At 45.3% G+C, this 134,614-nt stretch overlaps 3 protein-coding genes across 5 annotated transcripts; 1 reads left to right on the top strand and 2 right to left on the bottom strand.

Annotated features, from left to right (window-relative positions):
• Positions 1 to 17,377: 17,377 nt before the first annotated feature.
• On the bottom strand, positions 17,378 to 76,260 carry LOC140190579 (F-box only protein 39-like). Its single transcript, XM_072247263.1, has 5 exons — positions 76,119 to 76,260; positions 49,979 to 50,454; positions 41,972 to 42,544; positions 32,408 to 32,584; positions 17,378 to 17,598 (listed from the first exon to the last, which is right to left on the bottom strand). The coding sequence occupies exons 2-5, from the start codon at positions 50,444 to 50,446 to the stop codon at positions 17,470 to 17,472; spliced, it is 1,347 nt and encodes a 448-aa protein (XP_072103364.1). The 5' UTR covers positions 50,447 to 50,454; positions 76,119 to 76,260; the 3' UTR covers positions 17,378 to 17,469.
• Positions 75,386 to 99,244, top strand: LOC140190580 (CD276 antigen-like). Of its 2 annotated transcripts, none has more exons than XM_072247265.1 (6): positions 75,386 to 75,542; positions 77,372 to 77,443; positions 83,733 to 83,789; positions 84,686 to 85,024; positions 87,038 to 87,319; positions 97,226 to 99,244. In XM_072247265.1, exons 2-6 carry the CDS (start codon positions 77,389 to 77,391, stop codon positions 97,339 to 97,341), a joined length of 849 nt encoding a protein of 282 aa, XP_072103366.1. In that variant the 5' UTR covers positions 75,386 to 75,542; positions 77,372 to 77,388; the 3' UTR covers positions 97,342 to 99,244. The 2 variants fall into 2 exon arrangements, with proteins under 2 accessions (XP_072103366.1, XP_072103365.1); XM_072247264.1 differs by lacking the exon at positions 97,226 to 99,244 and adding an exon at positions 87,615 to 90,040.
• Positions 99,245 to 116,437: 17,193 nt separating this feature from the next.
• Positions 116,438 to 128,600, bottom strand: pef1 (penta-EF-hand domain containing 1). Of its 2 annotated transcripts, XM_072247236.1 has the most exons (5): positions 128,493 to 128,600; positions 126,681 to 127,056; positions 122,771 to 122,926; positions 119,035 to 119,178; positions 116,438 to 117,164 (listed from the first exon to the last, which is right to left on the bottom strand). In XM_072247236.1, exons 1-5 carry the CDS (start codon positions 128,514 to 128,516, stop codon positions 116,935 to 116,937), a joined length of 930 nt encoding a protein of 309 aa, XP_072103337.1. In that variant the 5' UTR covers positions 128,517 to 128,600; the 3' UTR covers positions 116,438 to 116,934. The 2 variants fall into 2 exon arrangements, with proteins under 2 accessions (XP_072103337.1, XP_072103338.1); XM_072247237.1 differs by lacking the exon at positions 119,035 to 119,178.
• Positions 128,601 to 134,614: the final 6,014 nt, after the last annotated feature.

Raw genomic sequence — 134,614 nt, 5'->3', positions numbered from 1 at the left:
ACTCTCGGCTTCTCCTCTTGGTTTGTCACCTAAAGCACTCAAAAACTTCTACAGGCGTGCCATGGAGAGCATTCGGACCAGCTGCATCACCTTCTGATAGGGGGGGAGGGGGGGTCGTCCGCTACACAGGATCGATCGAAAGAAGCTTTGGAGGGCCATTAAATTAGTCAGCTCCATCCTGGGCACTGGCCTCCATAGCATCCAGGACACCTTCAAGGAGCGATGCCTCAGAAAGGAGCCGTCCATTATTAAGGACCCCCGTCACCCAGGACATGCTCTTTTATCGTTGTTACTGTCAGGAAGGAGGTCCAGAAGCCTGAAGGCACACACTCAACAATTCAGCAACAGCTTCTTCCCCTCCGCCATCCAATTCCTAAATGGACATTGAACCCGCTAACACTAATGCACATTTTTTTTATTATTTCTGTTTTTGCACTTTTTAATTTAACTATTTAATATACATATACTGTAATTATTTTTTCTAGATTATCATGTACTGTGGCCACTAAGTTAAAAAATTTCAAGATATATGCTGGCGATTCGATGGGACTAGACAGATTGGTCCAGCACAGGCTGGATGAGCCGAAGCACCTATTTGAATGCCGTAGTTTTCTATAACTCTAGGTTACTGCTCTTCTTCATTGGCCCCGTGGAAGAAGCCAGAGACGGGTTGTAGGTGGTTGCCTCTCTGACTGGAGGCCTGTGACTAGAGGTGTTCTGTAGAGATCGGTGCTGAGCCCATTGCTGATTGTCATCCATGTCAATGATCTGGATGATAATGTGGTAAAGATCAGCTAATTCGCGGGTGACAGCAAGACTGGGGATGTAGTGGACAGTGGGGGAGACTATCAAAGCTTGCGGTGGGATCTGGACCAGCTGGAAAAATGGCAGACAGAATTTAATGTGGACAGGTATGAGGTGTTGCACCTTGGGAGGACTGACAAGGTTAGGTCTCACACAGTGAATGGTAGGGCACTGAGGAGTGAGGTAGAACAAAGAGATCTGGGAATACAGGTCCATAATACCTTGAAAGTGTCATCACAGGTAGGTACGGTCATATAGAAAGCTTTTGGCACATTGGCCTTCATAAATCAATGTATTGAGTACAGAAGTAGGGGTTTTACGTTGGAGTTGTATAAGACGTTGGTGAGGTCTAATTTGGAGTATTGTGTGCAATGCTGGTCACCTACGTACAGGAAAGATGTAAGTAAAATTGAAGGAGTTAAGAGAAAATTAACAAGGATGTTGCCGGCACTTAAAGAACTGAGCTTTCGGGAAAGGTTGAGTAGGTTATGACTTTATCCCCTAGAACACAAAGATTGAGGGGAGATTTGATAGAAGTATACAAAATTCTCAAGGGTTTACAGTAAGTAGGGTTTGTTCAGTAAGCTTTGCCCACTGAGGTTGGGTGAGACTACAACTAGAGGTCATGGGTCAAGGGTGAAATGTGAAATACATAAGGGGAAACTTCCTCACTCGGAGGGTGGGACAAGCTGCCAGAGCAAGTGGTGTATGCAGGTTCAACTTCAACATTTAAGAGAAATATGGATGGCAGGGGTACGGAGAGCTACGGTCCAGGTGCAGGCTGATGGAACTGAGCAGATTAATAGTTTGGCACAGACTAGATGGGCCAAAAGACCTGTTTCTGTGCTGTAGTGTTCTATGTCCGTACGGTTACAGTAACAAGCCTGCAAATTCTATCAGCTGGAAGTAAAACTGCAACAACTACGTAAGAACAGAGCATATCACTCCCTCCTGACTTAGAAATATCTTACTGGTCCTTCATCACCATTGGGTCTAAATCCTTACCTAGTTCTGGATCCAGTATGGCCTCTCCTCTAGTTGGCATGTCTCTACATATTGTGCCAGAAATCCTTCCTGGACACATCTAACAAATGCTGCCCCATCTAAACCCTTTGCATTAAGGAGGTGTCAATCAATATTAGGGAAATTGAAGTCACCCCTGAAAACAACCCTGTTATTTTTGCACCTTTCCAAAATCTGCCTCCTGATCTGCTCCTCGGTATCTCTGTTGCTATTGGTGTGTCTATAGAATACTCCCAATAGTGATTTCTCCCTTCCTGTTTCTGTCTTCCACCTACACGGACTCAGTAGACAATCCCTCCACAAGGTCCTCCCTTTTACAGCTTGACACTGTTCCTGATTTATCAATGTCACCTCCTCCCCTCTTTTACCTCCCTCCCACTCCCTGTTGAAATGCCTAAACCCTGCACATTCAGCAGCCATTTCTGGCACTGTAACAACCAAGCCTCTGTGACGCCCACAACGTCGTACCGGTCCATCAACTTTATTCCCAATGCATCCCAAGTCAAGTCAAGTCACTTTTTATTGTCATTTCGACTGTAACTGCTGGTACAGTACGCAGTAAAAACGAGACAATGTTTTTCAGGACCATGGTGCTACATGAACAATACAAAAACTACACTGAAATACATAAAAAAAAACACAAAACTACACTAGACTACAGACCTACCCAGGACTGCATAAAGTGCACAAAACAGTGCAGGCACTACAATAAATAATAAACAAGACAATAGGCACAGTCGAGGGCAGTAGGTTGGTGTCAGTCCAGGCTCTGGGTATTGAGGAGTCTGATGGCTTGGGGGAAGAAACTGTCGCATAGTCTGGTCATGAGAGCCCAAATACTTCGGTGCCTTTTGCCAGATGGCAGGAGGGAGAAGAGTTTGTATGAGGGGTGTGTGGGGTCCTTCACAATGCTGTTTGCTTTGCGGGTGCAGCTTATGGTGTAAATGTCTGTAATGGCAGAAAGAAAGACCCCGATGATCTTCTCAGCTGACCTCACTATCCGCTGCAGGGTCTTGCGATCTGAGACGGTGCAATTACCGAACAAGGCAGTGATGCAGCTGCTCAGGATGCTCTCAATTCATCCTCTGTAGAATGTGGCGAGGATGGGGGGTGGGAGATGGACTTTTCTCAGCCTTCGCAGAAAGTAGAGACGCTGCTGGGCCTTCTTTGCTAAAGTAAATTTATTATCAAAATACATATTTGACACCATATACAACCCTGAGGTTCATTTTCCTTGTGGGCATGCTCAACAAATCTATAGAACCATAGAACCATAGAAACTACAGCACAGAAACAGGCCTTTTGGCCCTTGGCCGTGCCAAACCATTTTCTGCCTAGTCCCACTGACCTGCACACGGACCATATCCCTCCATACACCTCCCATCCATGTATCTGTCCAATTTATTTTTAAATGTTAAAAAAGAACCCGCATTTACCACCTCATCTGGCAGCTCATTCCATACTCCCACCACTCTCTGTGTGAAGAAGCCCCCCCCCTAATGTTCCCTTTAAACTTTTCCCCCCTCACCCTTAACCCATGTCCTCTGGTTTTTTTCTCCCCTTGCCTCAGTGGAAAAAGCCTGTTTGCATTCACTCTATCTATACGCCTCATAATTTTATATACCTCTATCAAATCTCCCCTCATTCTTCTATGCTCCAGGGAATAAAGTCCTAACCTATTCAACCTTTCTCTGTAACTGAGTTTCTCAACCTCTGAATAGTAACTATAATAGAATCAATGAAAGACCACCCATCTAGGGCATTCAACTAGATTGCAGAAGACAACAAAATGTGCAAATGCAAAAAGAAGAAATAATAATATAAATAAATAAGCAATGAATATTGAGAACATGAGATGAAGAGTCCTTGGAAAGTGAGTGCATTGGTTGTGGAAACATTTAAATGATGGGGCAAGTGAAGTTGAGTGAAGTTCTCCCCTTTAGTTCAAGAGCGTGATGGTTGACGGGTATTGAATTGAATTGAATTGACTTTATTTCTTACATCCTTCACATACATGAGGGGTAAAAATCTTTACGTTACATCGCCATCTAAATGTGAAATGTGCAATCATAGTAATTTATAATAAATAGAACAGTCAATGTAATATAGAGTACATTCAAGTCAGTGTGAGTTCATCAGTCTGATGGCCTGGTGGAAGAAGCTGTCCCGGAGCCTGTTGGTCCTGGCTTTTATGCTGTGGTACCGCTTCCCGGATGATAGCAGCTAGAATAGATTGTGGCTGGGATGGCTTGAGTACCCAATGATCCTACAGGCCCTTTATACACACCTGTCCTTGTAAATGTCCTGAATAATGGGAAGTTCACAACTACAGATGCACTGGGCTGTCTGCACCACTCTCTGCAGAGATTTGCGATTGAGGGAGGTACAGTTCCCATACCAGGCAGTGACATAGCCAGTCAGGATGCTCTCAACTGTGCCACTGTAGAAAGTTCTTAGGATTTGGGGGCCCATACCAAACTTCCTCAACCGTCTGAGGTGAAGGAGGTACTGTTGTGTCTTTTTCACCACACAGCTGGTGTGTACAGACCACGTGAGGTCCTCGGTGATGTGGATGCTGTGGAACTTGAAGCTGTTTACCCGCTCAACCCCAGATCCATTGATATCAATAGGGGTTAGCCCATTTCAATTCCTCCTGTAATCCACAACCAGCTCCTTTGTTTTTGCGACATTGAGAGATTGTTTTCTTGACACTACTGGGTCAGAGAGATGACTTCTTTCCTGTAGGACACCTCATTATTGTTTAAGATTAGGCCAATCAATGTAGTGTCGTCGGCAAATTTAATTAGCAGATTGGAGTGGTGAGTGGCAATACAGTCATGGGTACACCGGGAGTAAAGGAGGGGACTCAGTACGCAGCCCTGAGGGGCTCCTGTATTGAGAGTCAGAGGAGTGGAGGTGAGGGGTTCCTGTATTAACTGTTCCTGAACCTGGCGGTGTGAGTCCTGAGGTTCTTTTACGTTCTTCCTGATGGCAGCAGTAAGAAGAGAGCTGAACCTGGGTGGTGGGGGTCCCGACTGTTAGATGCTGCTTTCCTATGACAACGTTTTGTGTAGATCTGCTCAATGGTGGTGGCGGTGGGGGACTTTTCCCATGATAGACTGGGCTGTATCCACTACTTTTTGTAGGATTTTCTGTTCAAGGGCATTGGTGTTTCCATACCACGGCCGTGATGCAGCCAGTCAATACACTCTCCACTACACGTCTATAGAAGTTTGTCAAAGTTTTAGACGTCATGCCAAATCTTTGCAAACTCCTAAGGAAGTAGATGCGCTGACTGCTCTGTTCGTAATTGCACTTATGCGCTGGACCCAGGTCAGGTCCTCCAAAATGATAAACACCTTCTTCTTCTTCATTTGCCTTCTGCATTACACGCTTGGGCGATCATGGCTCTCCGCATCGAATGATCCCTCAGAGCATCATTGATATTTCGCACACTTAGATCTGTTGGTTCTTTCACAAAATCCATATATTTTCTTCTTTGCCTTCCTCTTCCACGTTTCCCAGGCATACGGCCTTGTAATGTAAAGCATTCTATTTCTCCCTTTCTGATGACATGGCCCAGGAATTTAAGTTTCCTCTCATTTAATGCTCTCATTAAAGATCTTTTTGTATGTGCACATTGGATATTTTCAGCATTCTTCTAAGAAACCACATTTCTGTTGCTTCTAAGTTTCTTTGGAGTTCTGGTGTTATAGTCCATGTTTCGGAAACATACAGCAGGATTAACTAGATGTAATATTTTAGTAGCCTAAACCTTGTTGTCATAGAAATGTGTCTGCTGGTAAAAATAGGTTTCATTTTTTGGAAGCTGGTTTTTGGCAATGGCAATTCTTTTTTTTTTTTTGTTTCTACTTTACTTCTAGCACCTTGTGATATAAAACTACCAAGCTAATTAAAGCTGGTCTTTAGTTCAATCTCTTGGTTACCGATGAACAATTGGCAGTTGGGAGTATCCTGCTGTTTTGATATTACCATACATTTGATTTTTTTACAGTTGATGGTTAGACCAAAATCTGCACTTGTTTGTAATAGCAACACACATCAAAGTTGCTGGTGAACGCAGCAGGCCAGGCAGCATCTCTGGGAAGAGGTATAGTCAACGTTTCAGGCTGAGACCCTTCCTCTTGTTTGTAATACTTTGACTAGGAGGATGTGTAGGTCTTCTGCAGCACTTGCTATTTGGGTAGTGTTATCTGCATATCTTATATTGTTGATTTTAACACCTCCAATTTTTATCCCATCTAGGTCTTCTGTTTCTCTGAGAATCATTTCACTATAGATATTAAATAATTCTGGTGAGGCAACGCATCCCTGTCTAACTCCTCTTTGAATTTTAGTCCAACTGCTTACATTACCATCAATTTATACCGCCGCCATTTGATTCCAAGATAAGTTTCGAAGTAGTTGTTGGTCCCTTCCATCTATGTTTAGTTTAACGAGAATTTGAAATAATTTTTCATGTAGCACTTTGTCGAATGCTTTAGTGAAATCAATAGAACATAAAAGGACACCATTTTGATATTCAATTGCCCTTTCTGGAAGCATTCGTAGTATGAAAATTGCGTTACTAGTTCCTCTATCATCAATAAACCCATATTGCAGTTTAGAAGTTTCTGGTCTTGTTTTTAATTCGACTCAGAACAAATCTCAACAAAATCTTTATTATGTGATTCATAAGACTGATTATTCTATAATCTTCACAGTCAACAGTTCCAGGAATTTTTGTCAGAGTTATAAATACTGATTTCGAGAGATCATTGGGCAATACACCAAACTCGTATATTCCATTAAACAGTTCAAAAAGAATATCTATGCCCAGATCTTGTAGGGCTTGTATCATTTCCACTGAAATTTCATCAGCTCCAGTGACTTTACCATGTTTCGTGCTTTTCATTGCTTTAGTTATTTCTTCTTTGGTAATAGGTGGGCTAGAATTAGGGTGTTTAATATCTGGGGTTCCCCTCTATTATCTTCAAAAAGCTGCTCTATATACTGAATCCACCTCTCACATACTTTATTTGGATCTGTTGGTATGGATCTGTCTGCTGATCTTATGCATCCTGTAGAGGAGGTTTTCTTAATTCCAGTAATTTCCATAATTTTCTTGTGCATTTCTTTGCTGTTGTTAATATGGCCTTCTACTTCATTGCATTTTTGATTCAGCCTTTCTTCCTTTGCAATATTGCACAATTGTCTGGTCCGTCTGTCTAGCTCTCTGTATTGCCCTTCATTATTCTTCACTAACCTTTTTTCCATCAGATCTAGAATCTCTTGGGTTATCCACCCCTTGCTGGTGTGTTGGATTTCTTGTACTGGGATTATCTCCTCTGCTGATTGCTGTATAGCATATTTAAATCTGTCCCAAATAGGTGTTGTTACGTTTTCATTGAGGTGGTCTTCTACAGCTTTCTTGAATTGTTGCTTAAGTATGCTATCATTTTTAAGTTCTTCCAACATATACTTCTTTCTCTTTTTACCACGCTTCAGTTTCTTTAATTTTGTTTTGATGGTAGCTATTACTGGATGGTGATCTGAACCACAGTCTGCTCCTGGGTAGGCTTTAGAATTTGTGATATTATTTCTAAAGCGTTCACTGATGGTAATGAAATCTATTGATTCCTTGTTCTATCTCCAGGGCTAATCCAAGTACACCATCCACGTGGATGGTTTTTATACCAAGTATTGGTGATCACTTGGTTGTTTCTGATACACCAATCAGTAAACCTTTCTCTGTTTTCATTTCTCTCCCCCAATCCAAAAGGTCCTATGATATGATCAACCCTTTCCTGTCCAACTTTGGAGTTAAAATCTCCCATGACTAGTTTTATATCCTGAGATTTACATTGCTCATAAGCACTGTCGAGAGCTTCATAAAACTTGTTGATATCTTCTTCATCCACATCATTTGTTGATGCATGGGCTTGGGTTATGCTAATGTTAAAAGGGTTACCCCTTAATTTAACTAAAAGCAGCCGGTCGGATATCGCCCAATATCCCATAAGACATTTTGATACTCGTTTGTTTAAAATAATTCCAACTCCATACATATGCTGTTGACCTCCAGAATACATTATCAGAGAACTATTCTCAGTGAATTTGCCACTGTTGGTCCATCTAATTTCTGACAGCCCTATGATATCAACGTCCAACCTTTTCGTTTCATTTAATGTGTTGTCCAACTTTCCTTTCTGGTAAAGTGTATGGATGTTCCATGTTGCTACCCTTAGCCTTTCCCTATTGCTTACAGTCTCTGAATGACGGTCTGGTGTCACCTGCAGCTCATGACTTCCAATGTTGCCTCTAATTTTTAGTAGTCAGTGTACACAAAAATTTTATGTTGTGCAAATTTTTTTCCTGTGACAAAAGTATGTGCGCGCTGAATGCACACATAGCGCAGTTTATGTAGGTTTACAAAATATTTGACATAAAACTGCATAGAATAACAACAAAATAACATACATATTTAAGTCACTCAGTTATTTTCGTCTCTCCCGTCTTTGGCATTTCAATAAGTATAATTATTAATTACTACATTATTTTAGGTAACTAACCTTTTGTGCGCACATTAATTTCCTTGTGTGCTGGTTGAAAAACGCGTGTGCGCGCGCGCACGCGCACAGCTTAGAGGGAAGATAGATGACAACCCCTACCCCTACCAAGCGAGGTGTTGTTCTGTTGATTAGAATCAACCCCATTCTTGCTGTTGTCTGGTTTCCTTCTTTTGTTTTTTTCCATGATTGACTAGGCAGAAATTTCAACAGTGGTTTGCCGTTGCCTTCTGTTGCCGCAGTGCTCATCTAACTGGAGCATTTGACCTCCACTGGTGTTCCCAACTGGGAATCACACACTAGACGTCGCCCAATCTTTGCTGTTGTTGTACAAAGACAATCCTCCACCAAAGCTTGGAATCCATCTCCCTGCTGCCGGAGAGTTCAGTGATTTTGGGTGACACCACCACCACTGGTCTGGTTATTTTTCTGGCGCCAAACACTCGCCATCGACAGAGCTCCTTCAGCGAGACAGGGTGCCCGCGGGACCTAAGCCCTACGTGAAGACGGAGTTGTCTTGGGTGGGAGAAGCTATATAATCGCTATGGGCATTTCCTGATATTTAGTCAGGACCAACCACCCCATACACCCCGATAAGCACCAAGGAATTTAAGGTTGCTATTCCTCTCCAATTCTGATCCTCTGATGAGGACTGTCTGAGAACTCACATCACCAGGTTCAGGAACAGTTATTACCCCTCAACCATCAGGCTCTTGAACCAAAGGGGTAATTTCACTCACTCCATCACTGAGCTGTTCCCACAACCTATGGACTCCCCTTCAAGGACTCTTCATCTCATGTTCTCTATATTTATTTATTTATTATTATGATTTCTTTTCTTTTTGTATTTGCATAGTGTGTTGTCTTTTGCTCACTGGCTGAATGCCCAAGTCAGGACAGTCTTTCATTGATCTTATTCTGGTAATTGCTCTATTGTGGATTTAATGAGTATGCCCACAAGAAAATGAACCTCAGGGTTGTATGTGGGGACAAATATGTACTTTGATAATAAGTCTACTTTGAATTTTGAATTTTATTGTGTTCAGTTCTGGTTGCCTCTTAATAGAAAGGATGTGGAAGCTTTAGATAGGGTACAGAGGAGATTTACCAGGATGCTGCCTGGATTAGAGAGCATATTGTATTGGACAGGTTGAGCGAGCTCGGGCTTTTCTTTTTGGAGTGAATGAGGATGAGCGATGACTAGACAGAGGTGTATAATATCATTAGAGGCACTGTTAGAGCGGACAGTGAGTACCTTTTTCCCAGGATGGAAATGGCTGGTATGAGGAGGTATAATTTTAAAATGATTGAAGGAAAACATAGAAGGGATGTCAGAAGTAGGCATTTTACACAGAGAGTGATGGGTGTGTGGAACGCACCACCGGGGTGGTGGTAGAGGCAGATACATCAGGAACGTTTAAGAAACTCTTAGACAGACACATGAATGATAGAAAAATGGAGGGCGTGAAGGAAGTGTGATCTTCAAGTAGGTTAAGGAGTTGGCACAACACTGTGTTGGGCTTTTCTATGTTTCATGTTAGACTGTAGCTGAGTACCTGACTCTTAATGCAGGGGGTACCAGCCTGCTAGTCTTGTGATGAGCCCCGTTGTTAACCCTCTCTGGGACTTTGTTTAATGGATGCAGCCATCCTGCCCTGAATCCGTTCATCACCCCATGGCAAGTTCTGCAGTAGGGCCATAAGCTCCAACACAAGGTCGGGTGAGCATTTCTATCATTGAGAAAGTGGGTATTGAGAGCTTGGTGTGCAATAACGTGGCATGCACGAGGAACGGGCACAAAAATAGATCAAACTGCCTCCTTAGCCTGCCCCCTATGATAAACTTTTAGCTTCCTCTCCACATTCCTGTCTGATCTCCATTATCCTGATTACTTATTTATTTGTGTTGGTGCCTGGCCAAGTGGTTAAGGCATTCGTCTAGTGATCTGAAGGTCGCTAGTTCGAGCCTCAGCTGTGGCAGCGTGTTTATGTCCTTGAGCAAGGCACTTAATCACACATTGTTCTAGTGTCTGTGTGAGGAGTGGCGCCCCACACAGACTTCCAATCTGCGCCTTGTAAGGCATGAAAAAAAAATGCCTGACGCAGGCCTCTCATGGTCTGAGTGGACGTTCCCTCCTATTTATTTAGAGGGATACAAAGGGGATTAGGCTCTTCTGGCCCTTCAAGCTGTGCCACCAAGAAATTCCCAATTTACCCAAGCCTAACCACAGGACAATTTACAGTGACCATATTACCTACCAAACGGTTTGTCTTTGGACTGTGGGAGGAAACCAGAACACCCGGAGGAAACCCACACAGCCACGGGGAGAACGTACAAAGTACCTTACAGGCAGCAGTGGGAATTGAACCCGGGTGACCTATACTGTAAAGTGTTGCGCTAACCACCACACTAGTATGCCATCCTAATGAATTTATTTCTATTGCATTTATTTACCACAGGAACATTTCATTTCACAACACAGGGCTTCATTCGCAATTATGTTGATACTGTGTGAAGAACAGCAGACTGATTTTCTTTACTTAATCCAGAATGAATCATCAATCAGATTGCTTTATTTGTAGAGCAGTTTGTATCTTCATTTCACTGACTTTGGTGAAGCTCTAGTGCACTCCTGTAAATAATTAAATGAACTTATTTGTTTTACGTGGGTACGCCCAGTCAATTATTGGATTCCGTGATGTGCTTTGTGTGCTTGAACATCCTGATGATAATGTTTGAAGAAGAGTCCCCAGAGCTATTGTGCTTCTAATCCCTGGCCAACTCGTAGCCAGTTTGGATCCGTGCAATGAGGTCTCCTTGCGGTGACAGCAGGACCTCACTCTTAAATAGATCATTAATGATACCTCGTCCAGTAACGTCTGTGACAATGAACTTCAGTGAACGACACACACGTGCCCTACCTGAAACGGTAATGGTTTTTTCTCCATTCGTCCTCTAGGGGGAGCTTCGCCACCACATTGATTCAGCCAAGCAACCTCCAGGCTGTCAAAATCAAATTTATTATCAAACTACATATACATTACCTGAGATAGATGTCCCCGGAGATTCCCTTTCCTTGTGTACACTTACGGGAAAATAAAATAGAACTGAATTTATGAAAAGTTATGCCTAAACAAAGACTGGCCAGCGACCATTGTGCGAATATAAAAAGGTACTGAGAACAGGAGTTGTTAAAAAGTCCTTAGAACTGAGTCTGTAGGTTGTAGGACCAGTTCAGAGTAGTGGTGAATGTCGTTACCCACGCCAGCTCAGGAGTCTGGTAGCTCCTGAACCTGGTGGTGTGGAACCGAAGGCTCCAGTACCTCCTTCCCAAAGGTAGATTGACCTGGATGGACGGGGGAGGGTGTTGGGGGACATGATAATGGATGTTGTTTTCTTGCGGCAGCGCTCCTTGTAAATGTGCTCAGTGACCGGGAGGGATTTGCCTGTGATGGACCGGGCCATGCCCACCACTTTCCGTAGATTTTCCCATTCCTGGGCATTGGTGTTTCTATACCAGGCTGTGATGCAGCTACAGATACCTGGGAACTCACCTGGGCAATAAACTGACCGGACTAAAAATCCAGGGGCTCTGTACAAGAAGGGACACCGCCGACCGTACTTCCTGAGGAGGCTGTGGTCATTCAGCGTCTGCGGTACTCTGCTGCGGATATTCTACGACCCAGCGGTCGCCAGCAATCTATTCTACGCTGTAGTCTGCTGGGGCAGCAGGGTGAGAGCAGCTGAGGCCAAGAAAATCGATAAGCTATCAGAATCAGGTTTATTATCACCGGCATGCGAGGTGAAATTTGCTAAGGAAGGCTGGTTCGGTTCTGGGGGTGGGACTGGATTCCCTGGTGGTCGTGTCTGAGAGGAGAACGCTGCAGAAGCTACAGAGCGTTGTGGACAATCCCTTTCACCCCTCCGTGACAGACTGGACAGACGGAGGAGCACCTTTAGTAACAGACTAATTCTACCGAGGTGCACCACAGGAGACCCTGTCTCCCTGTGGCTATCAGACTCTACAAACCCCTCCTCCTTAAGTATATGGTTTCACTGCGCATCTCTATTTTGCACTATTACCTTATAACGCACATTTTGTATTTTTTTCTCACCTCGATGCTTCCATTTTGTATTTTAAAGTACATATTTCTGACTGAGCAACAATTTCCTTCAGGATAAATAAAGTTTTATCTTACGATACTCTCCACCGTGCGTTCTAGGGGTTTGGTAGTTTCTGGTGACAAACCGAATCCACCCAAACTTCTAAGAAAGTAAAAGTAGTGATAAGGTCATTGCTTGTTCTCCTAAGCCCCAGGCGGCATGGTTCCATTCCAGTAACCTCCTTCACAACCAAATTTCCATCTTCAAAGACCCCGGAGTCACAGTAACATTCATTAACTGTCAGAGAGTCTGGGAGAAATCTGGACTCGGTAGATTGGTATACAGTAGGGAGAAGAGCAAGTTAGGCAGCTTGAAGAGTATTTACTTAAGTCATCAAGTGTGTTTATTGTTTTGATTTGTAGCCGGGGAAAAGGACATCAGATGAACATCTGTTCTCAGCATAAAACATTAGCAATAATTTACACAGTCAAGTACTTTTGTACACACCCACTTCCGCCTTATACCAGAAATACTTTGAAGTTTGCCATCCTATTGGTACTTTGACACAAATACATTTAATTTATTTTAAGTATGTGAGGTAGAAGAGAATTGATTTCACTATATCAGAAATATTTCATTTACAAACATGATAAATGCAAAAATTCTACCACACACACTTCCATCGTACTCAAGTGGATTGGATTATATCATCAGCAAGGCATGCCTGGTATTTGGCTCTGAATTATTCATTCTTTATTTGATCTTTCTCCAAATACTATACTGAATTTCTCCAATTTCTATCTGTATTTGCAGAAAACTCTAACTTAGATACTGATAAATGACATTTTCCGATCCCTACAAAATTATTTTGTGTCGAGGATAATGCAAGAGCTTTTTGATGTAATGACTCCATCCAAGTAAGAGGTTCCCATTCTGTGACTTTCTAAGGTGAAACAACTGTTCCTGGGAATCTTGCAGCCATTTTTTTTACCAAGCACTCTCATCCTGCCAATCTCACACTCTGCTACAATACCACCGAGTCAAATTCCTTGAACCTAAACTGGTTAGTGTCTCTGTGTATATTTTGCCCTCACTGTGAGAGCCTCGTCCAGGATGAGAATACTGTGGAGCAGCTGCCATAAACAAGAGATTGGGCAGTTGCTGAAACTATACACACACATACACACACACACAGACGGTGCTGGAGGTACTCAGCAGGTCAGACAGCTTCTATGGAAGGGAATAAACAGTCAATGTTTCGGGCTGAGAACCTTCATCGGGACTGGAAATGATGGGGGCAGAATATGGAAAAAGAAAGTGAGGGGGAAGGAGGACAAGATGGCTGGTGAGTCTCGGTGAGGGGGCAGATGGGATGGTGGGGCAGGGGTGACAAAGTAAGAAGCAGGGAGCAGAAAGGTAGAAGTGGTGAAGGGCTGAAGAACAAAGAGTCTAACGGGAGAGTATAGAGGACAATGAGTGAAATGGAAGGGGGGCAACAGGAGGAGGAGATGGGCAGTTGAGGGGGAAGAGAAGGGATGAAAGGATAACCAAAGTGGGGTATGGAAAAAGAGCAGATTGCCAGAAGTTAGAGAAATCGATATTCATGCCATCAGGATGGAGGCTACCCAGGCGGAATACGAGGTGTTGCTCCTCCAACCTGAGTTTGGCCTCATCGTGGCTGTAGAGGCGACCATGAACTGGCATGTCGGAATGGGAATGGGAAGTAGAATTGAAATGGGTGGCCTCCGGGAGATCCCACTTTCTGAGCGAATTGACTTGACAAGTAACCATAAGTTCATCTGGTGAATTTAAGCATTAAGGTGTTGTTTTCAAGTGCCAAACCCTCTTCATGGGTATTTTGTCATCAGGTATTTGTGCTGAAACACTGACTGTTTATTCTTCTCCATAGATGCTGCCAGACCTGATGAGCTCCTCCAGCGTTTTGGGTGTGAGCCAAACATTCTAATTCCAATTCCTATTCACGTTCTGGCATGTTAGTCCTTGGCCTCCTCTTGTGCCAAGGTGTGGCCACCCTCGAGGTGGAGAAGCAACACCTTCTGGGTAGCCTCCAACTTGATGGCATGAATATTGATCTCTCCCTCCAGAAAATAAATTCCACCCCACTTCCCCTATTCTCCACTCTGACCTTTTACTTCTTCTCACATGCCTATTATTTCTGTCATGGTCCGGATCGGGGTCTCTTTAAATTTACTTTGTTTATGTTACGATCCGGACTGTTGACTCCCTGTTTCCTTTTGGTTCCCTGTTTTCCCGTGTCCCTCGGCCTTGGTGATTGGAGGTAATTTACTCTCAGTTGAACCGGTGGTTTATAGTCTCCGGCTTTCAGCCATTCGGCGCGAGAGCGTCTGCAAAGTCACTAAAGGTACGGCGTGCCAATGTCGTCTGGCCGGAGCAAGCTAGTCTCCGCCTGAAGCGAGTGCCGGTAATTCGTCTTTCCTCACCAGAGCACTCCTGTCAAGTTACCTCGCCAAAGCAAGCCTGCAAGGTTTCCTCACCGAGGTAGGTCCATCAGTTAACACGCCGGAGGGAACCAAGAACCGCTGTCTACTGTTCCCCGGCCGAGTCGAGAGCTCGCCACTACCCAGAGGCTCCAAGTCAAGTCCTGGCTCCGGGGGCATTCAAGTACAAAGTCAAGTCCTGGCCCTGGCGGCATCCAAGTACCCAGTCAAGTCCTGGCCCTGGCGGTCTGTGATTCCTGTCCTACCCCCCTGCCTGAATCCCTTCTCTGCCCCTCTCGCCTCTAGTCCTCGTCTGCAGCTCCCGCCTGCACTTCAGTCTAGTTCCATCACCGGAGCTAGATAGGTACTGTCTGGTGTTCATTACTGTTGGTCTTGTCTTGTCCTCGCCTCCGTGGGGTAAGTCAGGCCGTCTTGCCATTGCCCCACGGTGGGTCATGTCTCGTCTTGTCTTGTCCTCGCCTCCGTGGGGTAAGTCAGGCCATCTTGCCGTTGCCCCGCGGAGGTTCATAAGTCCCGGCCCTATGTCCTGTACCCAAGGAGGGGTCCCGGCTCTCTGTTCTGTGTGTGAGTCCTGGCCCTATGTCCTGTACCCAAGGAGGGGTCCCGACTCTGTGTTCTGTGTATGTGTTCATGGTTCCATGTACCTGCTCTCCCGAGACCGAGGCTCTGCGTTCCCATGTTCCTCCTCTCCCTAGCCCATGTCATGTCCATGCCTGGTTCTGGGGTCTGAGCCCGAGGCAAGACCCAGGTACTGGGTCCTTGCCCAGTCCCTGGCTCGGAGTCCATACCGTAACCTCTTCATGTCTCCTCTAGTTCTGGGATCCTGTTCCGAGTCCTAGCCCAGACCCTTGTCCCAGCCCAGTCGTAGTCCTGATTCCTTGTCCAGTTCACTATTCCTGCTTCTGCTTTACTCTCCTGGTATCAAACAATAAACTCAATTTAATTAACCTCACAAGAAGTGTCTTGCATTTGGGTCCACCCTTGCTCCTAATGTCCCACCATTGTGACAATTTCCCTGAGTCCCCTTCCCCTATTGTCCATTCTCCTCTCCTATCAGATTCCTTCTTCTCCAGCCCTTAACCTTTCCCACCCACCTGGCTCACCAATCGCCTTCCGGCTAGCCTCTTTTCCCTCCTCCCACCTTTTTATTCTGGTCTCTTCCCCCTTCCCTCTCAGTCCTGAAGAAGGGTCTCAGCCCGAAACGTTGACTGGTTATTCTTTTCCATAGATGCTGCCTGACCTGCTGAGTTAATCCAGCACCTTTGTGCGTTGCTTCAGATTTTTCTCGTGTTTGTGATTAGCACTGTCATTTGTTGCTGTTTCCTCATCATTCCCGAAGACAACATCAGCTCAGTTGAAGGTGTTAATATGGGTGAACTGTCTCAATGCATATTAAGAACGTCTGCAGGTAGGTAATAGGCTTGTCTTTGGGCTAATGATAGATAATGGAGGCTTGTATTTCACAAACCAGTGTTTCCCTTTCACTGGAAAGGAAAGGAAGATCAGTGAAACTTCAATCTGACCTCAGCGAACAGAGAATTACACAGTCCGCGGTAACCCTTCACAAACCACCTGCGACATAAACTAATGAGCTCAATCATCACAGCCAGTGAATTCAATTTCATCAATTCTTCCTACCTTAAACTTTGCCTGCTTCTATTGTTTGCATGATTTGTTTTTTTTTCTCTTTTTGGGTGTTGGGTGTTGGTCTTTCTTTTTTTAATTGGGTTCTTTCCAGTTTCTTACTTTGTGGCTGCCTGTAAGCAGACAAATCTCACGGTTGTATAATGGATACATTCTTTGATTATAAATGTAATTTGAGTCTTGAATCTTGAGACTCCATCCAGCTTCCCAATATCATCAGTTAGGACTTGGAAAGACTGCAATGCACAACCGCTGACAATGATACAAAGTCATTCCCGGTTATTCTTTCAAAGGTTCCACTTAATATCAGAGAATGTATGCAGTATACAACCTGAAATTCTTACTCTTCACAAACATCCACGAAACAGGGAAAAAAACTCCAAAGAATGAACAACAGAAAATGTTAGAACCCCAAAGACCCGTCTTGTGCACAAGCAGCACTGAAAGAATCAACCACCCCCCCCCCCAGCACCACCACCCACCCTGCAAGCAATAGCAAAGCCCCCCAGAGACCATGATCTAGAGTCCATCAAAATCTAACATCCACCCCAACACTTCAACACCTCAGACAGGTTTTCTCTCTCTCTCTAGCAAGGGAGAGAGAGAAATATCACATCTGCAGCAACGAGAGGGGAGACCAACAGCCCACTGTTTCGATGTTATAATCTGTCACACCACTTGTCCAAGTTCCCCATGACACTGATGTTTCGATCTTTTGCATTAGTTACATCTGACAACATCATAGCTTCGGAAGATTTTATTTGACTGGCAGACAAATACACTTATTGGACCCATAACTGCTTAAATGTATTATAGTTGGTCTGTCCATTCAGTTGAGTTCTTCTTTACATCAAGGGGTAAGTAATTGCAAAATAATTGAGTTCTTTGTCGATTAGATCTCTGTACTTTGTGTACAAGTTTCGTAGCTGCTTATCTTCTTCATTCGTTTCATACTTGTGCATGTAAATTCTCACCTGCAGATTAAACAGAATATCCATCACATTAAAAGTCTTAAAGGTTAGAATATTGTTAGCAGTGTAACAATAGGCTTCATGGTCATGGTAGTCTTTCTCGGGGTAAACAAGACGCAAGCGTCTTTTTTCGTGAAAGCGCAATGTGTCCTCCACAATTTCGGAGGTCTGTAAAGCTTTATGGAAAGCATTGCAGCCAGAGTTCCTCCCCTGCCCTTCAGTCGCCAATGGGAACCTATTGCAGCGTAGGATGACATGCAATGCTACCAAGCAGACCAATCACAGCTGTTGCGGTCTGCGTTGCCGCGACGCGTAGTTACATTTTGGGAGAGGTGCGCGTCGCAGCAACGCAGGCTCTTGCGTAGGGTTCCGTGTCGGCTTTGCGTAGGGTTTGCGGCGACACGTTGACGCAGAGGTATAAACCAGGCTTAACACACACAAGGTGCTGGAGGCAGTCAGCAGGTCAAGCAGCAACTGTAGAGAGGAATAAAGAGTCAACTTTTCAGGCCATTGGGACTCAGTACTTTGTGTGTGTTACTCTGGACTTCCAGCATCTGCAGAATCACTTGCGTTTGTTTGTTTATTGAACGATTGGTTGAATACAATGCGGAATACGCCCTTCAGTAGGGCAACATAATTGGGAGAACTGTACATAATTCACAACCATCAGCATTGAGTTGGGGTTTTGCTTTAAGTGGCTGGTCTGACGTGGTGACGTTATTACATAAAAGGTCTATTAGGGCGTATTTGTTGTGTAGGTTTTGGAATTCAATAAAATGTGTTATGGGTTTCGTTAAACCCGAGACACCTCACTTTGTTTTATTTACGGAAACCGACAATGCTGATCCCGATGCTCTCGGACGATTCCGGAGTTATTGAACACGTCAGCCAACACAGTTGCTTTGAAACTGCTGGAGATTTGGGAGCAAAATGCCATCGCTTGGTTCGTACTAGCTGAGGCCGTTCGCCCCATGAGAAATCTCTGCCGCCAACACCAAATGTTTCTACATGGTAGGGTCACTCAACAATTCTACAGCTGTGAGAGTGATGCGTCTGCTTAAACACCCACCTGAACACGATAGCTGAAAACTCACCTTTCACAGACTTTTAGATTACTGGATTCTGAGCACGTCAAACAGTCACTCTCCTTACCCGGTCTGGGCAATGTTAGGCCTTCAGAGCTAATGGAACACGGGCTGTCTCTCCTGGGAAATCACCATCCTTGTTTTATTTTTAAAGAACTCTTCATGAAGCAAATGCCCGATCAAGTTCACATAGCCCTTGCTAATGCACCCTTGATGGACTATAGGGAGCTTGCTAAAATGGCTGATCGTCTACACTCAGCCAGGTAGCAACGCATCATTCGTCCTCCTTTCTCTACCTCAATAAGCCCGGACAGCAAGGCCCCCGCAGCATAAGGACGCCCATGCCTGCGAAACAGATGACGTCGGGCCTGTGCCTTTACCAAGCTCACTTCAGTAGGAGCACGAGGAAGTGCCGACTGCCTCGTGGTTTTGACAATGCCAGCACATCAGGACATCAGAGGTCTGTGAATATCATGGGTTCCAGCCGCCAGGGTTGGCCACTGTTCAGTACAGACACCCTTTCAGGGCGACGTTTCCTGTGTGACATGGGTGATCAAGCGAGTGTGCTGCCAGCCTCGCCTATCGATGAGCAACAAAATCTCGCTGGAGGCCGCAGGATCCTGACAGCAGGATCCAAACCTACGGGACACGATGGATGATGCTCTACTTCAGTGGGCAGTGTTACACATGGGACTTCATCCTGCTCAGTGCAGATTTCCTGTGAGCCCAAGGACTGCTGGTCGAACTTAAGAACTGCCGGCTTGGGGATGTCAAGGACTTTGGGTGCTTCCTCACAACGACTCTTTCAAGCACATATGCACCACTGCATGTGACTGCTGGGTGAATTCCCAGACCTCACTAAGCCCACGTTCTCCACGACATGGGGCCAAGCTCCACATTCCCATAACTGGCCCGCCAGTCCATGCCCACGCACATAGATTGGATAAAAGCTGGCAACCAACATTAAAAGATTCGGAATTGTGCACCGGTCAAATCGCCTCTGGGCTCGACCCCTCCGTATGGAGCCCAAGTCCAGTGGTGGTTTGCTGCCCATGTGGTGATCAGTGTTGCCTTAACCACCCCCATTTGTTACCAGTCCCACACACTCAAGACTTTCTGGCACATTCAGCCAGAAAATTTTTTTTTTCCAAAGTCGATCTAGTTAGTGGCTACCATCAGGTACCTGTGTGCTCGAAGGACATTCCCAAAATGGCTGGTGGACTATTTGACTTTCCGCACATGGCGTTTAGACTAAAAAATGCAGCAGAGACTTTCCAACAGCTGATGGACTCTGTATTAAAAACACTTCGATTTTCTTTCTGTTTACCTGGGTGACACATTTGTCGCCAGGGCATCCAAATCCAAACATGTGTCTCATCTCCGCACACTGTTCTGGTGCTTAACCTAACATGGGGCGGTTATTAACCTGCTAAATGCCCGTTTGGGTTATTAACCATTGACTTTCTCAGCCATTATATCTCCGCAGAAGGCACAAAACCCCTCCCATCAAAGGTAGCTGCTATTTTGGATTTCCCACCGTCCCACATGACTAAAAAACTACAGGAGCTTTTAGCCATGGTGAATTTCTATCACTGGTTCACTCCACGAGCTGCTGAACTCGTGCTTCCCTTGTTTTTTTTTATATAGACATCCATTAGTCTCATGAGACCATGGATTTGTGCCTTGGAATGTTTCCAGGGCGCAGACCTGGGCAAGGTTGTATGGAAGACCGGCAGTTGCCCATGCTGCAAGTCTCCCCTCTCCATGCCACCGATGTTGTCCAAGGGAAGGGCATTAGGACCCATACAGCTTGGCACCAGTGTCGTCACAGAGCAATGTGTGATTAAGTGCCTTGCTCAAGGACACAACACGCTGCCTCAGCCAAGGCTCGAACTAGCGACCTTCAGATCCCTAGACGAACACCTTAACCACACGCCAGCACAATGCTTCCCCTGTATTGTGTGCTTAAAGGCAATACCGCTAAACAGGTGATTGACTGGTCAGCAGACATGACCAAGGCATTTGATGATACCAAGTGAGTTCTTCCTAACACACCCGCTCCCCAATGCGCCCATAGCCATTACAACTGACGCTTCAGACTATGCTGTGGGTGCTGTGCATGAGCAGCTGGTCAGAGCCATCTGTCAGCTGTTCATCTTCTTCAGCCGGCAGCTCCATTCCCCCGAAAGGAAGTACCAGCACGTTTGACTGTGAGCTTCTCGGTCTCTATCTGGCTGTCCACCATTTTTGTTCTCTTCTAGACGGTCGCTTCACAGTGTTTGTGGACCACAAACCCCTTGTGCACACGATGGCCAAAATATGAGACCCTTGGTCTGCACGGCAGCAACTGGTCTACATATTAGAGTTCACAACAGATATACAACACGTCAAGAGGAGAAGTATTGCTGTGAGAGGCTCTTTGCCTCTTCCGGCCAGCCATTGAGGCTGTACACATAGGGGTGGATTATGCCGGCATGGCAGCGACTGACCCAGAGGTCCAGGCTTACTGAGCACCAGTCACAGGCCTGCAGCTGACTGACATTAATCCGGGGAAGCTGGGCTTTCCCTCCTGTACAACTTCTCAACTGGTCACCCTCACTCCATCCTGCCCTCAAACTGGAGGCACTGTTTCCAACTCCGTACATGGCTGGAAGGCCTCGCAGAAACTGGTTCCACCGAAGTTTGTTTTGCACAGCCTCAGAACGGACATGCGTGATTGGGCTGCAGCCAGTGGGCAAGAATTAACCCATCGTGTTCAGGTGCCGTTGGCAGCTTTTGAGGTCCCTGAGAGACGGGTTGACCATGTCAATGTGGACATTGTTGGTCTTTTTCCCCTCCTCCCAAGGTTTCACACACCTTCTTACCATGGTGGACCGTACCACCAAGTGGCCAGAGGCCATCCCTCTCGCATCAACAATGGCCGCAGACGTGTCTCGGGCATCCATCAGCACCTGGGCTGCTCGGTTGGGCGCCCCATCTGGTATTTCTTCTGACTGTGGTCCCCAGTTCATTTCAGACCTCCATAATACAGTGGCTCAGACCTCGACATTAGGCTACATCAAACCACGGCGTATCATCCATAGTCCAATGGCCTAAGCAAGCAGTTTCACTGCTCCTTAAAGGCAGCTCCGAGGGCTTCCCTCACCGATGAGTGTTGGTGCAATCAGCTCCAATGGATCCTGCTTCAAGCGAGGATGTCCAGACGTCTGCGTCTGAGTTGGTACACGGACAGCCATTCCGAGTGCCAGGGGATTTCGTTCCTGATGCCACGACTGCCTGCTCGGCCCCTCAAAAGCATCCCCCATCCTCAGTAAATTCAATCCCTTTTCACCTAGAACGTTTAGGGACCCTGTACAATTTTCTCTATTTCTCAGCCATGATGGAATGGCGGAGCAGACTCGATGGGCTGAGTGGCCTAATTCTTTTGTCTTATGGACCAATGGTCTAACCAATTTAACTACCAACCGGTTCGTCTTTGGACTGTGGGAGAAGACTGGAGCACCCGGAGGAAACCCACGCGGTCACGAGGAGAACGTACAAACCTCTTACGGACAGCGGCGGGTTAATGTTGTTAGCCATCATTTTAAAGTACAACTGAGACAGGCTTGTCGATTCCTGAATTAGAATTAAAATAAAGCCAAGACAAACCATTTTAAGCAAAATGTACAGTTGGAAGTATACAGTTAGCTTGCCATGTCCATTCCGGGGCAGCTCTCTCAAGTTTGGTCCCCACCGGACACGCAGCTCTCACCTGTGGCTCCAAGTAGCCGTTTGCGTGTGACAGTGGCCACACCTCGGTACACGGCTCTGACAGGCGGGCTGAACCAGGTGAGGGAGCTGGAGGGCCTGATACCCCAGTGAGAGAGAGAGACATGCCTGTCCTAGCATGCAAAGTCTGGCCAGTTGAGACCTACAGTGAGATACAATGGCCAGGAAGGCAGCACTGTAATGCTCCGTGGAGCGTGAAGGGTGTGACAAGACGCAGAAGACGTCATGGTCATCCACTGCAACCAAGGAAGCTCCCAGTTTGCTCGTACCACTGGCCCTGGATTTCTGAGGTCAAGGGAGTGGAACTGCCCCAGTACAAAGGCTTTTCCCCTTTAAAAACTTTCCCGCACAGTTTTCCGGACACGGCGGGCAACCACCAGCACAGAACATAGTCTGAGATATTACAGGCATCACTTCTGAAAATCATATTTCCTCTTCATGGACGGCTGGATAATATGATAAACACAAGTGATTATGCGGGTATTGGAACTCCATAGCAATGCACACAAAATGCTGGAGGAACTCAGCAGGTCAGGAAGCCTCCACGGAAGTAAGTAAACAGACAATGTTTTGGGCCGAGACCCTTCATCAGGATCTGGTTATTATACTTTCCAATCAAAATAGAGTAAACATTAGAGTAAAGCATGCATTAATATAACCTTTGAGTAAAACATATATTAAGCAATGCCTGAGTACAAATGAGGTTTGGGTGTCCTGAATGAGCACTGCCATGACGTTTTCATTGACTAGTAACACCCCACCCCTTCTCTTTTAACCCCTCCCATCCTATCACATCTCAAACAACGTTGCACTGGAATATTGAGCTGCAAGCTCTGCCCTTTATTTTTTTAATTAAGTGCAATCGTGAACAATAGCCAGATCAGAAATGCTGACCAAGTCAACTAGTTCCCAAAGAGAACTCTGACAGGCCAATCAGATGGTTCACTGCTGCTCAGCGATAGAACTCAAAAAAAATCATCTGTCAAGCACATAGAACAGGCACAAGGGTCGCTAGCCCCTGTACCCAGAAACACACCTGAGCAGTGCAGCAAGGGTACGTGCTGTGCATGACCTGATCTGAAAGCGTCATGTTGACTCCTAACAGATCGTGTTCACAGTGGAGCAGCTTAGACAAGAATGAAGTGGTCAGCACTAATGGAGAAATTATACCTCCACTACCCCGTAAACCAGGTCCCACTAAGGGCTACAATGTCATAATTCCACATGCCAATTCATGCATTTCCTACAATACTTCTTGCGTTGAAATATACACAGCTCAGAACATTAGTCACATCATACTCAACCATTTGCTTACTAACTTTGAGATCTTAATCAGAATCAGGTTTATTATCACTGCTTGAAATTTGTTAACAGCAACAGCAGTTCAACACAATACATAATCTAGCAGAGAATAATAATAATAAATAAAATTAAAATAATAATAATAAATAAAATTAAAATAATAATAATATAGACAAGTAAATCAATTACGTATATTGAATAGGTTTTTTTTAAAACATGCAAAAACAGCAATACTGTATATTAAAAAAAGTGAGGTGGTGTCCAAAGATTCAATGTCCATTTAGGAATCGGATGGCAGAGGGGAAGAAGCTGTTCCTGAATCACAGAGTGTGTGCCTTCAGGCTTCTGTACCTCCTACCTGATGGTAACAGTGAGAAAAGGGCATGCCCTGGGTGCTGGAGGTCTTTAATATTGGACGCTGCCTTTCTGAGACACTGCTCCCTGAAAATGTCCTGGGTACTTTGTAGGCTAGTACCCAAGATGGAGCTGACTAGATTTACAACCTTCTGCAGCTTCTTTTGGTCCTGTGCAGTAGACCCTCCATACCAGACAGTGATGCAGCCTGTCAGAATGCTCTCCATGGTACAACTACAGAAGTTTGTGAGTATATTTGTTGACGTGCCGAATCTCTTCAAACTCCTAATAAAGTATAGGCCCTGTCTTGCCTTCTTTATAACTACATCGATTGTTGGGACCAGGTTAGATCCTCAGAGATCTTGACACCCAGGAACTTGAAGCTGCTCACTCTCTCCACTTCTGATCCCTCTATGAGGATTGGTATGTGTTCCTTTGTCTTACCCTTCCTGAAGTCCATAATCAGCTCTTTCGTCTTACTGATGTTGTGCCAGGTTGTTGCTGCGACATCACCCCGCTAGTTGGCATATCTCACTCCTGTACGCCTCCTCGTCTCCACCTGAGATTCGACCAACAATGGGTGTATCGTCTGCAAATTTATAGATGGTATTTGAGCCATGCCTAGCCACACAGTCATGTGTATACAGAGAGTAGAGCAATGGGCTAAGCACACACCCCTGAGGTACGCCAGTGTTGATTGTCAGCGAGGAGGATATCTTATTACCAATCCGCACAGATTGTGATCTTCCGGTTAGGAAGTCGAGGATCCAATTGCTTAGGATGGTACAGAGGGCCAGGTTCTGCAACTTTTCAATCAGGATTGTGGGAATGATATCATTAAGCATTTGTCTCCAACAACCTCTCCACTAACTGTACAGATCCCACCTTCCCTGGGAGAGAGCCCAATGATTCAAAACTCTGAAGCCCTCCCTCCTGCACCAACTCCATAACCACATGATAAATGGTATGACCTTCCTATTTCTGGCCTCCCTAGCAACTGGCAGGGGTAGCAGCCCTGGAGGACCTGTCCTTTAACTTCGCAAGTAACTCCCTAAACTCACTAAAGGTCTCCCTGCTTTCCCACATCCCACAAGGGGAGAACTCCACTATCCTGCACGGCATCCCCATGGCTCTAAACGTGCCGTAAGTTCCATCACAGGCACTAACCTCCATAGTATCCAGGCCATCTTCAAAGAGCAGTTCCACAGAAAGGCAACGTCCATCATTAAGGACCTCCATTACCCAGGACATGCCCCCTCCTCATTGCTACCATCAGGAAGGAGGGGCAGGAGCCTGAAGGCACACACTCAGCGATTCAGGAACAGCTTCTTCCCCTCCACACTTGGCTTCTCGCATCCAGGCTGGGAGGCCTCACTAAAGTTTGCTTGGCATGGCGTCTGAAAGGATGTGCGTGATTGGGCTGCGGTTGGTGTGGAGTGCCAGCGGGCAAAAATTAACCGTTGTGTTCAGGCACCGTTAGAAACCCTTTGAGATCCCTGAGGGACGGTTTGACCATGTCAATGTAGACCTTGTTGGTCCTCTTTCCTCCTCCCGAGGTTTTATGCCCCTTCTTACCATGGTGGACCATACCACCAGCTGGGCAGAGGCCGTCACTCTAGCATCAACAATAATGGCAGCAGACACGACTCGGGCACTCATCAGCATCTGGGTTGCTCGGTTTGGCGCCCCATCTGATATTTCCTCTAACCGCGGTCCCCGATTCATTTCAGGCCTCTGGGCTGCGACGGCCCAGGACCTCGGTGTTAGGCGACATCACGCCACAGCGGAGCGCCCACAGTTCAATGGCAGTTTCACTGCTCCTTAGCTCTGAGGGCTTCCGTCACCAACGAGTTATTGGCGTGATCAGCTCCAGTGGATCTTGCTGGGGCTCAAAACAGCTTCAGACGAGGACCTGCAGTCGTCCACAGCTGAGCCGGTATGTGGCAGCCGTGGCCGTGATGAGTGCCCCGTGATTTGATTCCTGGCACCACAGCCACCTGGTCAACCTCACAACAGTTTTCCACCCTCCTCAGAAAATACAATTCCTTTTCACCTATTCCCACTTCTCTTCATGGTGCACAGCACTCTTGGGCCAGCATTCCGCCTCATTTGTTTTTGTCCACCATGACACACACCAACATCCCCTTAGGCCCCCTTACGATGGCCCATTCTGCGTTTTGGAATGGGGATAAAAGAATCCCACCAGGATTTGGGGTATTCCGCTGCCTTGCCCCCCACGTCACAACGTGACCATGAGTGTGTCCGTGCAATACTGGACAAGCCAGAGGTACCCGTGGTTTCTTCATCCATGGAACACAGGCCCCGAGACGGGTGGCTCGTCCGAGCTCCAGACAGGCTGGTTTTAGTGAACTCTGAGGGAGGGCTGTGTCAGGTAACGTAATTGGGAGAAATGGACATAATTCACAACCCCCAACTTTGAGATGGGGTTTCGCTTTAAGAGACTGGTCTGACGTGCTGACGTTATTATGTAAAAGGTCTTTTACGCTTTTGTTGTGCAGGTTTTGGAGTTTAGCGAAATGTGCTACGGGTTTCGTTAAACATAAAACGCTTCGCTTTGTTTTATTTGCGGAAACTTACCCTTCCGGCCCTTCGAGCTGCGCGGCCCAGCGATCGCCTGATTTAACCCTCACCTAATCACGGGACACTTTACAATGACCAATTTACCTACCGACTGGTATGTCTTTGGACTGTGGGCGGAAACCAGAGCACCTGGAGGAAACCCACACGGTCACCGAGCAGCCACACCTCGGTACACGGCTCTGACAGGCAGGCTGAACCAAGTGAGGGTAGCTGGAGGGCCTCGTACCCCAGTGAGAGAGACACATGCCTGTCCTAGCATGTTAAGCCAGCTCTGGCGGTCTGGCTGGTTGAGACCTACAGTGAGATACAATGGCCAGGAAGGCAGCACTGTAATGCTCCGTGGAGCGTGAAGGGTGTGACAAGATGCAGAAGACGTCATGGTCATCCACTGCAACCAAGGAAGCTCCCAGTTTGCTCGTACCACTGGCCCTGGATTTCTGAGGTCAAGGGAGTGGAACTCCCCCAGTACAAAGGCTTTTCCCCTTTAAAAACTTTCCCGCACAGTTTTCCGGACACGGCGGGCAACCACCAGCACAGAACATAGTCTGAAATATTACAGGCATCACTTCTGAAGATCATATTTCATCTTCATGGACGGCTGGATAATATGATAAACACGTGATTCTGCAGCTGCTGGAGCTCCATAGCAGCGCACAAAAGTAAGTGAACAGTCAATGTTTTGGGTCAAGTCCCTTTATCAGGACGTGGTTATTATACTTTCCTATCAAAATAGACTAAACATTAGAGTGAAACATGCATTAGGGTAACGTTAGAGTAAAACATAATGCCTGAGTACAAATGAGGTTTCGGTATGCTTTGTCTTCCTTAATGTAAAATGTTTTTGTTTCCTTCTGTTCCCCCTCTGTCTCTTCCCTTCTCTCCGCTGATTCATTGTCACGCCTTCCCAAGCATTTGCTGTATTGAGAAATTCCTCATCTGTGAATTTACCATATATGCAAATTTTGACAATCTGTTCCATCATAGATATCATTCCTGTGTTTACTAGTTACCCTGTTACCTCAGGATTTGGAGGCTTTGGAAAGTATGAAAAAAAGGGATGCTTCCTCCAATGTACAGTCTCTGGAAAATAAAATTGAAGACATCAGAGCAAGATTTCAGTACCAGAGAGACACCTGGGACTGTTATGTACTTTGCTTTATGGAAACATGGCTCACCGCTGCCACTTTGGATGCAAGGGCACAGCCATTCTCTGCAAAGACTGAACAGCTCAGGTTTTGAAGGCAGAGGAGGCGGAGTACGCTTCATGATTAGCTCATCGTGGTGCAGAGATGTGGTGGGTTCTCTTTCAATCCTGCTCACCCAACCTGGAACACCTGACAATCAAACAGCCATCATCCTGGTAGCGGTGTACCTTCCACCTCAGGCCAACATCAGGCAAGCACTGGAGGAGCTAAGCACTATGATCAGCAGTCCCGAAACAGCGCACCCAGATGCCTTCTCTATTATTGCAGGTGATTTCAACCAGGCTAGCTTGAAGAAGTCTCTGAACAGCTACCACCAACATACCACCTGCGGAACTAGGGGAGCCAAAACACTTGACAATTGTTATACCACCATAAAGAACGCCTGCCATGCCATCCCATACCAACACCTTGGAAAGTCAGATCACCTGGCTGTACTTCTATTCCCAGTGTATAGGCAGAGACTAAAGACTGCAGCAGCAGTGTTGAAGATGAAGAAGATTGGTCAATGGAGGCGATGGAGTGCTTACAGGACTGTTTTGAGTTGGTTGACTGGACAATCTTCAGGGATTCATCTTCGAATCTGAATGAATATTCCATAACTGTCACCAGGACCTGTGTGGAAGAGTATGTGCCTTCAAGAACATACCAACATACCCAAACCAAAAGCCATCGATGAGCCAGGGGATTCCATAGTCTGCTGAGGGCTAGATCTGTGGTATTCAAGACCAGTGATCCAGAACTATACAAGAAGTCCAGATACAAACTATGGAAGGCTATTTTAACAGCAAAGAACAATTCCAGTTGAGGTTAGAGATGGCATCAGATGCACATCAGCTCTGGCAGTATTTGCAGGCCATTACTTCCTACAAAGCGAAATCTAACGCCGTGAATAGCTGTGATGTTTCACTCTCAGATGAGCTCACCCCTCAAACAGGAGCCCACTAATGAGCACCAGGCCATTGTCATCTGCACCATCACTGACCTTATTAACTCTGGGCATCTCCCATCCACTGCCAGCAACCTTATAGTCCCCTTACCCCAGACCTCCCATTTCTACCTCCTACCCAAGATCCACAAACATGCCTGTCCAAGTAGATCCATTGTCTCAGTTTTATCCCTGACGAAGGGTCTAGTCCCAAAACGTTGACTGTACCTCTTCCTATAGATGCTGCCTGGCCTGCTGCATTCACCAGCAACTTTTATGTGTATTGCTTGAAATTCCAGCACCTGCAGATTTCCTCGTGTTTCAGTTTTATCCCCCTTGTTTCAGTCCCTTCTACCTACATCTGTGACATTTCATGTGATCTGGATCTTTTCAACAACTTCAAGTTCCCTGGCCCCGATGATCTCATTTTCACTATGGATGTCCAGTCCCTATACACTTGCATCCCCCAACAGGGGGCCTTAATTCCCTCCGCTTCTTTCTAGATAACAGACCCAACCTGTTTCCCTCCACCACCACTCTTTTCCACCCGGTGAAATTGGTCCTCACTCTCAATAATTTCTCCTTCTGCTCCTTCCACTGCCTCCAAACCAAAGGTGTAGCCACAGGCACGCACATGCGTCCCAGCTGTGCCTGCCTTTTTGTTGGCTACATGGAAGAGTCGATGTTCCAAGCCTACACTGGTGTCACTCCTCAACCTTTCCTACACTACATCGATGACTACATTGGGGCTGCTTCCTGCACCCATGCTGAGCTCGTAGACTTCATCAGCTTTGCCTCCAAGTTCCACCTAGCCCTCAAATTCACCTGGTCCATTTCTGACATCTCCCTCCCCTTTCTCAATCTCTCTGTTTCTATCTCTGGAGACAGTTTATCCATGGATATCTTTTATAAACCCACTGATTCTCACAGCAGCCTGGACTAAACGTCTTCCTACCCTGTCACTTGTCCTCCTCCTCTCTCAGTTCCTCTGTCTTCACTGCATCTTCTCTCAGGATGAAGCTTTTCATTCCAGAACTAATGAGATGTCCTTCTTCAGAAAAGGGGCTTTCCTTCCTCCACCATTAACACTGCCCTCACCTGCATCTCTTCCATTTTGCACACATCTGCCCTCGTTCCATCCTCCCGCCACCACACCAGCAAACTTGTTCTCACCTACGTCCCAGTAGCGTCCACATCCAGCACATCATTCTCTGTAACTGCCGCCATCTCCAACACAGTCCCATCATCAAAGCCAAATCTTCACTTTGTCCTGAACCACTGCAGTCGACACATGGCTTCAAGAGATATTAGTTACTAAGCCCATTTAAATACAACAGCCAGAGATCAGTACTTTAACATCTACCTTTTTTTAAGCATTTAAAGTTCAAGGTTCAAATTAAATTTATTATCAAAGTAAATATGCGAGATGATATATAACTCAGAGATTCGTTTTCTTGTGAGCACACTCAGTAAATCCAAAAATCATCATAGGATCGATGAAAGACCACACCCAACAGGGCAGACAAACAACTACCGTGCAAATGACAGTATCTGAGTCAGCATGGATTTACGAAGGGGAAATCATGCTTGACTAATCGTCTGGAATTTTTTGAGAATGACTATGAAACTGGACCTGGGAAAGCCAGTGGATGTAGTGTACCTGGACTTTCAGAAAGCCTTTGATAAGGTCCCACATAGGAGGTTAGTGTGCACATTTGCAGATGACACAAAGCTGGGCAGCAGTGTGAAACATGAGGAGGATGTTATGAGTGGACAGGTTGGGTGAGTGGGCAGATGCATGGCAGATGCAGTTTAATGTGGATAAATGTGAGGTTATCCACTTTGGTGGCAAGAACAGGAAGGCAGATTACTATCTGAATGGTGTCAAGTTAGGAAAAGGGGAAGTACAACGAGATCTAGGTGTCCTTGTTCATCAGTCACTGAAAGTAAGCATGCAGGTACAGCAGGCAGTGAAGAAAGCTAATGGCATGTTGGCCTTCATAACAAGGGGAATTGAGTATAGGAGCAAAGAGGTCCTTCTGCAGCTGTACAGGGCCCTGGTGAGACCACACCTGGAATATTGTGTACAGTTTTGGTCTCCAAATTTGAGGAAGGACATTCTAGCTATTGAGGGAGTGCAGCGTAGGTTCACAAGGTTAATTCCCGGGATGGCGGGACTGTCATATGTTGAAAGATTGGAGCGACTGGAGTTGTATACACTGGAATGTAGAAGAATGAGAGGGGATCTGAATGAAACATATAAGATTATTAAGGGATTGGACACACTAGAGGCAGGAAATATGTTCCCGATGTTGGGGGAGTCCAGAACCAGAGGCCACAGTTTAAGAAAAAGGGGCAGACAATTTAGAACAGAGTTGAGGAAAAATTTTTTCACACAGAGAATTGTGGTTCTGTGGAATGCAGTGGAGGCCAATTCTCTGGATTCTTTCAGGAAAGAGTTAGATAGAGCTCTTAAAGATAGCGGAGTGAAGGGATACAGGGAGAAGGCAGGAAAAGGGTTGTGGATGATCAGCCATGATCACGGTGAATGGCGGTGCTGGCTCGAAGGGATGAATGGCCTACTCCTGTACCTATTGTCTATTAAAAGACAACTAACTGCGCAAATACAAAAAAAAATAATAGTAATAAATAAAAAGGCAATAAATATAGAGAACGAGAGATGAAGAGACCTTGAAAGAGAGTTTGTAGGTTGTAGGAACAGTTCAGTGATAGGTGAGTGAAGTTATCCCCACTGGTTCAAGAGCCTGATGGTTGAGGGGTAGTAACTTCCTGAACCTGATGGTGTGGGTCCTGAGGCTCCTGTATCTTCTTTCTGATGGCGGCAGCAAGAAGAGAGCTCAGCCGGGTGGTGGAGATCTCTGATGCTACTTTCCTGCAATAACACTTTGTTTAGGTATATTCAACGGTGGCTTGTGCCCACCTTGGGAAATATCGTTTATCTTCTTCAACATATATATTTTTTTGGTGTCCTGAAGCTTATTGCCATGGAGCAGAGAAGCGATTGGTATGATTCACAGGGGGTGCTGCAGAAATAGGTCAGTCTGAGGCAAGAATGTATTTTCTCAGTGATCTGATTTCCACCCATTTTTAAGTAACCCAATAACCCTGTTCATTAACAGACACTGTGTTGGCCTGAAGCATCAACGTTTTATCCCTTTCCATGGATGCTGCCTGGCCTGCTGAGTTCCTAAAACATCTTGTGTGTGTTACTCTGGATCTCCGGCATCTGCAGAAACTCCTTTGTGTTTATAAAGGTTCAAAGGTTCATTGCATATTCAGAGTATGTATGCAGGATAGAACCCTGAGGCTTGTCTTCTCCAGACAGCCACAAAACAAAGAAAAAACAACTCCTCCCCCGCACAAAAAAAAAAGAAAAAGAAACAAAAACTTGGAAACCCCAAACCCTCAACCCCTCCCTCGCAAAAAACTAGCATATCACTCACACAGAAAGAAAATAAACGCAACATTAACATCAAACCCCTGACTTCCTCTCCCGCACACAAAAAAACTAACAGAGCCTACTATATTATAATCCTATTAGTTGCTCCTACCTTGAGAGTGTGGAATTTGGATTTTCCCTCCTGACGATATTGTAGAAGGGTCTCAATAAATTTAATGCTAAGGAAAGCCCAGACCCTTATGTAGTACAGCTGCTCACAGGTTAACACCAGCTGAATTAGTTCATCATCAATTTGTTCATGACTGTTATTAAATTCCAATGTCAGCTTCTGGTGAGAAAAATCACACATCACATTAGGGCCGTGCGCTTATACACAAATATGCATGTTACATATGAACGAGAGAAGTAGTTTGTATGTGATTAACATCATCAGTGGTTGTTCTACCGGATTACAAGACCAAAAGGAAACCAGACGTACCCAAACCAACAAAGTCGTTCACATCTAGTGCTGCATATGTAAAATTGGCTTCTCTCTCAAAACTTGATTGGCTTGCGGTGCGAATTTTTGGCTTAAGGTCACCAGCATTTTTCCTTGCTTCTCCCTATGTTCATTGCAGGGTGAAAGGACTATCAACTTGGCAACTAGAACATTGTAATTTCTACTGAATCAGAACTACACTCAGAGGCCACTTTATTAGTTACACTTGCACACGTGCTCATTAATGTAAATATCTAATCAGCCATTCATGTGTCAGCAACTCAATACATAAAAGCATATAGACATGGTCAAGAGGTTCACTTGTTATTCAGATTGGGAAAGAAATGTGATCTCAGCGACTTTGATTGTCGGTGCCAGACGGGGTGGTTTGAGTATCTCAGAAACTGCAGGTCTCCTAGGATCTCCACACCCAATAGTCTTTAGCAATGGGTTGAGTTGCTCGCCGATCTTGGCAATTTACTTGTAAAAGTTTCATTGCCATACAAGGAGACATCATCAGTGCATTGTTAAATTGTGCTGTGTCCTCTGAGCACTTGGAAATAGAGGTCTCAGCACAATCAACAGTGCACCGGTGATGTCTCCTCGTGTGGTGATGGAACACTTATAAGTAAATGGCCAAGACTGAAGAATAACTCAACCCAACTATCAACCACCTGAGCTATACATTTTCCAAATTATTTCCAGTCTCTAGAGTTTCCGGAGACCAGTGCGAGTAACAAAACATCCAGTGAACAGCAGTTCTGTGGGTGAAAACACCTTGCTAATGAGAGAGATCAGAGGAGAATGGCCAGACTGGTTCAGGCTGACCGGAAGGCGACAATAACTCAAATAACCACACGTTACAACGGTGGTGTCTAGAAAAGCATCTCCCAATGCGCAACAATCGAACGTTGAATAAGATGGGCTACAGCAGCAGAAGACCACAGTGGGTTCCACTCCTGTACCTAATTAAGTGGCCATGGAGTTCTGGCAGCATTTCAACATATAAATATTCATTCTACTTTCCTCACCCTTCTGCATTCCAAAAACTCACAGGCCTCTCCAAATTTAAAAAAAAATCACCATCTCTACCTTAAGTTGATGACATTTTAATTTTAAACTGTAATTTCTGTTTCTAGGTTCTTCAGATGAGGAAATACTCTCTCCATGTTGACATTGTTTAAAACCCCTCAGGACTGTTTATCTTGTAACCCTTCCTTTGCTCTATTCAGTCTTCTAGTCCCCAGTTGATACAAGCCTTAGCTTGTCAAACTATCTCATGAAACTTTTCCAAGTAAGAGACTAGTAAAATATCTCAGAACCGCCTACAGTATATTTACATTCCTTTTCTCAAACATGACCAGTACAGGACCTAGTAATGCAGATGTGATCTCAATTTTGTAATGTGTTGTAATTTTCTGCCCAGTTTCCCTCAGAAGAGATGAGAACATTCTTTTAGATTTGCACACACAACATGCTGGAGAAGCTCAGCAAGTCAGACAGCGATCTGTGGAGGGAGGTAGGCAGTCGACGTTTTGTGCTGAGACTGGAAAGAGAGCAGAAACTAGAAGCCTTCCCCCCTCACCTGGACTCACTAACATCACCTGGACTCGCCTACATCACCTGGACTCACCTATATCACCTGCTAGCTTGTAATCCTTCCCCTCCCCCCACCACACTATTGTGTATTTAATAGTTCAGTAATATTTGAGCAATCTTGCATGTATGTATATATACTCCTGAAGAAGGGTTTCAGCCCCAAAATGTCAACTGTTTATTCCTCTCCGTAGATGCTGCCTGACCAGCTGGGTTCCTCCAGTACTTTCCGTCTGCTGGCTCAACACTTCCAGCATCTGCACAGTCTCTGGCGTTTATTCTGCTAGATGTCCTTACTCTTCAAAACAATCGTAAACTAGTCATTTGCAATGGTGCATGGGAGCACCTAGATATCTCTGCTTCTCAAAGCTCGCCAACCCTTCGCCATGCAAATAACATGATTCTTATATTAGCCTCTTCCCGCAAAGTCGATAATTTCTCTCGTGAGAGATTGTTGCCGATTCTCAAGCCACAGAACTCGGGGGGAGAAAAAACGCAGCACCACAGACTTTTAACACTGTAAATCAGCGAGTTGTTTTATGTCTCCCCTCTTGCTGGGAAAGGTGGCTGTCTGTGACGAAAAAGAATTTCAGGATGGATATTGCATACATTCCTCTGACATTAAATTGAACTGTTGAACTATGACCGTGTTATACCACAGTGTTGTACTGTGTTTTGTGCCTCGGCCCTGGATTAATTCACGTGTAGTTAGAAGTAGTTGATCCTTTTCAGACCTTGTGTCGCATCAGGCAACATTTTTTGCCGTTTCTGTAGCATTTGACTGTTTTTTTTATGAAGCCAAGTCGCTAGATCGACACTCAACACGGGTGGAAAGCGTGCAAGGAGCCAGCCGGATTCGGACTGCGTACCACTCGCCTCGAGGTCCAGTGCTGATGCCAGTACACCACCAGCCGGCTCCTTGCATAGCTGGATGATTTTACATTCACGTCTTACTCTCAAGTTATTTGTTTTCCAAACACAGCACATTTAACAATATGTCTTCAGGACTTAGATCACGTCATTCACTTAAATTATGTGGAGCTGTGGCCCAGAACAGACCCTGTGGCAAAATACATTACATATTGCATTTCTCAGTGAGGGCCCATTCACACTCTGTCCTCCAGCTCTCCTTACACAACCGATCTCCTACCCATGCCAATACATTTCCCCACACCATGAACTTTGTTTCCCTACTAATGTTTGACAAAGCATCTTTTTTTAGATTATGAAGACACGTAGTCCTCTTTTATTGTCATTTAGTAATGCATGCATTGAGAAATGACACCTTATTTCCTCCGGTGTGATATCACAAGACACAAGACAAACCAAGACTGAAAAAACTGACAAAACCACATAATTATACATATAGTTACAAACAGTGCAACAATACCATAACTTGATGAAGAAGTCCGTGAGCACAGTAAAGTTCAAAGTTTCTCAAATGTCCCACATCTCACGCAGTCGGGAGAGGGAAGAAGAACTCTCCCGGCCATGCCGACCACAATCCGACTCTGAATCATCCGAAAACTTCGAGCTCTGATCGGCTCTCCGACACCAAGTACTGAGCACCATCTCTGTCCGAACGATTCGACCTCCTTCTCGGTCGCCAAAAGCAGGCAAGACCGGGGATTTAGAGGCCTAGCCTCCGAAAGATTCCCGACCGCACAGTAACGACAGCAGCGAACGGGTGTTTCAGAAATTTCTCCAGATGTTCCTCTGTGCTTTCACGTCCATTCTCCGTCAACTCAGAATTGTCCACGGCCCCTATTTAACAGATACGACATCATTTTTCACCAGAGAGCTGCGCACACGCAGGCGCGTCGCCATCTTCTCCTCCCGTATTTCTTCTGGAGGTGGGGGGTGGTGCACCCCTCCTGAGCATTTGACTCCATCACCATCTTGTGCAGCATGGCTTCCAACTCCATTTCCAATCCTCCCAGCTTGTTCCTTGCAAGGTTCCCATGTACATGTGTTCATTTTCCACACCTCTTTCTCTTTCTTCAATAATCTACTGACCTCTCCAAACAGATTCCTCCTTCTACAGCCCTTTGCCTCTTCTACCTATCACCTATCATCTTCTTACATCAGTCCCTTTTTTCCCCACCTTCCTTCCTTACCCATGGGTTCACCCACCATCTGCCTTTTTGTGCTCTATTCCCTCCCTCCGCACTCCTTCTTCCAGCCTCTGCCCACTTTCTTTCCAGTCCTGATGAAGGGTCTCGGCCCGAGACGTTGACTGTCCATTTCCTCGGGTGCTGCCTCGCCTGCTGAGAACCTCCAGCATTTTGTGAGCGTTGCTCTGGATTTCCAGTATCTGCAGATTTTCTTGAGTTTATAGTGTTCTAATTTGCTCTGTATTTTACTTAAATACATAATTTGTTACTCAGTTTGTCTTTTTATACCTTTTTAACTATTTCCATACAACTTAGGCTGATGGGGGCAGAAGTTCAATTGGTCTAAAATGTACTGGTCCAAATGTGTCCCAATTACTGTATCCTCTGTAGCCATATGAAGTCAAATTAAGGCAGCACAAAATGGAAAAGGTCCTGCAGGGTCTGTGCACTTCCTTTCCAGTCCTGAAAAAGGGTCTTGGCCCAAAACATCAACTGTTTATTGTTGCCTGGACCTGCTGAGTTCCTCCATCACTTTGTGTGTGTGTTGCTGTTCCTTTCGGCATCAGGCAGCAACCTTGCCATTCCGTTCGCATTTTTGTCTGTTTTTTTACGAGGCTGAGTTGCTAGCTCGACACTCAGCCCAGCACGGACGGAAAGCGTGCAAGGAACCGGCAGGATTCGAACCCAGGACCACCTGCTCCAAAGTCCGGTGCAGATGCAACTACACCACTGGCTGGCTTTTATTCTGCATGCGCTGCTCCGTACTTCCAGCATCTGCAGAATCTCTTGTGCCTCTGAAGTACAGCAAATAGTCAGAAAGTTCACGGCAGCAACTGTGGAAAGAGAAACAGTGGCCGTTCCAGGGTGACGACCCTTCCTCAGAACTGGGGAAGAGAAAATAGAAGAGGAAAAAAAACTTCGATTTATTTCTTTTCCAGTTCCTTCCAAGGGTTCTGAACCTGAAGTGAAAACTCTGTTTCTCTCTCCACGAACACCGCCTCACCTACTGAATTTTTCTAGTATTTTCTGTGCTTATGTCATAAGCTGACAGCACCAAGAGAGATCCCCGGCATTGACCAATCACACCCTCTATAAATGGCCAAATCAGTCATAGATCAGCCCCTTCTGATTGAGGGCAATTCTGGATTTTTATTTATTTACATAATATATAGGCATCCATTAGCTTCATGAGACCATGGATTTGCGCCTTGGAAGGTTTCCAGGGCGCAGGCCTGGGCAAGGTTGTATGGAAGACCAGCAGTTGCCCATGCTGCAAGTCTCCCCTCTCCACGTCACCGATGTTGTCCAAGGGAAGGGCACTAGGACCCATACAGCTTGGCACTGGTGTCGTCGCAGAGCAATGTGTGGTTAAGTGCCTTGCTCAAGGACACAACACGCTGCCGCAGCCAGGCTCGAACTAGCGACCCTCAGATCACTAGACAAACGCCTTAACCACTTGGCCACGCACCAACACTGTTTACTTAATTATTACTTAGCGTTCTGGTCGTCCCACTATAGGAAGGATGTTGAGGCTTTGGAAAGGGGGCAGAAGAGGTGTACCAGGATGCTGCCTGGTTTAGAGGGCATGTGCATCACGAGAGGCTGGACAAACAGGTTGTTTTCTCTGGAGCGGTGAAGGCTGACGGGAGATCTGATTGAGGTTTATAAGATTGTGAGAGGCACAGATAGAGTGCACAGGGGGTATCTGTTTCCCAGGGTAGGAACGTCTAATACCGGAGGGCATTCATTGAAGGTGAGAGGGCATGGGTTCAAGGGGGAAGTGAGGGGGGTTTTTTAGAGAGTGGTGGATGCCTGGGACGGTGGTCGAGGCAAATACATTAGAGGCTTTTAAGAGACATTTGGATAATGTCATGGATGTAAGGAAGATGGAGGGATATGGACATGGTGTAGGTAGGAAAGATTAGTTGTTGGGTTTTTTTGATTTGTTTGTCAGCTGGCTAGCACAACATTGTGGGCCGAAGGTCCTGTCCATGCTGTACTGCTCTATGTTCTATGTAGTTATTTAGAGATACTGTGTGGAACAGGCTCCTCTGGCTTACTGAGCCGCACTGCCCAGTAACCCCCTAATTAAATCCTAGCCTAATCACAGGACAATTTACAATGACCAATCAACCCACCGACCGATACGTCTTTGGACTGTGGGAGGAGACCAGGGCACCCGGAGGAAACCCACATGTACACGGGAAGAACATACAAACTCCTTACAAAGAACACAGGATTTGAACTTCAGACTCTGACGCCCCGGGCTGTAACAGCATCGTGCTAACCGCGACGAGAGCACGGTGCCCCAGGTGGGGACTTCTGATTCTGACTTGAGATGGGGAAATGTGAAGCGAGGTGAGTCTACTTGTTATCAGCCCGCAATGTTTTTGAGAATGTGTTCCAGAGAATGGGAAAGGACTTCCTCTGCCTTTTAGAAGAGAGACTCCCTCGCCCCCAGCACCTCACATCAAGGCTTCTTGAGTCTGCTTGGAAGAATTTCCCCCTCCCCCCCAAAAAAAAACAGAAACTGAGGCAGCCAGTCACCTTTATAAAAGCAGTCACCATGGTGTTTATAGGCGGCTGGTGGTGTAGTGAAATCAGCACTGGACTTTGAGGTGAATGGTCTCAGGTTCAAATCTGGGCAGCTCCTTGAACTTTTCATCCGTGCTGGGTTGAGTGTTGAGCTCGCTCATAAAAAAACAGACAAGTGCTAAGGAAATGGCAAGGTTGCTACCCAGGGCATCACAAGGCACAGATAGGAACAACAACTGTGGTGTTTACAAGGCCTTGTAAGTGACTCATCTCCACATCAGCGAATATTTCCAAGGAAACAGTACTTGAGACCACAGGATGCTGTCTCCAGTTGTCCCCCAGCACTGAGAGTATCGTAGTGACTCCAGCATTTAGGGTGTGCATGCACAGGTCAAACTGAGCCAGAAGTTGCAAGGAGGACTCCAGGCAACTCACAAACACAACTGAATGCTTGTGGTCAAACCTAAGGAGCTTCCAAATATGCAAACAACACACATCAAAGTTGCTGGTGAACGCAGCAGGCCAAGCAGCATCTGTAGGAAGAGGTGCAGTAGACGTTTCAGGCTGAAACCAAATATGCAAAGCTCATTCCCTCACCAAATCAGAACCTCTGTGACCACTTTCTGCATTGCACGGAGGGAAGATGCTCCCTGAACACTGAGGCTCCTCTTTTGTGCCTTTTTAATCAATTCCATCAGCGTTCAGAAAGGAAACGCAAGCAATTTCAGTAGATCCACCACCCCCCCCCACCCCTTAAGCTGGTCCCCAGTGGTCTTGTGGGGTTTCACCGGGAACATTTCCTCCAACTTAGTCCAAACATGCAAAACACTTCCCCACAAATAACCATCTTCAAATGAAGGGTCTGACCCCCTTCTCTTGACTCAAATATCATCAAGACCCCATGATTAACACCCAAGGGAGCAGTGTTGCCCAGAAACAGGTACACCAGCTGTAGGAATACCAAGAGCAGACCAAGACAGGGTAGAAGTTGATATGATTTCACCAGTGGGAGACAAAGCTATAAAATGAGGATAGATAAATATTTTGAAGATTGAGGAACTGAGGGTTACAGGGAACTAGTAAGGAAGAAGAATAGAGGCCAGTATAGTTCAGCCACGGTCACATTGAATGTTGAGTCTTGCTCTCGTTCAGTTGTGTTCTTGTGCTAGTGACACTCACGTCTTGAAAATTTATATTTTAAAAGAAAGCTTTCCAGACTGCTATGGAGGGCAGGGATGGAGCCCAGGCTGCAACGTGTGTGTGTGTGTGTGTGTGTGTGTGTGTGTACATATATATATATGCCCAAGACTTTTGCATAGTACTGTATCTTCAAATAACTTTGTGGCATGGCACTTAATCAATTTTTGTTTATTAGAAGACTATGGTATTAGCAAATAAAGCTTCCCTCAAGATATATTCTTCTCAATGGAAATGACATTGTGTAATATTTCCAAGATTTTAATTTTTTGAAAAAGGATAGTCTCTCTGCTGGGCGCTTTCTACGTGGCCAATCATGTGTGGAGCTGTACAGTACTTGTAAAGAATTTCACCGGAGAGGACCTGGCGTCCGGGTGGTCACCCAGTATCATCTCATGCTCACTGCCCATGAGGGGTGACTCGATTGTAATCAGCGGCAGGAGCCCCGGTTTCTCTCCTGTCAGTTTATGGCCAGGGTCACTAGCCCAGGCTGGCTTTCTGATGCGGCTGGCTCATCCCTTTTACCAGCTCCCCACTCTGTAGCCCGTCGGCCACAGCGTGAAGGTTATTGTAAACTTCAGGCATGTGGGGCCGGCAGGGTAGCATAGATATTACCAGGACACTATTCCCACTCGGGGCGTCAGGAGCTCAGAGTTCAATTCCAGCGCCCTCTCTGAGGGCTCTCTGCACGTCCTCCCCGTGGAAAGTGTGCCTTTTCCCCAGGCGATCCAGTTTCCTCCTACAGTCCAAAGACATACCAGTTAGGTTAATTGGTCATTGTAAATTGTCCCGTAATTAGGATAGGGTTAAATCAGAGTTGTTGGTGGTTACGAGGGCGACGTAACTCAGGCACCCAGAAGGGTCTATTCCATGCTCTATCTCTAAATAAATAAACATAAATATCCTCAGCGTTTTCCTGCACTTAATGTATACAACAAACGTTACAAAGTAAACACAAGAGATTCTGGAAAGATGCTGGAGATCCAGTGTAACGCGCGCTGGAGGAAATCAGATCAGGAGCATCTGTGGAGGGGAACAAACAGGCAACATGTCGGGTCAGGACCCTTCCTCGGGTCTAAACTTTATGGTGTGTCTGGATGGGATCTGCTTACTCCCACTGAAGTTCATAAGAGCTACACACTCAAAATGCTGGGGATCTCAGCAGGTCAGGGAGCATCTACAGAAAGGAATAAACAGTCAATGTTTCAGGCTGAGATCCTTCGTCAGGACTGGAAAGGAAAGCGGGGGTGGGGGAAAGCCAGAATGAGGAGGTGGGAGGAGGGGAAGGAGGGCAAGCTAGAAGGTGATAGGTGAAGCCGGGTGGGTGGGAGGTGATGAGGTAAGAAGCTGAGAGGTGATTGGTAGCAAAGGTAAAGGGCTGGAGAAGAAGGAATCTGATAAGGGAGGAGAGTGGACCATGGGAGGAAGGGAAAGAGGAGGGGCACCACCGGGGGGGGGGGGGGAGGTGATAGGTGAGAAGAGGTAGGAGGGGGACCAGAGTGGGGAGGAAGAGGAGCAACATTTAACAGAACTTAGACATGGCAATGGGCATGCCATCAGACCGGAGGCTACCCAGACAAAACGCGAAGTGTTGATCTTCCAACCTGAGAGTGGCCTCATCATGGCCGCAGAGGTGGCCACGGACCGACATGTTGGAATGGGAATGGGGACTGGAATTAAAATGGCTGGCCACCGGGAAATCTTGCCTGTTGAGGAAGGAGAGTTTCTGGTTTGTCAACATCACATTGCAATGTCCCAACACAAATCTTTATCGTACCCACAAACAAGTTCCTACCTGCAGGGTATTCCTGTAGTGTGGAATCAGATTGGACAGAGTGGGCTTCATGGCCCAGTCTGGGTCACTAAAGTAACAGCTCCTGAAGTTTAAGCTCCTCACGGGGATTTCTGGCACCAGGATTCGAGTCAGGCGATCATTCTTCATTACAAGCTCAAAATAAAAGTTCACTTTCAGGTTGCAGGCGCGCCTGGCAAGTTTAGACCAGGAGAGCCCCCATATAACCTGGTTGTGAGGGTCGTGGACATGGCACTTGATGTTCATGGTCCGCAGGGTCTGATAGCAACTTTCACACAAGGTGTCCAGGAGGTCGTCCGAGATACAGTTGTAATTGATCGAAATGTGCGTCAGCTCACAGAAGTTGCGAATGATTTTTGGGAAGGTGGGGTTTGCGTAGATGGCGAGGTGGTGGCTGAAGAGGTCTTCAATGTTGAGCTCAGAAATGGAGCTCCCGGTCCTCTGGTGGATGAGCGAGTTCAAGATGGTAAAGCCCTGCTCCATATCCAGCCGAGCTCCTCTCAGGTTAAATGACTGCAGGTGGCTGCACTCACGGCGAAGGAAAAAGTTCAGGCTCTTTAACAGAAGGAAATCTCGATTACAGCATATAGGCTCTTCAATTGCATAACAATATGATAAATCCTACAATACTATTGAAAACTTTGCAAATTTCCAAACTTGGCCTGTGATCTAACTTACTGCCCATTAGGCCTCCGACATTTAGGTCAGCAATGAGGGGCCTCCATCTCCGTCTGACTGTACCATCACACACAGATATAAAAGAATTATGCATTGCTGATTCTGTAACAATTTTTTTTTACCAGTCAGGGTCGTTAGCCCTGAACTGAACCCCCAAACCAGGTGGACCGCTCCTAGTCGGGCCTCTACCCTTTGACCTGGTATAGGTGACCCTACTAAGAGCCGAAACATAAAGCCCTGACCCCAGCCAGCACAGCTCTCCAGGTCATTGAGGCACACAAGCCCCCAAACCCAACAACAAGGTTATGGTCCTCTTGGAGGCAGGTGATCCAAGTTTTGTCTTTATTGGTAATTACCCCTCAGTTAGTACTGAGAATCATCAGTATTAAGTCGTTACTATGTTTTGTTGTTATGCAAAACTACTTTATATCATTTCAATGGCATGTATACAAATACCTGAAGTGAGATTATCTCGATTTGTACAGAGTTTGCAAGGTGTGCCCATCATTGGAATGGCCGGTATTTATTGTCCATTCTGATTGCAAGTGAAATTCATTACTGATGATTAATTTGGGTTTAGAGGATAAAGTCATAAATTCGCACATAGCGCAAAATTGATGTTCAATGAAATGTAATGAGAGTGGACATTTACTTTGATTACTTTTGTTTTGAGATACAGCATGTACCTTTGAGCCACACTGCCTAACAACCCCTGACTTAATCCTAACCTGATAACCAGTTTACCGCTGAGCACATCTGCATGAAACACTGATATGGGAATGGGGCATCCATCATCAGGGACTCCCCAGCACCCAGGCCCTGCTCTCTTCTCGCTGCTGCCATCAGGTAGAAGGTACAGGAGCCTCAGGACTCACCGCACCAGGTTCAAGAACTTTCAACCCCCTCAGTAAAAAGGGGACAACTGCACTCACTTACCCCTTCATTGAGATATACACACAAGCAAAGACTTCACTTTAAGGAGTCTTTGCCTTATTATTTCATGCTCTCGTTACTTATTGGTATTTATTTCTATTTGCATTTGCACGGTTTGGTATTGTCTGCACTCTGGTTGATCTTTCATTGATCCTGTTATAATTACCCACGGAACAGTGAACCTCAGGGTTGCCTGTGGTAACACACATGTCCTCTGATCATGAAGTTTACTTTGAACTTTGGACAATTTACAATGACCAATTAACTGACTAACCAGTAGGTCTTTGGACTGGGGGAGAAAACTGAAGCACCCTGAGAAAACCCTCGACGTATACCCTTCTTACAGTTGACGTGGGAATTGAACTCTGAACTCTGACATCCCAAACTCTAACAGAGTTGCACTAACCACTACGTTACTGTGGCGCTGGAGATCAACCATGGTGCAGAGGCTCAGATATACTCAGGCTGGTGGAATGGCGGGACAGGAGAAAGATGACCTTTAATAAAGAGATGGGAAGTGTTGCATCTGGATAGGAAAAATGAGAAGAGGCAATCTAAGCTAGAGGGCAGAACTCTGAAAAGGGGTAAAAGACTGGAATGACTGTGGGTACACGAGCACAGTTTGTTAAAAGTGGACCCCAGTTAATATTGCATTTGAAAAGAGGTGTGCAATGCCCCAGGAGGTCATAATGAATTTTATCACTTTGATTTGCCACAGGGTTCTGTCCTCCAGGAGTCGGGGGTTCAGCTCAGAGTTAACAACCCTGAGTGCTAGAACAAAACTGTTACGGAAACAGCAATGAAGAATCCTACATCTGAGTGTGACGGTATTCCTGAGTCTCCACCCAGGACTTGCATGACTGACAGTAGTGAAAACTGAGAGGAAACTACTGACACGATGAAGGAAGCCGTGAACACCGTCAGAGACAGAGGACCTTCATTGCTGCCCTGAATGCCAGCGGTGTACCAGGCAGTGAGTAAGAACATCAGCCTCCAGTTCTGACTACCACAAAGTAGGAAAGATATCAAGGTTTTGAAGAGATTTAATTATTTATTTGAAATGCCCTTCCAGCACAACAGGCTATACCACCCAGAACCCCACTTCTTTAACACCAGCCTAATAAACACAGGGTGGCGGGGTGGAGATACGTCGCCACCAGAGGAGGTGTAAGGTTCTCCTTTCCTCCGCTAGCCTGCAGGTCACCCTTGGGCAGGGTGTAGCACCCGCTTAGCCCCCCGATCAGGGTTACATAAAGCCATGGGAGCAGGTGGTGGATGGTCGTATGAGCAGCTGGTGCACATCACAAGTCCTGGTTATGCGACCACTGACGCCAGGCAGACAATCTCTGAAGAGTATTGGTAATGGCTGGGGTCACCCGTCTTGTAAAGACACTGTCCAGAAGAAGCCAATGGGGAGACCACTTCTGTAAAAAGTTTGTCAAGAACAGCCATGGAGAGACCACAGTCATACAATATGGCACATAGTGAATGAATGAGAATGAACAATGACCAATTAATCTACTAACCGGTACATCTTTGGGATATGGGAAGAAACTGCAGCGGTCAGAGGGAGAGTGTGCGAACTTCTCACAGGCAGCTCCAGATCTGGACTCTGAACTCCAGAACACTCCAAGCTGTAATCACAACATGCTAACCACTACGTTACCATGGCGCCCAAAATGCCCAGATATATCAAAACGATTCCAGGGTTGATAATTTACATGGGATTGGAGAAGATATAGTTCCCCTTGCAATAAAGGAGGTTTAACAAAGGTATTTAATCTTTATGGATCTAGCCAGAGTACATAGAGGGACTGAGACTATTTGGTCAAGAACCACAGAAAGATAAAAGTAAGCTAAACTAACGTCAGGAGCAATAAATTTTTACAGCGTCATCAAAATCTGGAATTCACTGTGGGGAGGCAGTGGGGAAATACAACACGGCATTCAAGTATTTTCAAAGTAAACTTTTCAGGATAATGGAGGGATAGAAGAATAGATGTAATTGGAATGCAAGGGTTGTTGTGCAGGCTGACTGTCGTATTCAAACCGAGGCTGGATAAGTATATGAAAGAACATGACCGTGGGGGTGGGGGGGGGGGAAGACAGCAAATAGGACAAACTGAATTGCTTGGATTAACCTGATATGGACTCAACAGGTCAATCAGTTGCATTTTGTGGTTGAAACTTGCTTGCTAGGTGAGTTGATGGGGCAGATAGATAGGCCGGAGAAAGTAAGAATTATAGATTTCATGAGATGGGATTTTACGACAATCTGACAATTTCATGGTGACCACAACTGATGACCTCCAAGGACCACATGCTTGCCGTAGGGTTTAGAGGCTTGTGTACCTCAATGACCCAGAGAGCTATGTTGGCTGGAGTCAGGGTTTTATGCTTTGGCTCTCAGTAGGGTCGCTCATGTGAAATATGCCAAGGGTAGAGGCCAGACTGAGAGTGGTCCACCAGTCCTCCAAGTTCGGGGGAATCCTTCTGCATCTGAGTGTGATGGTATTCCTGAGTCTCCACCCAGGACTTGCATGACTGACAGTTGTGAAAATGGAGAGGAAGCTACTGACACGATGAAGGAGCACTGCCAGAGATGGAGGAGCTTCATTGCTGCCCTAAACACCAGAGGCATAATAGGCAGTAAATACGTAACCAATGACAGATTTTATATTACTTCAAGCAACACACATCAAAGTTGCTGGTGAACGCAGCAGGCCAGGCAGCATCTCTAGGAAGAGGTACAGTCGACGTTTCTGGCCGAGACCCTTCGTCAGGACTCCATCTCTTCCTGTTGTTTTTATATTACTTTACTGCTTCTATTCAGATACACATTTGATTGCCCTACCTGGACACATTTGTTAAACCAGCTGCAATTATAACCATGTCTGAACAGTATCCAGAGTCAACATGCCTAAATCTAGAGGGCATGCATTTAAGCCGAGAGGGAAAGTGTCCAGGTAGACGTACACAGAGTGGTGGGTGCTTGGAATATGCTGCCAATGGTGGTGCTTGTGGTTTGGAGGTTTGTGTGCCTCAGTGACCCAGAGAGTTGCGTTGGCTGGGGTCAGGGCTTTATGCTTTGGCTCTTGGTAGGGTCACCCATGCCAAACAGGCGAAAAAGTAGAGGCCAGACTAAAGGTGGTCCACCGGTTCAACAGGTTCAGGGGTTCAGCTCAGGGTGAACGACCCTGACTGGTAAAACAAAACCGTTACAGAAGCAGCAATGAAGAATCCTTCTACAACTGAGTGCGACGGTATTCCTCAGTCTCCACCCGGGAATTAGAAGCTACTGACACGATGAAGGAAGCACTGAACACCAACAGAGACGGAGGACCTTCGTTGCTGTCCTAAAGGCCAGCAGCATGGCAGACAGTAAGTAAGTAAGTGATGGTGGAGACATTTAAGAGGCTTTTAGATGGACACATGAATGTGCAGAGAATGGAGGGGAATGGACCATGAACAGCAGAAGAGATTATGTGTTATTAGTTTACGTAGTTCTTGGCTGAAGGCCCTTTTCCTGTGTTGTACTCTTTATTCAATAACAACATAAATAAACGTGCTGATCTTCTATTGATACCTAGTGCGAGACCTCAATCATCTAATGTGAATAGGCAAATAGTAAGGGCATGGAAGTATATATTCAAGTATTCAAAGTGCATTTATTATCAAAGATTGTATATAGTGTACAACCCTGAAATTCATCTCCCCCAGGCAGCTATGAAACACAGAAACCACAGAACCTGTTTAAACCAGAACACTATTTTCAGCTGATTGACAGTTTTTTGTCTAGATTTACAGAGCCAAAGATAAGACACTTGGAAATCTCTACGGATGTACCATGCAGAGCGTTCTAACTGGCTGCGTCTGCATCTGGTATGGCAGTGTGGGGAGGATGGGGTCGTGCCACAGCACGGGATCAGAAAAAGCTGCAGGAAGTTGTGAGCTCAGCCAGCTTCGTCATCGGCACCAGCCTCCCCAGCATCCAGGACACCTTCAAATGGCAACGCCTCAAAAGGGCAGCATCCGTCATTTATGTCTCTCTGACCCAGAATTCGTCTTCTCCTCATCGAGGAGGAGGTACGGGGGCCTGAAGACACACATTCAGCGTTTCAGAAACAGCTTCTCCCCCTCCATCATCAGATCTCCGAGTGGTCAATGAACCTCTTGTCATGGTTCCGTTTGGTTGTTCCCCTTTAACGCTCCTTTCTCCCTGATTATGCCCTAATTTCAGCCATTAGATTTCTAATTGCTGCTAGTTTGCTTAATTACGGTACACCTGGTTTGCATCAGAGACCGTGAAATAAGTACGATGGCGTCACTACACAGGTCGCCAGTTTGTTGGTCTATTCTTGTGTGATGCTTCGTTCTCTTGTCCGCTTAGAACTGTCAGTTCTAAGTTTAGTTCCAAGTTCTGCTCTAGTTTCGAAATAATCCCTGTAGATCCCGTCTCCTTGTCAAGACTCCTCCGGTTTGCTGTTCTACGTCCACGTCTGCGCCAGCATTCCCAACTCAGTCGACGTGCCGGTTCCTGCACTTGGGTTCTCCTCAGTCACCCCGGGCAACACCCCTGAATACTACCTCAGCATTTCACCTCGCTTTTTGCACTGCTTATTTAATTTAATTTTTTAAATATACTTTTAAGTAATCTAATCTAATCTAATTGTAACTTATAGTTTTTATTATGATGTATTGCATTGTGCTGCAGCCACAAAGACAACAAATTTCATGACATACGGTGGTGATATTAAACATGATTCTGATTCTAAGGGCCGGAGAAATCAATTAATAATTTCACTGAAGTAAATTAGTAGGCAACAATATTTAGAAGATTATGTCAGGCTAAGAATCTGATGACAATAATTCTTGTGGCTATCAGATTTAATTAATTTGCTTATTGCATCAGCACACCTGAGGCAATTTTCCTTCCAGCTCAATGTAAACCAGAAGCTGAATAGAGAATGCTGCATATCAGAGAACAGAGAATTGTTCCGGTCAGCTCTTAAGGAACCATCCCAGGCTAGGATAGCCTACAAGTGTCTAACCTCACTACTGCTATGGTAACGGCTACAGGGGGGCAGCACAGTAGCATAATGGTTAGCAACTCTTCCACGTATTCCGGAGTTACGGAATATAGCAAATATTAATTCCAACAGCAACCAGTCTTCAGATCTGAATGTGGATTGTAGATTGAATTTAGAACACAACTCAGAACAATGGTGCTCTTGGAGCTACAGACTGGGGTTAATTGCAAACCAAGAAACCTCCCATTGACCTGCAATGTCTGCATATATTATGTATGAATGGAGCTTAGAGACAATGGTGATTAACATTCACTTTTGGCATCTGAAGTTTTGGACATGTTTGAAAATTATATGTAACTCAAAGGAAGCATTGTAGATACATTGTATCTATAGAATTGTCCTGCTGTTACCTTTGATCTTTAGCATATAAAAATGTCATGTAATATTGGGTTGGAAGGCCTCTTCAAAGAGTGTATCCAGTATGATGCCTGCTTATGTGCTGATTAAGGACTTCTATATCACCAGCTTCAGTCTCTCTGGTGACTTCGATCAGAGTCACGACAAGCTCATCTCGTTACAGTACCAGTGACCGGGGTTCAATTTCCGATGCTGTCTGTGAGGAGTTTGTAAGTTCTCCACAAGACTGTGTGGGTTTCCTCCAGGTGCTCTGGTCCCTTCCCACAGTCCAAAGCTGCTCTGGTTAGTACATTAATTGGTCATTGTAAATTATCCTGTGATTAGGCTAGGGTTAAATTGGGGGTTGCTGGGCGTCACGGCTCAAAGGGTCAGAAGGGCCTATTCCGGGCTGTATCTCAATAAATAAAAATATTACTTGCATTTATATCACATTAGTGTTCTTAACAGTTTCAAAATAAAACTGATACTGAGCCAAAGATGGGTGAGGTGTGGGAATCCCTGGACAGAAGAGGGCTTTACCCAGAGACAGAGAGGAGAAGAGGAACGGTAATGCCAGGGCCCAGGCACAGAAGGCCACGCCGCAGACATCGGCGACTGTCATGGAGATCAACAAAGGCACGGCAAAGGAGGTGGAGGGTAAGGAGAAAATCAGAAGAGGCTGGAAAATGAGAAGGTGCCAGAGGAAGGTGACACATTTGCAAACCGGAAGGATTAGAATGTCGCGCGTGTGGGGAAACCAGGCGGTGCGAGTCAGAGGCGTAGCGGCATGGGATGCCTGTGACATCGTGAAAGAAGGGGGCTGTAGGTTCATTCAACCCCCTCTTGAAAAGGTTGAGAACAACCGGGTCATTATACTGTCAGATTATGAACAAAGCTATTGGAAAGCGTAAATCAGAAGATTGAAATGTGTATTCCTCCCTTGAAGTGGTACCTTTAGGAAAGCGTTCCTGACAGAAGGCCTCCACACCAGTCGGTCCAACTCCAAATGTTGCATGGTGAAAGATTGTAGCCGATTGTTCTCATTCCCTAGGCGTGCCAAGAAGCTCCTCATTGTAACCTGGAATCTCCGGGTCAGCAGGGAATTGTACGGATTCATGAACCTGATCTCACAGTTCACCAGGTACCTTCCAAACTTCTTGGCATACCAGATGGCAGACTCGTACTCAACCCGCCGATACTTGGATGGTCTCCCGCTGAAGGTGAAGATCCTGGATCGCCAGAGGGCTGGCGAATGCATCACTTGGTTCCAGCATTTACACACCAGCGCTGCCCGGACTCGGTCCTGATCTCCAAGCCACTGGAACACGTGTCTCAGGGATAATTCTGGCAGCTCGCTCCAATTTCCTACGTCTGCACACTGATCATAGGCTACCTCCATCTCCTCCATCCCATCGGTCATGTTGAATTCTGAGGGTGACAGTGATTAAAAGGACAAAGTTTAGTCAATAGCTTGAGGCTAGAATAATAATCAATGAATCATCGGGTATGACCTGATTATTAATTATGACACTGTCGAGGCCGGAAAAGAAACAGAGAAAAGTCAGTCATAACTGCATTATTAATTGCTACACTAAGTGTCAGACAAGTAACAACTGCTTAATTCTAATGGATCTATGCATGACACACACTGCATTTCAAACTTTCAAGTGGGTCTTATTCCTGAGTCAAGGTACTATTTTTAATGCCTGAATTTCCACTGCATGTCACATCATGTCTGATATGTTCGAGCTTAGCTTGACGTTCCACATCATCTTTACGTAGTCACTTACACTTTTACAAGTACTTAAATGAATCTTTCCAGTATCTGTCCCATGTACTCCTGTGGCATCTAAGCATTTCAGCCCACCTGCCCTGCCATTCAAAAGCATGTTACTTTAAAAAAAAGACTGGCTGATCTGCACTTCCACTACACTTTCTCAGCTCCTCAGCGTTTCGCTCACCTCCTTTGTCCGATACCAATCTCTCAGCTTGGAAGCTACAGTAGGGCGTCACGGCAGCGTAGTGGCTAGCTCAGTGCTTTACAGTATCAGCGATACGGGTTCAGTTCCTGCCCACTGCCTGTTCGTTCTCCCCGTGGCCACTTGGGTTTCCTCCGGGTGCTCCGGTTTCCTCCCACAGTCCAAAGACGTACCAGTCGGTGGGTTAATTGGTCATTGTAAATCGTCCCGCGATTAGACTAGGGTTAAATCGGGGGTTGCTGGAGGCACGACTCAAAGGGCCGGAAGGGATTACATAAACATAAGTATTTTTATGTTTGTGCATGCATCCAAAAGTTTTAATGCCATTTTTCCCATTATACCTCGCTTTCCAATGAGTCCCCATGACCGCCTAGGTTTCCTCCATGTGAGGCCTCCACCTGGTCAGGGTTGACCACGGATTTTGCATCCTGGCTGTCTGGATGCGCAGGCCTGGACAGCACAATATGGAGACCATGTGGCAAGCTCTCCTCCACCACGCATCTGATGAGCCCAAAGACCGACACAGTTTGGCACCTGCAGTGTCACAGGAGTTGCCAGTCTGTGCTGAACTCAACGTAGGACTGCCTTAGGGACCGCGGCTCTGGATTTTTCCCTCGGGGTTTACTCCCGAAGCCTTCCCCGTGAGTGGGTACAGACGCAAGGCAGCAGAGGTTTGAGATCAGAGCTTTCCTTCTCATAGACGGGCTGCCAACTACAGCTGATGAGCCCCATCTGCCCAAAGCAACTGGTTTTAAGGTGCCCGTAACCTGCCTTTGCCCCTTCTCCTGTCAGTGGAAACGGTTCCGCCAGACTTGCGAAGGTCAGTAGCTGGACTTGGTTGTCACAGGCTATTTGAGACGCTCGTCATTGGGAACATTTAATAGGTAGTGGGAGCTTGTCCCCATTCCCACTTTCTATCCTCATGTAATGGTAGGCTCTAGTCTGTAATTTGTTGTGTGAAGTGAGTTTCTGGAGTACCCTTCTCCATTGTTGACTTGTATATAAAAGTTTTGGTGGCTGGGTGGAGATATGTCTCTACCAAAGGAGATGTGAGATGTTCCTTCACTCCACTAGCCTGCAAGTCACCCTTGGGCAAGATGTAGCACCTGTTTAACTCCTGCTCAGGGTCACGCGAAGCCATGGGACCAGGTGGTGGATGGTCCTATGAGCAGCTGGTACATATCACGTCCGGGTTATGCAACCACTGGTGCCAGGTAGACAATCTCTGAAGGGAATTGATAATGGCTGGGGTCCCCTGTCTCGTAAAGACACTAACATGATTAAATCTGCAGATGCTGGAAATCCAAAGCAACACACAGAAAATGCTGGAGGAACTCAGCAGGTCAGGCAGCATCTATGGAAAAGAGTTATCAGTCGATGTCTCAGTCCGAGAGGCTTCCCCAGTCCTGGTTAACCAAAAGATCGACTGTTTACTCTTTTCCATAGACGCTGCCTGGACTGCCGAGATCCTCCTGAATTTTGTGTGTGCTGTGAAGGCACTGCCCAGAAGAAACATTTGTCAAGAGCAATCATGGTCAAAGTTACACCATGATTGCCCAGATCAAACAGTACGGATCATAATGAAAATGATGATATAAAAGTAGTCTTATCAGATGATGAGGTAATTACTTAATTTTTTTTCCAAAAATATACTTTATTCAGAAATATTACAAAATAAAATTATTTACATAAAAACCATTCATTGACTCTGAGTCCTTATTCAATAAATAAACTTTTAAACAATAAATCATGCATTGACTCTCAGTCCTTATTCAAATTTAAGATGTTTACAATAAAGCATTTGTTGACTCTCAAGCCTTAGTCAAGAATAAAAACTTACCTACAATAAAAGGCCAGGCATTGACTCTCCTTTCTTTACCGAAGTTCCTTTACCTTTTTACATTTCCAGCCACTCCTGTGGCACTATGTAGATTCATCTATCCACACTGCTGATGACGGGTATACTCCTCCCCACCCGACCCCTCCCACTCCCGCGGGTGATGAACCTTAAACTGTGGTCCTTCCCCACCGGGCCTTCGCGGTGGCCGCACCAAGCTTGACTGCGTCCCTCAGCACGTACTCCTGCAGGCGAGAATGCGCCAGCCGGCAGCATTCTCCCACCGACATCTCCATGTGCTGGAAGACCACCAAGTTTTGGGCTGACCAAAGAGCGTCCTTCTCCGAGTTGATGATCTGCCAGCAGCACCAGATGTTGGTCTCCGTGTGCGTCCTCGGGAACAGCCCATAGATCACAGAGTCCTCGGTTACGCAGCTGCTGGGCATGAATCTTGACACTGTCCCTTCCATCCTCCTCCACACCTTCTTCACGAACCCACAGTGTGCAAAGAGGTGGGTCACAGACTCCTCCTCACTGCAGTCCTCCCGTGGGCAGCGGGGTGTGGAGGCAACGTTCCGGGCGTACAGGAGGGATCTGACTGGGAGGGTCCCTCTCACCGCCAGCAAGTGAGGTCTTAGTGCCTGTTGGTGAGGTCTGGCGATGAGGCAATTTGCCAGATGTACTGGACAGTCTGCTCAGGGAACCACCCCACTGGGTCCATCACTTCCTTCTCCTGCAGTGCCTGCAGGGCATTACGTGCCGACCACTGCCTGATGGCCCTGTGGTCAAAGGCGTTGACCTGGAAGGACTTTTCTACAAAGGACAGGTATGGCGGCAACGACCAGCTGACGGGGTGCTGTGCGGTAAAGGGGCCAGGGCGACAGGTAGAACCTGGGCACACAGTGGTACTTAGTGCCCACGTATCTGGGATCCACGCACAACCTGATGCAGCCACACAGGAAGCTGGCCATCAGGGTGAGGGCGACATTGGGAACGTTTTTGCCCCCCTTGAGCTGACTCTAAATTAATTATTGATTGAGAAATTAATTATTGATCAGTAATTTATGTGCAATAGCTCTGCCAACTGTCCATCTGACAAAGGACACAACTAGTTATCAATTCACAGGGAGGCACGGTAGCCTTGTGGTTAGCACAGCACTGTCCGGTACCAACGACCAGGGTTCAATTCCCACCTCTGCCTGTAAGGAGTTTGTACGTTCTCCCCGTGACTGCCTGGATTTCCTCCCACAGTCCAAACAGGTACCAGTTGGTAGGTTAGTTGATCATTATAAATTGTCCCCTGGTTAGGCTCAGATTAAATGGGGGGGGGGGGTTTGAAGGGCCAAAAGAGCCTATTCCACGCTCAATAAAAATAAATAAAAATAAATCTATCTGCTATTGACAGGTAACTTACCAGTTTCTGAATGAAGATATACATCAATAATGGATTGTTAGTGAAACTCCAGGTCAAAGACTTGATCCTGTCAAATGTCAATGTATGCTATAGGCACTGTTTTATGCACGGGTTAATAACTAATTGTGTTCAATTATTTATCATCAAACTGGACTTGCCAACAAACACTAATTTTACTGTCAGTCAAGATCTCTTCCAAGTTAACCAAGAATCAAGGTTTCTGCACTGCGCTGCCATTAAAAATGATCTAGCTATTGCCCTCAGTATTGCCATATCTTAGCAATCCCAGTGACACCATAGCAACCTCTGTGACATCATAGCAACCTCTGTGACATCATAGCAACCTCTGTGACATCATGATCTGGTTCACTTTCCTGCTGTCACTGTAAAATTCCCATATTGAAATCAGTCTTCCTTATACAACGACACACCTAAAGAGCTTTCTTGTTTATATTAAATCCTTCACTCTCCTGTAATTAGATGCAGATATATTTACAGAGATTTGGAACTGTGCTCTGGTAGTATTTGCAGCTGTGTTGTTATTACAGTGGTTATAATGCTAATTTAAATCCTTCAAGTATCAGAACTGTGACAGCAACATAGAAATATAATTACAAAGGGATTAGATCAATTCACACTCAGGCATAATCTTTACTTAATTCATTTACTTATTTATCTATACAGTGCAGCGTGGGCCCTTCTGACCCTTTGAGCCATCACGGACAAACTCGATTAACCCTAACCTAATCACGGGACAAGTTACAAAGACCAGTTAACCTCCCCGGAAGGTCTTTGGGCTGTGCGAGGAAACGGAAAAAACCCACTCCTTACAGGAGCAGACCGGGTTTGAACTTCGAACTCCGCGACTCACTGAGCTGTAATAGCGCCGTGTTGCCGTGGCACCTCCAAGCCATGCAGGCGCGCGGAAACTGAAATGCTCCTGCGCTCGTGGCCTCGGTTGCCGTGCAGCTGGGACAAAGGCAGGCGAGAATAGGAAACGTGGAAGGTTTTCTTTGTTGTACCATATTTCAATGACCTATTGTAGGTCCCATGACCTTGACTGCTCTTGGCAGATTTTCCAACAGAAGTGGTTTGCCATTGCCTTCTTCTGGGCAGTGTCTGTACAAGACGGGTGACCCCAGCCATTATCAATACTCTTCAGAGATTGTCTGCCTGGTATCAGTGGTCACATAACCAGGACTTGTGATGTGCACCAGCCACTGGTATGACCATCCACCACCTGCTCCCATAGCTTTACCTGACACTGACTGGGGGCTAAGCAGGTGCTACACCCTGCCCAAGGGGGACCTGCAGGCCAGCAGAGGGAAGGAGCACCTTCCACCTCCTTTGGTAGAGACGTATCTCCACACCGTTACTTGTTGTATTTCATTGACACAGTAGATAACCATGATGGGAACTGTATTTCATTATACCCTTCAATTAAGAATTAAAATCAAAAGTATGTGATTTTTCAATTTTCATTCTCAATATTCATTGTATTCATAATACAAAAAAAAGATTAAAGTCCTGCACAACTTTCAGGCCGTGTAAAAATATCATAGAAACATTGAAAAACTAAAGCACAATACAGGCCATTCAGCCCACAATGCTGTGCCAAACATGTACTTACTTTAGAAATTACCTAGGCTTAGCCATAGTCCTCCATTTTTCTAAGCTCCATGTACCTATCCAGGAATCTCTTAAAAGACCCTATCATATCCACCTCCAACACCGTCACCAGTAGCCCATTTTACTCATTCACCACTCTGTGTAAAAAAAACTTACCCGTGACATCCCCTCTGTACCTACTTCAAAGCACCTTAAAACTGTGCCCTCTCCTGTTAGCCATTTCAGCCCTGGGAAAAAAGCCTCTGACTATCCACATGATCAATGCCTCTCATCATCTTATACACCTCTATCAGGTCACCTCTCATCCTCCGTCCCTCCAAGGAGAAAAGGTCAAGTTCACTCAACCAATTTTCATAGGGCATGCTCCCCAATCCAGGCAACATCCTTGTAAATCACATCCTCAAAATATTCAATCAGGCTCGTAAGGCACGCCCTGCCTTTCACAAAGCCATGCTGACTACTCCTAATCATATTATACCTCTCCAAATGTTCATAAATCCTGCCTCTCAGGATCTTCTCCATCAACTTACCAACCACTGAAGTAAGACTCACTGGTCTATAATTTCCTGGGCTATCTCTACTCCACCTGCAAACCTCCAATCCTCCGGAACCTCTCCTGTCCTCATTGATTATGCAAAGATTATTGCCAGAGGATCAGCAATCTCCTCTCTTGCCTCCCACAGTGAGGGAGGTAGAGCAGTAGATGTAGTGTATATGGATTTCAGCAAGGCATTTGATAAGGTACCCCATGCAAGGCTTATTGAGAAAGTAAGGAGGCATGGGATCCAAGGGGATCCAGAACTGGCTTGCACACAGAAGGCAAAGAGTGGTTGTAGACGGGTCATATTCTGCATGGAGGTTGGTGACCAGTGGTGTGCCTCAGGGATCTGTTCTGGGACCCCTTCTCTTTGTGATTTTTATATATGACCTGGATGAGGAGGTGGAGGGATGGGTTAGTAAATTTGCTGATGACACAAAGGTTGGGGGTGTTGTGGATAGTGTGGAGGGCTTTCAGAGTTTACAGCAGGACATTGATAGGATACAAACTGGGCTGAGAAGTGGCAGATGGAGTTCAACCCAGATAAGTGTGAGGTGGTTCACTTTGGTAGGGCAACTATGATGGCAGAATATAGTATTAATGGTAAGACAGTGTGGAGGATCAGAGGGATCTTGGGGTCCAAGTCCGTAGGACACTCAAAGCTGCTGCGCAGGTTGACTCTGTGGTTAAGAAGGCATTCGGTGCATTGGCCTTCCTCCACTGTGGGATTGAGTTTAAGAGCCGAGAGATAATGTTACTGCTTTATAGGACCATGGTCAGACCCCACTTGGAGTACTGTGCTGGAGGCGGGTACCATAGGGTCTTTTAAGAGACTCCTGGATAGGTACATGGAGCTTAGAAAAATAGAGGGCTACGGGTAACCCTAGGTAATTTCTAAAGTAAGTACATGTTTGGCACAGCACTGAAGGGCCTGTATGGTGCTGTAGGGTTTTCTATGTTTCTAAATGCTGAAGGGACTCAGCAGGGGGCACCGTGGTAGTATGGTGGCTAGCACGGCACTATTACGGCTCGGGGAGTCAGAGTTCAGCTCTGGAGTCTGTACGTTCTCCCCATGAACCGCATGGGTTTTGTCCAGGTGCTCCAGTTTCCTCCCACAGTCTAAAGGCGTACAGGTCCATGGGTTAGTTAGTCATTGTAAATGGTCCTGTGAATAGGCCAGGGTTAAACTGGTGGCTTGCTGGGCAGGAGGTGGAAGGCCTGATCTGTGTGGTATCCTTAACTAATTAATTAACTAACTAATTAAGTCAGGCAGCATCTCTGGGGGGTGGGGGAGGAATAAACGGTCGACGTTTCAGGCCGAGACCTTCATTAGGACAATGGATGAAGGAAATCTATGTACCTTAATCAGCCACAGCTGTTTCAATGCTTTCTTTCTTCAATAAAGAATGTCTAGGCTCAGCTTTTCATTGTTTAAAGTACATTTATTATGGAAGTATGCATGCAATATACAACTTTGAGATTTGTCTCCTAACAGGCAGCCACGAAGCGAAGAAACCCAAACACAAACATTTTTAAAAGACCATCAAACATTCAATGTAAAAAAAAATCAAATCGTGCAAACAATAAACTCAAGCAAGTAGCGTTTTGAACTGAAGTCCACATAGAGCCCGCCCACGGGTATGTAGTTCAACACAGAGCAGAGTGGAGCAGCGATTGAACCTATCCGACCATCACCTCAGGCCCCGAGACCCTGACCGTTTCAACTGGCCCAGCCCGGTGCCTAGATCACCATCCAAACATCGGGTTCAGTCGTTTCAGTATGTTCCAGGGCCCGGAACCCGCCGCCCTGATTCGGCTATACCCGACCTTCCCAATTCAGCCCAGCACTTGAGTGAACGGCATCATAAGAGAGCTGTGGCTGGGGGCGGGAGAACACCACAGACTTAAAACTGGAATACGTTGGGAAATACCTTTACAACCTTTAGATAATGGTTGTGATTTTGTCATCATTGGCCCTGGTTCAAAGCTTATTGCCATGCCTACTGACAGAGAACGAAACAAATCAGCCCTGCGAAGGAGGGAGGGTTTGGCTCCTCTCCGATACCAGCTGAAGAGAAAGTGAACGCTCAACTTCAGCCTCTGCCCGAGTGCGGACAGAGTCCTGCCTATGAGTTGCATCAATCGTGGGAACAGCGTCGCAGGCAGTCGAGCTGCCACACACAGGAACTGAATGAGGAACGGTTCAATGCTGAAGAGGGCCCCAAGTCTGCCTGAAAAGAAAGTTTCGTGGAAGGAATTTCCAAGGTTCACGAACAGACCGAGCTCGCAACACTCCCAGCCCTGTAGTGAATGCCGATGAGTGTGTTCACTTTTAAAACCAAAAGTTTATGACATGGAATGCTGAAAGCAGGCCAAGTCATGTAAGATTACTTAACATTCAAAGTCAAGTTTGAGTTATAAGTTAGACTGTTTATTTATTTTCTATTTCTCACTGACACTGGCTATATTTCATTTGGAGTTTGAGGAGATTTGGTACGTCGCCATAAGACTCTCGCAAATTACCATGGAGAGCATTCTAACTGGCTGCATCACCATCTGGTGTGGGGAGTCGGGGGAGAGGGCACTACACAAGATCAAAAGAAGCTGCGGAGAGTTGTAAACTCAGTCAGCTCCATCATGGGCACCAGCCTCTGGAGTATCCAGGACATCTTCAAGGGGCGGTTCCTCAGAAAGACAGCATCCATCATTAAGAAGCTCCACTACCCAGGACATGTCCTCTTCGCATTGCCACCATCAGAGAGGAGGTACAGGAGCCTGAAGGCACACACTCAGCGATTCAGGAACAGCTTCTTCCCCTCTGCCATCCGATTTCTGAATGAACATTGAACCCGTGAACACTTCCTCACTACTTTTTTTCACATTTTTATTTTTGCACTACTTATTAAATTTAACTACTTTACATACATGTATACTTACTGTAATTCACAGGCTTTTTTCTATTATTACGTATTGCAATGTACTGCTGTCGCAAAGTCAATAAATTTCATGACATATGCTGGTGATATTAAACCTGGTTCTGATTCTGATTGTGGTTCCTTTCCTCATTGTAAAAAAATTATTACTTGCAATTATAATTATTTATTTTGACTCCTTTAGAAACTGCTGTGTATTTAAAGCATTCCTTATTGAGAGACATTAGAACATTTCGTCGTCGTCGTCGTGGCTATCCCTCGAGGTCGAGGATGATGGTCTTCGTTCTGAAGAAGTGGCCCACAGAGTGAAGACGCCTGTGCGTGTATTTGTTTAACGTGTACTTGATGTTGCACTCCAAGAAGCACACGATACTTCACAAATCAATCCACTGATTCCCATGGCATGGAAACCACGACAATTGGAGCTGATAGATTTGTTGCAGCCTTCATCCGCCTTCACAGCCGTTGAGTTCGAAGTAACTTCGTCCGCCTGTTCCACCGTTGAGGTCTTGGTTGGATTGTTCTTTGTCAGGGACCTCACCCTCGACCTTACCGCCATGGGTGACCCCACCAGGAGCACAGCTCCAGCTCCACAGCTCCATTGCTCTCGGGATCACAGGACCACACAAGAACATTTAGAACATTAGAACATTTAGTTACAACTGGAAAGCTGGAAGGAAAAAAACGACAAAGACAAAGAATGAAAATGATAGATGGAATAACATCGTGGTTAGAAACAGGGGAGGCAACAACTACAATTCGGAGGGTCAGGGACCGTGATGGATGGAGAGACATGGTCGCCCACGCCGAACAGCAAGGCACCTGAATGAATGAATGAATTATTGAGAAATTCACTTCTGTCATGATTTTTAATTTTTATCACTGAAATTTTGAACTGTTTCCCCCTTTCATGGGCTAAGTACCAGACTTTACCCCTCTTGCCCAATTAAGACTATTGTCAAGCTTTTCCTGTGGACTCTGTCCTATTAGAACACTTTAAAATGAAACACAGGAAAGTCTGCAGATGCTGGAAATCCAGAGCAACACACACAAAATGCAGGAGGAGCTCAGCCGGTCAGGCAGCATCAATGGGAATGAATGAACAGTCAACGTTTCAGGCCGAGACCCTTCTTCAGGACTGGAAAGGAAGGGGAAAGGCCCCAGAATAAAAGGGTTGGGGGTGGGGAGGGGAAGGAGGCTAGCTGGAAGTTGATAGGTGAAGCCAGATGGGTGTGAAAGGTCAAGGGCTGGAGAAGGAGGAATCTGATAGGAGAGGAGAGTGGCCTATAGGAGAAAGGGAAGGTGATAGGCAGGTGAGAAGAGGTAAAAGGTCAGAGTGGGGAATAGAAGAAGGGGGGAGGGAATATTTTTACTAGAAGGAGAAATCGAAATTCATGCCGTCAGGTTGGAGGCTGCCCAGACGAAATATAAGAAGTTGCTCCTCCTTCCTGAGAGTGGCAAGGTGAGACCATGGGCCAACATGTCAGAATGGGAATCAAGATCTTTGGCTACTGGGATGGAGATGAGGTGCTCAACAAAACAGTCCCCTCTTGACCAACTATGGTTGACCAACTGCACGCTCAGCAGATATTATTTGTGACATCCTAGCCCCTGTCTCAGTGAACTGATCTGTCCTTTGTGCTACCTATCATTGCTGCTACCCTAATGCTGAGCACGTTCCCAGTTCCATTTCCTCAAGAAAATCCATGCTTACCAACAACCTCACAAGAAGCAGGCGTTCAATCTGTTTTGACTGTAGTTTACACCACCAAAGGCCTCATGTGACTGAGACAAAGAAGATACACACTATAGACCCACTCTAATCACTGGGTCTAGAGCAAGGGTTCCCAAGACAGGGTCCACGGATTGGTCCATGGCATAAAAACAGTTGGGAACCCCTGGTCTAGTGGGCACTCGAAGGTGAAAGATGGATCGATACTCTTGAAAAAAGCAGATGGTCTGAATACATTGCCAATTTGCTTCAGGATGCGAGAGGAGAGAAGGCATTGGGAGCAGGTGGCATTGTGATAGCAATGATTCAAACGCTCAAAGATTTTGAGACTGAAAAGTCGACAGGTTTTCTGGCCAAAATATATGATAGTAGGGAAAGACCTGAAGCGCGTCAGTTTTTACTGTACTGCCAAAATAACCTCGAGAAATTGAACGCGAGGTACACCAAACAAATAGCTTGATGAGTCACGTTGTGGCAGCCCTACTACGAACCACCATGATCACAGCAAGAAAATGCACGAAACTGGAGATCACACAACAGCAGTGTGGCTTGATTGAAGATGGTGGAACGTAGAGTGCAATCTGCTTCCTTAGAATGGTTCGTGAGGTCCAGAAAGACCTACACCTATGTTTCATCAATTATACCAAAGCTTTCCATAAGGTGAGACATGGAGAGCTTATAAAAATCTTTCAGCACTTGGACACTGATGGGAAAGATGTCAGAATCATCAGAAAATTGTATTGGGAACCAGGAGCAGGAATGAGAGTTTTGTCCAGATTAAGAGGGGTGGGAGTCAGACAGGGCTGTGTTCTCTCGCCCAACCTATTCAAGAAGATTCCAAGAGAAACTAGCAGTATTCCAGGCATGGTAATTGGTGGATGCAGCTTGAACAACCTACGATATGCAGATGACACTGTGCTGATAGCTACTTCTAAAGAGAAGCTCCAAGAAATACTGGATAAAGTCATCGAGGGAAGTGCAATGACAGGATTAACCATCAACTGTAAGAGGACTGACTGCATGGCTGGCACAAAGAAGAAAGGAATACAGAAATGTGAACTCAATGTGGGCAACGAAACAATTAAATAAAGATGGAGGTTCAATTACTTAGGGAGCACAATAGCATCTGACAGTAGGGCTGAGGTTGAAATTAGAAGAAGGATAACTGCACGTTTGAGCATTTGAGCAAGATACTAAAGAATAGCATCATTTCTGTGGGTATGGAACTCAGAGTGTTGTGGTTCCACACTAATGTACGGAAGCGAATGTTGGACAATATCAAAGCAAAATGGGGGAAGGCTCAAAGCTGCAGAACTGTGGTTTTTGAGAAGAACGATGACAATATCATGGAAGGACAGAGTAACAAATGAGAAAGTGTTGTGAAAAGCCAGAATAAGAAGAGAGATTATATCATCAATCAGGAAACAGCAAATAGAATTCCTGGGACATGTGCTGAGGAAAGAGAAGCTCAAACATCATGCCACCCCCATCCGAGCCTGGATGCCACGCTACAACACAAGCCCAAGGACTGAGGCCTAGTCCTAGCCACATCCGAGGCAACAGTGCTGCCTCACCGCCTGCCTCACCTGATGAATTATTCCCCAGGCTGCTCCACGAGGCGAGGGAAGAGATTGCTGAGCCTCTGGCTAGGATCTTTATGTCCTCGTCCACGGGAATGGTACCGGAGGATTGAAGGGAGGCAAATGTTGTCCCTTGTTCAAAAAAGGTAGTAGGGATAGTCCAGGTAATTATAGACCAGTGAGCCTTACGTCTGTGGTGGGAAAGCTGTTGGAAAAGATTAATAGAGATAGGATCTATGGGTATTTAGAGAATCATGGTCTGTTCAGGGACAGTCAGCATGGCTTTGTGAAGGGCAGATCATGTCTAACAAGCCTGATAGAGTTCTTTGAGGAGGTGACCAGGCATATAGATGAGGGTAGTGCAGTGGATGTGATCTACATGGATTTTAGTAAGGCATTTGACAAGGTTCCAACGGTAGGCTTACTCAGCAAGTCAGAAGGCATGGGATCCAGGGAAGTTTGGCCAGGTGGATTCAGAATTGGCTTGCCTGCAGAAGGCAGAGGGTTGTGGTGGAGGGAGTACATTCGGATTGGAGGGTTGTAACTAGTGGTGTCCCACAAGGATCTGTTCTGGGACCTCTACTTTTCGTGATATTTATTAATGACCTGGATGTGGGGGTAGAAGGGTGGGTTGGCAAGTTTGCAGACGACACAAAGGTTGGTGGTGGTGTAGATGGTGTAGAGGATTGTCGAAGATCGCAGAGAGACATTGATAGGATGCAGAAGTGGGCTGAGAAGTGGCAGATGGAGTTCAACCCGGAGAAGTGTGAGGTGGTACACTTTGGAAGGACAAACTCCAAGGCAGAGTACAAAGTAAATGGCAGGATACTTGATAGTGTGGAGGAGCAGAGGGATCTGGGGGTACATGTCCATAGATCCCTGAAAGTTGCCTCACAGGTAGATAGGGTAGTTAAGAAAGCTAATGGGGTGTTAGCTTTCATAAGTAGAGGGATAGAGTTTAAGAGTTGTGAGGTAATGATGCAGCTCTATAAAACTCTCGTTAGGCCACACTTGGAGTACTGTGTCAAGTTCTGGTCGCCTCACTATAGGAAGGATGTGGAAGCATTGGAAAGGGTACAGAGGAGATTTACCAAGATGCTGCCTGGTTTAGAGTATGCATTATGATCAGAGATTAAGGGAGCTAGGGCTTTACTCTTTGGAGAGAAGGAGGATGAGAGAAGACATGATAGAGATGTACAAGATAATAAGAGGAATAGATAGAGTGGATAGCCAGCGCCTCTTCCCCAGGGCACCACTGCTCAATACAAGGGGACATGGCTTTAAGGTAAGGGGTGGGAAGTTCAAGGGGGATATTAGAGGAAGGTTTTTTACTCAGAGAGTGGTTGGTGCATGGAATACACTGCCTGAGTCAGTGGTGGAGGCAGATACACTAGTGGAATTTAAGAGACTACTGGACAGGTATATGGAGGAATTTAAGGTGGGGGGGGTTATATGGGAAGCAAGGTTTCAGGGCCAGCACAACAATGTGGGCCAAAGGGCCTGTACTGTGCTGTACTATTCTATGTTCTAAAGAAGGGAAGCAGGCCTGCGGCAATTAATGTCCAACAGGGTCTTATGATCATAAAAGAGACATCACTGATGCAGTGGACCTGCTGTACAGGTAGTTATTGACATCAGGAATAGTCTTACTATTGTAAAAACACACTTAACAAGGAAAGAAGCACCTTTGGTTAGCCCCCAAGAGGCCACTGCATGTATTCACACCACCATCTTGCCAGAAACGTTGTCACAGGGAAGCAGCATCCATCATCAGGGACCCCCAGCACCCGGGTCAAGCTCTCTCCTCACTGCTGTCATCAGGGACCCCCAGCACCCGGGTCAAGCTCTCTCCTCACTGCTGTCATCAGGGACCCCCAGCACCCAGGTCAAGCTCTCTCCTCACTGCTGTCGTCAGGGACCCCCAGCACCCGGGTCAAGCTCTCTCCTCACTGCTGTCGTCAGGGACCCCCAGCACCCGGGTCAAGCTCTCTCCTCACTGCTGTCATCAGGGGACCCCCAGCACCCGGGTCAAGCTCTCTCCTCACTGCTGTCATCAGGGGACCCCCAGCACCCGGGTCAAGCTCTCTCCTCACTGCTGTCATCAGGGGACCCCCAGCACCCGGGTCAAGCTCTCTCCTCACTGTTGTCGTCAGGGACCCCCAGCACCCGGGTCAAGCTCTCTCCTCACTGCTGTCATCAGGGGACCCCCAGCACCCGGGTCAAGCTCTCTCCTCACTGCTGTCGTCAGGGACCCCCAGCACCCGGGTCAAGCTCTCTCCTCACTGTTGTCGTCAGGGACCCCCAGCACCCGGGTCAAGCTCTCTCCTCACTGCTGTCATCAGGGGACCCCCAGCACCCGGGTCAAGCTCTCTCCTCACTGCTGTCATCAGGGACCCCCAGCACCCGGGTCAAGCTCTCTCCTCACTGCTGTCGTCAGGGACCCCCAGCACCCGGGTCAAGCTCTCTCCTCACTGCTGTCATCAGGGGACCCCCAGCACCCGGGTCAAGCTCTCTCCTCACTGCTGTCATCAGGGGACCCCCAGCACCCGGGTCAAGCTCTCTCCTCACTGCTGTCATCAGGGGACCCCCAGCACCCGGGTCAAGCTCTCTCCTCACTGTTGTCGTCAGGGACCCCCAGCACCCGGGTCAAGCTCTCTCCTCACTGCTGTCATCAGGGACCCCCAGCACCCGGGTCAAGCTCTCTCCTCACTGCTGTCGTCAGGGACCCCCAGCACCCGGGTCAAGCTCTCTCCTCACTGCTGTCATCAGGGGACCCCCAGCACCCGGGTCAAGCTCTCTCCTCACTGCTGTCATCAGGGGACCCCCAGCACCCGGGTCAAGCTCTCTCCTCACTGCTGTCATCAGGGACCCCCAGCACCCGGGTCAAGCTCTCTCCTCACTGCTGTCATCAGGGACCCCCAGCACCCAGGTCAAGCTCTCTCCTCACTGCTGTCGTCAGGGACCCCCAGCACCCGGGTCAAGCTCTCTCCTCACTGCTGTCGTCAGGGACCCCCAGCACCCGGGTCAAGCTCTCTCCTCACTGCTGTCATCAGGGGACCCCCAGCACCCGGGTCAAGCTCTCTCCTCACTGCTGTCATCAGGGGACCCCCAGCACCCGGGTCAAGCTCTCTCCTCACTGCTGTCATCAGGGGACCCCCAGCACCCGGGTCAAGCTCTCTCCTCACTGTTGTCGTCAGGGACCCCCAGCACCCGGGTCAAGCTCTCTCCTCACTGCTGTCATCAGGGGACCCCCAGCACCCGGGTCAAGCTCTCTCCTCACTGCTGTCATCAGGGGACCCCCAGCACCCGGGTCAAGCTCTCTCCTCACTGCTGTCGTCAGGGACCCCCAGCACCCGGGTCAAGCTCTCTCCTCACTGTTGTCGTCAGGGACCCCCAGCACCCGGGTCAAGCTCTCTCCTCACTGCTGTCATCAGGGGACCCCCAGCACCCGGGTCAAGCTCTCTCCTCACTGCTGTCATCAGGGACCCCCAGCACCCGGGTCAAGCTCTCTCCTCACTGCTGTCGTCAGGGACCCCCAGCACCCGGGTCAAGCTCTCTCCTCACTGCTGTCATCAGGGGACCCCCAGCACCCGGGTCAAGCTCTCTCCTCACTGCTGTCATCAGGGGACCCCCAGCACCCGGGTCAAGCTCTCTCCTCACTGCTGTCATCAGGGGACCCCCAGCACCCGGGTCAAGCTCTCTCCTCACTGTTGTCGTCAGGGACCCCCAGCACCCGGGTCAAGCTCTCTCCTCACTGCTGTCATCAGGGACCCCCAGCACCCGGGTCAAGCTCTCTCCTCACTGCTGTCGTCAGGGACCCCCAGCACCCGGGTCAAGCTCTCTCCTCACTGTTGTCGTCAGGGACCCCCAGCACCCGGGTCAAGCTCTCTCCTCACTGCTGTCATCAGGGACCCCCAGCACCCGGGTCAAGCTCTCTCCTCACCGCTGTCATCAGGAAGAAGGAACAGGAGCCTCAGTACTCACCACACCAGATTCAGGAACAGTTACTACCCCTCAACCATCAGGCTCTTGAGCAAAAGAACATATAACATGGAAATTTACAGCACATTACAGGCCCTTTGGATCGAAGCATTGTGCCGACCATGTAACCTACCTAGAATTTCCTAGAATTCTGCCTTGAGACTGCCTAAAATTTCCCTAGCACATAATCCTCTATTTTTCTAAGCTCCACGTACCTATCTAAGAAGCTTTTAAAAGATTCTATTGTACCCTCCTCCACACCTTTGCTGGCAGTGCATTCCACACACCCACCACTCTCTGTGTGAAAAATTTACCCTGACATCTCCTCTGTATCTACTTCCAATCACCTTAAAATTATGCCCCCTCATGTTAGCCATTTCAGCCCTGGGAAAAAGCCTCTGGCTATCCACACGACCAATGCCCCTCATCATCTTATACACCTCTATTGGGTCAAAGGGGTTAATTTCGCTCAACTTCCCTTACCCCATCATTGAAATGTTCCCGTGACCAATGGGCTCACTTTCAAGGACTCGTCATCTCATGGTCTCAATACTTATTGTTTATTTATTTATTATTATTGTTGTTCTTTTTGTATTTGCTCTGTTTGGTGTCTTCTGCATTCTGGTTGAGCATTCTAGTTGGCCGGTCTTTTATTGATTCTGTTATATTTATTACTCTAGAGTTTATTGAGTATGCCCACAAGAAAATGAACCTCAGGGTTGTATATGGTGACATATATGTACTTTGAGAATAATTTACTTTGAAACTTTTTGAAGTTGTGAACTTTGAATACCTATGTTGTTGCTTTTGCCATCAGTGGTTGAAGTGATTCTATACCCATCAGCACTTCAAGAAGTGGCTTCTTTATTATTTACTCGTTTTGCATTGTTGTGGTTTTAGGTCGGTTTTGTTCGTGCTCTTGTGCAACTTCATGTTTTATTCTCTGCATGTCTAAAGGGATTAAGTTATTTGTTATCATTGCTCTGCATTGGTCTGCGACTCGCATGGAGGAATACTGTCGAAGTTTGTCCCTGCACACTGTCACATCATTCTCAAGTTCTGGGTACTCAATGATATACACACATTATCAACGTGTTTACTGTACTTCTAATGACCAATTCATGCTTGTCTTTTTTCTCCTAGCTGCTTGAGTGGAGTGGTACCTCTCCATGGATTGTCACCTTGTCACGGTGGGGAAGCTTGTGTGGTCCTGTGATCCCGAGAGCAATGCCGTCTGGAGCTATGCTCCTGGTAGGGTCACCCATGGCGGTAAGGTCGAGGGTGAGGTCCCTGACAAAGAACAATCCAACCACGACCTCAACGGTGGAACAGACGGACGAAGTTACTTCGAACTCAACGGCTGTGAAGGCGGATGAAGGCTGCAACAAATCCATCAGCTCCAATCGTCGTGGTTTCCATGCCACTGGAAACAGTTGGTTGATTTATGAAGTATTGGTGTTTCTTGGAGTGCAACATCAAGTACACGTTAAACAAATACACGCACAGGAGCCTTCACTCTGTGGGCCACTTCTTCAGAACGAAGACCATCATCCTCGACCTCGAGGGATAGCCATGACGACGACGGGGCGTGAGTGGTCCCTGTTGTAAGCAGACTGCTCCCCTGAGAAATACTTGCAGCAGCCGCAGCCTGTGGTGTGGGTGGGCTACTTTGAACATTGACTGTATCTTTCCTGGGTTTCCCGATGCCTGCCCACCTGCTCAGCAGTGATTCACTTACTGTCCCACCCAGTGCTAGCTCCAGCATGCCCTGGCAGTGGCCATATCACTCTGTTTCGTGGACATCTCTCCATTGCTAAAGCAAAGGGGTATTGTTTTTCGTATCCACAGCTAGGTTTCAGTTTCAGCCGGCCCTAACATGGAGAACAGACCACAGCACCACCCGATCTGGGTACAAATGTGCTTGGAGTTGTTTCGTTTCAATCCGCCTGTGGCACTTTTATTCTCCACCTCCTCCTACATATTCGCGGAGCCTTCCCCAATCTGTCGCCAGGGGGCACGCCCGAAGGGGGACTGACACCATACTTTACTATAAATAAAAACCAGATTGAGTCAGAATCAGTGCCCTACCCTACAAATTATATTACGACTGACCCATGATTACAGATAGGGGAGTCCGGAATAACCCTCCTGAAATAATATTACAGGGTAAACAAAGCAACTTACTTAATAGACACAGCCATCCAAACACACAGGACATGCAGAAATCAATAAGTGGAAAACACCAGAAATATGCTGAATTAGAAGAGGAAATTGAAGGACTATGGAATATGAGCAGGGTACACAGGGGTGGGGGTGCTGGAAACAAACACAGCGGAGGCAATCAAGAGGATCCCGGACAGGTACGTGAAGGATATGGGCATTGTGTAGGCAGAAGAGATTAGTCTAGTTGGGCATCTTATTATTAAATTAATTAATTTGGCAAAGCATTGTGGATTGGAAGGTCTTTTCCTGTGCTGTACTGTTCTAATTAAAAGTTGCTAATTTGTATTGAACTTCGCCTAACTCAAGAGGTTTACTTGCAACTATGACAAATTGCTCAAGCTACAGCTATGTTGCTTCTATGCACAGTACTCTGCCACATATATATAGCTGGAGTGCCTATGACTTTTGCACAGTAAGTTTATGTATTGCTCTGTAATGATACCACACAAAAAAAAACAAATTTCATGACATACGTGAATGATGGTCAACCTGATTCTGATATGGGTCTCTATCGTGGACTGGGAGTGGGGAGGGGGCAGGGAGAGGGGATTTATGGTTGGGAAAAGGGGAAGGCAGAGGGGAGGGAGCAGGAAGCACCAGGGAGACATTCTGTAATGATCAATAAATCAATTGTTTGGAATCAAATGACCCTTGCCTGGTGTTACACGGCCGGATGCGTCTGCAACCAGGCTACCGTCCCCACCCTGGCATTCCTTCTCTGCCTCCTATCCCACACCTGTCCCCTGGCATTCCACCATCATCATTCCCAACAAACTTGCTCTCTGCTCCACATTGACAAATGCAGGACTGTGCAAATCTTAGGCACCCAAGACTTTGCTCTAAACTGTGCAACAAATTTATTCGGTAAGTTGCAACCAGTACATTCAAGCATCAAACCATCTAACTTAACAAAAAACATTAATTATAGTTTTTTCCCCTCAAACCTCAGAAGCTCATTCTCTGCACTCTGTTCCTTGTCCTTTCTTCAATTAACTACAGATTTTCTTCCTGTGATATCTCTCTCTCTCTCTCTCTCTCTCAATCTCCCCACTCCCCCCACCCCCACTCCAGCTTCCTACTTTACACCTACTCTCAGCGGCCACTTTATTAGGTACCTCCTGTGTCTAATAAAATGGCCACTGACTATATGTTTGTGGACCCAAAAAATTAACCATATTAATACTGTGGCTCCAAGAGCAGTTCAGTCACTGGGTATCGTGCAGTAAGTGTCTGACCTCCAGACACCCTAGGATCAATTGCCCATCTACAAGGCACCAATCTGAAGCACAATGAGATCTTCTCCCCTTCTTTGGATGAATGCAGCACCAAAATCTCTCACGACACCCTGCATCAGGCAGGGCAAAGCAGGCTACATGACTTCACCCATCAACTATCCTCTCTACACCTGTCCACCCAGCCATCACCCGTGACCAGTAACTGAAGTGTGCACCACCTACAAAACTCACATTGTTTATTCACCTAGGCTACTCTAACAGCACTTCCCAAACCCATGGCCCCCACCACTGAGAAGGGCCGTGGGAATACCACAAGCAGCTGCAGACTTGCAAATGTATCACTGATCCATCATTGTCACTCGGCCTCAGTACTGGATCTCCCTTCCCAACAGCACATGGGAGTATCTTCACCAAAACCCTGCAGTCGTTCAAGAAAATGGCTTGCTAGCACCTTCTAAAGGGCAATCAGGAGTGGACAATGACTCAAAAATGATTTGTTTAGAAGTTTCTTGCTACATTATAAATGTGAAACTTCTCTGCATTAAATAATGCAGTAAATTCTGTTGTCTGCATAATAATCTTGCTGGAGTTTTGTTTCTAGAAGCTTAGCAAGACTTGGATATTGTGCTTTCCAGAATATCCCCATCATTCATAGCCAATTATATTAGTCATAGTCATACTTTGTTGATCCCAGGGGAAATTGGTTTTCATTACAGTTGCGCCATAAATAATTAAATAGTAATAAAACCATAACTAGTTAAATAGTAATATGTAAATTATGCCAGGAAATAAGTCCAGGACCAGCCTATTGATTCAGGGTGTCTGACCCTCCAAGGGAGGAGTTGTAAAGTTTGATGGCCACAGGCAGGAATGACTTCCTATGACGCTCCGTGTTGCATCTCGGTGGAATGAGTCTCTGGCTGAATGTACTCCTGTGCCCACCCAATCCATTATGTAGTGGATGGGAGACATTGTCCAAGATGGCATGCAACTTGGACAGCATCCTCTTTTCAGACACCACCGTCAGAGAGTCCAGTTCCATCCCCACAACATCACTGTGTCATGGTCCGGATCGGGGTCCCTTTAAATTTACCTTGTTTATGTTACGATCCGGACTGTTGATTCCCTGTTTTTCCGTGTCCCTCCACTTTGGTGATTAGAGGCAATTAACGCTCAGCTGAACCGGTAGTTTACAGTCTCCGGCTTTCAGCCGTTCGGGGGTCGGGGGTAGAGAGAGCATCTGCAAAGTCATCTAAAGTACGGTGTGCCGATGTCTTCTGGCTGGAGCAAGCTAGTCTCTGCCGAAGCGAGTGCCGGTAATTCGCCCTTCCTCACCGGAGCAACCCTGTCCAGTTACCTCGCCGAAGCGAGCCTGCAAAGTTTCCTCATCAAGGTGGGTCCGTCGGTTAACCCACCGGAGAGAATCAGGAGCCGCTGTCTACAGTTCCCGGGCTGAGTCGAGAGCTCGGCACTACCCGGAGGCTCCAAGTCAAGTCCTGGCTCTGGCGGCATCCAAGTACCAAGTCAAGTCCTGGCCCTGGCGACATTGAAGTACCAAGTCAAGCCCTGGCCCTGGCGACATTGAAGTACCAAGTCAAGTCCTGGCCCTGGTGGTCTGTGATTCCTGTCCTACCCCCTTGTCTGAATCCCTTCTCTGTTCCTCTTGCCTCTAGCCCTCGTCTGCAGCCCCCACCTGCACTTCAGTCTAGTTCCATCACCGGAGCTAGATAGGTACTGTCTGGTGTGCTTTCGTGTTGGTCTTGTCTTGTCTTGTCCTCATCTCCGTGGGGTAAGTCAGGCCGTCTTGCTGTTGCTTTGCGGGGGGTCATGTCTTGTCTTGTCTTGTCCTTGCCTCCGTGGGGTAAGTCAGGCCGTCTTGCCGTTGCCCCGCGGGGGGTCATGAGTCCCAGCCCTATGTCCTGTACCCAAGGAGGGGTCCCGGCTCTCTGTTCTGTGTGTGAGTCCCGGCCCTATGTCCTGTACCCAAGGAGGGGTCCCGACTCTGTGTTCTGTGTATGTGTCTATGGTTCCATGTACCTGCTCTCCCGAGACCAAGGCTCTGTTTTTCCATGTTCCTCCTCTCCCTAGCCCATGTCATGTCCATGCCTGGTTCTGGGGTCCGAGCCCAAGGCAAGACCCAGGTACTGGGTCCTTGCCCAGTCTCTGGCTCGGAATCCATACCCTAGCCTCTTCCTGTCTCCTCTAGTTCTGGGAGCCGATTCCGAGTCCTAGCCCAGACCCTTGGTCCAAGCCTAGTCGTAGTCCTCAGTCCTTGTCCAGTTCGCTATTCCTACTCCTGCCTAGTTCTCCTGGTTTCAAACAATAAACTAAATTTAAGTAACCTCACAAGATGAGTCTTGCATTTGGGTCCACCCTTGCTCCCAATGCCTCCACCATTGTGACACACTGGCCTTACGAGTGAGTTTGTTGATTCTGCTGGTGTCTGCTACCGTCAGCCTGCTGCCCCAGCACACAACAGCAAACATGATCGCACTGGCCACCACAGACTCATAGAACATCCTCAGCATCATCCGGCAGATGTTAAAGGACCTCAGTCTCCTCAGGAAATAGAGACGGTTCTGACCCTTCCTAGAGTGATGACCACCGTCCTCCAAGGGGACCATGACCTTGTCGCAGGATTTGGAGGCTTGCATGAGGGAGAGCTATATTGGTTAGCGTTAGCGTTTTCTGTTTTGACTCTTGGTCGGGTCCCCCATGCCAAACAGGTCAAAGGGTAGAGGTCAGACTAAGAGTGCTCCACTGGTCCTCCAAGTTCAAGGGTTCAGCTCAAGGCTAACGACCCTGACTGGTCAAAAAAAAAATTGTTATGGGAACAGCAACGAAGAGTTCCTCTAGATCTGAGTGTGACAGTATTCCTGAGTCTCCACCCAGGAACTGTGTGACTGACAGTGGTGAAAACTGAGAGGAAGCTGCCGGCGGGAACGAAGGACGCCGTGAACACCGCCAGAGATGGAGGATCTTCATTGCTGCCCTAAACACCAGCGATGTGACAGGCAACGATTAAAAAAAAGTGACCAGGATAATTTCTTGTTTGGTAACTCTATGAGTTATTTCTCTTTTTGTAAGGTTAAAGGTAAAATGTCGAAGTGTCTGCTGATTCTTGTTCTGTTGGCTGACCTCCAAGCTTAGTGGTTCGGGCATGAAGCCATAGTATTACTAAAGTCTGGTCAGGCCACAGCTGGCCTTTTGCCTTCAGTCCTGGTCTCCCCGTTAGAAAAAGAATGGGGAGGCTGTGGGAGAGGCTGCAGAAGTTTACTAAGTTGCCACCGTAAAGGGAGCGAGAGGAGGAGAGTTCAAAGGAGCTGTGTGGGGGCGGGGGTGAGTTTTTACACGGGGAGCAGAGGCGCCTGGAATGTGGCTCCCGGTGATCACTGCGAAGACAGATGTGATTGATGTGTTTAAGAGGCCATTAAGTAGGCACGTGAACATGTAGGATGAAGGGATTAGATGTCCTTGGCTAATTAGTTTAACACAACATTATAGGTTTGTTCCTGTGATGTGTTGTTTTATGTTTTAATTACAGTTTTGTGTATTGATCAGTAATGAGGATTTGTTCAAATCACCATCATCACCATTGTGTGTTGTGTCGTAAGACATGGGCGGTCGTGGTCTTTCCATGACCATGATTGTTCTTGGCAAATTTGCCTGAGGAAGTGCTTTGCCATTGCCTTCTTTTGGGCAGTGTCTTTACAAGACGGGTGACTCCAGCCATTATCTGTCATGGTCCCGTCCGGCAATGCCCCATTTTGCTATTATCTCCTTGATTAGGTCTTAATCCCCTCGTCTGATTTCCAGTTATTCCCAGTTTTCATTAATCACAGCACACCTGCTTTCTATCTGCGAACTGAGGATAAGAAGCCTGGCGTCACGGTGGTGCTTCGCCAGTCCGTTGGTCTATTCTAGTGTGTGTAAACCTCGTTTCCTGGTTCCTTAGGACTGTCAGTTCTAAACTCCGCACCATTCCCTGGATAATCTACGTAAACATTGTCTCCGTGTAAAAATTCTCCTGAATACCTGCTCCACGTTCGCAGCTGCGCTAACGCCTCACGACCCAGTCTCCGTGCCTGTATCCTGCTCTTGGGTTCGTCCCCAGCCATGTCCTTGCAACATTATCAATACTCTTCAGAGATTGTCTGCCTGGCGTCAGTGGTCGCATAACCAGGACTTGTGATGTGTACCGGCTGCTCGTACGACCATCCACCACGTGCTCCCTTGGCTTCACATGACCCTGAGCAGGCGCTGCACCTTGCCCAAGGGTGACCTGCAGGCTAGCAGAGGGAAGGAGCGCCTTACACCTGCCTCGGTAGAGACATCTCCACCCGGCCACCCAGTTGTTGTAAAACTTATTTTACCACAATCAGTTTAAGCGGTATCATTCAAGACGAAGCAACACAAACAAAACGCTGGAGGAACTCGGCTGGCCAGGCAGCATCTGCGGCAAAGAGTAAGCAGACGGCGTCTCGGTCTGAGACCCGCCTTCGGGACCCCTTTCTGTAGATCCTGCCTGAGTTCCTCCAGCATTCTGTGTGGTGTGCATCTGCAGATTTTCTCATGTCTGTTCAAAACAAAGCCGTTTGTTGTTTAAAAAAAAAATCTAGTTTCTTCCCTCCACAGCTGAACAACCCCGTTCCTGGAGGTACAGAAGACCACAGGAGGTAGAAACTGGAGCAAAGATGCCTGCTGGAGAACCTAAAAACGCAAACAACAGGAATTCTGCAGATGCTGGAAATTCAAGCAACACACATCAAAGTTTCTGGTGAACGCAGCAGGCCACTGCCTGGCCTGCTGCGTTCACCAGCAACTTTGATGTGTGTTGCTGGAGAACCTAGCGGGTCGGGCACCCTCTGTTCCAGTTTGTTTTTACAGACCGTTCACACAGACAGGGTGCAATCGTCATGAAAATTGTCTTTATTTTATAACAACTGCACAGTGCATCATAAACATGGTGTCTCTGGGTGTGGGGGGGGTTGCAAATAGTGAAAGGCCCTTGCTTTCCGGAACTGGGAGCCATTGCAATACTCCCCGGATAAAAAAAATGCTTAACGAATGAAGTTTGCGCCATCGTGGGCAATAGCTACCTGGGTGGAATATTAATATTTATTATATATTCATTTGGTGGGTGGAATATTAATATTTATTATATATTCATTTGGTGGTTTCGGGTCTTCTACAAGATTCCGGGATCGATACTGAATTGGTTACACACTGACAATAAAGCGCAATAATGGGAGAGAAACTTCGGCCGGAATTTCTGGTGAGCCACTAGATTTCGGGGATAGTGGGAGGGCGCTGACAACTGCGTGTTGTGTTTATTTCTCTTCCTGACAACAGGATCAACGTATCAAATATTTAAAAACGTTAAGACGTTGGCCTGCCGAGTCAGTCTGTCCTGGATCAGAAGCGCTCGGCAGCAGGTAACGAATTAACTTTTTTTAAATCTTTTTCTTCGGTGTCTGAACTCCGAAACTCCACGGGCGGCGGTGGGGCGGTTGAGAGGGCTGAGGGGAGGGAGATGGGACTCCTCGGGCTTGCAACTTCGCAGAAGTGTTCCCGAGTTTGAAATCACCAGAGAGCGGTTGGGCAGGGTTTTCTGTGCCGGATCGAGCCACTTTGCAGACCCAATCTAAAGCAGCGGGAGGCCGGAGGGTTGTGGTCTTAATTCCCGGGGTACTGGGATTTTATTTCACAGAGAGTGAGACATGGCTGGACTGTTCCCCTGCAGGGGCTGCTCGGACGGTGGAGGTGGAAAGTGTCTCACTTTGCGCGGCGGGTAGTCAGTATCCCGCACACTTCCTATGCAGACACACCACAGTGGTCCAGTAGTGAGTCCATGTTCCCGGTGGAAGTCTCTCCACACGGGATCTCTCCTCCTCCGCGTCGGAGTTGGAGGATGCTGCACCGACCGAGGTTCGAAGTACAGCCCTGAGAATCGTTTTACCGGTCTGAGGCAGCTCTGGGCGGCCCACGGTCCTGATCGTTGGGTACAGTACCTGGTGTGCACGGCTGGGGGTTGGTTGGAGGATCTCCTCGGTTGTCTGCCCCTGGGGTTGGCCGGAGCTGCCATCCATTAGTCCACGCGGCGGGGCTTCTGCCAGAGATGGCAGAACCGCTGGTTGGCTGGAGGGGCTGACGAGCGTGGGTCCGTCGAAAGAGATGTCAGGCTGCTGCTTCAAAGGAAAATTGGGCTCTGCGGGGAAGGTACTACGATGTGGCGCCTCTCATTGCCGGAATGCAACTGAAATCCCGAGATACAGTAGCAGAATGAGGCCATTTGGCCCTTTGAGTCTGCTCCACCATTCTATCGTGGCGGTGTTATTCTCAATCCCATTCTCCTGCGCTCTCCCCGTAACTTCTGACAACCTTGCTAATCAAAAACCCATGAACCTCTTGCTTTAAATATCCCCAGTGACTTGTCTGTGGCAATGAATTCCGCAGATTCATTACTCTTTGGCTGAAGAAGTTCCTCACCTCTGTTCTAAAGCGGCATCCTTGTATTCTGAGGAGGTGCCTTCTGGGCCTAGACTCTCCCACTGTGAGAAACATCCTCCCCACATCCACCCTGTCTAAACCTTTCAATACTTAATAGGTTTTAGTGAGATTATCCCCTCCTCCCATTCTTCTACAAGCCTAGAGGCATGAAATGCTCGCCATATGTTAACCCTTCCATTCCCAGACCATTCTCGTGAACCTCCTCTGCTCCAAAGGTAGCACATCCTCAATCATATGAAGGGCCATCTAGTGCAAGCATTTGTTTACTAAACTGCAAGAAATTTCATGAAACCTTGCCCCGTTCTCACACTCACCCCTGCCCCCCCCCCATTTCCCATAACCCTGTGACCCCATTATCCCACCTTTCCGCTCGTCTGTCCTCACAACCTGTCCATAACACCATCACCTTCCTCCCTCAGGTTCTCTACCTCCTTCCCTTCGTTCCTTCGTTCCACTGTCTCCTGTCTTCTCCTATCAGATTCCTTCTTCAGCCCTTTGCATCTCCCACCTATTGCTTCCCAGCTTCTCACATTATCCCCGCTGGATTCACCTGTCACACCTGCTCTGCCCACCACCCTGGTATTCTGGCTTCTGCCCTCTTCCTTTCCAGTCCTGGTGGGAGGTTCTTGGCCCCAAACGTCGACTGTTGGCCTCCCTCCATAGATGCAGCCTGACCTGCTGAGCTCCCCCATTCCTGTGCGCTGATTGGAATTGTTTGCCGCTCGTTATGCATCATCTGTCGTCTTCCTTTCAGGCTTATTTTGAAGAACAATGGTGAAAATGATCTTTAATCTTATTGCTGTATTGATACACCACGGAGCTGGCGGTAAGTTACAACTAACTGAATGTTTCTAACAATAAAAGAAACTGAGACCAGAAGTGAGCCTGTGAGCCAGCTCCCCTTCCCTGTGATCATGGTGGGCCATCTACCGCAGGCCTCAACCCTAACTTTCCCTTGGCCCTCCATTCCCTGATCTTTCGAAATTTTATCTACCCCTGTTGAAGTACCTCCTGTGATCTGGCCTCTGTCGGCATCTGGCATTGAGGTTTCCAGAGACACACCAGCATGAAGGTATTTCTACACACCTCAGTCTTAAATGGCTGCCCCTTATCATGTAGAATGTTTCTCAGTACAAGGCTGCCCCACTCTTGAAAATGCTTCAATATCTACCCTGCAGTGTCCTTTTTAATAAGATAGTCCCTTGTTCTTCTAATCCAAGAAGAACTCTCTGGCCTCAAGCATTATTTTTGGACTGCCTCCAATGCTAGGATATTGTTTCTCAAATCTGCATCGCCTCACCTCTCAAACATGTGGGCGGCAACTCGATGCATAAAAGCATGCGGACCCGGTCAAGAGGTTCAGTTGTCATTCAGGACCAGACATCAGAATGGGGAAGAAATGTGATCTAAGTGAGATTTTTTTTAATATAATTTTTATTAAATTTTCAAAAAGAATACATGAAAAGATAAAATCTACCCACCCCCCCTCCCCTTAACCCTCCCCCCCCCCATATATAGCCCTACCTAAAAAGAAAGAAAGAGAAAAAGAAGAACCGCCTGGGTGTTGGCAGGTTTCCACATGCTCCGTGGAATTCAAAATAAATTTGGTATAATTATTCGTTACTTTCCCCAAGTAACCAAAATCTTTATCGGAGCACTTAAATATGCCATCCTATCTTTTGTAAATAAGGGCGCCAAATATTCAAAAATGTTACATATTTATCTCTTAAATTATGAGTAATTTTTTTCAAGTGGAATAGAACTAGCCATTTCATTATTCCAACGATCCATACTTAAATACGAATCAGATTTCCAAGTAACTGCTATAGTCTTCTTAGCTACTGCCAATGCAATTTTTATAAATTCTTTCTGATATTTATTCAATTTAAGTTTCGGTTTTATCCCTTCAATATCACCTAATAGAAATAATACAGGGTTATGTGGAAGTTGAATTCCAGTAATTTGTTCCAATAAGACTCTTAAATTTATCCAAAAGGGTTGAATTTTAAAACAAGACCAAGTAGAATGTAAAAAAGTACCAATTTCTTGATTACACCGAAAACATTTATCAGATAGATTTGAATTTAATCTATTTATTTTTTGTGGTGTAATATATAATTGGTGTAAAAAATTATATTGTACTAATCTAAGTCGAACATTTATTGTATTTGTCATACTGTCAAGACAAAGTCTTGACCAATTTGTTTCATCAATATTAATATTCAGATCTGTTTCCCATTTTTGTTTTGACTTATGGATTCCTTGTTTAATTGTCTGTTCTTGAATCAAATCATACATACAAGAAATAAATTTTCTAATTTTCCCTTTTTGAATTAAAATTTCAATTTCATTAGGCTTTGGCAAAAACATTGTTTGACCCAGCTTACCTATTAAGTAAGCCCTTAATTGAAAGTAACAAAAGAAAGTATTATTAGATATTTTATATTTATCCTTTAATTGTTCAAATGACATCAATATACCTCGCTCAAAACAGTCTCCTATAAATTTAATCCCTTTTTGGTACCAATTATATAAAAGTTGATTGTCCATTGTAAAAGGAATAAGTCTGTTTTGAAACAAAGGTCTCCTTGCTAATAGAGATTTCTGTGTTTCATTATCATCATTTATCTTATTCCATAGATCAATCAAATGTGTTAATATAGGAGATTCTTTCTTTTCCCGTATCCATTTAGATTCCCATTTATATATAAAATCTTCAGGTTTATTTTCTCCTATCTTGTCTAGTTCTATTTTAATCCATGCTGGTTTTTGATCATCGAAAAAAGATGCAATAAATCTAAGTTGATTTGCTTTATAGTAATTTTTAAAGTTTGGAAGTTGTAATCCTCCTAACCCAAATTTACATGTCAGTTTTTCCAATGATATTCTTGACATTTTACCTTTCCAAAGAAATTTTCTCACACATTTATTTAACTCTTGAAAAAATTTCTGTGGCAATTGTATTGGTAATGTTTGAAACAAATACTGTAATCTAGGAAATATATTCATTTTTACAACATTGACTCTACCTACTAATGTTATTGGTAGTATCATCCATTTGTCAAGATCTTCTTGAATTTTTTTCAATAGTGGTAAATAATTAAATTTATATAAATTCTTTACATCATTATCAAGTCTTATACCTAAATACTTTATACCATTTACCGGCCATCTAAATTGGGTTACTAATCGACATTGACTATAGTCTCCTTTAGTAAGAGGTAAAATTTCACTTTTATCCCAGTTTATTTTGTAACCTGATACCTTCCCATATTCATCCAATCTAGAAGCTAATTTATGTAACGAATGTTGTGGGTTTGTTAAATATATCAAAACATCATCGGCAAAAAGATTAATTTTATATTCTTCCTGGTTAACTCTAAAACCCATAATATCTGGATCAATTCTAATTAGTTCTGCTAATGGCTCTATCGCCAATACAAATAAAGCAGGTGATAGTGGACAACCTTGTCTAGTTGACCTTTTTAACTGGAATGGTGTTGAAATTTGAGAGTTTGTCACTACTTTAGCTTTAGGGTTAGAATTTAAAGTTTTAATCCAATTTATAAAAGATGTTCCTAACCCATATTTTTCTAATACTTTAAATAAAAAATCCCATTCTAATCTATCAAATGCTTTTTCTGCATCCAAAGCTACTACTATACTCTTCTCACCCCTTTTTTGTGCCAAATGAATTATACTGAGTAGCCGAGTTACATTATCTGCCAATTGTCTATTTTTAATAAATCCTGTTTGATCCATATGTATTAATTTTGGTAAATATTTAGATAATCTATTCGATAAAATTTTTGCTATTATTTTATAATCAGTATTCAATAAAGAAATAGGCCTGTATGATGTTGGTTTCATGGGATCTCTGTCCTTTTTTGGCAATACTATTACAATCGCTGTTGAAAAAGATTCTGGAAGTTTATGTATTTTTTCTGCTTGACGTATTAGTTCCATAAAAAGAGGAAATAATAAATCTTTAAATTTTTTATAAAATTCAGGTGGAAAACCATCTTCTCCTGGAGATTTATTACTTTGGAGTGATCCTAAAGCTTCTTCAACTTCTTTTAATGTAAAAGGCATATCTAATCCTTTCTATTCTTCCAAATTCAATTTTGGAAGAGAAACTTGTGATAAAAACCTTTCTATTTCATTAACATCATTTTGGGATTCTGATTGATATAATTCAGAATAAAAATTGTTAAAGGTTTCATTTATTTCAAGAGGTTTATAAGATATTTTATTTGCCCTTGTTTTAATTGCATTTATTGTTTTGGAAACTTGTTCTGTTTTCAACTGCCAGGCAAGAATTTTATGTGCTCTCTCACCTAACTCATAATACCTTTGTTTAGTTCTTATAATTGCTTTTTCCATTCTATATGTCTGAAGTGTATTATATTGTAACTTCTTATTGAGAAGTTGTCTTCATTTTTCTTCTGACATATATCTTTGAGATTCTTTTTCTATTCTTGTAATCTCTTTTTCCAATTGATCTAGTTCTGCCATATATTCTTTCTTAATTTTAGACGTATAACTTATTATCTGGCCCCTAAGATATGCTTTCATCGCATCCCATAATATAAATTTATCCTCCACTGAATGAAAATTTGTATCCAAAAAAAATTGAATCTGCTTTTTCATAAAATCACAAAAATCTTGACGATTTAATAATGTTGAATTAAATCTCCATCTATAAGCCACTTCTTCCTTGTCAGCCATTATTATTGTCATTAATAAAGGAGAATGATCTGATAATATTCTTGCTTTATATTCCATATTTTTCACTCTGTGTTGAATATGCATTGATAATAGAAAAAAATCTATCCTTGAGTAAGTTTTATGTCTATGGGAATAGAACGAATAGTCTCTTTCTTTAGGATTGATTCTTCTCCATATATCAATCAAATTTAAATCTTTCATCAATGATAAAGTTAAATTTACTACCTTCGATTTTATAACAGCCTTGGTTGATCTATCTAAGACTGGGTCTAAACAAAAATTAAAATCTCCTCCAATTAATATTTTTTCATGTGCATCCGCCAAATTCAAAAAAGCTTCTTGTATGAATTTTGCATCATTTTCCTTTGGTGCATAAATATTCATAAAAGTCCATAGTTCGGAAAAAAGTTGACAATGTATAATCATATATCTCCCCGCAGAATCAGTTATTACATTTTGTATTCTAATTGGTAACGTTTTATTGATCAAAATTGCTACTCCCCTCGCTTTTGAATTACATGAAGCCGCAACAACACTACCCACCCAATCTCTCTTTAGTTTCTGATGTTCTGTTTCTGTTAGGTGCGTTTCCTATAAAAAAGCTAAACCTATCTTCATTTTTTTAATATATGTTAAGATTCTTTTTCTTTTCACTGGTCCATTAAGCCCATTAACATTAAAACTCAAAAAATTCAATAAATTAGTCATTATTCTTAACAAAGTTACTCCAATCTAAAACATTACTTATCTTCTCAACTCTCATAGTTCCTTGGGGAATTTCTTTAAACTTCACCATGTTGCTATGTGTCCCTCCCCCCCAACCTTCCAGGCAAAAAGAAAAAAAGATAGAAAAAAAAGAAAAAACAAAATACCCCCCCCCCACTAATGTTGTGAATGAAAGGATACACAACACTACCCCCCCTCCATTTTACGGGTCGCGGCAAAAGCCACGCTTGCACACATGATTAACGTAGCAATTGATCAGTGCTTCTTCCAGCTCCCCCGCAACAAAAAAAGTTATATATATATAGACAAAATTAGTATTACTATTCCCAACTAATTTCCTCCAGTGTTAACCTTTCTTACCCCCCTCATATAATTAATAATATATTTATACATTCATCCAGCTTCAAAAATCCAACAAGTCCATTCTTTAACCCAATCTTCATCTTCAATCTATCTCTCTCTCCTGAGTTTGTTCTTGTATCTGGTGAATATTCAGAAAATCTTGCACAAACTGCTCTGCTTTCTGGTAGTCATCAAAAAATCTTTTTTCTCCACCAGGCAAAAAAATCTTCAAAGTTGCAGGATAACGCAGTATAAATTGATAACCATGATCCCATAGGGTTTTTTTCACTGGATTAAACTTCTTCCTTTTCTTCAAAAGTTCGTAACTTATATCAGGGTAGAAAAAAACTTTGTTCCCTTTAATTATCAATGGCCCTTTTCTATCTTTGGCAGCTCGAGCAGCTGCCTGTAGAATCCTTTCCTTGTCTTGAAATCTTAAGAATTTTATTAAAATCGATCGTGGATATTGGTCATCTTTTGGTTTTGGTCTTAGAGCTCTATGTGCCCGCTCAATTTCAATTGGTCGAGCCTCCTCTCCCATTTGCAAAACATCCGGGATCCATCTTTGAAAAAATTCTATTGGTTTTTCTCCCTCCATACCTTCTGTAAGACCAACAATTTTAATATTATTACGTCTACTGAAATTTTCCAACATGTCCACTTTCTCCAAGAGTCGGTTTCTTTCCGAGTTCCAAACAAGCAAATCATTTTCTGTTTTTTCCACTCTATCATTCATAAGCCCCATTTCTCTTTCCATCTTCTGAAGCTTCTTTTCCATTTTGTCCTGTCTTTCCATAACTTTATTATAGCACATCTTCGTATCTCTAAGCTCTTCTCTTACTTTTCTTAATTCAGCCGTTGATTGCAATATAGCCTCTCTTATGTCTCTATCATCTCCTTTACTTCCACTCGCTTCCAATTCTTCCTCCTCTTCTTCATCTGTGTTCTCTGCAGAATCCAATTCTGACTCTGAGTCATTTTCAATTGCAGTGGCTGTCGGTTCTTGTAGTTTGCGTTGTGTCGATTTGCGCATGCGCTCTTCTTTGCGCATGCGCATTTCCGGTGTCTTCTTCAGAGAAACCGTTGCCACCGCCATTGCTCCCTGTTCTACCGAAGGAGATCCAACCTGAGTCCGAAGCTCCATCGTTGCAGTAGGCCCTTTTTTCTTCCCGTCTCGCGGCTGCTTCGCAACAGCAGACTTCTTTTGTTGCAGTTTAGGAGGCATATCGTAAAGTAGTCTTACAAAGTTTACAAATAATTTTGAGAAAATATTTACCAACTTTGTTTTATTTAAACGGTACTTTACTGATTTGTTGCAGGAGAGCTGGATTTACACGTCTCAATCCCACGTCATCACGTGACGCCTCCCGATTTAAGTGAGTTTGACTGCAGAATGGTCATTGGTGCCAGATGGGGTGGTTTGAGTATCTCAGGAACCGCTGATGTCCTGGGATTTTCACGCCCAAAGGTCTGTAGAGTTTACAGAGTATGGTGGGAAAAACAAAGCAAAGAAAATCCGGCAAGTGGCACTTCTGTGGGTGAAAACATCTTGTTAATGAGAGAGGTCAGAGGAGAATAGCCAGACTGGTTTAAGCTGACAGGAAGGCGACAGTAACTCAACCACATGTCACAACAGTAGTGTGCAGGAGAGCATCTCTAAATGCACAACACGTTGAACCTAGAAGTGGTTGGGCTACAGCAGCAGATGTGTACGACCACTTATGTACATTCCATGGCCATTTTATTAGGTATACCTCCCTACTGCCCGTTACGCCACTGGCGTTTAGGGCAGCAATGAAGGTCCTCCATCTCTGGCAGTGTTCAGGGCTTCCTTTATCAATAGCTTCCTCTCAGTTTACTGTCAGCCATGCAAGTCCCGGGAGGAGACTCAGGAATACCGTCGCACTTAGATGCAGTTTCACCAATCAGGGTTGTTAACCCTGAGCTGAACCCTCAAACATGGAGGGCTGGTGGACCACTCTACCCTTTGACCTTTTTGGTACTGGTGACCCTACCATGAGCCAAAGCATAACACCCCGACTCCAGCCACCATAGCCCTCTGAACTCATTGGGACACACAAGCCTCCAAAGTACAACAATGTTGCAGTCCTCGTGGAGGTTGTCTGGTACAGGAGATACCTAATGAAGTTGTGTGCAAACAAGCTTTACATTTGGCTTTTTCCGCGGTTAGTGAAGCGCATGAGTTCTTGAAACATTTTTCTATCTTTACTTTAGATCTCTGATAGTTTATTTTTCCTGCTTTAATTTCCAGGTCATCCTAAACCCGACATGGTACCTAAAAATGTTATAGCCATCCATGGCCAGTCTGTCGTGCTGGAATGCAGTGTCGAGGCACCACTGGAGCATTGCTTCATCAACTGGCAACGGAAGGAGACTGGTCAGGTTGTCCACAGCTACTATTATGACCAAGTTCAGAATGAAAGGCAGGATTCACGATATGCAGGCAGGACGACACTATTCCCTGAGGAGTTTAAAAATGGGAATGCTTCCCTGAAACTCGACAGAGTGGATTCACTGGATTCTGGATTATATCAGTGTCACACTTCATGCAACTCCAGGCATGAAAGTCTTCTGAATGTCACTGTAGCAGGTATATTTTTCTGGTTACATCTTTCACTCTTCTTCAAAGACGCTCCCTCACACCAGATTCACATGACCAGGAATGTGCATTGAGCAAGTGTATTGCTTGATTGCACTATTGGTGTGCACCCCAGAGTTCTGAAAGAGGTGGCTGAAGAGATCATGGAGGTGTTAGTCACGACCTTTCAAGAATCACTAGATTCTCAAATGGTTCCAGAGGACTGGAAAATTGCAAACGTTGCTCCACTCTTCAAGAAGGGAGAGAGGCAAAGAAAAGGAAACTATAGGCCAGTTAGTCTGACTTCAGTGATTGGGAAGATGTTGGAGTTGATTGTTGAGGATGTGGTTTGGGGGTACTTGGATGCACATGATAAAATAGGCTGTAGTCAGCATGGTTTCCTCAAGGGAAAATCTTGCCTGACAAATCTGTTGGAATTCTTTGAAGAAGTAACAAGCAGGATAGACAAAGGAGAATTGGCTGATGTTGTGTACTTGGCTTTTCAGAAGGCCTTTGACAAAGTGCCACACATGAGGCTGCTTAACAAGCTGTGAGCCCATGGTATTACAGGAAAGATTCTAGCATGGATAAAGCAGTGGCTGAATGGCAGGAAGCAGAGAGTGGGAATAAAGGAAGCCTTTTCTGACTGGCTACTAGTGACTGGTGGTGGTGGTCCGTAGGGGTCTGTGTTGGGACTGATTCTTTTTACATTATATGTCAATGATTTAGATGACGGAATTGATGGCTTTGTTGCAAAGTTTGCAGGCAAAATGGAGATAGGTGGAGAGGCAGAGAGTTTTGAGGAAGTAGAGAGGCTACAGATGGACTTAGGTTAGTAGAATGGGCAAAGAAATGGCAAATGGATTACATTGTTGGGAAGTGTATGGTCATGCACTTTGATAGAAGAAATGAAAGAGTTGTCTGTTTTTTTAAATGGAAAGAAAATACAAAAAAACTTTGGGGTGCACTGGAACTTTAGGGTGCAGGACTCCCTAAAGGTTAATTTGCAGGTTGAGTCTGTGGTGAGGAAGGCAAATGGAACGTTAGCATTCATTTCAAGAGGACTGGAATATAAAAGCTAGGATGTAATGTTAAAACTTTATAAAGCCCTGGTGAGACCTCACTTGGAGTACCGTGAGCAGGTTTGGGCCCCTTATCTCAGAAAGGATGTGTTGAAACTGGAGACGGTTCACAAAAATGATTCCAGGATTGATTGGTTTGTCTTCTGAAGAGTGATGGCTCTGGGTCCGTATTCACTAGAATTCGGAAGAATGAGGGGTGACCTCATTGAAACCTATAGAATGGTGAAAGGCCTCGAGAGAGTGGATGTAGAGATGATGCTTCCTATCTTAGGTGTGTATATAGCTATGGAGCATAAGACTTTTGCACAAAACTGTATTGCATTGTACTGCTCCACTGCCTCAGGATAGAGGGGCGTCCATTTAAAACAGAGAGGTAGAGAAATTTCTTTAGCCAGAAGGTGGTGAATTTGTGTGACTTGTTACCACAGGCAGCTGTGGAGGGCAGGTCATTGAGTATATTTAAGCCGGTGATGGATAGGTTTTTGATTGGCCATGGCAACAAAGGTTACAGGGTGAAGGTCAGAGAGTGGGGCTGAGGTTGGGGAGCCATGATTGAATGGCGGAGCAGACTTGATGGGCCAAATGGCCTAATTCTGTCCAAATGTCTTAAGATATTTGCACAGTACTGTATGTTAATTCCCATGAACAACAGAAGTGTTTCCCCCTCTCTGCACTTCTAATAATTCTTTCTTTATCAGCCTTATGTGAATTTGATGTTATTCATTTTACACCAGTAAAGATATGGCAACACATTGTGTTTTTAGTTTACTTTTGACTTGTAGAGAAATCTGTAGAAACATAAGCCAATTGATGTCCAGCAAGAGGCTCTCTTGGATTATGTACAGTTCTGGTTAATCATATCTGTGCCAAAGGCCATCAGCAATAGCATTGTGAAGTTCACGAGTTAAGAAGCTGCAATTGATTAACCGTTTTACATTTACAGCATATTACGATGAGCCAGTTTTGTCAATCAGGCAGAAGTTTTCCAGCTGCCTTCTAATGTTCGAGTCGCATGGTCTTCCAATTGCTGATGTTTCTTGGTACAACGGAGATAGTCTGAATCGTTCCCTTTCAGCTGAATATGTGTACCGGACATCTGATGATGGTCTATACACAGTCCAAAGCTCAATGGAAGTTGATATCAGAGGAAAAACAAACTATACATTTGTGCTCAGAAATGCTGCTCTCAATCAAACCATTTTGAGGACACTAGGTTGTACTTCAGGTAAGCCTTTTGTTCTCTTCTTCACGTTCATTTCCTTTCTTTGCTAACTACGTTTGTAGATCATTATCGCTCTGAGGAGATGATAAGGATTTTAAAACTACTAACCCTGTCCTACCCTGTGGCACCGCCCAGCAGACTTCCAATCTCCCTCCGATCTGCCAATTCCTGTGTATTAGGTAGACCCATCTCCAATAGCCACTGAATAGGACTTCTGTCTACATTTTTAATGCGGCTGTATATTTTTTTTTAGCTTTTTTTCTTTAATTAATTAAAGACTTTCTCCTGTTTCTTTCAGAAAATCCCACAGGACCCCATGAATTTACCAGAAATTATGCTTTCTTCATAAGCTGCATTCTTTTGCTGGGGCTTCTATTTGTTTTATTATTTAGTTACACCTGTACTAAATTAGATAAAATAGAGAAAGGTCATATTGAATTAAGTGGTCTTGCTCATGTATGATAGTGGCATGTTCTCATTGATGGTATGTATGTTCTGAGTGAACTGAAATCTGGTGAAGTGTCTGAATGGCTGGGATGTCGATGAGTGAGCCGACAACAAGCCGGAGCTGGTCTGAGTGATGTGGATGTAATGGAATCATGGAAATCATCTGTATTCTGACTGAGTGACTGTGATTCTGTGGTTGTATGGTTTCACATGGCATTGGGGTTTGGAGCTCGAGCTGATTGCTCCACGAGCAGTCTCAGGATGACTCAGGACTCAGCACAAACAGATCTGTCGACGATCACGTTAACGGCTCCATGTATAACGGAGCTGTAAGGTCTACTCTGAAAACAAAACAAAGAGTTAGATGTGCAATGGGATTGAGGGAACCACCAACCTTATTAAGTGCTCCCCATATACAGTAATGGGATTGAGAGATCCACCTAGAATTAGACTGGCAAGTCCTCTAGCATGAGATTGAGGTGTCTGTTTACAAAATCGTGCAGTGGGCTTGGTAAATCTGCCCATTATCGTGAGTTGCATGCACAATGGAGACATTCATACTGAGAGATCTGGTCTTACGAGGATTCAGGAAATAGGAACAATCGTGCAGGCAGGTTCCTCCATTGTTTTACGATCATGGGTTAAGGGTGAAAGGTGAAAAGTTTAAGGGGAACGTGAGGGGAAACTTCTTCACTCAGAGGGTCGAGAGACTGTAGAACGAGCTGCCAGCATAAGTGGTCAGCAGATACGGGCTCAATTTCAACATTTAAGAAACGTTTGGATAGGTACATGGATGGTAGGGGTATGGAGGGCTATGGTCCCAGTGCAGGTCATTGCGACTAGGCAGTTTAAATGGTTTGTCAAGGACGAGATGAGACGAAGTCTTTTTCTGAGCTGTTCTTTTCTATGACTCTAAATATTCCATGTGTAATGGGATCGAAAGGTCTGCCAGGACACAATGACTTCCCACTCTTATTGGGGTGTCCACCGATTTTTTTATTATTTCCCACTGTACCATTGTCACAAAACAACAAAGTTCATGAAACACATATAAAAATTGCTGGTGAACGCAGCAGGCCAGGCAGCATCTATAGGAGGAGGTACAGTCGGCATTTCGGGCCGAGACCCTTCGTCAGGACTAACTGAAGGAAGAGTTAGTAAGAGATTTGAAAGTGGGAGGGGGAGGAGGAGATCTGAAATGATAGGAGAAGACAGGAGGGGGAGGGATAGAGCCAAGAGCTGGACAGGTGATTGGCAAAAGGGATATGAGAGGATCATGGGACAGGAGGCCAAGGGAGAAAGAAAAGGGGAAGGAGGGGAAAAAACCCAGAGAATGGGCAAGGGGTATAGTGAGAGGGACAGAGGGAGAAAAAGACAGAGAAAAAAATACATATATAATAATAATAAATAGATAACGGATGGGGTATGAAGGGGAGGAGGGGCATTAACGGAAGTTACAGAAGTCAATGTTCATTCCATCAGGTTGGAGGCTACCCAGATGGAATATAAGGTGTTGTTCTTCCAATCTGAGTGTGGCTTCATCTCGACAGTAGAGGAGGCCGTGGATAGACATATCAGAATGGGAAAGGGACGTGGAATTAAAATGTGTGGCCACTGGGAGATCCTGCTTTCTCTGGCGGACAAAGTTCATGACACATCAGTGAGAGTAAACCTAATTCTGGCTTCCTGTATCCTGAGCAACCAGCGTTTATTGATTATATGGGCGCCAGGCTTACCGCTCAGGGTGCCATAGTTCAATCCCATCGTCCTCCCCACAGAGTGCTTGGGTTTATCTGGCGGCCTCCGGTTTCATCCTGCACTCCAAACACACACTGCTTAGTAGGTTAACTGGTCATTGTAATTTCTCCCGTGATTAGGCCAGGGTTAAATCGGCGGCACGACTCAAAGGACTGGGAGGGCCTATTCCACGCGGTATCCCTAATTAAATAAAGGTTGCTCTGTAGTCATGAAATTGCGGTCACCTATGATCATGAAAGTCGTTAACTTATTCTTGATGAGTGACTGAGAGCTGATGGATGCAAGGAACCTGGGTGTGATAGCACTGAACGATCCGCACGAGTTTGATAATAGTCGTAGATTGCGAGGTGAGCAGATTGAGAGAATTATTCACAACAGTGTGAGGAATAATATTCAAAACCTGTCTTTAAACATTACAAAAACAGTTTAACCTAAGAAAAAGCAACTGTATTCAATGTTTGCTGGATCCTGTTTCTATTGTCTTTTGTATTTAATCTTACTATTGTCATTTTATGTTTTTATGTGATACTTAATAATATAATAAAGTGATTTAATAAATTAGAAATGTCTATGGCATCCATTCTTATTTATAACACTGCAGGGATCCGTGTCACCAGCAGTCAGGGGAGCGGTGGGCGGGAATGTGAACGCGAGTAAGGGGAGCGATGGGCAGACATCAGTCAGACGACTCGGCGGGAGCCCAGCCAGACACAGAGGTAGGAGTGTGCCTGGAGCTCCTGATCTCAGTTTAACAACGTCAGCCACCCCGTGGCCCAGGCAGAGCCACTGCCAGTGTAACACTGATCTAACTGCAATTACAGGAGTCTCTCAGGGCTGGAGAGTGAGGTAGGGCGCAGGGCCAGCCTGGGGTTGGGGGGGGTGCTGATGGTGCAGGGTGGGGGGGGTGTTGTGTGAGCAAATATCCTCATTACAGAGATGGATGGCTCTCTGTAGGAACCATGAGAGGGGAAGGAGTGTGTAATAGATAGAAAGATGTGGGGAGGTATGTGTGTGTGTGTGTATGTGTGTGTATTTGCATGTGTGTGTGCACATGTGCATTTGCTTGTGCATGTGTGTGTGTGCGTTTGCGTGTGCATGTGTGTGTTTGTGGTTAGCACACATCCATGAGCATGCAGTAGAACCAGGGGCAAAACTAAATCAAGGTTCTCACAAGAATGATAACGTCACTAACTTCACCGATTTATCCCATCTATACTGGTTGCATCGAGCATTTTCATACCAGTACACTATGCAGATTGACTTTCATCTCCGAGCAGAGCCTGGTCTCCTGCTGTCTTGGACCTCTCCATCTCCGGATTGAGACCTGGCCAACGACTAACCCACGTGCCTGTTAAAACAAAACCACACGCGGGCAGCCTCGACTCCACGATGTGGAGACTGGTACCAGGAAACCCAGCACCCTTATGCACAACCCAAACCGTCACAGGAATGAGTGTTGCTCACAGAATCTGATACATTGGCACTGCCATAGCTCACTGAGTGATACACAACGGGCAGGGGACAGACAGCTCAAAACCACTCTGTCTCACTCACCACCTTATGAAGAAGGAGGTGCTGTGATCTGCAAACACAGTACAATTTTAAGCCCATCTACCCTACTGGGGCATAGGCTGCTGACAGTATCTTGCTCAAGTCCTCTGTCCTGGGTAAATCTTTCACCTTGTCTCCCTCTTCTTGGCAGATTCTTCTCTCCCAGAGGTGAGGTCTTTGGAGCTTATGTTGGGGTTTCTGGAGCTCTGGGTTTTATAGGATGGGACTGCTAGCTTCTGCCTAACCCTCCTCCTTTTACAGCCAGGCTTGGGCCATCCGGGGCATAGTCCTAGAAACATATGAATCCCCAGAATCTGATCAGTTATATCACAAGGGCAGACACGATGGGCTGAATGGACTAATTCTGTTCCCATGTCCTGTGGCCTCTGTCTTAAGGGAAGCAAGAAAGCAAATTGCTGGTACATTGGCAGAGATTTCTGTTTCTTCATCAGCCCCTTGTGAAAGACAGGAGGATTAGAGGTTAGCTATTGTGCCTTCCATTAAGAGGGGCAGCTAGGAAACCCTGCCGGTGAGCCTTAAGTAGCAAGAAGTTTTTGGAAAGGACTCTGAGGAACAGGATTTACTTGCTCTGAGAAAAGCAAGGACTGATTAGAGGTACCTGAGTTTTGTGGTGGGTGATCATGACTCAAGAATTTGATAGTGTTTTTCTGAGGAGGTGTACGAGTGCACTGACAAGAGCAGGTTGGTAGAGGCTGTCCACACAGATCTCAGAAAGACCTTTGACAATGTCCCACATGTGAGGCTGATCTAGGAGATTAGGACACAAGTAATCCGGGGTGAGTTAGCAAACTGAGTGCAAAATTAGCTTGGTGTTGGGAGGCGGAGGATGGCAGCTTTACAGAGTGGAGGCCTGTGGCCAGTAGTGTGCCACAGGGACCGGCACTGGGCTCTCTGTTATTTGTCATAGATATTAACAATTTGGATGGGAATCTGAAAAGCCTGATCAGTAAGTTTGCTGATGACACCAAAGTCGGTGGTGTGGTGGACAGTGAGTAAGGTGCCTGATTAGTAAGATTGCTGATGTCAGCAATCGGTGATGTGGTGGACAGTGAGTAAGTTTGTCCGAGGTTACAACGGGACCTGGATCAGCTGGAGAAGTGAGCAAGGGGATGGCACATGGACCTTGTCTCAGGTGATGCGTTTTGTGAAGTTAAATCGCAGTCAATGATAATCAGATGGGGAGCAATGTAGAACAGAGACCTCGTGCAATCTTCCCTGAAAATGAGGATACAGATGGACAGAGTAGTAGGGGAGGCAAATGGCATGATTACCTTCACCAGCCGAGGCCCTCTCTCACCTTACCTCCTTGCCTGCCCATCGCCTCCCCCTGGTGCTCCTCCCCCCTCTTCTTTCCTCCATGGCCTTCTGTCCCTTTCACCAATCACCTTCCCAGCTCTTTACTTCATCCCTCCCCTTCCCAGTTTCACCCATCGCCTGGTGATTCTCTCTCCCTTCCTCCCCCCACCCCCACCTTTTAAATCTACTCCTCAGCTTTTTTTCTCCAGTCCTGCCGAAGGGTTTCGGCCCGAAACGTCGACTGTACTTTTTCCCATGGATGCTGCCAGGCCTGCTGAGTTCCTCCAGCATTTTGTGTGTGTAGCTTAAATGTTGAGATGCCATGTTACAGCTGTTCAAGATGGTGGTTAGGCTACACTTTAGAGTATCGGTGTGTAACTACACTAATTAAACTAGAAGGGGTTCAGAAACATATTCACAAGGATGTTGCCTGGGTTGCAGGGCTAGATTACTTAGGAGAAATTGGAGAGTTTTCCCTGGAGTGGAGAAGGTTAAGGAGTGACACAATAAGAGGCATAACGTTTTGAGAGGCATAGATAGTTGGTGACTATTTCCCATGTTAAGAGGGTCCAAAACTAGAAGGCATAGGTTTAAGATTAAAGGAAGGAAGTATAAGAACGTAAGAAATAGGAGGAGTAGGCCATCCAGCCCATCGAGCTTGCCCCGCCATTCAATAAGATCATGGCTGATCTGTCCGTAAACTCAGCTCCATCTACCTGCCTTTCTTCCATAACCCTCAATTCCTGTTACTATGTAAAAATCTATCCAACCTTATCTTAAATATATTTACTGAGGTAACCTCCACTGCTTCATTGGGCAGAGAATTCCACAGATTCACCACTCTCTGGAAAAAGCACTTACTCCTCATCTCCGTCCTAAATCTACTCCCCTGAATCTTGAGGCTATGTCCTCTAGTTCTAGTCTCACTTATTATTATTATTATGATTATGAAGACACGTAGTCCTCTTTTATTGTCATTTAGTAATGTATGCATTAAGAAATGATACATTATTTCCTCCGGTGTGATATCACAAAACACAGGACAGACCAAGACTGAAGAAACTGACAAAACCACATAATTATAACATATAGTTACAAACAGTGCAACAATACCATAACTTGATGAAGAAGTCCATGAGCACAGTAAAGTTCAAAGTTTCTCAAATGTCCCTCATCTCACGCAGACGGGAGAAGGAAGAAAAACTCTCCCTGCCATGCCGACCACAATCCGACTCTGAGTCATCCGAAAACTTCGAGCTCTGATCAGCTCTCCGACACCGAGTACTGAGCAGCATCTCTGCCGAAATGATTCGACCTCCTTCTCGGTCACCAAAAGCAGGCAAGGCCGGGGATTTTGAGGCCTACCCTCTGAAAGGTTCCCGACCACACAGTAACGACAGCAGCGAACAGGTGTTTCAGAAATTTCTCCAGATGTTCTTCTGTGCTTTTACGTCCATTCTCCGTCAAATCAGAATTGTCCACGGCCCCTATTTAACAGATACGACATCATTTTTCACCGGAGGGCTGCGCACACGCAGGCGCGCCGCCATCTTCTCCTCCCACCTTACCAGCAGAAACAACTTTCCTGTCTCTATCTTATCTATCCCTTCCATAATTTTACATGTTTCTATACAATCTCCTCTCATCCTTCTGAATTCCAGTGAATACCGTCCCAGGCGACTCAATTTCTGCTCATAGTCTAACCCTGTCATTTCTGGAATCAACCTGGTGAACCTCCTCTGCACCGCCTCCAAATCCAGTATTTCCTTCCTCAAGTTAGGAGACCAGAACTGCACACAGTACTCCAGGTGTAGCCTCACCAGTATCCTGTACAGTTGCAGCATAACCTCCCTGCTCTTAAATTCAATCCCTCCAGCAATGAAGGCCAACATCTCATTTGCCTTCTTGATAGCCAGCTACACCTGCAAACTAACCTTTTGCGACTCATGCACAAGCACACCCAAGTCCTTCTGCACAGCAGCATGCTGCAATCTTTTACCATTTTAATAATAATCTGATATTCCAACTTTGCTTCCAAAGTGGATGACCTCACATTTACCAACATCGTACTCCCATCTGCCAGACCCTTGCCCACTCACTGAACCTATCTCTATCTCTCTGCAGACTTTCCATATCCTCTGCACAATTTGCTTTTCCACTCAATTTATTATCATCAGCAAACTTAGATACACTACACTCAGTCCCCTCTTCCAGATTGTTAATGTACAAGAACATTATATATCGTATATCATGAACAGTTGTGGGCCCAGCATCAACCCCTGTGGCACACCGCTCTCCACTGATCGCCAAGCAGAGTAACACCCATATATTCCAATTCTCTGCTTTCTATTGGTTAACCAAATTCACTATCCATGCGAATACATTATCCCCAACTCTGTGCATCCTTATCTTACGGATAAGTCTTTTATGTGGCACCTTATCGAACGCCTTCTGGAAAACCAAGTAAATAACGTCCATCTGTTCGCCTTTGTCCACTGTGCTTGTTATATCTTCAAAGAACTCCAGTAAGTTTGTCAAACAGGCCCTGCCTTTGCTGAATCCATGCTGCGTCTGCCTGATGGATCCATTTCTTTCCAGCTGCCTCATTATTTCTTCTTTAAAGAGAGCTTCAAGTATTTTCCCAACTACAGATGTTGAACTAACTGGTCTATAGATACCCGTCTTTTCCCTACATCCTTTTTTTAACAGTGGCGTGACATTTGCCACCTTCCACTCCGCCGGGACCTGCCCAGAGTCTAGAGAACTTTGGTAAATTATCACCGAAGCCTCTGCCATTTCTTTCAGTAGCCTGAGATGCGTTCCATCAGGACCAGGGGATCTGAGGAGTAAATCTTTCATATAGGGTGTAGTTGGTATCTAGAAGGAGTGGCCAGAGGAAATGGTGGAAGCAGGAACATTTAAGACAAGCCTTGGCAGATACTTGAGTGAGCAAAGCTTAGGAGAACTGGAATTAATGTAGGCAATTGGGATTGGGCTAGATAAGCACGATAGCTAGCATATGTGACAGGCCAAAGGGCTGTTTCTATCCATACAACTATCTCTCTCCCTCAGCTATGACATCATTTCTGATTGGACACAGAAAATTCATCGGCTGCTCTTTAACCTCATCCTTTTGAACCCACCAGGGTCCCCAACTGTCCCTGCAGGAGAACTCGCGGTTGACCTGCATTTGCTGTGCCTGGTAGAGTGCAGAAGAGTACAGTGCAGTACGGGCCCCTGGCTCATGATGTTGTGCAGCCTTTCAACCCACTCCACAATCAGTCTAACCCTTCCCTCCTACATAACACTCTTATCACCTGTGTCCCTGTCTAAGAGCCTCTGAAAAATCTCTAATGTATCTGCCTCTACCATCACCCCTGGCAGAGTGTTCCACCCACCCACCACTCTGTGTAAATACCCTACCTCAATCACCTTAGAATTATGCACTCTCTTAGTAACCATTTCCACCCCGGGAAAAAAGGCACTGGCTGTCCACTCTGTCTATGCCTCCTATCATCTTATATACCTCCATGTCTTCTCCTATCAGATTCCCCCTTCTCCAGCCCTGCATCTCTTTCACCAATCTACTTCCCAGCTCTTTACTTCATCCCTCCCCCTCCCAGTTTCACCTACCGTCTTGTGTTTCTCTTTCCACTCCCCCACCTTTTAACTCTACTCCTCAGGTTTTTTTTTCTCCAGAAGAGTCTTGGCCCGAAATGTCAACAGTACTTTTTCCCATAGATGCTGCCTGGCCTGCTGAGATCATCCAGCATTTTATGTGTGTTGCTTGGATTTCCAGACTTTTCTATTATTTCTTGTACGCCTTTATCACGTCACCTCTCACCCTCCTTTGCTCCAAAGAGAAATGCTCCAGCTTGCTCGCCTATCCTCCTAGGACTTCCTCTGTAATCCAGGCAGCGTCCTGGTAAATCTCCTCTGCTCCCTCTCGAGAGCGTTCACATGCTTCCTATAATGACGTCACCCTGAAATGCACACAATGGTCAGTTAAAACTGGCCACAGTGGAATGAGGTCTCTGAAGAGAAGCCAATCACAAATTGGGTGACTGTTATCTGTAGTCTGTAACTGCGACTCTGAGCCACAGGCAACTGCACTTCCATTCTCCATGTCACTCCCACTCTGAGTTCTGTCTTTAGCCTCTTTTACTGTTCCACTGAAGCCCAATGTAGCCTCAAAGTGACGTAATTCATCTTCCCACTAAACTTACTACTGCACTTGGGTATTAGGGCATATTCTGGAGTTATGGTATATAGCAAGTACTAATTTCAACAGCAGCCAGTCTTCAGACCTGAATGTGGATTGTAGATTGAATTTAAAATGCAGCTCTGAACAATGGTCTTCCTGGAGCTGCCGACTGGGGTTGATTCCAAACAAAGAACCATTCCATTTGACCTCAGATGCCTGCATCTGCATGATTGTGACCAAGAGTCAGTGGGAATTAGCATTTATTTTGGGTGTCTGATGTATGAATGTGAAGTAAGCGGTGTTTGAATATTATATGTAATTCAAAGGAAGCATTGCAGATACAGTGTAACTATAGAATTGTCCTGCTGTTTCCTTTGATCTTTATCATATAAAAATGTCATTTAATATTGGGTCAGGCAGGCCTCTTCTTCCAAGAGTGCCTCAGATATGATGCCTGCTGCTCGTTTTGCTAAATATAGACTTCTGTATCCACCAGCTTCCATGTCTCTCTGGTGACTTCGTTCACAATCACAACAGGTCTCAACAATGCAATGACTTGACATCGTCAGCCTCTCCACATTCTGCTGACATTCATTCACACTGTAACATTTTAACTGTGTTTCTCTCCACAGATGCTGTCCAGCCTGCTGAGTATTCCCAGAAGCTTTCATCTCAGACTTGCAGCATCTGCAGTGTTTTGCTTTCCGAAGAAAAAGTCAGTGGATCTACCTTCTTCTGGAAGGGTTGAGGAGAAGACCATAAGACATAAGGAGCGGGAGTCTGCTCCGCCGTTTGATCATGGTTGAAGGAAAGCTTCTTTAGGTGCCTGCCTCCATTAGGAACGAGTCGCACTGGTGAATCAGTGATCTCCTTAGGGGAGAACTGATGGTGTCCTGACCCTGCAGTCTACTCGGACAGAGAACCTTTATCGTGGGAAGTACTTGTGGCCATATGGGGAAGACAGGAAAGCCCAGGACGTGCTGCACCTGCAGTGACCCTGGAGCTGTGACGCAGCACCCCTGCACTTCCAGAAGCTGCAGAGAAGAGGACCATCAGACAAGAGGTTAAAAGATCAAGTGCCTCAGCTTGTGGTGGGGGAGGGTCCATCTCTACTGACTGTGTCTCAAATGCTCCTAGAACAATGCACAGGCAATGAGAGAAAGATGTCAACCAACAGTTACTATTTTGTTCTTTCAAACAGCTCCATCTGCCATTTCTCACTCTCCTACTTTCATCTCTGCCTCGTTTGTGGGGTTTCAGAACTTTTCACCAAAACCATCACAAAGGACATGGAGGTAATGATCTCAGACAGAGAAGGCACGTAGGTCAAAGTCTACCTGTGCATGAACAATGCCACCAGTCCTGAAGGAGGGTCTTGGCCCAAGCTGCCGACTGTCTACTCTCTTCCATAGATGCTGCCAGGCCTGCTGAGTGTTCCTCCAGCATTTTGTGTGTGTTGCTTTGGATTTCCAAGATCTGCAGACTTTCCTGTGTTTACGAATGCCGCTATCTTCTGCTCAGCGTTGTTGTCCATAGATGGATTGATGAACAAATGCTTAATCTGACTTTAGGGGTTGGGGGGAGCGCAGAGCGATTCCCAGCAAGAGTAAAGCCATGCTCTTGGGCAATTAATCCAAATGATCCAATGATGGGAACTCCACAGTAACCTCTCACCCAATGCCAACAGGAGCAAGGATCTGATAGTAGACTTCAGGAGATGGATACCAGAGGTCCATGAGCCAGTCCTCATTGGCGGATCAGAGGTGGAGAGGGTCAGTAACTTTAAATTCCTGGGTGTCATGATCTTAGAGGACCTTGTCCTGGACCCGTCATATAAATGTATTTGCAAAGAAAGCTCAACAGCACCTCTGTTTCATCAGGAGTCTGTGGAGATTCAGCGTGTCATTAAAAATCTTGGCAAACTTCTATAGATGTGTGGTGGAACGTGTGCTGACTGGCTGCATTGTGCCTGGTATGGGAACACCAATGCCTTTGAGCAGAAAATCCCACAAAAGGTAGTGGCAGTAGCCCAGTACATCAAGGGTAAAGCCTTCCCAACTATTGAGCACATCTACATGAAACGTTGCCATAGAAAAGAAAGCAACATCCATCATCAAAGATCCTCACCACTCAGGCCATGCTCTTTTCTCGCTGCTGCCATCAGGTAGAAGGTACAAACTCCTCAGGACTCGCACCACCAGGTTGACGAACTGTTACTACCCCTCAACCATCAGGCTCTTGAACAAAAGGGGATAACCACACTCAGTCTATTTCTAGTGCTCCCACAACCAATGGGCTCTCTATCTTGTTATTTTATGCTCGTTATTTATTGCTATTTATTTATAACTGCATTTGCACAGCTTGTTGTTCATTGATCCTGTTTACAGTTACTGTTCTATAGATTTGCTAAGTATGCCTGCAGAAAAATAATCTCAGGGTTGTATGTGGTGACACGAATGTGCTCTGATAATAAATTTTACCTTGAACTTTCAACGCTATGACAGCTCGGGGCGTCAGAGCTTGGAGTTCACCCGCAGAGTCCTCTGTAAGGAGTCTCGGTTCATCCCCCCCCCCCCCCCGTGGAATGTGTGGGTTTTCTCCGGGTGCTCCAGTTTTCTCCCACAGTCCAAAGACGTGCCGGGCAGGTGAATTGGTCATTGTCAATCGTCCTGTGGTTAGGTGTGGGCTAATCGGGGATGTGGGGTTGGTGGGGCAGCGTGGATCAGAAAGCCGGAAGGGCCAATCCTCGCTGTATCACTAAATAAAAATAAATTATTTGTTCCCTTCTTCATCAAGTTCTGGAGGTTCTTGGAATTTCAGAAAGGCTGGGAATGCAGTGAGACTTGAGTGGACTACATAGACAAGACGAGGCATAGATAGTTGCTGTTCTCTTTCTTATAGAGCCGTCTCATTTTCCTGTCCCAGGGCTACCCTGCTCCAATTTCAAAGCTCAGTCACAGCCAGAGGACAACAAACACCACAGTGGTTGCACAGAACTTATTGTTTAGCAGTTAAGCGTAAGATTACTATTGACATCAAGCTCCATGAGTCAGCTGCTTCGAATTATTTTGTATTTGCTATTGCAATAATAAGACTCAGACCATTTCCTTGGTTACAGCTAAAAGGTGTAATCAAAACTGGTTTACTTGATGCAGAACTGATGAGCATTGAGTGGAGAGCTTTGAAGTCACTCAATCAAATATTGTACCTGAATTGTAGATCAGATACAAACCTTCTGCTAAACTTGTCAAAAGTACTGCTGAGTATATCAAATGTTTGTGGCCCTGTATCACTATCTAGTTGATGTTATTTTTGATTTGAGTTTGCTGGAAGACTAATGAGACATATTTGTTATTTATATAGACTGACATCTTTAATAAATTACATTTAGTCCGGCTGGACCAGATGTGGAAATTTAATGCACATTGTGAATGAAGCTCCTATCTTTTAAAAAATGAAACAACCAGAAAGCATTACAAGCACAAATGAATTCTTTGAATGCTTGAGGTAAAACGATCTGATTAATAAGTTTGCTGATGATCACTAAAATCAGTGGAGTTGTAAGGAAGGTTGTCATGGGATACAGCAGGGTGTATAGATAAATTGGAGATTTGGGTGGAGGAGCGGCAGATGGAATTTAACCTGGTCGAGTGTAGGGGTGGTGCATTTTGTAAGGTCAAGAGCAAGAGGAACGTGTAGAGTAAATGGTAGTATTCTTAACGCATTGATATAGTTACTTATTGCTCGCTACGCCGCTGGCGTTTAGTGCAGCGATGAAGGTCCTCCATCTCTGGTGATGTTCAGGATTTCCTTCATCGTGTCAGTAGCTTCCTCTCAGTTTTCACTTCTGTCAGTCCCGGGTGGAGACTCAGGAATATTGCCGCACTCAGATGTAGAAGGATTCCACGTTGCTGCTTCTGTAACGGTTTTCTTTTGACCAGTCATGGCTGGACCCCCGAACCTGGAGGACCGGTGGACCTCTCTTAGTCTGGCCTCTAACCTGTGACCTGTTTGGCCTGGGTGACCCTGCCAAGAGCCAAAGCATAAAGCCCTGACTCCAGCCAACATAGCTCTCCAAATCATCGAGGCATGCAAGCCTCCAAACCATGACAAGGCTGTGGTCCTCTTGGAGGAGCATTCATATACAGAGAGACGTTTATTTGTTTAGAAATACAGCGCAAAATAGGTTCTTCCAGCACCTCGAGCCGCACCACACCAGCAATCCCTTATTCAACCCTAGCCTAATCACAGGACAATTTACAATGACCAATTAACCTACCACCGGGACGTTTTTGGACTGTGGGAGGAAACCAGAGCACCCAGAGGAAACCCACACACTCCACAGGAAGGACGTACAGATTCCTTACAAATGATGTCAGAATTGAACTCCAGACTCCGACACCCTGAGCTGTCAGAGCATTGTGCTAACCATGACACTACCATGGTGCACTTCCATAGCTTTATTAGATTAGGGTCTGAGCTGCTGTTTAAATGGTTACTTTCCTTGCAGTTTAACTTTCTTTATGTTTGCTTACGCATTTGCATGATCACCTGTTTGTAAATTTTTAGTAGATTTTTAAGTTTCTTTACCCCTGTAGGCCTGAGGTGTGATGGCAACCCCTTATCTAACTAATATAAACTTGTGTGCAGTGCAAATGAGGAACACAAAGATTCCAGTCCTTCGTTACTTGCCTTGCCTTGGTGGGTCAGTGTGACTCTATCTGACTTACGGCATGTTGAACATCTAATAAATTTGCTGTAACCATAAAAAATGTGCCTGATTCTTGGCTTCCAAAGAACTTTCTGGACAATATCATCTCCAGATCCAACAGCTCACAACACAATCGGACTGGCTGATGCAAAAGACACATAGCTTATTTGTCTTCATCGCACAGAGCACTGGCTATAAAAGAAGGCAATTTGTGTTGTAGCTGCATAAAACTTTGCTTGGGCCATATTTGGAGTTCTCTGCGCAGTTCTGGTTGTTGGGCTGCAATATTGCTCAAAGTCCATCTGAACTGGAGGCCAACCCAGAGAAGTGTGAGGTGGTACGCCAAGGCAGAGTACAAAGTAAATGGCAGGATACTTGGTAGTGTGGAGGAGCAGAGGGATCTCAGGGTACATGTCCATAGATCCCTGAAAGTTGCCTCACAGGTAGATAGAGTAGTTAAGAAAGCTTATGGGGTAATAGCTTTCATAAGTCGAGGGATAGAGTTTGAGAGTCGCGAGGTAATGTTGCAGCTCTATAAAACTCTGATTATGCCACACTTGGAGTACTGTGTCCAGTTCTAGTCGCCTCACTATAGGAAGGATGTGGAAGCATTGGAAATGGTACAGAGGTGAGATTTACCAGGATGCTGCCTGATTTAGAGAGTATGAATTATGATCAGAGATTAAGGGAGCCAGGGCTTTACTCTTTGGAGAGAAGGAGGATGAGAGGAGACATGATAAAGGTGTACAAGATATTAAGAGGAATAGATAGAGTGGACAGCCAGTGCCTCTTCCCCAGGGCACCACTGCTCAATACAAAAGGATATGGCTTTAAGGTAAGGTGTGGAAAATTCAAGGGGGATATTAGAGGAAGGTTTTTCACTCGGAGAGTGGTTGGTGTGTGGAATGCACTGCCTGAGTCAGTGGTGGAGGCAGATACACTAGTGAAATTTATGAGACTACTAGACAGGTATATGGAGGAATTTAAGGTGGGGGGTTATATGGGAGGCAGAATTTAAGGGTCAGCACAACATTGTGGGCTGAAGGGCCTGTACTGTGCTGTATTGTTCTATGTTCTATGTAACTGGGAGATTGGTCAGTATATAACTGGACCAAGATACCGGTCAGAGTACTACTGGACTGGTAAGGAAGGCAAATGTAATGTCAACGTTCATTTCAAGAGGTCTGGAATATAAGAGAAAGGATGCAATGCTGGGGCTTTCTCGGGCATTGGTCAGACCGCACTTGGAGTATTGTGAACAGTTCTGGGCTCCTTATCTACGAAAAGATATGATGGCATTGGAGAGGGTTCACAGAGGTTCAGGAAAGTTACTCCGGGAATGAAAGGGTAAACATATGACGAGCACTTAAGTGGCTCTGGACCTGTTCTCACTGGAGTTTAGAAGAATGAGGGAAGATCTCATTGAAACTCATCAAATATTGAAAGGTCTAGATAGAATGGAGAGGATTGCTGTGTATTTAATATTTGAGTAATATTGGAAATATATTGTTTGAAAAAGCATTCTTCGTTGATTACATAATTCCTTATGAGTTATATGTAAGAATGACATGTGGCTGTTGTGTTTTACTATTTACTGTTATATTTATTATTTAGTGTTGCGTTTGTTATGTTATGATTGCACTGCCCCTGAGAAACGCTGTCTCATTCTGCCCTGCAGAGCTGATGTACGGTTAGAATGACAATAAAGTTTTTTGAATCTTGAAGTACATAGTGTATGTGGACACAAGAATGACAGTAGCAGATGCAACTACAAAGTGGCCAGACGTATCCCCAGCACGACCTCGCACACAACTAATGTGTTGAGAAGCCTCTTTGCGAGGACTGGTGTTCCAGAACAGTTAGTCGGTGACAATGGACCACCATTGTTTGTTGCAGAACAGTTTCAATCATTCCTGAAGGTGAATGGAATAAGACTTATTACCATCCAGTTACAAATGGCTTGGCGGAAAGGTTTGTCCGGAGTCTAAAGAACACGCTGTGAGCAATGTCACCAGGACACATGGCACTGACACGGGATCCAAGTTCGCCAATTTCCTCCTCATGTACCGCAGTGCGGCACACCCCACAGCCAACGACTCTCCAGCTGTGCTGTTCCTGGGCCGTCCCCTGGATCTCCTCAAACCCAGTCTTGGGGTACGCAGGACAAACAGCTGAGACAAACTGAGGGACCCCCCCCCCAACAAGAAGGTTTGATGTTTCACTCCTGGACAAGCCGTCCTGGTGAGGGACTACGGAGGTGATCAAAAGTGGGTACCTGGCAGGAGGAGGGACAGAACTGGACCACTCCCCTACACAGCAGAGGTTGGGTTTGATGTTCACCTGGAGACAACACATCCATCAGTTGAGGAGAGCAGACTTGATTATTAGAAAAGAAAGGTGCCCAAGCTGTCAGAACCACTTCCTGCAGTCTCAGACTCAACTCCCACAACCACTACGGAGGAGTCCCCAGAACCTGAGACTGTTTCCCAGCCACAAGTCTCACCTGCCAAGCAGAGTGATCCCCCCCTTGTCAGGAAAGGCATTATCCCACAAGAGTAAGAAATCCTCCGCAGTGATTAAACCTTAGATCACAAGACCATAAGATAGAGGAACAGAAGTAGGCCATTTGGCCCATCGAGTCTGCTCCACCATTTCATCATGACTGATACAATGTTCCTCTCAGCCCCGATCTCCTGCTTTCTCCCTGTATCCCTTCGTGCCCTGACCAATCAAGAATCTATCAACCTCCGCCTTAAATATACATGCTCACTCCTGACTGTACAATGTTCGCTTTAAGTGTAATGAAAAACGGAAGAATTTAAGGTTTATCCATTTGCTCGTTCTGTAATATCCCTGCAAAGTACACCACTGCTATTAGTGTCACCCTCAGAGATTTCTATCCACTTCAGAGCTCTAACACTGCTTTGGTGCATGGAATTTGGCTGTTAGGTGAACATCATTAAACCATAAGACACTGGAGCAGAATTAAGACACCCAGTTCATCCAGTCTGCACCGGCATGACATGGTAGCTGATTTATGATCACTCTCAACCCCATTCTCCGCCGCCTCCCCATATCCCGATGCCTATATCAAGAACCTCTCAAACTCTGCTTTAAATATACCCAAACAACAGGAATTCTGCAGACGCTGGAAATTCAGGCAACACACATCAAAGTTGCTGGTGAACGCAGCAGGCCAGGCAGAATCTCTAGGGTCTCGGCCTGAAACATCGACTGTACCTCTTCCTAGAGATGCTGCCTGGCCTGCTGCGTTCACCAGCAACTTTGATTTAAATATACCCAGTGACTTGGCCTGCATAGCTGCCTGTGACAATGAATTCCACAGATTCACTACCCTCTGGCTAAAGAAATTCCTTCCCATCTCTGTTCTAAATGGCTCTCCCATCACATGCCTTTTCTATATCCCTTTGAAATTTAAATCCCTCATCCTGGCTACTGTCCAGGGGCCTGTATACATTCAAGGTCTTTTAACCCTTGAAATTTCTTAACTCTGCCCACAAGGATGCTACATCTTCCAGTACTATGTCACCTCTTTTTAAGGATTTGATTTCATTTTTTACCATTACAGCCTCCCCACCCCCTCTGCCTACCTGCCTGTCCCTTTGATACAAGGTGTATCCATCCTTGGACGTTGAGGTCCCAACTATGATCCCCTTTCAGCCGCGTCTCAGTAATGCCCACGTCATACCTGCCAAAGCCTAAACGCGCTACAAGATCGTCTGCTTCATTCCGTACACTGCGTGTATTCAAATATAACATCTCCAGTCGTGCTTTCAATCTTGCCCCCAGGCTACAGCTCACCTTGTATACCAACTGCCCCGTCCTCAGCCCTATCCCTCCGGTTCCCATTCCCCCCAGCCCACTTAGTTTAAACCCTCCCCGACAGCTCCAGTAAGGATATTGGTCCAAATGCACACTGTATCAAAAGTTTGTTCCGAAGAGCGGAGACACACTGCAGCACCGCCAAACTAAAGGATAAAGGAGAAACATTTCTTCAAAGTATTCGCATATCCCCGCGGAACGTCACACCAAGATGCGTACAGGGTCGACAACGCACCAACCAAGAAGCGACTGTCCGGTTTGAACTTCCGTATATTAGAATTATCTCAGAAACGGCCGGGTCCAGCTGCTCCAAGAACATAGAATTTTGGTCACACGTAAACCGATAGCAATTTTGCAGACCAAAAGAACGAACTATAGGACAAGACCAATGTGGTCTACAAAATCCATTGCCAGGGACTGTAGCAGGTAGTGTGGAGGAGCAGAGGGATCTGGGGGTACATGTCCACAGATCCCTGAAAGTTGCCTCACAGGTGGATAGGGTAGTTAAGAAAGCTTATGGGGTGTTCGCTTTCATAAGTCCAGGGACAGAGTTTAAGAGTCGCGATGTAATGATGCAGCTCTATAAAACTCTGGTTAGGCCGCACTTGGAGTACTGTGTCCAGTTCTGGTCGCCTCACGAGAGGAAGGATGTGGAAGCATTGGAAAGGGTACAGAGGAGATTTACCAGGATGCTGCCTGGTTTCGAGAGTATGCATTATGATCAGAGATTAAGGGAGCTAGGGATTTACTCTTTGGAGAGAAGGAGGATGAGAAGAGACATGATAAAGGTGTACAAGATAATAAGAGGAATAGATAGAGTGGACAGCCAGCGCCTCTTCCCCAGGGCACCACTGCTCAATACAAGAGGACATGGCTTTAAGGTAAGGGGTGGGAAGTTCAAGGGGGATATTAGAGGAAGGTTTTTTACTCAGAGAGTGGTTGGTGCGTGGAATACACTGCCTGAGTCAGTGGTGGAGGCAGATACACTCGTGAAGTTTAAGAGACTACTAGACAGGCATATGGAGGAATTTAAGGTGGGGTGTTATATGGGAGGCAGGGTTTGAGGGTCGGCTCAACATTGTGGGCCGAAGGGCCCTGTACTGTGCTGTACTGTTCTATGTTCTATATGTTCTATTTATTCATTTATGGAATGTGGGCTTTGCCAGCTAATCCAGTATTTATTACACCGACCAGACTGGGAGAAAACTATCCGCCAGGATCCACTATCAACTGGCTGGAAAGCGTCGCGATCAGCTCTCCCTGATCTCTACCCACGAAGATCGAGAGAGGCACAAATTCGACCGAGCATCAGTGAAAGACACGTCGCAATCAAATGCGCGGCATGGACGGGAAGCGCAGTTTTCTGCGAACTATTCTTAAACAAACACGTACAGCTGGATCCTATTCATGAGACAAATGTAAGCAAGATTCCAGACCACAACGCACGAAGCTTGCCACGCAGTCAAACAGTGACAACATTTGCTGCCAACACCACAACAGGGTTTCCGCAATGGCGACTGAAAAGAATATCGAGGGCACATTCGGAGGACTCACCGCAATCAGCAAGCGCGCTGACGGTGGCTCCTCGGGAGCCGACGAAACGTTTCCAAGTAAATTGCCAAGATCCGAGAATAACCATAACCCAGCCTCGGGTTCGTGTGCAACCCGTCCTTTTGTACAGGTCATGCCCCAGTTCCTCAGCCACACATTCATCTGGACTGTCGTCGTATTCCTGCCCTGACTAGCACCTGGCACTGGAAGAAATCCAGAGATGACTGTTATGAAGGTCCCATTCTTCAGGCTTTTCCCTAACTCCCTAAACTCACCGTACCGGACCTCTTCCCCCTGTCCCACCTGTGTCATCAGTGCCAATGTGTCCCGCGATCTCTGGCTCCTCGCTCCCCCTCTTAAGAATGTACTGCAACCGCTCTGAGGCGCCCTGCATCCTCGGACCTGAGAGGCAACACACCATCCTATCTTCTCTTTCAGAATCTCCTGTCTGTACCCCGAGCTATCAAGTCTCCTATCACTATCACTGTTCCTGGCTTTACCCTTCCTTGCTGAGCCTCACAGCCCAGCACAGAGCCACTGCCCTGATAGGTAATTCCTCTCACCCCCCCAGCAATATCCAAAGGAGTATGTTGCTGAGGGGAATGGCACTGACTGCTCATTCCCCTTACTTCTCCTTATGGTCACCCATCTATTATCTGTATCCTGCACTTTGGGTGTGATCACCTCAGTGACAGACACACCTATGAGGTTTTAGGCCTCCCACGTGACCCTGAGTGCATCCAGCACCATCTCCAGTTCCTCTACCTTGTCAGGAGCTGAAGTTGGGTGTGCTTCCTGGAGATGTAGTCATCGGGAAGACTGTCAGCTACCCTGAAATCCCACATCTCACATAAATCTTCAGTAAACTAAATAATTTAGCTAATTTTGGAGAACACGTTGGTTTCCAGATTTTTGTTGTTTGAAAGAGATTGCTTCATGTTTGCAGTAACGGAGAGAATAGGTGAATGACTCTGAGTGTACGTTCATGGTCTTCTGCTGCTGTAGCCCATCCACTTCAAGGCTCGACACGTTGTGTTTTCAGAGATGCTCTTCTGCACACCACTATCGTAGCTTGAGGTCATCCCAGTCACAGTTGCCTTCCAGTCAGCTTGAACCAGTCTGGCCATTCTCCTCTGACCCCTCTCATTAACAAGGCGTTTTCACCCACAAAACTGCTGCTCACTGGATGTTTTTTTGTTTCCCCACACCATTCTCTGTCAACTCTAGAGACTGTTGTGTGTGAAAATCCCAGGAGATCAGCAGTTTCTGAGATCGCCTGGCAGCAACAATCATTCCGTGGTCAAAGTCACTTTGATCACAGTTGTTCCCATTCCAATGTTTGGTCTGAACAACAACTGAACCTCTTGACCACGTCTGCATGCTTTTATGAATTGAGTTCAAAGCTGAATGTACATATAGATCACCATATACAACCCTGAGATTCATTTTCCTGCGGGCATACTCAGCAAATCTATAGAATAGTAACTGTAACAAGATGAATGAAAGATCAACCAGCGTGCAGAAGACAACAAACTGTGCAAATGCAAATATAAATAAATAGCAATTAGTAATGAGAACGTGAGATAATGAGTTAAAGAGTCCTTAAAGTGAGATCATTAGTTGTGGGAACATCTCAATGGGTGGGCGAGTGAGTGTAGTTATCCCCTTTTGTTCAAGAGCCTGATGATTGAGGGGTAGTAACTGTTCTTGAACCTGGTGGTACAAGCCCTGAGGCTTTAATGCCTTCTACCTGATGGCAGCAGCAAGAAGAGAGCATGGCCCGGGTGGTGAGGATCTTTGACGATGGATGCTGCTTTCCTGTGACAGCGTTTCATTCAGATGTGCTCAATGGTTGGGAGGGCTTTACCTGTGACGTACTGGGCCAAATCCACTACCGTGTGTAGGACTTGCTGTTCGAAGGCATTGGTGTTTCCACGACCAGGCTGTGACGCAGCCAGACAATACATAGTCAATAATCATGCTGCCACATGATTGGCTGATTAGATATTTGCAATAGTGAGCAGGTGCACAGGGCTACCTAACAAACACTATAAATAGAAAGTGATGGATGGGGCAGGTTGTACAGGCATTGAGCAAGAAGATATTAAATACCATTCTGCATCGTATTTAAGCATTGCAAAGATGAATCACAGTGTAATCATTTATCAGCATCACAGTAGCGAGGGTGCCACAGTCACATAGAACTTAGCACAATGCTAATACAGCTCAGGGCGCAGGAAGTCAGAGTTCAACTCTGGCGCTGTCCGTAAGGAGATTATACGTTCTCCCCATAACTGCGTGGGTTTCCTCCAGGTGCTCCAGTTTCCTCCCACAGTCCAAAGACGTATGGGTTAGTAGGTCAATTGGTCATTGTAAATTTGCCTATGATCAATTAGGCTTGGGTTAGATAATTGAGTCAATGGGTGTCGCGGCTCGTTGGACCGGAAGGCCACATTTGCAGGGTATCTCTAAATAAATAGAATTATGATTTTATGGAGTGGCATTAATTCATGAGTGGCACGTGACAGAGCAATTAATAATCAGCAGTTGCCATAGTTACGATTAGCACATCAATCCTGTGTGAAACTCAGAGCAGTCTTGATAATTTTATCCCGACAGCAGTTCCCACATGGCTCTTTTTTGACGTAAATGAAATAATTCCTGATTACGTTCCCAAGGTAACACTGCCTATGTCTCAGTTACTTATCTGGAGGTCATCAAAATACACTCAACGTTTCACAAACAGCTTCTTCCCCTCCGCCATCAGAGTCCTGAACGGACAATGAACCCACGAACTCGACCTTACTCTTCATTCCCTGTCTTTTTGCACTACTCATTTAATTTTAGATACACTTTTTATTGTAATTTATAGTTTTTGTTACCATGTATTGCAATGTACTGCTGCCACAAAACAATAAATGCCATGACCTGAGTTATAAGGAAAGATTGAATGGGTGAGGACTTTATTCCTTGGAACGTAGACCATTGAGAGAAGATTTGATAGAGATCAACAAAATTGCGAAGGGGTATAGACAGGGTAATTGCAAGCGGGCTCTTTCCACTGAGGTTGGGTGGGACTACAACGAGAGGTCATGGGCTAAGGATGAAAGGTGAAAAGTTTAGGGGGAACATGAGAGAAAACTTCTTCACTCAGAGGGTGATGGAGCTGCCAGCACAAGTGGTGCACGTGAGCATGATTTCAACGTTTAAGAGAAGTTTGGATAGGTACATGGATGGTAGGGGTATGGAGGGCTATGGTCCCGGTGCAGGTCAAGGGGAATAGGTAGTTTAAATGGCTCAGCATGGACTAGATGGGCCAAAGGGCCTGTTTCTGTGTTGTACTTCTCTATGACTCTATGACATTTGCAAGTTATAGTCATAGTCATAGTCATACTTTATTGATCCCGGGGGAAATTGGTTTTCGTTACAGTTGCACCATAAATAATAAATAGTAATAGAACCATAAATAGTTAAATAGTAATACGTAAATTATGCCAGTAAATTATGAAATAAGTCCAGGACCAGCCTATTGGCTCAGGGTGTCTGGCCCTCCAAGAGAGGAGTTGTAAAGTTTGATGGCCACAGGCAGGAATGACTTCCTGTGACGCTCTGTGTTGCATCTCGGTGGAATGAGTCTCTGGCTGAATGTACTCCTGTGCCCAACCAGTACATTATGTAGTGGATGGGAGACATTGTCCAAGATGGCATGCAACTTGGACAGCATCCTCTTTTCAGACACCACCGTGAGAGAGTCCAGTTCCATCCCCACGACATCACTGGCCTTCCGAATGAGTTTGTTGATTCTGTTGGTGTCTGCTACCCTCAGCCTGCTGCCCCAGCACACAACAGCAAACATGATCGCACTGGCCATCAAGTGATGTTAAACCTGAATCTGAATCTGGTAAATGACAAATGCTGGGGTTTCTACTTCAAAGTCACACAGCACACAAACAGGCTCTTCAGTCCATCATGTTCATGCCAGCCCATCAAGTACCCATCTACACTAATCCCATTTACTTAATTGATGTTCATAGACAACAATGCCTTGGTGATTCAAACACTAACCTTCTTTAAAAATTGTGAACGTACCGACCCTCAGCACCAGATTGCAACCACTCACTGGATGAAAAAGAAGTCCTTTCCCGTAGTGTAGTGGTTAGCAAAACGCTTTACAGTACAGGTGATCAGGGTTCAATTCCCGCTACGGCCTGTAAGGAGTTTGTACGTTCTACCTGTGACCACGTTTCCTCCCACAGTCCAAAGACATACCCGTTGGCAGGTTAATTGGTCATTGTAAACTGTCGCGTGATTAGGGTAGGATTAAATCAGGGGGTTTCCAGGGCGACGCGGCTCAAAGGGCTGATTCCGGGCGATATCACAATAAATAAAAATAAGAGGTCACCTCTAAACTTATTATTGCTGTGAAGCCCGTGCCCTCTGGTCTCTAATATCTGTGCCCCGAAGAATAGTTTCTCACTGTCAACACCCCTCATAACATGGTGTTCTTCAAACCATTCCCATTCAGCCCTCCCCACTCCAAGGAAAACAAGCCCAGCTTCTCCAGTCCCTCCTCATAACCAACGTGTTCAGTTGTCACAGCCTTTCTGGATCAGTATGATGCACAATGCATTTACAGGCTTGTTAAAATCTTCAGCCATGTTCATACACTTGAGCTGCTCTCTCTTTGCTGCCTCTCAGTGCTTTATTGCATTATTGCATTATCCCCAGCAGCAGCAGATAAGGGCACTTCCGTAGTATACTGGTTAGCGTGACGCTATTACCGCCTGGGGCATTGAAACATAGAAAACTACAGCACATTACAGGCCCTTCGGCCCACAATGTTGTGCCGACCATGTAACCTGCTCTAGAAGCTGCCTAGAATTTTCCTACTGCATAGCCCTCTATCCTTCTAAGCTCCATGAACCTATCTAAGTCTCTTAAGGGACCCTATTGTATCCACCTGTACCACTGTCACCTGCAGTGCATTCCACACACGCACCACTCTCTGTGTGAAAAACTTACCTCTGACATCCCCTCTGTACCTGCTTCCAAGCACCTTAAAGCTATGCCCCCTCATGTTAGCCATTTCGGTCCTGGGAAAAAGCCTCTGACTATCCACACAATCAATGCCTCTCATCATCTTATACGTCTCTGTCAGGTCACCTCCCATCATCCGTCGCTCCAAGGAGAAAAGGCCAAGTTCACTCAGCCTGTTATCACAAGACATGCTCTCCAATCCAGGCAATATTGGAGGGAGTTTGGAGTTAAATTTCAGAAAGTTTTCTATTAAGAAAGTTTGCACATTCTTTTTGTGTGCATATGGGTTTTCTCTGGGTGCCCTGTTCTCCTCCCACAGTCCGAAGGCATAACGGTTAGTAGGTTAATCGGTCATTGTAAATTGTCCTGTGATTAGGCTAAAGTTAATTAGCCGTGTTGTTGGGCCTGTACTGTGCTATATATATTTTTTTTAAATTGAAATTCCATCTCCCAACAGAGGTCCACGAGGCTCTCCATTCACAGAGATTTCAGAATTTTGGTTTTACTGAGGCACCATTTTCCACTGTTGCCACTTTTCCCATAAGTGAGGCTGCCACTGACTACACTTCTGCATCAACAGTGTCTTTCACCAATGACCTGGACCTTCCATCAACCGAATGGGAAATAAAAATACCAGCATCACAACAGAACCTGCAAACGCTGGAAATCTTGAGCAACGCACTGAAAATGCTGGAAACACCAAGTCAGGCAGCATCTGGGCAGAGGAATAAACAGTCAACATTTCAGGCTAAGACCCGTTGAAGGGTCTCAGCCCAAAACGTTGACTGGCTATTGCCCTCCATATATGCCGCATGACCTGCCGAATTCCTCCAGCAGAAAATGTTGGCAGCTGTGCCGAATCCTGTCAACGACTTTGCAGATCGTAGGTAGGAGAAAACTAGGTGGATTGGTGTTTTGTGTGTGTGTGTGTGTGTGTGTGTGTGTGTGTGTGTGTGTGTGTGTGTGTGTGTGTGTGTGTGTGTGTGTGTGTGTGTGTGTGTGTGTGTGTGTGTGTGTGTGTGTGAAAACACTGGAGCGCATGCCAATTTCAGAACTCATCCCCAGCCCCTCAGCCACCTGGTTCCATCAAGGCCTCCATACTTTGTTCCACCCATCACTAACCAGCCTCATCCCACCTGCTAGATATGGGCAATCACTTCCCTCTCAGTCACAATGCAGAGTCTCAACCCAAGTCTCAGACTTGCACCTTTTTCCTCCGCAGATGTTGATTGACCTGCTGAGATTTTACGGTTTTCTGCTTTGTTAGGTTCAGACATCTGCAGTCTCTTTCATCTTCATTGGGCAGATCACAATTCAAAACTCCTGCAAAACACCCCAGTGTAACTCCTAAATTGCTTTTGATCAAATTCTTGTTTTTTTTCCACAAGGACAAGACACGACACCGCACCGGAGGTAAACACAACAAAGCACAGAAGTAGTATCCAATTATCCGGCTCAGCCGCCGGCATTTATATGTCATTGGACTGCGCTTTGTTGGTTAGGCTGCCCTCTGGTGGCAAAATAAGTCTCGTCCCCTGACAACTTCCTAAATATCATCACGCCCATTTCCCATAAAAATGATCTTATTATCGTGGAATTGGAACGCATGTTACTGGTCCTAAGGGATATAGACAGTGTTAGTAGGAACATTGTCCAGACTGCTATGCTTTCAGAACAAAGGAGATTAAAGATGTACAAGAGCTTTAAAAAAATTACAGGGCAATTTATACAAAAGATGAAGACCATATCCTTTAGCACAGAGATCAACAAATTAGGATCATTGACAGATGCAAATAATGAGAAAGGCTGAGGAGATTTTATACTTTTCCAGCCAGTAAATTATGGGGGGTGGGGTGCTGAAAGGATAATAAAGGATAAGAAAAATCTTAGCTTTTGACAAGTTATTAGATATTCACAAGTGTAGCAGTGTTCCTACGTTTTACTTATTTTGTGTTTTGTTGAGATACAGCACCAAATAGGTCCTTTAGGCCCTTTAACGGCACATAGCCCAGCAATGACCAGTAGATCTTTGGACTGTAAGAGGAAACCAGAGTACCAAGAGGAAGCTCACACTGAACAGACAAACTCCTTACAGGCAGGGGTGAGAACTGAACTGGGTCGCCTGTACTGAAAACCGTTGTGCAAACCGCTACACTACCATGTCATTCTGTTCACCATCCCTTGGTAGCATCACTCAGGAGCATAGAACTGGTTTCCACTTGTCTGTTGATGACCCCCAATGTCACACTGCCACCTCTACCACTATACCACTACCCATGTTCTACCTCACAGCTTGATTTTGCATGTGAGCAAATATTAGAGGGGAATTGAAGCCATCACCTTCATCTTTTGTCACAAACAAGATTTAAGATTCACTGAATTCTTTAAGACCGGCTGAAACAGAATTGGACCAGTCTGTTGGATACCTACACGGCCCCAAGTTAAATTAATGATCCCATTTCATTTCCATTACGATATCCCATTTGTAACATTGCCCACCTTTACTCCAACATGTTACACTCAACTGAAGCTTTCCTGCCAAAACATCCAATCCCTGCACTCCTCTCCATAAAATTTACGATGGTGTAAAAATCTTCAACACCTTCCTCCCTCCATAAACTGGAGATAACTGTACATAGTTACAGAACATGCTGTTGGGACTTTGGAAACGGGATAGATACTAAGAGAAATAGATCAACATACTTATGACTTGGAAATATGTACAACTGGTGTATGTACCAATTTGATATAACCACCAACAACTGCAACTACTGATCTCCAAAAGCTACCAACTCCCAAATACCTTCTTGGCCAAGCTTTTAAAATTGGTTTCAGGAAATACATTCAAATACTATTTTTAAAATCAATCTTAGAATTTCTTTAATGAACTTTCATTAGTAAAAAGTGTTGGATATTTGAAATAAAAGCAAATCTACACCCAGAAAAATATCTATTTATAATACAGCACAAGAAGAGGCCTTTTGGCCCATGATGTTGTGCCAAACTAATAAACAAACACCTAACTAATCTCTTACGCCTACACAATGTCTATATCCATCCATTCTCTGCACATTCATGTGCATAAGAGCCTTTTAAACACCTCTATCATTCTTGCTTCCACCTCCATCCCTAGCAGCAAATTCCAGGCACCCACCACTCTAGGTAAAAATAACACCCTGTGCATCTCCTTTGAACTTGCCTCCTCTCATCTGAAGTAAATGCCCTCCAGAACATTTAAACTCTAGGAAATAAAGACACCAGTTGTCTGCCTTTCATAATGTTCTGTCAGGTCTCCCTTCTGCCTCTGCCAATCCAGAGAAAACAATAACACGAGGAATTCTGCAGATGCTGGAAATTCAAGCAACACACATAGAAGTTGCTGGTGAACGCAGCAGGCCAGGCAGCATCTCTAGGAAGAGGTACAGTCGACGTTTCGGGCCGAGACCCTTCGTCAGGACTAACTGAAAGAAGATCTAGTAAAAGATTTGAAAGTGGGAGGGAGAGGGGAGATCCAAAATGATAGAAGACAGGAGGGGGAGGGATGGAGCCAAGAGCTGGACAGTTGATTGGCAAAAGGGATATGAGAGGATCATGGGATGGTAGGCCTAGGGAGAAAGGGGGAGGGGGGGAAACCAGAGGATGGGCAAGGGGTATAGTCAGAGGGAGAAAAAGAATGTGTGTATATAAATTAAAAAAACAGATAGGGTACGAGGGGGAGATGGGGCATTAGCAGAAGTTTGAGGTTAATATTCATGCCATCAGGTTGGAGGCTACCCAGAGAAAGCAGAATCTTCCAGTGGCCACACATTTTAATTCCACGTCCCATTCTCATTCTGCTATGTCTATCCACGGCCTCCAATACTGTAAAGATGAAGCCACACTCAGGTTGGAGGAACACCTTATATTCCCTCTGGGTAGCCTCCAACCTGATGGCAAGAACATTGGCTTCTCAAACTTCCACTAATGCTCCAACTCCCCCTCGTACTCCATCCATTATTTATTATTATTTTATATATATATATTCGTTTTCTCACTCTCCTTTTTCTCCCTCACTATACCCCTTGCCCATCCTCTGGGTTCTTCCCCCCCTCCCCCTTCTCCCTGGGCCTCCCATCCCATGATCCTCTCATATCCCTTTTGCCAATCAACTGGCCAGCTCTTGGCTCCATCACTCCCACTCATCTTCTCCTATCATTTCTGATCTCCCCCTCCCCCTTTCAAATCTCTTACTAGCTCTTCCTTCAGTTAGTCCTGACGAAGGGTCTCTGCCCAAAACGTCGACTGTATCTCTTCCTAAGGATGCTGCCTGGCCTGCTGCATTCACCAGCAACTTTGATGTGTGTTCCAGAGAAAACAAGCCAGCTTTGTTCAATCACTCCTTTACACTTCAGCACCCTTCCTGTAACAGGGTGACAGAATTTTACTCGTCCATAAATGCTGCTCAAACGGATGTACATTGTTTGCAAATGCTTTGAATTAAAAATGTCAAACAACTACCTAAATTTAGGATAGTTTCTGGGAAGCCACTCTTTTCAGGAAATAGATGAGACAAAAATTATTAAGCTATTTGAAGCTTTTATCAGCTTCTATCCATACCTGTTTAATACTTCACATTATAAATCAGTATTTTGTGAGCACACAAGCTAATGGGATCTTAAAAAATGTTCCATGCTCTCATTAATAATTTCTCTCAAAATAAATCAAACCAGAATTTGAAATTCTTTTAATTGTCAGGAGGCAAAATAATTATAGATCATTACATGGAAAATGCAGTCTATTACACACTATTCTATATAAATATAAAAACAAGATTTGCAGTCCAAACCACAGGCCTCAAGTCTGGAATATACTGTATGAAATCTCTTTACCCAGGTCAGTGTTACAGCAGGACCTAGCTTCATTTTGAACTGTTTTAATATATGCAACACTTAAAGTTAGCGTATACATTATCATAGCAGAGGGTTTCTGTAATACATGAGTGAATTATTTTACAAAATTAATTTTGCAATATTTTGGAAGTACAGCTTTGGTACATTGGTCCATAACTGGTTGTTCAGGAGAGTGCAGATCTCTCAGCCACTTTAAGTTACCCTTTCATTTGCATTCCAATAGTTTTACATTTCTATATTAATCCATTGTAGGTGAAAGGAAAGTTATCATAACTGTTAACTTCTCTTGGATTCCAGTCATTACATCAAATCACAGCATGCGTGATACAGCAAGGATGAGGAAGTCCTCGTAGCTGAAACGGGCACTTCCGGTATGGCTGGTGTCTTTCTCTTTGAAGGCATCAGTTATGCTCTGCAACTGGGTACAAATCTGGATGAAACTGTCTAATTGAATGGTGGTTTGAGCTGGTTTCCGTGCATACCGGGATGTAAGGAACTGGACAAACTGTGGACTTAAGTTGTAACCCATCTGAGAGAGAGCTACAAAATAAAAACACAAGCCTTATTAGAAATGAAAAGTAATTTCAGTGTACAGTTACAAAATACATTATATAAAAATGCTTACATAAACTCGACTAAGATCAAGCAGGACAAAATATATAACCCCAAAAGCACGGCATGGTAGCATAGTGGTTAGCACGGTACCAGTGACCCTGGTACAATTCCCCTGCTGTCTGTAATGAGTTTCTACATTCTCCCCGTGACTGCAGGGGTTTCCTCTGGGTGCTCCAGTTTCCTCCCACAGTCCAAAGATGTACTAGTCAGTATGTTAATTGGTCATTGTGTGGGTACATGGCCAAGTGGTCAAGACATTGGACTAGCAACCTGAAGGTCGTGAGTTCGAGCCCCAGCCGAGGGAACGTGATGTGTCCTTGAGCAAGGTACTTAATCACACATTGCTCTGCGACGACACTGGTATCAAGCTGTATGAGTCCTAATGCCCTTCCCTTGGACAACACTGGTATCGTGGAGAAGGGAGACTTGCAGCATGGGCAACTGCTGGTCTTCCATACAACCTTGCCCAGGCCTGCGCCCTGGAGAGTGAAGACTTTTCAGGTGCAGATCCATTGTCTCGCAAGACTAACGGATGCCTTAATTGGTCATTGTAAATTGTCTAGGGTTAGGCTAGGGTTAAATTGGGGGTTGCTGGGCAGTGTGACTCAAAGGGCCAGGTGTGATGTGATGTGAGGCCTGTCAGTCAGTGTTGACCACAGATGTTATGTCCTAGCTGTCTAGATATGCAAGCCTGGTCAGTGCGATATGGAGAGCAAGCTATTGCCCATGTAGCAAGCTCCTCCTCTCCACACATCTGATGAACCCAAAGGAACTGCAGAGACAGATATGGTTTGGTACCAGCAGCATCGCAGGAGTAGCCAGTCAGCACTGAATTGAATGTAGGAGAGCCTTAGGGACTCCAGCTCCGGACTTTTCCCTCAGCGTTTATTCCCATCGCCCTCCTAACATTTCTTCAAATTATCATAACCAGATAATATCACAATTGAAGCATTAATAGTTTGCACAATTTTTCCACCTAGCGCTAATGATCGACTATTAAAAGCCTTATCAAATGCAAAGGCTGTCCTAAAGCACTTTATAAAAGGTAAAGGTTCTGAGCTACAATCATTCTTTTTTTATGAAGCCATTTGCAGTGAGATCCAATAAATACTTTGATCTGACGATGAGAGTTGAGAAGGGACCAGCATCACTAAAGCCCTCCAGTCATTCAAATTCTCTCTCATCTCCAAATTAAATTAAGCTGACAGCATTTAATACCTCATCCAAGTGACTCATTTACAATTTTGGACCAGTCTGAAAACAGGTTTATTTATTCACTGAGACACAGCACAGAATAGGCCCTTCCCTTCCAGCCCCACCACCCAGCAATCCCCTGGTTTAATCCCAGCCTAATCACGGGACAATTTACAATGACCAATTAACCTACCAACTGGTACGTCTTTGGACTGTGGGAGGAAGCCGGAGCACCTGGAGAAAACCCACACATTCCATGTGGAGGACGTAGACTCGTTACAGGTGATATTGGAATTGAAATCTGAACTGATGCTCCAAGCTGTAACACCATCGCACTACTGTGGCACCACAGTTCAGGCAATGCCAAGTGTCGTCACCTGAGCCAAACTGAACTTTGTCAACTGGTATGACTATTTCTGATGGCCATCAAGCAAGAATTATTACATCGTTCCAATTCTCATTTTTGAAATCAATCTCTTTCTTGGCCCTCCAGCATCCCTACCCACTTTACTGAGTACACTAGCATTCAGAGCAACAGTCACTCTTTCCAGGTCAATAGAATCACAATGAGGTGAAGAGAAAGCAAACCTAAACAGCTCACCTTGTTGCAGCTCCTGGGGGTTTATGGTCCCTGATCGGTCTCGATCAAACTGCTGGAACATGGTACGCCACTGCTGAAGAAACCTCCACAATGCTGAAAAGCCCTGCAAATCGATCTTACCGATTTTATTCCTATCAAACATATCTGAAGAAACAAAGGTCAACAAGCCTTAAATGAATTGCCACAGGTACGCGAAATAATTGCACCCCGGTGAAATGATTGATCGACAGTCATTTTGGGCTGAGGACTATGCCTTACTGTGTTTGCACACCCAGCACTAAGCCAGTGTGGGAGACAACCCACAGAGTGGGCATCACGGTAGTGTAGCGGTTAGTGCGACACATTACAGCTTGGGGCATTGGAGTTCAGAGTTCAATTATAAGGGGTCTCTACATCCTCTATGTGGAATGTGTAGATTTCCGCCAGGTGCTCCAGCTTCATCCCACAATCCAAAGATGTACCAATTAGGTTAATTGGTCATTGTAATCTGTCCCATGATTACGATAGTTAAATCGGGGGTTGCTGGCCAGTGCAGCTCAAAGGACCAGAAGGGCCAATTCTGTGCTGTATCTATAAATAAAACAACAAAATAAAATTATACAGTAGTGTGCAAAAGTCTTAGGCACATATATATAGTCAGGACTGTATTTGTCAGCATGGAGTGGAGAGCACGTTTGTAAATCTGACAGGAGCATGTTGGGCATGCTGGAGTGTGGGATAGGTGGCAGAGGAGTGCCAGGGTGGGTGTGGCACAGGTGCAGACACACCCAGCCCTGACACATCAAGCAAGGTCATTTGATTCCAAACTATTGGTTTATTATCATTACAGAATGTCTCTCTGGTGCTTCCCTTCCCCTCCCCTCTCCCTTCCACTTTTCCCAAAAATGATTCCCCTCTCCCTGCTCCCTTCCCACTCTCAGTCCACAACAGAGGCCCACATCAGAATCAGGCTTATTATCACTCACGAAATTTGTTTTTTTTTTTGTGGCAGCAGTACAGTGCAATACATAAAATTAATACAGTACTGTGTAAAAGTCTTAGGCACCCTAACTATATTGCTTGCTTTCCAACCACGATTACAAAAGAGATATTCAAAGAAACTTATCCTTTCCATAGTGATCATGATTTGGCACAATGAAATAAATTATGCTGATTTTGCAGTGCAAATTACAACTTCGAGTCACTAAATAGAAGTGATTTGAATGCAATCTGCTCCTAGACTTTGTTGTACAAGCATATAGGATTAATAAGTGATTTTTAACTGCCTAATTACTTAAAAACATGGAAATTAACAGTATTAATGGACAGTTTATTAGTTTCTGACATTTTGGCAAAAATATTCTATTCAATTTCTCAAAATAAGACAATTCTACTGTCACTTCTGAAGAATGCATGATTCAACATTGTTTAATATCATTTCCAGTACACAAATCTAAGGAGAATAAAATAATTAACTAGAGAGTAGAAAATCTTTGGAATTCGTTGCCACAGGTGGTTGTGGAGGCCAAGTCATTGAATATATTTAAGGCAGAGGTTGATAGATTCTTGATTAGTCAGGGCCCGAAGAGATACAGGGAGAAGGCAGAAGACTGGGGCTGACAGGGAAAACAAGGAAATGGTGAAATAGACTCAACAGGCCAAATGGCCTAATTCTGCTCCTATCTCTTATGGTCTTATCGTCTAATTGTTACTGTAGGTCTATAATAAGGGAAAAAAACAAAAAAATATACAAAAGATAGCTTATAATATATAGATTAATCGGCTGTTGATAAAGTGAGACTAGACTGACTGATAGGTAATAATAAAATTATTGCCTGGTGATTACGAGAGCATTTCAAACAGGTACATGCTGTTAGATAAATTATTTCGATTGTGTACCATAAGCACAGGCACATTTCACTGCATCCTACCCTGAACACAGACTTGGCGAAGGATCTAAAATAATGTGGCTGGTGCTTCGCGCATCAGGAGAGGACATGGATTTGGGTCAGGATCTCCTGCACAGTTTGCAGTGACCATGCTAAAAGGAGGGTTTTTTTCCATTCAGTAATGGAGCCATTCTGGTGGCAGCAACATGGCACAAGCTAGAAGAAAGGCCATTCACTTCCAAACGCAATCTCCCTCGGAGCAGTTGAACTATGGAATGATCTGTTGGTACAAGTCATAATTTGGGGGGGGGAGGGGGAAGAGGGAAGCACTAGAGATCAATTAAACAGATAACTGAAAGCATATTGAGGAATCTGCAAGTACTCAACCCAGCTTCCCCAGCACCAACCCCCCACTTCATGCTCTCTACTGTGGCCCCATGTATCATTTGCAGCCCCTCAGGCCCGAGCAACCTCTGGGCCTTGGCTGACCCACAAAGCAAGATGCCAAAACTAGTCACTGGGTCTCAGATTCCACCTGTATTCCACTCCAATGGGCGCACACTGCGGCTAACAAGCATCTCACTGGAAAGCCAGCTAGCGGGTAACACAATCTAGCCCAGTATCCGGTAAGCTGTGCTCAAAAACCTAGCTGGCAAAGCTAAAGGGTTTTTCTCTTTGGGGCAAAGGAGGCCAGAGAGAGCTGTAACGATGATAAGAGGCATAAATAAAGTGATTAGCCAGAAACTTTATCCCAGAGCAGAAATTTGTCAGGGGATCTGTTCTGGGCCTAGCACAGAAGTGCAATTACGAAGAAAGCATGGCAGTACCTCAACTTCCTTAGGAGTTTCCCAAGATTCTGCATAACATCCAAAACTCTGACAAATTTCTATAAACCTGTGACGGAAAGTATACTGACACTGCATCGCAGCCTATTATGGAAACACCAATGCCCTAGAACAAAAATCCAACAAAAAGTAGTGGATACAGCCCAGTTCATCCCAAGTAAAGCCCTCCCCACCATTGAGCACATCTACACCAAATGCTGTCGCAGGAAAGCAACACCTATCGTTAAGGACTCCCACCACCAAGCTCTCTTCTCACTGCTGCCATTAGGAAGAAGGTACAGAAGCCTTAGGACCCGCACCACGAGATTCAGGAATAGTTATTACCCTTCAACCATCAGGCTCTTGAACCAGTGGGGAAACTTCACTCGCCCCATCACTGAACTGTTCCCACAACCCATAGCTTCAAGGACTTTTCCTCTCACATTCTCAGTATCTATCACCTATTTTTTCTTTCTTTTTGTGTTTGCAGTTTTCTTTTGCACACAAGTTGAATGCCTAGTTGGTGCGGTCTTTCATTGATTCTATTGTGTTTCTTGGATTTACTGAGTATGCCCACAAGAAAACGAATCTCAGGATTGTATATGGCAAGATTAAGGTACTTTGATAATAAATTTACCTTAAACTTTGAAATGGTTAATACAAGGTGGCATAATTGTAAGGTAATTGGAGGAAAGCATTGGGGGGATGTCAGAGGTAAGATTTTTAAGAATGGTGGATGTGTAAAATGCCCTGTGAGGGATGGTGGTAGAGGCAGATACATTAGGCATGTTTAAGAAGCTCTTAGAGAGGCACATGGATGAAAGAAATATTGAGGCTTATTTGGGAGGGAAGGGTTACATTGATCTTGGAGTAGGTTAAAAGACTGATAAAACATCATGGGCCAAAGGACCTGTACTGTGCTATAGTGTTCAATGCCCATAAGTGTCATAATTTTAACCATCATTACAGTTCATTGGTATAAAATCTGTACGCTATTGATTCAAGTGTTCAAGCAACCACAACAAAAATGTGTTCCAAACTCACTCAGCAGCATGTAGCAGGTGTCATCATTAAAAGTTGACCAGTTGCTGTTGACAAGTGCTTGCTTGAGTTCCTTCAGTGTTATATAGCCACTGCGATCTGCGTCTACTGACTGGAACCAGGAGTAGGCTTCTGGATCAATGCCTGGAGGAGCACCGCCTGCACAACACAGCAATGTTACATTGAAGGGTAACAATTTTCCGTGTGTTACAAGAAGCCGTTATACAAAAAGTACCGGTAATGAACAGTCAGAAATTTCTATTTAACTGAAAGTTCTCTCATTGAAAACATCTGACAGATATACAGACAAAGATACAAAATTCCTATAAACTTCAAAATAGTAAAGATATTGGTGGTGGCTCGTCATATCCGACAATAACAGGAAACCTGTGTGGGAGAGTTTTTAAAGTAGAAAAGCCGTCACATGGGGCAGTTCCAGTCTCTCCAACTTTGAAGTCTGGATCCAATGATACAAGTAGTCATCACAATACTTTAGTAAAGATACTACTTAAAAATCTACAGACTTAGTTTTTACCAGATGGAACAAATGTGTAGCAGTCATTTTAATTTAATGCTTTCATGAATATCTGAAATTACAAAATGTCTCATTTTTGCCAAAATATAGGCAGAAGGCAAATTAAAGCCCAATCAAAATCTGACAATTAGATGTCACGAGATAGTGTATGCAACTTTGTAGGAAAATAATATTTTACATAAAAGATTAACATAAAACAAAAGAAAGTCTTATTCTGGAGGATTTTTTTGTGATTTATGAAGCATCTCCTTAGGACTGGTTTATATTTTGGATCACCTCATTTCCAGACAGCCCCAATAATTTCATTGAAGGAAAAACACATTTTGGAATGCATAAAACAATGCAAGTTATTTTAATGAAGTCAATAGACAATAGGTGCAGGAGTAGGCCATTCGGCCCTTTGAGCAATTTCAGCAATGCAAACTAAAGACTGGAGCACTGCATGCACATCTGTTCCACTTCACCATGTTTGAGGCATTCCTTAACATGACAACAGCCTCATGTTAAGAGCTAATGAACACCTGCATACTGTCCAGGCAAAATCTCTTAAGTAAAGGCTTCTAACACAGGCTTGGGTTTCACTTTGTAGACTAAATTACATGTAGATTTTGCAATGAGTTGATACCGTGAACACAAAGAGATTAAAGGAACACGTGTAGGATGAAGTTACAGTAATTGCCAATGATTCTTAATTAGAACAGCAGTAATCAAGATGCCTTCCACTCAAGTTCCAGTGTTCATCCAGAGTTGGACATCCAAGTCCCCCTGTCAGAACACAGGAGTTCTACCTTCAACTAGCCTGGGATGCCACCAAAAGAAAAATAGATTATTTGCTTCCCATACAAGCTGCACTTAAACCCATTACCACTCTGGCTTGGAAATTGAATTGTTTCCTACCTCACACATTCAACTGGAAAAAGATAATATGGGTAAACAAACACAGTGGCCACTGTATTAGATACAGGAGTGGAACCCGGTGTGGTCTTATGGTGCTACAGCCCGTCCGCTTCAAGATTCAACATGTTGTGCATTTGGGTGTTTGATGGTCTTTATTGAATGGGTTTTTTTTTAAAATGGGTACTATTGTGTTTCTTTGTTTTGTGGCTGCCTGTAATTCGCAGATGCCAGAAATTCAGGTAACACACACAAAATGCTGGTAGGACACAGCAGGCCAGGCAGCATCTATAGGAAGAGGTACAGTCGACGTTTCTAGTCCAGACGAAGGGTCTCGGCCTGAAACGTCGACTGTACCTCTTCCTACAGATGCTGCCTGGCCTGCTGTGTTCTACCAGCATTTTGTGTGTGTTGCTTGATGATAAAGGTGCTTTGAATCCTTTGAGATGATCTTCTGCACACAACTGTCATAACACAGTTCTTTTCATTCCAGGACGAGGGAGATGTCCTTTTTTAAAGAAAGGGGCTTCCCTTCCTCCACCATCAACTCTGCTCTCAAACGCATCTTCCCCATTTCCCCATCTGCTCTCACTCCATCCTCCCGCCACCCAAGGAATAGGGTTCCCCTGGTCCTCACCTACCACCCCACCAGCCTCCGGGCCCAACATATTATTCTCCGTAACTTCTGCCACCTCCAACAGGATCCCACCACTAAGCACATCTTTCCCTCCGCCCCCCTCTGCTTTCCGCAGGGATCGCTCCCTACACGACTCCCTTGTCCATTCGTCCCCCCCATCCCTCCCAACTGATCTCCCTCCTGGCACTTATCCTTGTAAGCGGAACAAGTGCTACACATGCCCTTACACTTCCTCCCTTACCACCATTCAGGGCCCCAAACAGTCCTTCCAGATGAGGCGACACTTCACCTGTGAGTCGGCTGGGGAGATATACTGCGTCCGGTGCTCCCGATGTGGCCTTCTACATATTGGCGAGACCCGACGCAGACTGGGAGACCATTTTGCTGAACACCTACGCTCTGTCCGCCAGAAAAAGCAGGATCTCCCAGTGGCCACACATTTTAATTCCACATCCCATTCCCATTCTGACATGTCTATCCACGGCCTCCTCTACTGTAAAGATGAAGCCACACTCAGGTTGTTGGAACAACACCTTATATTCCTTCTGGGTAGCCTCCAACCTGATGGCATGAACACTGACATCTCTAACTTCTGCTAAGGCCCCACCTCCCCCTCGTACCCCATCCATTGTTTATTTTTTATACACGCTTTCTTTCTCTCACTCCTTTTTCTCCCTCTGTCCCTCTGACTATAACCCTTGCCCATCCTCTGGGTCCCCCCCCCCACCTTTTCCTTCTCCCTGGTCCTCCTGTCCCATGATCCTCTTACATCCCCTTTGCCAATCACCCGTCCAGCTCTTGGCTCCATCCCTCCCCCTCCCACTTTTAAATCTCTTACTAACTCTTCCTTCAGTTAGTCCTGACAAAGGATCTCGGCCTGAAACGTCGACCGTACCTCTTCCTAGAGATGCTGCCTGACCTGCTGCGTTCACCAGCAACTTTGATGTGTGTTGCTGTCATAACACATGGTTATTTGAGTTACTGTCACCTTCCTGTTAGCCTGAACCAGTCTGGCCATTCTCCTCTGATGTCTCTTATTAACAAGGCATTTCCACTCACAGCATGTTTATGTTTCTTGAGCCACTCTTGTAAACTCTAAGGACAGTCGTGTGCAAAAATTAAGGAGATCAACAGATTCTGAGATACTGAAACCACCCCGTCTGGAACCAACAATCACTCCATGGTCAAAGTCACTTAGATTACATTTCTTCCGCACTCTGTTTGGGTTGAACAAGTGAACCTCTTGACCATGTCTGCATGCTGTTACGCACTGAGTTGCTGCCACATAATTACCCGATTAGATATCTGCCTTAACAAGCAGGTGTGCAAATATACCTAATGTGAAGTGGCCATGGAGTGTCATTCATTCATTATGTGCCGTGTCATATTACGTGGGCAATCATGGTCTTGACCGTGATTGCTCTTGGCAAATGTTTCTACAGAAGTGCTTTGCCATTGCCTTCTTCTGGGTAGTGCCTTTAGCAGACGGGTGACCCCAGCCATTATCAATAGTCTTCAGAGACTGACTGTCTGGTGTCCAGGACTTGTGATGTGCACCAGCTGTTCATACGACCATCCACTACCTACACCCATCGCTTCACGTGACCCTGATCTGCAGGCTGAGCAGGTGCTACACCTTGCCCAAGGGTGACCTGCAGGCCAGCAGAGGGAAGGAGAGCCTTACACCTCCTTTGGTAAAGACACATCTCCACTCGGCCACCCAAACTGTTTGTAATAGGCTCTGAAGAGAAAAGCTGATCAAACTCGGTTGCTCACTAGTATCTGCAAATGCATGTGACCCTCATTCACCTCTCAAAATATTTTAACTTAGTTCAATATATAGTTACCAGCTGAGGGAGCACCAGATCCATATCCCCCTGGTTGTGGACCTCCATATGCCGGTCCTCCATATGGACCACCTGGTGCTGGATTTCCATAGGGAGCACCTGGTGCTGAAGGCCCATATCCACCTCCCTGTCCAGGGTCTCCGTAGTACCCGCCAGGCGATGGGGCTCCATACGGGGCTCCTGGCACTTGGCTTCCATATTGCCCAGCTGTCCCATAAGGTGCACTTGGTTGTGGGCCTCCATAAGAACTGCCTGGTGGTGGCCCACCAAACTGGCCCCCAGAATGGGTACCATACTGACTCCCAGGTTGGTGTGCCCTTGAAAAGTAGCTTCCTGGTGGAGCTCCTGGTGCAGGTCCAGGTGACCCACGGTAATTCTACAGGGAGGAAAGCAAAAAAAAAAAGCTAATAAACCAAATAGATATTAATGTTAATACAATTTATTGAAAAACTAAAACTTAAAAAGTCCAGCCAATATTTAATTATCTTCAATGAATAAAATCTATCACTAAAGTTTTTAAAACTAAATGTTAGATAGAGGCACACAATACATTGGTGAAACCCCAAGTAACATGAACAACAATGACATCAATCTTCTTAGGTGCAATTGGAAAATAGTCAAAATACATGTTTTAAATTATTCATAATGCAAAATTATGGAGTTTCGGTATTACCTGGTGAATTCAAACATCTTATTTTTATGGTAGGAAATGTATTTCCCTATAACAACATAGTAGAAAGCATTTGGTCAGGGTATAGTGCCGGGGAGAACAAGCTAGTTTAAGGTCCCTCACGGGAGGCTCATCCAGAAGATTAAGATGCAAGGGATCAATGGCATATTGGCCTTTTGGATTCAGAACTGGCTTACCTATAGAAGAGAGAAGGTGGTGGTCAAAGTGACTGGAGGTCTATGATTAGTGGCATTCTGCAGGGATCTATACTGGGACTTCTGCTGTTTGTGATGTATATAAATGACTTGAATGAAAATGTAGATAAGTGAGTTAGTAAGTTTGCAGATGTTTGGTGAACATCTCAAAGGTGAAATGTTTAAGGGGAACATGAGGGGAAACTTTTTCACTCAGAGGGTCGCAAGAGTGTGGAACGAGCTGCCAGTGTAAGTGGTGCATGTGAACTTGATTTCAACATTTAAGAGAAGTTTGGATAGGTACATGAATGGGAGGGGTATGGAGGGCTGTGAACTAGATGCAGGCTGATGGGAGTAGGCAGTTTAAATAGTTTGGCACAGACTGGATGGCCAAAGGGTCTGTTCCTGTTCTGTACTGTTCTACGTTCTAATACAAAACACTCACCTAGGTGAAATTGGTCCTAAATGCCAATCCATTGTTTTCTGTCTGTGTCCCAAGGTCTAGAAACACCCCACCCTCCCAGCACACACACACACCGTTTTTAGCTAACTGCTGTTGGTGCAATACACGCAACATGAACTCAGCAGGCCGAGCAGCATCTGCAGGGGGTAGACACTGTCACAAGGGTGTGTGAGTAGTTCAGGACTCCTCCCAAGGCGGAAGATGCGGATCGAGGCTGATTCCAGCCCCACAGACAGAATGAGGTGCTCGAAGAGCAGCTCACGGGTCGAAGGTGCGCTAGGCCGAACCCACTGCCTGGCAGCCGCCCCGTCCCCGACCCTCTGCTGCCCACATTCCGCGGGCCCGTGTCTGAACCCCCCCCCCAACTTCCAGCGAACCCCACCAACCCACCCAAACGGTGTTGGGACCGCCGACCCACGGGTACTAACCCCCCAGCCTGTCCCCCCAACAACGCCAACGCTGCCAGGCCCCCCGCGTCCACTCACCGGATCGTAAGGAAAACTGGCCATCGCCTCGGCCGCCCGCGCAGAACTACCCGCGCCTCCCTCCACCTGATTGGTCCTCTTTCCCGACCGAGCCTCGCCGCCTCGGTTTCTGATTGCGCAATGCAGCCGTCAATCAAACCGTGCCCTTTGGAAAAGTCGTGACGTCACGTTCCCTCAATGTGACGTATCCTATTGCGGTCTGGAGGAGAGGGGCTGGGAAGTTCACTTTGTGTGACTTCTATGAAGAAGCAACGTAATGCTGCATCGAGCAGAGACTGCAAGATCAGACAACGCCCCAAGTCCCGAGCTCCAGAAATATCTCTGCTATTACAATAGTGGCACCTACTGGACAATGTGGAAGACTGCCCAGAGATGTGGGTTATTCACAAAAAACAAAACCATTAATTGCTGGTAAACAAGTCTACTTTCAATCATCAGAAAGTTGATAGAATATATTTCTGCAGTTCTATTCACGAATAACATTCTCACCTATGGCCAGTTTTGTTTTTGCCAGACACCATCCGCAGCTTTAGTTCAGAATCAGGTTTAATATCAATGTAATATGTCGTAAAACTTAATGTTTTGCAGCAGTACATTTGCAATACATAATTTAAAGAGTGTAAATCACAACAATAAATATATATATATATATATAATGGCTAGTACAGATGGACTCCTTTTCAAAGATTCTTCATCTTATGTTTTCAATATTCATTACTCACTCGTTTTTCAATATCTTCTTTTTCTCTTTTGTGTTTGCACAGTTTGTTATCCTGTGCATATCGGTTGTTCGTCCGCCCTGTTGGGTGCGGTCTTTCATTGATTCTATTGTGTTTCTTGGATTTAGTGTGCACGCCCGCAAGGAAATGAATCTTAGGGTTGCAAGTGGTGACTTTGAAAATAAATGTACTTTGAACTTTGAAAAGAGAGCAAAAAAAAAAGAAAATACTGAGTACATACATCCATTGTCCATTCGGAAATCTGATGGTTGGTTGTTCCTAAAACATTGAGTGTGTGTCTTCGCATGTCAGAAAATGTAGAGGAGCTTGACCCAAATGAAGAACAGCAGAGACAATTCAGAGGTAGTGATCACTTTAATAAAAAACTGCAAAATACCAAGCCATAAAACAAGAGAGAACAGATAATTAACACCACAAGGCCACAAGTTATCTGAAAGATAAGACAAGTGGTTGAGGCTGCCTGGTTCAATGGGTAAACAAGTACTGTGGAATGAGAGCTGGGTTTAAATAGGCTGCAGGTGATGAGTTGGAAATGAGTGGCAGGTGACTCCTGTTAGTCTGGTGGAGACTGGAAGGTTCCTGCCTGTGCAGGCCTGACAGGACCCCCTTCCCCCACTACAGCCAGCACCCTATGCCCAGGATGATCTAAATGGGTCCTGTAGAACACTTCAGTAAGCAATGGATCCAAGATGAAACTGGGCCTCCAGACCGTACCCTTCTCGGTTGACCAGGAACTGACATGAATCTACCAACCAGTGAACCGTGTGCACTGGATCACCTGGGTTTGGGAGGTGCTGGCTCAGATGGGTTGGGTGGACCATCGACAGCAGGCTTGAAGCAGTTCATGTGAAATGTTCAGTACTGTGCAAAAGTCCTGGGCACATATATATCGCTAAGGTGCCTAAGATTTTTGCACAGAACTGTATTTGTCAATGTGGAGTGGAGAGTAAGTTTGTAAGCCTGGCAGGACCAAAGGATGTCGGGAATGGCGAGGGCGGAGTGGTGTGGGACAAGTGGCAGAGAAGGAGTGCCGGGTGTAGGAGATGGGGCTGGGTGTGTCTGCCTCAGTATCCTGCATTCCAAGGATTGTAAATACATGCTGATATTTATTATGTACTTTTTTATTCCATATCCATTCTTTAACCTAAAACTTTTTTGGCTTTTTTGAAAATATGTAATGCAAATGTATATGGCAAATAAAGTTGATCCTTGATCCTGGGGTGCAGAGAGATCTGGATGTCCTATTGCATGATTCACAAAAGGCTACTGGGCAGGCACCACAATTAATTAGTATAGCTAATTACACAACAGGATGCTAATATTTATTGCTAATGGACTTTAAAGCAAATGTAGTGATGTTATACTTCAGTTATTATTGGTGAGACCACATCCAAAGTATTGCCTTCCTTATTTAAGGAAATGTACTCAGTGGCCACTTCATTAGGTACCTCCTCTACCTCATAAAATGGCCTCTGAGTGTATTTGGGTGGTGGGATGGAGATGTGTCTCTACAAAAGGAGTTGTAAGGCACTCTTTCCCTCTGCTAGCCAGCAAGTCATCTTGTGCGACCACTGACGCCAGGCAGACAATCTCTGAAGAGTATTGACGATGGCTGGGGTCACCCATCTTGTAAAGACACTGCCCAGAAGAAGGCAATGGCAGACCACTTCTGTAGAAAAATTTGCCGAGAACAATCACAGTCATGGATAGACCATGATCGCCTATGTCATACGACACGGCACATAACGATGATGATGACTGGGTGTATGTTCATGGTCTTCTGCTGCTGTGGCCCATCTACATCAAAGAGTGATGTGTTGTTCATTCATTCAGAGATGCTTTTCAGCACACCACTGTCGTAACACTTGGTTATTTCATTACTGTTGCCTTTCTGTCAGTCTGAACCAGTTTGGCTATTCTTCTTTGACCACTCTCATTAACTAGGTGTTTTTGTCCACAAAGCTGCCGCTCACTGGATTTTTTCTTTGTTTTTTGCACCATCCTGTGTAAACTCTAGAGAATGTTGTGCGTAAAATTCCCAGCAGGTCAGCAGTTTCCAAAATACTCAATCCACCCCGTCTGGCACCAACAGCCATTCCACAGTCAAGTCACTTAGATCATATTTCTTGCCTATTCTGATGTTAGTTTGAACTGTGACGGGGTTCTGAATTACCCCTATGAACTGTGCTTTTGAAAAGAGAGAGAGAGAGGTATTTAACACCGACATCTTGTTTTTAAGAGAGAGAGAGAGGCGAAGACTGCTCACAGTATGTTTACATTTTTACAAGGCAGTGGTTTCAGCTTCTGTATTCTTACAGACAGAGAAGGGAGGAGCTGTTTGGGTGACCGTTGGTATTCAGCACGGGGAGATAAATAGAAAGTCAGATGATAGACCTGAGACACATGGTTTTAGACACTGAATGAGCTTTGTTGTGCCCACAGAAAAAGTGGGTTTTGGAGGATCAATCAGGCGGATTGATCAGTGGCTCTTGCAGTATGAACAGGGCGTGACCAGTGGGGAGTTATTTGTATGTCCAACCCTCGCCTGGGTTAACAGCTCCACCACAGAAGAACGATCCCCTTCGTTGTGGTCACAGTCAGTGACTTTTAAAGGATTTCAAAGGACAACGGGAAGATCGACAGCGTCAGCTCACCTGAAGACTCAAATCTCTCTCTCTCCATCACTACTCAACTCAATACCACGAACTGAACTGAACTTTACTCATCATCGTAAGACTGTATCTATTTACCCCTAGACTTGAAGAAGCTTGGTTTTCATATATTTCCACTCTTACTGATATACTTACTTATATATAATCATTGCTAATCTGTTTGAATTTATCTGCATTTATATTACTGTATTGCGTAGTTACTAATAAATTCCATTAGTTAATAGCAATACTGGACTCCAAAGTGTTTTCCATTTCTGCTGGTTCTTTAACCCGTCACGGGGTATGTGACAAAACAACAACCGAACCTCTTGGCCATGTCTGCATGTGTTTATGCATTTTCTGCTGCCGCATGATTGGCTGATTACATATTTGCATTAATGTCTGTGTGCCAAATACTGACCACTGAGTGCACATTAACGCATCGAAAGCAGTTCTGATGTTTTCCAATTGATACCTGGAATGGGCAAGTTGTCCTGAGCAAAACTTGATAAACTAGGCTTGTACCTGGTGGAATTTTGAGAGAGGAAACTTGATTAAAACAAATCTGGAGGGGTCTGAACAGGCAGACATGTACAGGATGCTTCTTGCGTGAAAATCTAGAACGAGGGACCTCTTTTTTAAAAAATAAGGGATTATGGCTCTTTAAAACTCTCTTTCTCAAAGTCCAGGCAGACATAGGTAATTGAAAAACAGGAGGGTGAACAGTTAAATGAGGATACAATCATGATTTTATTTAGTGTGGAGTTTAATAGACTGAGCAGACTACTCCAACTTCTTGATTCAAATGTTTGCACATTCATTTCTATTGAAAGCTCCTACTACTAACTACTCCACATATATGACAGTCCTTTTCTAAATTGCATTGAATCTGCTCAATCGGGTTGTTATTTTCGTAGTATCTTGATATTGCGTTAGGTGTTATATGTGATATGACTTTCATGTTATATAATTCTGCACATTCCTAACTGCTAATGTCAAGCTAATGCGTCAGTAATTTTTACTTTTCTCTTTCCCCGGTTTTCTAAAACTTTGAGGTCATTATTACCGTCTTTCAATCTGCAGAAACCTTGTTCTTTGATTGGGGGGATGGGTAGCAAATGTTGCAAAGTGATTACTGGAGTATCTAATTATATAATTATCCCTATGAAAACTCTGGGACATAGATCATCAGGCTCATGAGTATCTCCTACAATATCCTTCTATTGCCTTCTATAAATGTGTGTTGGAGAGTACATCTCCTTCTAAAGATGTGTGGTGGAGAGTACATCTCCTTCTATAGATGAGTGGTGGAGGGTATATTGACAACCTGCATCACAACTTGGAATGGAAGCACCTTGAATGGAAAATCCTACAAAAAAGTACTGGGAATTGCCCAGTCCATCATGGCTAAAGCCCTCCCCACCATTGAGCACATCTACATGATACGCTGTTGTAGGAAAGCAGCATCCATCATCAGGGATCCCCACCACCTCTCTCATTGCTGCCATTAGGAAGAAGGTATGGGAGTCTTAGGACTCACACCAGCAGGTTCAGGAACGGGCTGTTGACCCTCAACCATCAGGCTCTTGAACCAAAGGGGATAACTTCACTCAACTTCAGTTGCCCCGTCAGTGAAATGTTCCCACAACCTATGGACTTACTTTCAACGATTCTTCATCTCATGTTCTCAATATTATTATTCTTTCTTTCTTTCTTTGTATACTTGGACAGTTTATTGTCTTTCGTACACTGATTGAACACCCAAGTTGGTGCAGTTGTTCATAGATTCTGTTATAGTTACTATTCTATGGATTTATCGAGTTTGCCCACTAGACAATGAATCTCAGGATTGTATTTGGTGACATATATGTATATTGATAATAAATAAATTTTGTACTTTCTTTTACACTCTAATGTGTACTAGATGTTTGGTTCTGTGATATTTCTAAGAGATTTTTGTGCCTTTTTCAACACAGAAGTATTTGTTTAGTTTTATGGCCATCTCCTTTGCCCGGCTATGTAAATTCTCCTATTTTTTTGTAAAACAAGGATTCACATTTACACTTGCTAATCTTTTCCTTATTTAGGCTGTTATTTATTTATCTCTCAACTTGCACCACTCAAATAACTTAACTGCCTATTTATTACTGGGACCTTGTATGCTAATTATCTACTGCAGTTTTCCTATATAGCAAAGATGCCTACATTGTAAACATCAACTATTTCTTACAGTTGCTGTGTGACCTGCTGAGTTACTCCAGCTGATGTTGTAAAAAAATAGATCGACAATGAATGCTCTATGATGTGAATTGCACCATAAAAATGTCAGTATTTTTCCATTCTTAAAATTTTTTGTTTCCATTGTTAACCATTTCCTCTGATAAAATTGTGGTTTAATTACATTAAGAAAAATATTGGTTCAATTTTGGATTGAATCCCATAAGGAGAGAGAACAATATTAAGATTAGCCCTGATGAGGGGTCTCAGCCCAAAACATCAACGGTTTATTTGTCTCCATGGATGCTGCCTGACCTGCTGAGTTCCTCCAGCATTTTGAGTGTTGCACTGGATTTCCAGCATCTTTCACACTTACGGTAGAAGTGTCTCATCTCCTGCAGATGCATGATGGAGTGGAGGGAGTAGAATGGCTGGGGGAAGAACAAACCAGAAACCTGTTAACAGAATGGTCATTCAAATTGCTGGGTATTGGCATGTTTGGTGGTGAAATCTT

This window comes from Mobula birostris, chromosome 30, assembly GCF_030028105.1.
Source record: "Mobula birostris isolate sMobBir1 chromosome 30, sMobBir1.hap1, whole genome shotgun sequence".
NCBI lineage: Eukaryota > Metazoa > Chordata > Chondrichthyes > Myliobatiformes > Myliobatidae > Mobula > Mobula birostris.
This window is presented reverse-complemented; position numbering and strand designations above follow the sequence as displayed.

Excerpts from the sequence above, each read along its gene's own strand:
- LOC140190579 (XM_072247263.1), bottom strand. The coding sequence starts at position 50,446 with ATGACCGATGGGATGGAGGAGATGGAGGTAGCCTATGATCAGTGTGCA. Across the intron at positions 42,545-49,978 it reads TCAGGAACGCTTTCCTAAAG|AGCCTGAACTTTTTCCTTCG; the intron begins GTACCACTTCAA and ends CTTCTGTTAAAG. Across the intron at positions 32,585-41,971 it reads ACTACAGGAATACCCTGCAG|AAGCTGACATTGGAATTTAA; the intron begins GTAGGAACTTGT and ends TTTTCTCACCAG.
- LOC140190580 (XM_072247264.1), top strand. The coding sequence starts at position 77,389 with ATGGTGAAAATGATCTTTAATCTTATTGCTGTATTGATACACCACGGA. Across the intron at positions 83,790-84,685 it reads CGTGACGCCTCCCGATTTAA|GTCATCCTAAACCCGACATG; the intron begins GTGAGTTTGACT and ends TTTAATTTCCAG. Across the intron at positions 87,320-87,614 it reads GACACTAGGTTGTACTTCAG|AAAATCCCACAGGACCCCAT; the intron begins GTAAGCCTTTTG and ends TGTTTCTTTCAG.
- pef1 (XM_072247236.1), bottom strand. The coding sequence starts at position 128,516 with ATGGCCAGTTTTCCTTACGATCCG. Across the intron at positions 122,927-126,680 it reads ATCTGGTGCTCCCTCAGCTG|GCGGTGCTCCTCCAGGCATT; the intron begins GTAACTATATAT and ends TGTGTTGTGCAG. Across the intron at positions 119,179-122,770 it reads CACCTGCTACATGCTGCTGA|ATATGTTTGATAGGAATAAA; the intron begins GTGAGTTTGGAA and ends TTGTTTCTTCAG.